The 144,179-nt window shown below is 41.2% G+C and overlaps 1 protein-coding gene across 4 annotated transcripts; it reads right to left on the bottom strand.

The window, feature by feature from the left end:
* Window positions 1–6,818: 6,818 nt before the first annotated feature.
* UXS1 (UDP-glucuronate decarboxylase 1) lies at window positions 6,819–81,372 on the bottom strand. 4 transcript variants are annotated; one of them, XM_086610510.1, is made up of 15 exons: window positions 81,276–81,372; window positions 66,465–66,490; window positions 63,635–63,700; window positions 61,497–61,540; window positions 57,549–57,609; window positions 52,707–52,887; window positions 38,933–39,037; window positions 37,509–37,568; window positions 34,205–34,326; window positions 19,659–19,778; window positions 15,116–15,159; window positions 13,818–13,878; window positions 12,325–12,382; window positions 9,746–9,849; window positions 6,819–7,621 (listed from the first exon to the last, which is right to left on the bottom strand). In XM_086610510.1, exons 1-15 carry the CDS (start codon window positions 81,370–81,372, stop codon window positions 7,490–7,492), a joined length of 1,281 nt encoding a protein of 426 aa, XP_086466636.1. In that variant the 3' UTR covers window positions 6,819–7,489. The 4 variants fall into 4 exon arrangements, with proteins under 4 accessions (XP_086466636.1, XP_086466628.1, XP_086466650.1 ...); XM_086610502.1 differs by having other exon boundaries at window positions 63,635–63,683; window positions 66,463–66,490; XM_086610524.1 differs by lacking the exons at window positions 9,746–9,849; window positions 12,325–12,382.
* Between the last annotated feature and the right edge of the window lie 62,807 nt (window positions 81,373–144,179).

Below are 144,179 nucleotides of genomic sequence, written 5' to 3' on the forward strand. Positions count from 1 at the left end.
GTTCTGCCTTGTTGCCTCTGCTGTTTCCGTACTTACTGTGCACAGCCCTTCAAACTTGCATAATATGGTACTTCAACAGTTCCTGCTGGGGCAGGGACACAGATATCGACAAAATTCAGTGCAGAGGAGCTCACCTACCTGCAAAGCCTGTGAAAGGAAAGGATTCTCCAGGGAAAGGGCTCAATACAGGAACCTGACTTCAGAAGTAATTGCTGAGATGCAGAGCATCTCTAACCTGAGTAGTTCCTACCCCTCCCTGGCACGATAACCCAAAGGTTACCTTTGATGAATACTCTCCTTTGTGTCCTTTCCACTTAGCTGCAAGCTTTCAGTCTAGCTCGAAACAGGGAATAAAATAACAAAACAAGCTATTTAAAATGAAGTTAGTATCACATAGCATCCAACATAGTCCTGGGACATGATTTCATACCATGAAGTTCCCTCTGACCCTAGTTCAAACTGGAATCTGTGCTCATTAGGCTGAGAAAGAAAACATATTGGAGACTGGGAATTTGTTAGTGAACTATAGTGGAATAAAGGAGGGTTGGCTGGTGGTGGTGTGTGTGTTAAGAACCCTGAAATACAACCACGTTTTCTACCACAGCAACATCAGCCACATTGCTGCGTCTCTGTCATTACTGTAGTGAAAGTCCTCACACAGATTGAAGCCTAGGAGGGAGATTTCAGCTGTCAGGGGCTTCAGGAGGAGCTTGGTGGGGAAAAGAACTGCTGGAGCTTGACAAGCATAGAGGACTGGGAAGGGGCAGGCGAGGAAGGCTGGTTGGCTCTGGGACTTCTGGAGCTGAAGAGTCAGGATAAAGAGATGAAATGTGTACTGCAAACCATGGCAGTTGGAGAAGAAAGACAGCATGGATGCTTTAGCCGTCTGTCATCTGAAGCTTACAAGAAGTTTCCAAAGCGTGGATCACGGTAACACCATTCTTTACACTTCACTTTTTCTTCTTTCTTAACTCTGGGTGCATTTCTTCATCTTTCACTTAAAGCCCCCATTGCGTGACGGGCTGGTGTCCAGGAGAAGCAACCTAGCACTATCCAGCTCCCTGCAGGAACGCTTCCAGGGAGACAGCTCTTTGCCCAGGGAGCCAAATCGAACAAACGTGTTAGTCACTTCTCTACATGCACAGATATGCGCTAGCTTAACATGCTCCCAAAACCTCAGCTTTCTCCTACATTTTGGAGCACTTGCTCTTAGCAGAATCCTTGCCAGTTTAATTGGTTTAAACTGGTGTGTTTCCTCGGTAGAACACTCTTTATTCTCCATACAGAATAATCATATTCTGAGTCAAGCGCACACTCTTTGCACAGTTGGAAAACACCTATTCCTAGAAGAATACTTCCATTTTGGGTCCTATTAAAAAAGTGCACGGAATTTGGCAACATTTGAACCATGTTGATAACTTCCTTCATTTCCCAGAATTTGCAACAACTGGGGATTCAGACCTGCTGAATAAGGAAGAATAAAAAAAGTGCTGTAAATAAATACCATCCCTCCCTAGGCCTGTGTAAGCTGTGTCCATTCCTGCAGGCTGACTCAGTCCAGCAGCTTTCTGTGCCTTGCAGGCTCACAGCAAAGTCCATAATCTCTCTCTTGTGGATTCTCTAAGACAAAAAAAAAAAAATCATTTCCATTACATTGTGCTGCATGCTCGAGTTTTCCATGTACTGGGGTCTGGTTACCCAGCAGGTAACCAGGGGCGGGCAAGAAGTTGGGAGAGGACACAGGTGGGACAGCTGACCCCGACTGACCAATATGCCATATCATATAACATCTTGCTCAGCAAGAAAAGCTGGGAAGAGGCAGAAGGGAGTAGGGGTTTTATTTTTCAGAGTAGCCATTGCTCAGAGACTGGCTGAGCATCAGTTTTGCTTAGGGGAGACAGCGAGTGGCCTTTGCACCACTCAGGTTTTTTCCTTCCTTCCCTTCCTTCCCTCCTTCCTTCCTTCCTTCCCTCCCTCCCTTATTAAACTGCTCTTATCTCAGCCCTCAAGTTTGCTCACTTTGGCTTCTCTTACTCTCTCCCCTGTCCTGTTGGGGCAGGGGGAATGAATGGCTGTGACGGTACTTAGCTGCTGGCTGGGGTCAAAACACCACAAGGCGATAGCTCTGAGGAGAGGGCACCATCCTTGCAGGCAAGTCCACCTGACTTGCAGTGCAGCAGTTGCGATGATGCAAAAGTACATGCAATAAGCTACGAACGAAGCAAGTAGGTATGAGCCATCACAGGCTTGGGCAAAAGAAAGAAAACTATCAGAAAAAATGGTTAGTCAAATATGGATGGAGTGCTTCAGAGTTAGCTGCATTAACAAAGTTAATGTCCTTTAAATATTTCTGTCCCAAGACATAGACAAACGGTGCACCCCCTCCCAGCCTTTCTATTCTGCAGTGGAGATAGCACAGAACGCTTCACATCACCATCCCCAGCCATACCACTGGCATTGACACCACCTCTCCACCAAGACAGAAGAGCAGCCATTGTTCATTGTGGCTCCCTACAGAACAGGAACAGCTTGGCTGTGGTTCAGCTCTTCATGTGTCAAGACCCGATGCTGCCACATGCCCCAGTTTGCGGGTGTCAGTCAGGCATCTCCGTCAGCTGGAGTGATAGGACAGTCCTGCCTCCTTTGCTGATAATACCAGGTAACCCTTCTGTGTAAGCACAGAAGTACTATTGCTGTACTCCTACAGCCACTCATGTACTCTCCCAGGTCTAGACAGAGACCTCTCTCTCCAGATCCACTTCATCATCAGCCTTAAGCATATATGTACTTAATTTTCTTTTTTCTTGGCCTTCATTCCCTTGAAGTTCCTACTTGTAACACAACCGCACTGGAGATGGGGGATTGGGCACTTTTACCCCAGGACCCGGTTTCCCAGGTAGAAGATTAAGGTTTCTTTGCTCAAAACAGCTTTCTCTGCAGTGGGATGGACAGAACCCAGGTTGCAGAACTTAAAGCCATCCCATAGTTCCCTGTGGCTTCATGCTGGACCTTCCAGCTGCTTCAGCCATGGCATGGAAAAAGGCATTCAGAGGATCCCTCTCCTTGCTGAAAAGCATGTCAGAAACTAGGAAAAATGAACATACAGCTGTTGCTTGTTCCGAGCTGTAAATGGCAACAAACCAAGGTGGACAAAAAGTTGTTAACATGCTTGCTATTATGGAATAGGCAAGGGAGAGAAGGAAAGGGACTGGGACAGGAAACAAGAACCAGAGCTCATTTTTTTTCAAGAAACACGAATTGTTATTTCAGAAAAACCTCCCTGTTGATAGGGAATCACATTCAGGAACCTCCTGCCACACAAAAGGAGCCCTGCTTCTGTCCAGAGATATATTGCTGCTGTTCCTCAGACCTCCAGGGAGTCAGAGCTGCAAACAAGGCATTCCCTTCTCCTACCACTTGTGATCCAAGTGCAGGGAAATGTTCACAACAGAGCAACTACGGCTTTGTGGTGGCTACATTCCCACTGACTTCAGGGAGAGGATGTATGGATGTTAGGGCTAGCAATGTCGAGTACACACTTCCCTTGCTATTAACAAAGCATATTCTTCCTGTGGACAAGTCTTCTCTGATCAGCCTCTAACAATCTTGATTCAAGGACTTCTTGGCCTCAAGTAGCATCAAACTCAATACTAATAAAAGCCTGGGGACCAGCTCAATCCATCACACTAACCAAAGCCCTGTTTTGCCCTCTGTAGCCTCTTCTCCAAGACTAATGAATTTACACAAGTGTGTTTGTGTCTTCTCCCTCTTCCCTCGCGTCTTTCTCTCAACTTTGAAACTCAATTCCAACCCCACCTGTTGGACAGAATGGAAGTTTTTTCAAATACATTACATTTCTAAAAGTTTCTTGAAAAAAGCAGATGACCAAGAGACATTCATAAATGCCCAGAGGATGGTGAGCTCACCGGCTACTAAACTTGTCAGAGTCTATATAGGTTAAGGGAAGTTGCGAAAACTAGATGCAGGAAGACTGTCAGACCATGATTTCCCCACACTGCAAAAAATCTAACCTAAAGATAGACATGAGGCTTCTCTACACTATACCTTCATGGAAATACTTAAAATAAATTAGGCCTGCAAGCCTCACTGTAGCTTGTCTGCAGATCAGCATTGTGGTTTACAAAGCTTCTGAACAGCCTACATACAGAAATAAAGCAGAAGTACATCATGTTTAAAAATAAAAAAATCTAACTGTGGACCTCACACTGTGATAACTTTCAGCAGCAAGAGCGGTCCTCCTTGTGAAGTTCAAGGAATCCACAGCAGTGGATGCCTTGTAAACCTCTCCTTCTAGAAGGCTGATCTCACTCGCCAGCACCAAGCTGGCCAGTTCACTGCAGGTCCCTGCTGCACTGCCTACTGAGAGAGGAGGACTTGCATCTAACGTTGAGCTGCTCGTTCATGCAGACCACTGGACTAAATAGGCACCTCAAGCCTAATCACGTCAGTTTTACCTTGTCTGCCTGACCAAGTGACAGCCAAAAATCCAAATTCTCAAATTTCCTGAAAAAAAAAATTACAGTATGTTGTGTTCAGGCATGGGAATGAGAACATGGCTTGGCTTCATTTACTCCCGAGTCCTATGTTTCCAAGCTTTCACTACTGTCTTCCACCACCCTCCACCAAAAGTGGCTCTTCTGGAGAGGCAGCAGCTGTTTCTCACCTGTGGTTCCCTGCAAACTTGATGCTGCCTTTCTCCTTCCGAGATGTGTAACCCCAGGGGGGAGCCGACAGCACCAACAAGCAAACCCTCTTCTGCCTTCTCCAAGGCTCAGTTCAGACCAGACCAAACATGAAACCACCCCAGGCTTTCAGTCTTAAGCACCCGCAGACTCTGCTTTAACACCCACCATTCACGCCTTCCGAATCAGCCAGAAGGCCAGTCACCGTCTTCAAACACAAAGGGCAAGAGCTGCCTCAGCTGCTGTTTCTGGAAGACATTATTTAGAAAGAATACGGCGACTGAACCAGGAACCTCTGAAACAAAGGCCAGAAACAGTAAAAGGAAAGTAGCAGATCAATAGTCTGTCCCTCAGGCCCAGTGGGAGGCATGCGACATCCTCACAGATGGGTTGTATCCATACCAGCCACTTGCCCTCTCTCCGATTTGCTCCTTTGAAGAAGGAGGTCAGGCTCTGTGAAGTAACCTAAAAAGCTTTTAAATTTTTATCTGTAGTATCCAAACGTTCAGGCTTCCTGAGGGATTTTTTTTTTAGGAAAACGCACATTTTATGCTAGTCTCCAGAAGCATGCTTGTTCCAGTACAGTTTGTCTTTTGCACTGAAGTCATTGAATTAAATGAAAAATAGCCCTGGAAGTAAGAGCCGGTACCCACAGCTCCCATTTATTCTCAATGGCTGCCCTAAATGCTGGACTAGGGTTGCACACTCGCGCACCACCTCTTCCTAGATGCTTTGGCATCCAATGGCACAATTTGCATGAGGAGTAAGTATAAGGAGAAAGTGCACCTTCCCCCAGATTTAATCTACAGCTTAAGGGTTAAAACCACCTGATTAACAGCCCTCACCACAAAACTATTAAAGCAGCGGGCACTACTTTCACATACATCCAGCTGTGGTTTTGAGTAGAGGGAGAGGCTGTGCTTTGTGAGTGTATCAGTCATGGCAGGTTACAGGCACATTGGGAGCACACACCATGGCGTGCTTTTCGGGAAACTTAATATGGAATAAATGCCCAGACCAAGTACCTAGAAAACGGCTTCAAACAAAAAGCAGACCTCAAGCTGCTCGGCTGTGAGAAGATGGGAAGCAATGTGCAATACCTAAATTCTACCTCTGAGTCCAGACAGGAAAATGCTCCCTGGCTCCACATCTTTGTTGCACGGCAGATTTCCACTGGAAGAAAACCTGCACGTGTGAGCATGGAAGAAACCACTTGGTCTTAAAAGGATCACTGCAGACCTGGTCCAGGCAGGGCACACAAATGAACACGGCAGCCCCATCATTGCTGGAGTCCTGGGGAACTTTACCAGACGGACTGGATGGGACCCAAGCCTTGCAAGCACCAGGAGGCTCTGGTGGCTGGCATGCTCAGACAAGGGGGCCTAAACACCACACTGCTCCCAGAGTCCTCGCTGGGTCCGGGTGTCAAGTCATTGCTACAGGTAACTCCTCCTTTGACCATCAACCTAAAGATACTCAAAAGCTAATGAAGCAAAAACATCAAGCTTTAATGAGATAAAGTCAAGTCACTTTGCTTGATGACATTTAGGACTTTCAATTTTGAGTGGCACTAAGCCAAAGTATCTTTTAAAAACTCCCTGTCAATCTCTCCTCTTAGATCTCCAGTCTTAGGTATTAAAAATAAAGGCAGGGCTATTAAAAATAAGGGGAATTGGATTTTTTTGGTTGGTTGTTGGGGTTTTTTTTTGGCTAAGATGACAGGCATAGCTATCAAAGTTGAAGGCATTTACTGGCCATTCAATAACTGCTTAAAAGAGAAACATTTCCTCCATTAGGGAGGCTGAAGTTAGGCTCTACGGTTTAAAGAAAATCTAATACTCTTGCATCATATGAACTACCTGAATTGGAATAAATCATGATGGTTTTGTCCAATCTATTTCGACAGACATCCTGCGGCCCTTCCTATGTATCTATTAAGAGATGAGCAAGGAAAGTCCAAAGTTACTAACTTTGAGCCAATTATTTACAGACTGTTAACTTCTAATTAATATACAAATGCACAGATGTATAATGCCAGAGAAGTGCCCACTAGAAAACTTGAAACTAGTAAACAGAAGTTTCAATATTTTATTAAAATAGCATATTCAACCACTGTAATCAATAATACATTAACTTTATTCCCAGAGTACGCACAACACAGTAGTGATTCAAAATATCCTTATCCATGGTAATCAATGAAAATATCTCAAATTCAAGTGTACAACTAAAACTAAACCTTTGAAAAAATCTCTCCTTTAAAGAATACATAAAGCTCTCATACAGAATTTTTTTAAACTCCTTTATACTTAGATGTCAGTGTCTTTCACCTGACAATACGACTAGCTTTTTTCTTATGCATAGTAGAACTTCTCATATTTTATATAGTACCCATTTTATAAATAAATTGGCATTTTCCATTCCATTTGTGTTTATCTTCAGCTTCACAAAGAAACCAGTAAATAAAACTGTCAAGGACAGTCACAACAAAATGATCTCACAGCAAGATATAAAACTTGAAGATACTAAAAGATGCTTCTACTCTATTTTACATAAAAAGACAGATTTAAAAAGTGCAAGGCAAGATTTGCAGGGGAAGGGGAATATTTGTTTGTTATTTTTAGGCACATCCACTTCTTTAAAGCAAGCTTCAGAATGAAATTCCAGTTTGTTCTTCATGATACCTGTTTCAAAGTCTCTCTCTCTCAAAAAAAAAAAAAACCAAGAAGAAAAAAAAATTACATCCGTCAAATGTCAAGCAGGGAATTTCCTGTCCCAACTAACAGTCTTCAGTTATGTCTTGTTCTTCCTTTTTTCATCCTTGCAGGTTTTGGTTTGGGAATATACTGATTGTTTGCCTGATACTCAAGTTCTTTACGGAAGTAATGAATTGCTTTATTCAAACCTTCTTCCAATGGGACCTGTTCCCAAAAGTGAGGAGAGAATCATATCATTCTGAGTTCACATCAGCTCTTTTCACAACAGTATCTTTTTTAATACAGCTATCAAAAGACTGCTAGGAAGCCTAATTCTTAGCCAATATAAGTATTAACAGCACCACATACTGGTTGTATCTCTGCACTGCTAATGCATGTTAGCTTTTAAACATCAGATATATTTTCTGATGTAGTAAGTAAAAAAAATTCAACAAATTTAAGTCTCATCAGATGGTTATGATTGGTCTGTTTTGTGGCAAAACAGACTTACATAATTCTACTTTCAATTCATAATACATTGAAAGAGATAAGCACACAGAAATTTAAGCCCCTTCTGTTTTTAACGATTAAAGATCCTCTTGCAGAATCATAGAATGGTTAGGGTTGGAAGGGACCTCAAATATCATCTAGTTCCAACCCCCCTGCCATGGGCAGGGAAACCCTCCACTACATCAGGTTGCCCAGAATCTCACAGAATGGTATATACCACAGAAAGGTATAAAGGTGGTGAGGTTTTTCTTAGTTTTTATTTTTTCAGCGCTCCATTGATACACAGAAAAAGGGATAGAAATTATCATCCAGCATCTCATTTGATATTCTCAAATCCTACACAAATAATTGTAATTCTTCATATTCTATGCCTGTATTTAAACACTAAGATTTGTAGACAGGAACAAAAGAAATACTACCCACTCTTCTCGGGAGCCGTATGCTCTGACATGCTTGCTGATATCATCATCGATAAATACCGGAGGACAAAACAGCAGCACAAAACCTGCTTGCCTTGGTGTACCAACACTGTACCGCTGCTTCAGAGTAAGTTTTGGTACTGACCGTGCCAAACACAGAAGGTCAGAATTATAAAAGTTAACCATTTTAAACCTTTTGTGATTGTAACACTTGCCATCGTCCTTGTGCTTTCAGGTATAGCCTATTAATATACAGTGCCTCCGTGAATCCTTTCAGAAGGGTTTGAAGTGACCTTTTTCTATTACATTTACTAGATAGGTTCACATGTTTTCTGGAAAGACTTTTGTCTGCAAATCTAAAAAAGCCTACAAACCACTGTGCCAGCTAGAATGGGGGGCTGGCTAAGTCAGTCACACCCTTTCTGGGGATTAAGTAGACTTTATCATCAGCTATGCCTGGTTATACACTTGCACAGTTAACTTCAACAAAAAGGTTGTGAAAGGAAAAAACAGCAACCATGGGCATTTTGCATTTCTTGCATATTAGCTGTGCAGAACAACCACAATCTTGCCAACACCTCAGCTGGTAACTAAGCTTTAGAGGTCGACAGACATTATTGCAGGTGGTGAAATGTTAGACTAACCCTGAGCATGTTTCAAGCTTATTGACACAGAACAAGCCCCAAACACCTCTATGTATGATACCTGTAGTCCAAAATAAGGGCTTCTTATTCTGGTTTACTTTAGTCCATCAAAATAAAAATGTGTCATCTCTCCCTGGCTAGCTTCTGTTTTGCCTGAGTTTCACATACTTCTCTTTAAACAAACCCTAAAACCCAGAACATTTTTTCCGGTGCTCATGTTCCTCCCTATTAATCCAAATAAACTTTTTTTTTGTTACAGCGATGCTACAGATAATCTTAAAAATAATCTTACTCTGAAGATTTTCTAAAAATATTTCAATTAAATAAAAGCAAATTTTCCTTCCATAGTGCATGTTACCAACAGCAAAAAAGGAATGAAGATTGCAGCAACAAAAGCAAACTCATTAGCTCCCACAACTATGTACCACATGTTTCAAAGGATTCATTGGGCTTACAGAAAGGTAGACACTTCATAACATGCACGTGAACAGTTAAAATGCCTACTCTAACAATTTTTTTTTCTACCTAAGTCTATTACAAATGCTAATAACTCATCTGCTCTTCTGCATGATACAGGCCATACAATCCTACCCAGCAGTTCATGAATCATGAGCTAGGACAACACACAAGAGACAGTCTTTTAAACAAGTGTCCTGGGGACTGTGTTAAGCAGATGTCCTGATAACTGAAACGTATCTTTATCGTGTGGTCCTCCCCCATCCCGCTCTGCCTCCCTGTGTTTTTGCACACAACAACAGTAATACAGCTGTACATACCACAGGTTCCCAGCCAAGCAACAACTTGGCTTTTCTGATGTCAGGTTTTCGTTTCTGAGGGTCATCCTGTGCTTCTGAGAGAAACTGGATTTCACTCTCGCTGCCTATTAAACAAGAGACTGTGCATTATCATCTGCAAGTCACTATGCTTTGCATTTACACCTTTCCTAGCTACTGGAGCATCAGGTCTTTCTGCAGCTTTCTGCTTCATAATTCTAGCATTGAAACGATTTCCATAGTCACAGCTGCACTGCATGCAACAGCTGGGTGAACCAGCTGTCCCACAGCAACATGGATTCACAAAGCACTTCACAAAGATTTCAGCATGGATTCACAAAAAGGAAGTTATGTTTGACCAGACTAATAACCTTCTATGACGGAACGCTTGCCTCAGTAGCCAAGGGCAGAGCAGTGGATATCATCTACCTGGACTTCAGTGAGGCGTTTGACACTGTCTCCCATAACATCCTTATTGAGGGCTGGATGAGCAGACAGTCAGGTGGATTGAAAACTGGCTGCACGGCTGGGCCCAGAGGGTGGTGATCAGCAGCACGAAGCCTAGTTGGAGTCTGGTAACTAGTGGCGTGCCCCAGGGGTCAATACTGAGTTGCTGATGCACCAAAGGGCTCTGCTGCCATCCAGAGTGACCTCAGGAAAGGGGACTGGAGAAAGGGGCTGACAGGAACCTCATGAAGTTCAACAAAGAGAAGCACAAAGTCCTGCACCTGAGGAAGAACAACCAACACCAGGCACCAGTATAGGCTGGGGGCCAACCAGCTGGAAAGCAGCAGGAAAGGACCTGAGGGTCCTGGTGGACAAGTTGAATATCAGCCAGCAATGTGCTCTTGCCACAAAGAAGGTGAATGGTATCCTGGGCTGCAGTAAGAGAAGTGCTGCCAGTAAGTCGAGGGAGATGATCTTTCCCCTCTACTCAGCACTGGTGAGATACATCTGGAGTGCTGGGTCCAGTTCTGGACTCCTCAGTACAAGAGAGACATGGACACACTGGATAGAGTCCAACAAAGGGCCACAGAGATGATGACAGGACTGGAGCATCTGCCCTGAGGAGAGGCTGAGAGAGCTGGGACTGTTCAGCTTGGAGAAGAGAGGGCTCAGGGGGATTTTATCCGTGTATATAAATACCTGATGGGGGGAGTAAAGAAGAAGGAGCCAGGCTCTTTTCAGTGGTGCCCAGTGACAGGACCAGAGGCAATGGTCTGAAACACAGGAAGTACCTCTGAACATTAGGAAATGTTATTTTACTGTGAGGGTGACTGCGTACTGGCACAGGTTGTCCAGAGAGGCTGTGGAGTCTCCATCCTTGGAGATACTCAAAAGCAGTCTGGACACGGTCCTGGGTCACTGCTGGCTGTAGGGAGCCTTGCTTGAGCAGAAGGGTTGGACCAGATGACCTCCAGATGTCCCTTCCAACCTCAACCATTCTGTAATTCTGTTAGCACTTCTGCATTGTAAAAGGACTTTACTTCCTCTTTGCCCATACTCTCCAGTCTGATTTAAATAGACAACATAGTACTTGTCTTTCCACATGACAATACACAGAAACAGGACAATTTCACTAACCAAATGTAGCAAACAGTTTACATGCCATGTTAACGTGGGTTTTTATGGATGTAAAACTAAAACATCTCTCTGGGTGGACTGAAACGGATCAAGTTGTTTGTGAACAAACAAACTGAGGTAACAATTATTCTATGTGCATGAAGGGTTTGGCGCTGTGATTTTCAATTTCCTTCCCTGATCTGTGGATTCTACAGTAGTTTTCCAGAGGGGATAGTTCTCTATTAGAAATCTCACATGCATCAGCTTCTGTACTGTATGTTCGAACTCGTCTTTTTCAGGTCCCTCAGAAGCACTTCTGGAATCTACAGACTAAAAATCCTTGGCTAGTGGCATCAGGATGCTTCATCTCGTTAGGAAGCCACACTAGAAGACTAAGCACAGCGATTTGCTTCCATTCTTGAGAGCTCTGATTTGCTACAGGTATCAGAGCAAGAATGAGGAGAAAGCCACAGTGATTTCTTCCCAGTCACATACAAGGGAGGTGCTGGCAGCCCTTGCAAGAGTCACTGGTAGGTCAGTGAAAAGTAGAGAAAGACTGTCACCACAGTATTGAGGTTGTTAATGGCAGCTGAAGGAGAAAAGCCTGCCTAATTGTGAAGAATGACCTTGCTGAAGTATTCACATTTCAGCTAAGATGTTATGCAAGACGTTTTCATTCATGTGTTTTACGTTTCATTTATGTATGTCCTTGTGACAAAGCAAGCTAAAAAATGCACAAACATTACACAAAATAGAGGGTATAGACTGCACAGATACACAGAGAGAATGTATTCATTCTACTGTTTGTGCAATATTTTACATACAATTGAGAGGATTTGGATTATCTTATTAATATTTAATTATACGATCAGGATACAATTAAATGCCTTTGATAAAGTTATTCAGAAATCCAAAGATCAATTAAATTATCCATATATTACACCCACTAATCAAGTAATAATCAGCTAATGACAGTAAGTACTTCATAAGCTTTACTAAGAATTACTTATCATACTCACCAACAAGTTTTTTAATTAACTGGGCAAATTCTAGGATAGTGTGCTCTTCTGGGTTTCCCTAGAAATAGAAGGGATATTCATTACAACAACCATTGAACACCTTACAACATGGTAGCTTTCTGACATGAGACGATTCTAAAAGGGTCATGTTAAACTCTGAAAAAGCTAAACACTATGCCTTATTTCTACTTGGATGAGAAAAATTGTAACTTTGACAAGCTCCATGCTCATTAGAAAAGTTGCCCTCCGTTACATTTGCTTTGGTAATTCAATGTATGTAGGGGTGCGCCCAAAAAAATCAGTCTGTGAGGAACGGGCAAATACACCTCAGTCACAGAAAAGGCATATGCTGTTTGGCAGCTCACATAACGACATCATCACTTTGAAATCTGGATTCAAGGACATTGCTGAGTTGAGGACAGACGATATAATGTAGTAGGTAGCATGCTAAATTCTCAGTTCATCCAAAGTTAGGAAAACAAAGTAACTTAGCTGCAAACAATTGCATTTACTACAGCTTACATATCAATATGTATAAGGGCTACTTGCTTTCCTATACAATATTTCTTAACTATCTTTTTGTTTAACCAACTTGCACATCAACTCCTGGCCAACACTTCAGAACAAAATGCTGAAAGCTTATTGTTAGCATTAGCTCACCTTCATCATACTCAATTCCCTCCATCCCTAGCCTTCCTTGTTGCAACACTCTTTGCTATATCTTGTTTAAGCTAAAGCTGAACATATAGCTACATACAGATTTAAACATTGAGTTTTCTGGAGACAGAACATGTGATGGGGTTTAAAAATATCAGCATTTGGATAGAAACATAGAAATTAATTCATAACCACAGTAAAAAAGGAAAACCTAGTGAACAACTGCCCTGTAGAGTTGAATATCTGATTTGGCAAAAGTTGGCATACACAGAAATGATTTGGCATAAGTATCCTTTTTCTATTCTCATATCTACTGCTGAGAATAAGGTGACAGAACAAAAATCTTATTAGAGAAGTTAAGTTCTAAGGATCCTTAATCAATATTAGAAAATTATAGAATCAAACAATCCCATTTTTCTTTAATCACGGCTAGTATGAAGTGATTTGTAATTACTCAGAGCTAAGCATTCCTTCAGTGCTTTTTTTCCATTCAATCCAGGCTTCAATCATTTTCTTGGTGTATTTTGCTTGTCCCTCTCGGCTCATACTTTGTTTGGATTTTTTTCCATATTCTAATTACATAAATCTTTTTGCTAAAACAAATGAAAAAACTCTAGAAAATTTATCCTGTTCTTGGAACTACAAGATCCCAACATCTAGGGGCTTACTCTTCTTGTTTATAAAGAAAATACATGAAAGAATACATTTCCAATAATGGAAAGAGCTTTTTTGCTCCATTTATTTCTTCTACAAATCAGCATCAGTGACGAGGAGAAAAACAGAGGTGATGTTGGCACCACACAGTAAACACAGTAGAGTGGAGCTCTCATACTCACCAAGTTGACAGGACTGCTGACATTGCTGTTCATCAACGCCACCAACCCATTCACAAGATCACTATAAAAAGGGAAGAACAGATTGAGGCAATTTCCACTTCCCTATAAATAATATCCTTGACTAAAAAAGAGCTGCCTCCTCAGAGCTTCAGTAAAGCAGATCAGGCACCTGAGGAATGCTGAAATCAGATTTACAGTGCATACTTCAGTGTTTTCTTGGCTGTTTGTTTCACAGTCCCTCATGTAAGATATACTGAGCGGGAGGTTAGTTCAAAAGGGCGATTATCTTCGGCATACACTGGCTATAGCTCATCTAAGCATATGAAAGAATATAAAAAAGATCAAGTTACCAAAAAACAATTAATACTTCCTCTTCCCTCCAGTACCCAAGGATATTTAGAGGCTCATTTTCAACACATTTCAAACAGAATAGAGCAAGTCGTAATTCAGAGGCACATGACACCACCACCTGCTCTGCAATTTGTTGTTTGAATTGTCCTCTTGCTTTCAGAAATTCTTAAACCAAGTTTGCTAAAAAACAGTATTTGAGTGTTACTGTCCCCCAGCAAAATAACCCCAAGTTATTTTAAATTATCAGCAACAAACTTTGCAGCTTGCCCCTGGACATACAAATCCAGATCCCTTTCATTATGACTTATAATCAGGAAAGGATTGGCTACTTTGAACTGATGAAGTTTCTGTAATGTCTATCACCACTCTTAGTACTTTCAGCTGAGGGAAAGGACGTTTCCAAGTGAAGAATGGTTAAAACTACCCAGAAGCCTGGCACAGAAGTTCAGCTAGCATGACAGAATGAAAGACTCTGAGGAACAGATTCACTTTTTCATAGTGAAAGTACATTCTGGTCTTGCTTACACTGCAAATATTACCTACAACTATACCCCTCAGCTGGCTCCTTCCCCCAGAAGGAGACAGAGGCAGTCCCGTACAGCACAAGCGCTGACCACCGCAGCCCCAAAGGCACAAGGCGGCAGTGTTGCATTAAAACGCACGGACTGACAAACTGCTCAGACTTAAAGTGGCATTAAAAACTTTCTTAGTGGTTAACTTGCTGTCTCTTGAAGGGAAGAACACGTTAATATTTTAATTCAGAGTTCTAAATAGACTAATGTTTTGCTTTTGGTATTTTAAAAAACTTCACTGTCTCTCTTCTGAAAGTAAAGCTGGCCTAAGGATGAACATCATTTCTTTGACTAAAAAGCACGTGCAGATGAAGCTGGCCAAGCTCAATGAACAACCAAGTGAAGTAAACATCAGACAGCACAAACAAGGCTTACCTGACATACTGGAAAGCTCTCGTCTGAGTTCCAGGTCCGTAGACCTAAAACCAGATAAAAATTAGAAAAGCTAAATATAAAAGTCTTCCTCAGTCCAATTAACTTTTCCTCACTATTCTAGAAAAACGTCCCAAGGAGAAACACCTGAGACACTAGCTCAGTGCTGCAGGAATGGAAAAAGATTCGCTTGGAGAGTGTTTGGCAAAGAATCAGTTCTTTGAAGGTCTTTTTCCTCTTGGATGTATCTCCAGTAAACATACTCTGAAACATTTTGTTAACCAGAACTCTAGAGGAAGGAAACATTCTCAGGGATGTAGGACAGAGCAATGCTTTGTCCTCTCCTGGAACACTGAAAGAGGCTGCAGCATGCACTCAGCCAGAAAAGAGCACCAAATATTTAAAGCAAACCTTAGAATACTAAGATGTGGTTCTGATGAGCAATTTTTATTTGCTCGTTAACAACAGACAGCTTCAAATATAGTGATCTTTAAAAAAATTGTCAAGAAAAATAGCACTGTAAGTGTTTAAAGGAATCAGAAAAAAATTAAATTATCCTATCACTCTCTAAATATTACTATCTGGTATAATGGGAAGAAGAACAATTTCTACAGGCTAGGATTTTGGAGCAAGCAAGTTGTTTAAGTTCAAAACAGATACTAAACCATACCTAAAGTGTACATAATGGTATCAGAGAACATCCATTTTTTTCACAGTTTAATTGTGTGCAGTACTAAAATCCCTATAACATGAATACTTAAATTTTGCAAGTTATCAGCAGGCATAGTTAAGTTGGGAAAACACTGAAGTGGGGACACACACATCTTACCAACAACCTGCTACAATATAAAAGCTTTTTGGAAGGACAGAACAGAAAGCATGCTGGTTTTCCTAGGGGACACGAAAGACAATACAATTGGTATACATAGAATCATAGAATAGTTTGGGTTGGAAGGGACCTTTAAAGGCCATCTAGTCCAACCGCCCTGCAGTGAGCAGGGACATCTTCAACTAGATCAGGTTCCTCAGAGCCCCATCCAACCTGACCTTGAATGTTTCCAGGGATGGGTCTCTGCCCACTGCCTCTCTGGGCAACCTGTTCCAGTGTTTCATCACTTTCATCATAAAAAATTTCTTCCTTAAATCTAGTCTGAATCTTCCCTCTTTTAATTTAAAATCATTAGCCCTGTCCTATTGCAACAGGCCCTACATGCCATCATCTGTCACCGGATAAGCCTGCTGCTCTCTGAGGCAGATTCAGAACCAAAAGAGTTCACATTTCAGTAGGCACTGGGTAAGATCAAAAGTTTAAGAGTTTACCCAATAACTCATTCGGAGAGGAATGCACCAGGAGAGCATGCTGACAGCCTGATGGCCTCTCAAAACAAACAGGAAGACCATTTTATATATGGAAAGAGCTTCCTGCTTGTCTTCTTTTAGCTTGTGGGGTAAGTTTTACATAACTAAGTAATTTGTGCATGATTTCTGCAAAGTCATCCCTGTGGCTACCTTTCGTACTTGCAGACAGTGGCTGGAAAAGATAATGCAGATTCCTCCTCTCAATTTCTCTCAATACCTCCCAACTTCTCTTAATAAATCTTTCCTTTACAACAATACAAAGCAAAAATGGTCATGTCTGCATACACTATACTTTCTTCAAATTAAAGAGGTTGTTTTCTCAGGAGATTATTTACTCCATTTGAACAACTATTTTGAACCAAGAGATTGAACACATTCAGTCTCTAAAAAGGTCAACACTAGGTATTCCTGTCAGCCAAATTCTGTGATGATGCAAGGCTGAAATTTTTTTGGGTCTCAATTACTACTGCTTCTTGCTGATTATTAATTTTATTTCACCTGATCAGCTAAACAACTCTCCCTTTGGTTCTCTCCTCATATCCAGTAATTCTCAGTGTCAGACAGTTACTCCCTACAGAACAGCGATGTTGGACAAAATGTCCTCCATTAATGTTCTTGACAAAGCCTTGACAGCATGGCACTTACAAAAAATAAATAAATAAAAAGCTTTCAATATTCTCTCCCATAGAACAGCACTGACTCAAGACTTCTCCTATTGATGCTGTGAAATATGCCATGGATTGCATGTTCTAAAACAAGCTAACTGTTTCACATTTAGTAAGTCTTCACAAAACTTCCAGTTAGCGTTTTCACTCTGTTCTAGTTATAAAAGATCACAGAATGTTAGGGATTGGAAGGAATCTCAAAGGATCATCTAGTCCAATCCCCCTGCCGGAGCAGGAATCCCCCTGCTGGAGCATCACAAGATCACAAGACTACTTCCAATAATACTTGAGAAATTAAGTATAATTTAAAAAAAAAATGTTTGAAAGGCCAAATACAGCAACAGCTCACTCATTATATGCACTAGGAGAACAAACTTGAAACTTCATGTCCCAGGATGCCATCCTGGGAACAAACAATACTGACAAACCAATATATGATTACATTCATATTTTAATACAAGCATCAAAAGTCTCAAAAAAAGTCTCAAAGCAAGATGCTCCATCTTCTTGACTGCTTCTGTTCGCTTATCGTCTTGCAACAAACAGAACCAGCCTGGGTAAGAAAATGAAACTCTTTCTGCAGGAATTTGAATGTTGTTTGGTTTTGGGGTTTTTTATGTTTTGAAAGGAAAAAAAGTGCTGAACCTATGTGGTTGTGCAGAGACTCCTATCAGTAGAGACAAGGCAATCTGGGCTCACTGGTTTTGTCAGCTACTCAAGACTAAGCGCCGACATCTGCAGTCTTAGTGCTGAATTATACGACACATTAAATATGATATGTCCTAGTAAACACTTGCCATTAAGTCACAGTCAGCATCACACAATTGCTACCGTACTCCGAGCACTGACAGTGCTTTGTAGAAAAAAGCACATCTCTGGGGAAAAAGCAAATCTTTATGAGATGCAGTGAACACGGCATTCAAACCACTACAGGATTGTTACTCTGAAATAACCACAGGCCTAAACCAGAAATTTAGCAATGGTTAGAAACAAAGAGCAGCCAAGATGCATCAATGATGACAATAAAAAATAGTAACAGATTGCCTAAGTTAACGATCACCAATAAATAGCAAGTAAGCAAATGCTGACCTCCAGAGAAGACCAATCTTTCAAAAATTATCAGTGTACTTAAGTCAGTTGATGTCCACTGCTTTGCAGACTATACACAACTTGAACTTTAAAAAAAATTTTTATAAAGAGTTCTAGATTTCACCCAGTCAGTAGGGTAGTGTCTACTATCCAAGTTTTGCAGCGGTAGCCGTGTTTCAGAATATTATTTTAAAAAGATTAAAGATAGAGGAGATCTATCACAGGACACCAAGCTTTATCTCGCATGGGCAGGACTTGTTCCCTGGTTCAGACTCTTCAATGCTTTGTCCAGTTTCAGATTTTGCTCTACAAGAACCACAGTAGTGGGAGTTGCCACAAAACTTTCATCCTCTTCCTCCTTGGATTATCTGCTCCTCCCTAGAGGAATTCCTGGCTGAACTCCATTTTACAGTCTCCAATAGAAGGAATGCTGTCTCATTCTCAAGATAGCTGCCCCACGGAGGTACTGAGCAACATTTTTAGTTATTAAGCAGAAGCCTTTGAGTGGTTTCCTGGAACTTCACTCTTGTAATTTAGGCAGTATTATCAAATATTTAGATGAAATTTCTGTTGTATGTCACATAAACTGTAAATGTTTCCATGAGCTCACAACTCATCTCAGATTTCAAACTACTTCTGCCTGTTTCAGGATGTCTCCTCGTTTACTTTACATATCCTCACTGTTTTATAACAGTAAACTAAACAGGATCAGGGCATGGGTCAGACACTGTCTGTATTGCTAAATTACCAGCAGCATCTTTGGCAGAGTACTGGCCTGTGCCAGCTCTTGCTCTCCTAGACAATGCTGTGACATCGCTTAAGCATTATCAAGAGTCAAGGACCATTCACAGCAAACAGTCTGCATGTGGCAACTTGTTTCGGCAGGAAAATTTAGCTGTATAGATGTGGGCCATGACACACCAGTTTGTCAATGCCAAGAAAAAACAGTCCTGGCCTACTTTATTTACTAACAGTGACGTAGCCTGAAGGCCTTTAACGTTATGTTACACAAGGAAAATTCAGGTTGATCTCCAAGCTTGCAAAAAGACATTTAGATGCCTAACTTTCAAACCTGGTTCAGAGGAAATTCGTTGACAGGAAGAAGTACCAAAACATGATTCTGTAAACATTGTCATGCCGTGTTCCCATAGAAGAGTTGTGACAGACAGAGATTCAAGTTCAGGATGAGTAAAACACTTTCTCAGATCGCAACTGGTAGCCTTGTTTCTGTCTGGTAGAGGAACATCAATACCATCAACAGGGCACATCTTTGCATGTATAATTCAATACACTTGAGCCTGACGTACTGAAAGACTTGATTTTTCAGAAGGGGGGAAAGCTCAGTGTTTCTAAAATCTAGCCTCTTCCATAGCACACGAGGATAGGCTATAAAGATGAATGACTTTCTGCATCACTGAGAGGACATTACTTACTGTTAGCGGTTCTCCCTGGAGAGCTTGTAGAATAAAATTACTGACAACTCTACCATCGTTCATATGCATTCGAGGACCAAACGTATTGAATATTCTGGCAACCCTCACTTCAACTCCTTCCTGTAGGCAAAGAAAAAAGAATTGTTACTGCCTTAATAAGAGTATCTTTCTTCCAAAAAGTGCAAATTAACTCTCCCTTGTCCAAAAGCTTTCTTAAGAATCCCTCTTACAGCTTTAGCAAACATTTTTTTCTCACTATTAAATACTTCTAACCTCTCCTTAATGCTACTGGAAACTGTAGTGCATACATCAAGGTAATTTATACTAGCTCTCAGCATTTGTAATGCAAATTCTAAATCAGTGCTGGAACAGCTAATGATTTCAGTGCACGCATTTTCTTCAAACAAGAACTTTAAGATTTTTCAGTAGTACGCTTCCATCGACCATCACCTAGGATTTATATACATTTTTTGAACTTAAGTGAAGTCTCATGACCAGATATAGTACCAAGGTAGCACTTCTAAGAAAAGTTGGACACTTCAGGTAAGTATCTTCACCAATGCCATAAAGTAAGTGGCTTTGTAAGCACCGCCACAATGTTTCTTAGCTCCCTGCTACTTATTAGGCTGTGTAAACGCATGCATTACAATCCAGGTCTCTTCAGTGGCTTAGTTTTTCCCAAGAAACATTTATATCATTCCCAGAAGTCCTTTCTGCAGGATATTTTGCAAATCTTCAAAGCAAAATGCAACTATTATGTGAAACTGGAAACTGTCTGGACAAAACATTTTAACACTGGGGCACTGCAGACTGAAGTAATCTCTCTCTCTAAGTATTTTCTGGTTTTTGACACTTACTTATTTGGACAAGCCTCAGTTCATGACAAAGCCTACAAGAAGGATGTTTGGCCTTTGTGAGCTGAAGCATGCACTTGGCTCCTGAAGAGTTCAGAGCAGCGTGGTACGCTGTAAATGGATAGATGCTACCATGTCAGAGTGACAGCCACAAGGCAGAGAGGAAGGTGTCAACTTCAGCCCAGGCCTATGCATCCTCCTCAAACTCCCAGGTCCTTCCCCCGCTTCCAGAAAAAGCCATCCTTGTATCAGTCACAGGCAACACTTTCACCTGAAGCAAACTTTGCGTTGCTAATTCAACTGAAGTCACAACCACAACATTCTGGAGCAGCAAACATTCATTTACTCCTTCAGAGGATACACAGAACATCTTGTATTTTCAATGCCTGTTACTAAAGCTTAGACCAATGCTTGCCGTTTTCTTGGAAGACAAGAGTGTGTGTGGAAGAACAGTATTGTGGTACATCTGAAGCTGAAGGCTGCAGCTTGCACACACTTCACTCAGGAGAGACTTGGAAACACATTTTTCTTGGAAATAAATGTGGCTTCCTGTACAAGAGAAACTTGCAGGAAAATCTGATCTTCTCTCTTCGGTCTCCAAGTGATTCATAAACAAATGAATCCTCAGAGAAGTTTTGTGAAAGCAATAGCATTAGTTTTTTACAGATGAGAGAGAGTGAAAGCGGCAAAAGGCACATTTAACAGTTCAGCTATTACTTGGTGTTGAGAAATGGGAAATACCAAGTAGTACAGGTAAAGCCCAACACTTCCTAGTATGGAGAAGGCCAAACGACGTGCAGTTCCGTTTAACTGCAGGTAAGGCTTCAATTGCAACAATCAACATTGTTCATATTTGCAACTAAATCGTAAGCTAGCAGTAACCAGGGAGGTAACTATTGTGCCGCAGGAAAAGCGACAGTCTTGGGTCTTTGTCACAGAACAAGCTTGCATCCACAACAGAGCCAAAAAATAACCTCACAATATCCACTCAGCCCTGCTGAGAGACCTTGGAAAGAGCAGAAGTCCCTTCCCATACAAAATGCATCAGTTGGGAACATATTCTTTATTTCCTGTTAGCCAAAAAAGCGCAGCGGTGTAACATGTCAAGCATATACTTCCAGCAGCATATTACAGAGCCATTCCCAATGCCTTCACTATACCTGGAAATACATACTGATAGAGTTTCTCGTTCTTTCATTTTGCCCAGCACGCTGTCTTGACAAGGGCACTGACTCCTTCAGGGAGGGACTGTATTTCATGTGGGCTTTCCAGATATTGCCATTAATAACAAGTACAGAAAATGAGGCACTTAGAAGCTAGTACTCAAGATAAAAATAACTCATTAAATAACACTGACCAAAAAGCCTCTCTTGTGCTGCACGAGCTACAGCAGCAGCCTTGTTTTCCAGTATTGGCTGGAAACTAGCAAGAGATCTAGAAAAGAAAAACAACGCATTCTCTACAGGCACTTACTCACAGCCACAGTGAATCCAGTATTTCTTCTCCCTTCTATTTATTCCCCTCCCTCCACTATAATGTCTTCAACAATGAGTAACTTTTTATTTACAGTGTCATCTAGCAAAGCTTTCTTCTACAGCCTACTGCTTTGAAAATCTATTTTCTATGGAGCTGAATTTTCATTTATGCCTGTAAAACTGGGAGGTATCTTCTCAAAAGAAACCCTTCCACGGACAAGGAGATTTTGGAGCCAGTAACTTAAATATTGTCCTAAGTTTCCTTTCGCCATTTCATGAACATCTCCTCTGAAGTGATACTTTTTGCATGTTGAGTAACTCTCTACTCCTTTTTTGTATTAACTGCGTATAAATACTTCTGGTATACTCTTACCTATGTCTTGTCACTCTGAATATCAACAACGACATGTTAATCATGACTGACTACCTCTACCGCATTCCTACTAGCAAAGCCAATTACTTCCCCAGATTTGTGGCAGTAACTCATGTACGATATTTTATACTAGAGAAAGGAGAAAAACTTCTTTGGTTCACACTTATACTGCTAAACAAAAAAGAGCTAAAGAGTAATCCCCGATGCTGAGACCAAATGTAATCAACTGGTTTCTATCCTCACAGTTTAAGACTACACCTTCCTATAGCAGTTTAATCAGACAGCAAGTTCCTTGAGCAATCAAAAAAAGAGCCCAGGGCAAGTTAAAAAACATGCAGCACTGTGGGCTATTGAAACACTTCAGCTCACTCTATTATTTCCCAGTATGGACACATTCACAGAGACTGAGCGTGTACAGATGGAGAGGGAAGACAGAAAAGACACAAGAAAGATTGCTATGGCTTACAGAGATACCTCCTCTGAATACTCAGACTATTCCACAGTTGTCAGTCAAAAAGCAGCATTAGTTATCCAGTCTCTCCTGCAAAATAAACTTGTCCATGGTCTTCTGCACGAGTCTGTGCCACTTAGTTCTAGAAATCCCTGCTCCAGAAAGTATTGAGGTATCAAGGATGCTATGATAACATCTTAATTCAAAAAGACATATTTTAGTTTTATAAGCCTTTTAAGAAAAGATATCTCCTTATGTTGACTGGCTCAGACAATAGATCAATATAGAATACTCAAATGTCAAGAGGTTCTTTTAACCGAAACAGCTTGAACATATGCAGTAGCTGTAATTTATAAGGATATCAGGCAAGCTTGTCTTACTAATTAACAGTTCTTTGTTCTTTGTAAAGTCTGTGGACCTATCTGAACAACAAGCATGAATTAGATCTTTCTGAATATCAAATCAGGAAAGGGAAAGCTGCAATTGTCTGCTCTCCAGCAGACAACTGGATTCATCAACAAACCAAAAAATCTGCCAGGTAAGGACCAGTTGCATGGATAGCACTGTGACCTGACACAAATCTTTATAAATGTTTTAGCTAAAATTACTAAGACTGCTGCCTGCATCCCTTGCTTTATTAGTCACTTTCATACGGATTCATATTCTTTCCCACGTGTTTTAGAGATCATTGACTAACTCTCAAAATTGTTCCCAAAACCCTGAATTGTAATCACAGCAGAATTACTAGCACAGTGTTCACCAGGATCCATCTGTGACGTGTTTAAATTACAACACTCTACACTAAGGCTTGGTCCAAGGTATTTTATATATATGTACATATATAAAGCAAAAATGAGATTAATTCCTGGTTATTAACAGCTTTCTAAAATTGTTTTGCAAAAATAGTGATGCTGAGATCTGAATTCCATAAACAGTAAAGCTCCTAAGCAAGTTGGAAGGACAATCACAATCGCCTGATTCTACTTTTGGTATAATGCAGGTCCCTGAACACAGCCAAGGCACACCTTCAGCACTCTTATCTTATGGTTGAAATATTAACCACGCCTACAGTTCAACACTTCCAAGACTAGAGAAGCTACAAGATCTCTTTGAGGTCTCTTCATACTTCCCTGCTAAAAGTATGTCCTATTTCTACCACTTGCCTCAGCTTGCATACCTCTTGTAACTACCGTACCTGGCCAACGCAAACAGCCACAGGAGTCTTCCACCAACACTTTGACAAGGAACATTGCCATTGGGAAGTGATTTGTATTGACTTAAGTGCACCTATACCTGAATTACTAGTATATCCCCTTCAGACAGGGATTTTAACTTCGGTATTTTCCTGCACAACATGGCTTCTGAACAGGAGGTGGCAGATTACATAACCAGTGCAATAATACCCAGTGAATGAGAACTGTATCACAGCTTCCAGTAAGGTTCCAATAAGGGTCAGAAACACACGTAAGCAAACAATATATACTCCAAGCAATTTAATTTAAGTCATCTGCATAATGTAGAGTCCTGCAGACTTCTATACATGAATTAGTGTAACATTGACAGTTACAGGTGAAAGAAAATGCCTGACTACTGCTTTTAGAGCAATGGTGGCTGTATGAGGATGCATCTTACTGACAAAGATAAGGGGTGTACCTGGCCTGCATCCGAAGAAGCGTGGTCAGCAGATTGAGGGAGGTGATTCTGCCCTCCTACTCTGCTCTGGTGAGACCCCACCTCAAGTACTGTGTTCAGCTCTGGGGACCTCAACTTAAGAGGGACATGGAGCTGTTGAATTAAGTCCAGAGGAGGGCCACGGAGGTGATCCAAGGGCCGGAGCACCTCTCCTATGAAGACAGGCTGAGAGAGATGGGGCTGTTCGGCCTTGTGGGAAAATAACGGAAATTGGGGAAAATAGAGAAATAAGGCTTTGCAAAGTTCAGCTCAAAGGCTGCAATATTAGAGCAGCTCTGAGGTGAGACACAGTTGCTGCTCCCAGGATGGACGCGGCCTGCTGGTTGCATGGAATGAGCAATGTCCTTGAAGTGGGGATTAGAGTGGTACGGAGGTACCATGGCTCATCCCTGTTATCAGGGGCAAAGAACATCTGGTGAAAATAACCATCTAATTGCCATCAAGGAAGATGGATCACAACTGTTGCCTCAGCAATAATGGTAAAATCTTGTCCTTTAGTTGAACTTTGCTCATTATAATACCAAAACACACTTCCACCTCAAAAGCTACCCGCCTCCGGGCTGCGACCACCCCTCACTGAGCAGGCGCCCTGAATTTCTTCTTGCCTTTAAATCGAAGCAAGAAAAGTTTACACCAATCCTAATAAAGTTATGTATGACTAGAGTCACTCAAGCTCCACTTGAAAGTAACGAAATAGTACAAAATGGCGAAAGAGAAGGAGGATGTCAGGGAGAAGCCCCCCATTGAAATGTTTGGGATCAGTCAATGGGCTGAACCTTTGTTCTCCCCCCACAGGGATGCCTATTGGGTAAGAGCTCTGTGTTACGTGCACTTAGTTACTAACATCTTGCTAGCTAGTTAGTATTGTCACTGATCAGTTTTAGTTTTATATTATTCTAATTAAATCTGTTTTCACAGACAGTCCCTATCACCGGCTATCTTCGAATCTGTATTCTGTCACGAGTATATGTAATAAAACTTGTCATATATAAATTAAGTTTCCAGAAACTTCAATAATTGACATAGAGGATATAAGGGATTTGTACCGATGCCACTGCCTGTGCTTCCTTGGGAAAGGGGCAGACTGGTCAAATTGAGAAAGGCTCAAGGTAGCCCCCGTTCTGTCCTCTATCGACACAATATCGTGTCTTAATGTGACAGGCCTGGAGAAGAGAAGGCTCCGGGAAGACCTTTTAGCAGCCTTCCAGTACTTAAAGGGGGCCTACAAGAAAGCTGGAGAGGGACTTTTGACAAGGGTCAATGGCTTTAAACTGAAAGAGAGTAGATTTCACTTAGATCTAAGGAAGAAATTCTTTATGATGAGAGTGGTGAGACACTGGAAGAAGTTGCCCAGAGAAGTTGTGGCTGCCCCATCCCTGGAGTGCTCAAGGCCAGGTTGGACAAGGCTTTGAGCAACCTGACCTAGCAGAAGGCGTCCCTGCCCATGGCAGGTGAGTTGGAACTAGAGGATCTTCTACAGTCCCTTCCAATCCTAACTGTTCTATGATTCTATGTGCTGAGCTCCTACACTGCTAAAAAAAAAAAAATAATTACAGACAGCTCTAAAAAGTCATTAGAAAATGCGCACATCCATTAATCCAATAGCACAGAGAATACATATCACCAGGTTTTAGAAAATGCAGGACTATCAGAAGGACTGTATGACGGTAACTGGAACAATCAGTTTCAAAAGCTTAGCATTATTTAATGTCTAAATTATTACAGTTTGCAGAACTTTATTGAACTACGGGGAAGGATTTTTATCTGTAGTTTCTCTTCTTCAAAGTATAAAAGCCTATTTGTGAACCATGCAGTTACAATGGCTGAAAGCAGCACTGTTTTCCTCTTTCAAAATGGAGCCAATTAATCCAGAAGATAAAAGTGACTAACAACAAACAGTACTTGAAATTTCCAATGGAACTGCCACATTTATTAAGAATATTAATATAACTTTGAGTATGCGATCTCTCGGACTTTGCAGAGGAAAGAAATTGTGGACAATTTTTTTCTTTCTTTTCTGAATTTCACTGACTTGATATGTAATAACTCAGATGGGACAATAGTTGCAGTGCTGACACCTTCGCTTCAGGTTTGTCAGTGCCCTCCCAGTCAGCATTTGGAAGGGCTGTAGTATCTCAACTCTACCTTACAGGCAGTGCCCAAGGTGGGCACTACAGCATCTTACAGACTCCCCTCTCCAACCTTTGCCTCACTAATATTCCCAGATGTGAAACTCCTCTGCATGGCTTTTAAAAAGCTAAAGGGATCCATGATAGCTCTTAACACTACAATTTAGCTTTAGCGTGGTATACACCCAACATTACCCACCATTTGTGTCATTGAAGGACTGTCCTCTGGGTCTGAGCTTTTGACTATTGCCCTGAGGAGATGCTTCCTCTTCTCTCCCTGTGCTATCAGAACTACAGATAATTCAATTCAATTCTTCCACAAAAAGCATCAATTCTGCATCTCTTCTTAAGTAAAGTGCTACCAAGTTTCATGTGACAACACCAAAAAAGAATGCTGCATGCTTAAAAATAATCTATCTTGAATATCAAGGAAAGAAAATAGCTAGCAATAATTAGAGAATACAGGATAAACTCCCAAAAGACATTAAGCAAACTGCTTTAATGCAACACAGCTATTTGTTTTCTATCTAATTACTCAATAACTACTTGATTATTCCCTATTCAATGCCTTTTCAGTTGCAATTCAATCAACAGTTTTCATTACCCCTACATTTTTACATCAAGGCTTTTTATAATTACTGAAACCAATTCAATTTGTGAATTAAAGATTAGGAGGAAAGTAAAACTCAATATAAACCTGAAAATCATCCTCGTGTTGCAATTGCAATGCACTTCTATATTTAACAAATTTCAACATCAGTTTGCATGTGTTATTCTCTCACAGTGATACAGTAAACTTCACCTATACCATTTCTTCCCATTCTTCTGTTACCTATTCAGATTTTTTTGGCACCTTGAGTCTTCACAGTTCTGGCTAAAGAATATTCTATAATGCAGAGCATAACATTTATCCAATTAAAGAAGGTTATACTTAATATTTGATTATGATAACTCAATTCACTTCTACATGCTTAGAAAGGCATCCAACAGAATTCTTCACTGGAAGATCTAAGCTACTCTAAGGCAATTTGAAAAATATCACATCACATCATGTACAGCTAAGCTCATTTGCTACCACTGAAGCTTGCAGAATCACACAGTTCGTACGAAAAAAAGGATGAAGAAAGTGGAAGGAGATAAAAAAATTTCCCTGCAACATTCCATGGTGACCTGAAGTGTTGCTTCAGCTCTGGAGAATTTCCTTACAGATCAATGGTATAAGAGGAGGAATTAAATCTAGTTCACAAAACACTCTTAATACGCTAAGCATTTAAAATGGTGTGTATTTGTATTTATGACATGCCTATGCAAACGTACCAGACTCCTGCCATGAAGGTAGTGTCAGATTCTAACTAGTACTTAAATTAAGCCAGAGTTGGAGTGTACATGAATATTTGGATTTCCAGGTACCTCCATAATTATAACCACAATTTTTTAAAAAGTTAAATGCATATTGAATGGCAACTCCTGAACAAAGCACAAAATTCACATTGTAGTACTATGTGCTGAAACTCCCCTGCACCTGTATGTGTTCTCCGCCTATATATGCCCAGGAAGATCTTACTTGCATTTGGAAAATGCTGTTAGTTTTGGAAAACAGTGGTGTTATCTAGTAAAACAGAAGTTTTGTGGAGGAAGAAAACTATTATCTGTGCAATTGTATCACATCTACAGCAAGTCACACCTGCATATGAAGTTTATGCAAAAAAGCACATGGGAAGGACAGGGAAGGATAGGCAGAAGAGTAACAAAGACAAGAGTACAGAATGGAGAAAGTAAACAGATTGACAAGCTGTTATTGTAAGAGAGTTTCAAAACTACGCCTTGCATCTTGTGAAGGCAATTGAGCGAACTGAAAAAGGCTTTCCAGAAGGGAGTGCTAGCAATAACTGAAAAAGAGATGAAGAGAAGGGAATTCTGAAGAAGTCTGAATCAGAGGTTGGAACTTAGTTCCCAGATGAACAGGACAAGGAACTAAAGCTGCCTATGGCTTGAGAAAAGTTCCAGAAGCAGGCACTTCCACTCACACTAAGGAGCATGGCTGACCTACGCTCCCACCTGAATTTATGGAGGGAGAGCTGCTCCCAGAAGCCTATAGCAAATACCCTCTCGAACCACACACTCAGGTGTCTCACATGGGATGAGATGAACTTGTGTGCATGCTTTGAACTCGTGTGCCCTGCATTTCTTCAGCAAATATTTCACTCTCCACCTCTCCTTTCAAGCAGCTGCTTACTGAGTGCTACTACTGCCCTTGGACTTTTTGATAAGGAAGTACTGCTGGGCTTGCTTAGAGACAGCAGTTGTAAAGAGGAGATAAAGTCAGGAAATGCTTAATTCAGAGAGTCCTGTCTGGTTTTTATTTTATATTTTTTGGAAATGTGACCACATTTAAGGTACCTAACAATTTGCAGAATGATGGAAATCTTTGGAAATTACCAAAAAATGCAGAAGTAAGTTTGCTTGTTTCTTCTTTTTATTGAACCTTAGAAGATTCTGGAAATATTTTAGCCTGAAATCCTGTAAATCCAATGGTTTTGAGCTAGATCACTCCTGTCTGAAAACCCTCTTAAAAGCACAATACTTATTTTCATAGCTGAAGTCAGACCTTTCCACTAGCAAAAGTTAATGTTTCCTCCACTAATCATAGAATCATAGAATCATAGAATCGTTAGGGCTGGAAGGGACCTTCAAAGGTCATCTAGTCCAACCCCCCTGCAAGGAACAGGGATATCTCCAACTAGATCAGGTTGCTCAGGGCCTCATCCAACCGGGCCTTGAACGTCTCCAGGGATGGAGCATCCACCACCTCTCTGGGCAACCTGTTCCAGTGTTCTACAACTCTCATGGTAAAAAATTTTTTCCTAATATCCAACCTGAATCTACCTCCCTCTATTTTAAAACCATTACCCCTTGTCCTATCACAACTGGCCCTCTTGAACAGCCTCTCCCCATCTTTCTTGTAGGCCCCCTTGAGGTACTGGAAGACCGCTATAAGGTCACCCCGGAGCCTCCTCTTCTCCAGGCTGAACAGCCCCAACTCTTTCAGCCTGTCCTCATAGGAAAGGTGCTCCAGCCCTCTTATCATCTTCGTGGCCCTCCTCTGGACCCTCTCCAACTGGTCCATGTCCTTCTTATGTTGGGGACTCCAGAACTGGACGCAATACTCCAAGTGAGGTCTCACGAGGGCAGAGTAGAGGGGGAGAATCACCTCCCTTGACCTGCTGGCCACGCTCCTCTTGATGCAGCCCAGGACGCGGTTGGCCTTCTGGGCCGCAAGAGCACATTGCCGGCTCATATTGAGCTTCTCGTCCACCAGCACTCCCAAGTCCTTCTCCTCAGGGCTGCTCACGATCCATTCTCCGCCCAGTCTGTATTTGTGCCTGGGATTGCCATGACCCAGATGTAGGACCTTGCACTTGGCCTGGTTAAACTTCATGAGGTTGGTACGGGCCCACCTCTCCAGCCTGTCGAGGTCCCTCTGGATGGCATCCCTCCCTTCCAGCGTGTCGACGGCACCACACAGCTTGGTGTCATCGGCGAACTTGCTGAGGGTGCACTCCATGCCACTGTCCACATCACCGACAAAGATGTTGAAGAGGGCCGGGCCCAACACGGACCCCTGAGGGACGCCACTCGTGACCGGTCTCCACATGGACATCGAGCCGTTGACCACTACTCTCTGAGTACGGCCATTGAGCCAATTCCTTATCCACCGAGTGGTCCATCCATCAAACCCATGCCTCTCTAGTTTAGAGAGAAGAATGTCGTGCGGGACAGTGTCAAAAGCTTTGCACAAGTCCAGGTAGATGACATCCGTTGGTCGACCCTTGTCCACCGATGTTGTCACCCCATCATAAAAGGCCACCAAGTTGGTCAGGCACGATCTGCCTTTGGTGAAGCCATGTTGGCTGCCACCCACCACCTCCTTGCTCTCCATGTGCCTTAGCATGGTTCCCAGGAGAATCTGCTCCATGACCTTGCCAGGCACAGAGGTGAGGCTGACCGGTCTGTAGTTGCCCGGGTCCTCCTTGTTCCCCTTTTTAAAAATGGGGGTTATGTTCCCTCTCTTATAACAGCATATCATTTAAACTCTGAAAAAACCCAGCTCAACAGTGTTTCAGAACACACCGAAATGTGGGACAAGATTGCGTAGACCTCACTAGCCCATAATAAAGTACAAGAAATATCTCACAGAGCTGCCTCTAGGACAGAGAGTTCATTTACATCATGAGTTTTCACTTAATGTATGTGTGTTCCACAGTTCCACCTTACAAACCTTTACTATCCTTTGTAAATCCTGCATAAAATTTATGGGATAGTATCATGACTCATCCTGTGGCTTTCAAATACAGCCCATGATTTTCAAAATGACCTACAGTCTTGCCCTTCTAAAAGAATACAGCAGTGTGTATCACAAACTTCAAAAAATTCAATATCCTACAGCACAAGAATTTCTCATAAAAACTACAATATTCAATTGCAATTGAATTTCCAGACCCACAAGGAATATTTTGCTAAAGTGAAGCATAGAAGACATCATCCTGAACAAGAGCAATACCACCATATTAGACTTTAAATGATTTAAAAGAGAACAAAGGAGATACAAACCTCTGCCTTCTCTGTCTGGCAGAAAAGATAAGAGAAAATTACTACAACCTCTGTACTAAAATACCATCCCTAATGTCTTACCACTTAATTCTGTTTTCAAGGTTTTTAAAAGCACCTAGTATTTTATCTTTGAAGGTTTAAAATTCTACAGGATATTCTGCTGTGCTGGGTTTATGTGGTGGGGTTTTGTTAGCAGAGGAGGGGCTGCAAAGATAGCCCCTGTAAGGAGATGTGAGACGACCAGACCAGTCTCCGGCCAGGTTGGACCTGCCTCGGGCCAGGGCCAAGCAAATCAGTGTCCCTGCAAATGCCCTACTTAAGAAGGGCACAAAGGAACCCGAACAGGGCTGAACCTGCAGTGAATAGAGGGGGAAGGCAGAGGGCTGGCCCTCAGCCTCCTGGGTGGGCGGCTACCCAAGCTGAGCTGCCACCACCCAATTGAAGATGGTCGTGCAGGCGTGGCTTGGAGAGCTCTGAAGCACCCTGCTCCTGGGGTGCCCGCTGGGTGGAATTTGTCCTGCTGGGACTGCTGAGGGCCAGTGGGGCCCAGCGTGGCTGCAGAGGACAGAAGAGCACACCCTGGAGCAGAGATACCTGCGCCCAAGGGAGTCGTAGAGGACTGTCTCTGTGGGAAAGGACGTCCACGCTGCTGGAGATTAACGGTGGAGCAGCGATACATCTGCAGTCCGTGGGGACTCCACACCAGAGAAGGTGGCTGCACCCTAAGAAACTGTGACTCTGTGGTAAAAGCCCACGCTGGAGCAATCTGATGGGTAAGGATTGCATCCTGCAGGCAGGACTCATGCTGGAGAAGTCTGTGGATTATTCTTCTATGACAAGGGGCCCCAGTGGAGCAGGGGAAGAATCACAGAATGTTAGGGATCGGAAGGGACCTCAAAGAATCAGCTAGTCCAATCCCCCTGCTGGAGCAGGACCACCTAGATCAGACCACACAAGAACCCGTCCAGGCGGGTTTTGAACATCTCCAGAGAAGGAGACTCCACAACCTCTCTGGGCAGCCTGTTCCAGTGTTCTGTTACCCTTACTGGGAAGAAGTTCTTCCTCATGTTTAGGTGGAACCTCCTATGTTCCAGCTTATATCCATTTCCCCTTGTCCTATCACTGGATGCCACTGAGAAGAGCCTGGCTCCATCCTCATGACAGTCACCCTTTACATATTTATAAACATTAATGAGGTCCCCCCTCAGTCTCCTCTTCTCCAAGCTAAAGAGACCCAGCTGCCTCAGCCTTTCCTCTTAAGGGAGATGCTCCACTCCCTTAATCATCTTTGTGGCCCTGCACTGGGCTCTCTCAAGCAGTTCCTTGTCCTTCTTGAACTGAGGGGCCCAGAACTGGACACAATATTCCAGATGCTGCCTCACCAGGGCAGAGTAGAGGGGGAGGAGAACCTCTCTCGACCTACTAACCACACCCCTTCTAATACAGCCCAGGATGCCATTGGCCTTCTTGGCCACAAGGGCACATTGCTGGCTCATGGTCACCCTGCTGTCCACCAGGACCCCCAGGTCCCTTTTCCCTGTGCTGTTCCCCAACAGTTCAGCCCCCAACTTGTACTGGTACACGGGGTTGTTCTTACCCAGATGTAAGACTCTACACTTGCCCTTGTTGTATTTCATTAAATTTCTCCCCGCCCAACTCTCCAGCCTGTCCACGTCTCTCTGAATGTCAGCACAGCCTTCAGGTGTGTCAGTCACTCCTCCCAGTTTAGTGTCATCAGCAAACTTGCTGACCATGCACTCTATTCCCTCATCCAAGTCATTGATGAATGTGTTGAACAATGTGTGTAAGGAGTCCTCCCCCTTTAAGGAAGGAGAGGCAGAAACAGTGTGTGACGAACTTACCTGCAACCCTAATCCCCGTCCCTCCTACGCTGCTGGGGGGAGGAGGCAGAGCCAGGAAGAAGGGAGGGGTCTTTTTAAGATCTGGTTTTGTTTCTCACTATCCTCTCTGAATGAACTGGTAACAGTTCCCAAGCCCGTTTTGCCCGGCAGCCATGGTCGGTGGGTGATCCCTCCCTGTACATTTTTTTCCTCTCCTCCTCACGGGGAAGAAGTGAGTGAGCAGCTGCATGATAGCTTAGCTGTTGGCTAGGCTAAACCACAATGACTACATTTGATTTATACCTTTGTATATTAAGGCTGCAAACACCAAGAAACAGTGCTATGATTTTCCTTAGTGTGCCACGTTTTCTAATTGAATGGTCTCCCAGAGACTAGCTGAACAGCAATTAAATAAGATTCACACATAAGTGATGCTGGGTTACTGAATGATGAGTTTCTACTCGTTGATTATAAAACCCACAGAAACTGGCATGTATCATTTAATGAACATACTTTAAATTGCATTTTTATCCTCATGTTACTGTATTTATCTGAAAAAGTGCATTACATAGCTGAGTATTCATACCTTTCGTTAAGGGCTGTATTTATAACTACATAATTTTAAGACGTTTCTCAAGTGCTTTAAAATGCATTGTTCCTATATGGGTACTCATTAAAGAAATTCATCATTTTTACCTCTATATTCTGATTTCAATGATGCTGATTAAACATTCCTTATTTATCAGTACTGGCCCTATTCAGCAAAGTACTTCTCAGCACAGGACCAACTTAAAACAACTCTGTTATCTGGCTCCCAAATTAGTAAAACCACCTCAGTTTAATCTGTCTAAAAACTATTTACAATGCTGAAAGACACAGTAGGTCTATCAAGAAGATTAGAGCACATTTTCTTGAAGAACACTGCTCATCTGGAAAAATAGAACAGATGGGAGTCATAAAACTTGCATTAAAGAAAACAGATTTTGCAGCTACAGTATGAATGCTCCTACTTGAGACATTCTCTTTTGCCCTCCTACCCCTAAATACATATTGCAGTTCTGCCACACATTTGGCCTTCATAATAACAGGAAATCCACTGAATCTGATACAAGTTTATTACCTGCTTCATGTATGCATAGCACATGGTCTCTGCAACCCGCTTTCCTTCATCATAGCAGGCTCTTGGACCTATTGGATTCACATGGCCCCAGTAATCCTCATTTTGAGGGTGAACTTCAGGATCTACGGGGAAAAAAAAAACCAACTTACATGATCTTCTATCAAAAAAGTGACTATATATAATGAGACTTTCAGTAGATCACTAGTGTTACACAGATTAACACCTTCTCTCTGAACTATGCATTTAAAAAAAAATAAGTTTCAACACCATTTCTTAAAAGCATATTCAATAGAAACATGAAAATGAGTTACGAAAGATGTGAGACTCTACTAAGATAACTGAGTACAAGCAAACAACAGTCATCATCTGTTTTCCCCTAAAATACCGTGTGAACTGAGGGTTAAATTCAACTCTTTTCTGCAAAGACAGACTACCTCAAGGGCGCAAATAAGACTTTTATCTAAAGCAATTCAGAGGAAATACTACAGATTATGTAGGCAGTGCTTTTTTACCATATTTGGAAAAAAAGAAAGTAAAGCATCTTTAAGTTTTAAAACATAAGACGCAAGGAAAGAAAACCAGACAAAATGGAGAAGTGCTGCATTTCTTAAAGAAGAAAGAGTAGAGCGATGTACCACCAGATACTTGCTATGTTTCTTCTGCTTTATCCTAAGCATTTTTACTGGCTGCGACTGGGCACAGACAATCAGGTTAGACAATCTTTTGGTTTGATCCAGTACAGAAGTTTTTGATTATAAAAAAACCCCACCTACTAAAAATTTCCTAGGAAGCTCTATGTGTGTGTTCTCTATAGGCTTGAAACAATACAACCACTGTGTTACATTTCCCTACTTTGCTATCTGTGCTGCCCTATCCTTCTTACTGGGTTTGAAGTTTGAGTAAGTTACTACTGAACTTTCAAGTGTTACAGGCTAATTTTCGAAGCAACTTTGACGGTCAGTTCTGATTAACCCTTACACTGCTCACAGACATGATTACGGCTGAATTCCTACCATATGAGGGCCACAGAGCACTGGCAAATGCAGTGGGGTTTCATATTATAAAAGCCTGCAGCACTCTTACAAGGACCCCAGAAGATGCTGTGATCTGAAAGGCTGTTTCTTCAGTTTCTGACTCCTTTCTGGCAGAGGCAGCCCCACTTGGAAACTCTCTATACAACAGTGCTTTGAGAACTCCTGTGGAAACAGCTAAGAGATACTTTCTGACTTTATTTTCTGTCTTTTATTCTTCAGCAAAATGACTTTGTCTGTCTAGTCAGAGCATGACGTGAACAGGCTCTCTCCACTGGCTTTACTCACACAACAAAGTCTGATAACAGGAGTTTCGAGTTTTCCACTTCTGCAGGCAGATTGCAGCAGAGCAATGAGGCTCCAAAACTTAGGGTTTTTTGGCTGTTGGTCTCCTGTTCCAGAAGACAGCTTGTTCAATTACAGAAGAGTCCTTGGGGGTACCATTTTTCTCTGTGGAGTCTGACTTTGGCTAATCAAAGGCAAAGGATACTCAAGCTGCTTATCTGGTTGCCCGGTCATCTTAGTGGATCTCTTGCTTGGGTATTTGCTTTGAATCTTCTGGACTGAAGTTATTTCACCAAAAGCGTACTCCAAGTTGTGTGGTGTTGTGGACACGCTGGAGGGGAGGGATGCCATCCAGAGGGACCTTGATAGGCTGGAGAGGTGGGCCTGTGAGAACCTCATGAAGTTCAACAAGGCCAAGTGCAAGGTCCTGCATATGGGTCAGGGCAATCCCATGCAAAAGTACAGGCTGGGCGGAGAATGGATTGAGAGCAGCCCTGAGGAAAAGGACTTGGGAGTGCTGGTGGATGAGAAGCTCAACATGAGCCGGCAATGTTCACTGGCAGCCCAGAAAGCCAACTGTATCCTGGGCTGCATCCTGGTCGAGGGAGGTGATTCTGCCCTTCTACTCTTCTCTCCTGAGACCCCACCTGGAATACTGTGTTCACCTCTGGAGTCCCCAGCACAAGAAGGACATGGAGCTGCTGGAGCAGGTCCAGAGGAGGGCCACGAAGATGATCCGAGGGCTGGAACACCTCTGCTATGAAGACAGGCTGAGAGAGTTGGGGCTGTTCAGCCTGGAGAAAAGAAGGCTCCGGGGTGATTTTATAGCAGCCTTCCAGTACTTAAAGGGGGCCTACAGAAAAGCTGGAGAGGGACTTTTTACAAGGGCCTGTAGTGACAGGACAAGGGGCAATGAATTTAAACTGAAAGAGGGGAGATTTAGATTAGATATAAGGAAGAAATTTTTCACTCAGAGGGTGGTGAGGCAGTGGAACAGGTTGCCCAGAGAAGTTGTAGATGCCCCATCCCTGGCAGTGTTCAAGGCCAGGTTGGATGAGGCTTTGGGCAACCTGGTGTAGTGGAGTTTCCTTGCCCATGGCAGGGGGTTGGAACTAGATGATCTTTGAGGTTCCTTCCAACTCTAACCATTCTATGATTCTATGTTCTTTGTCCTTTCTCACTTTTTCCTCACAAAGCTTTGTATCTTGTTACAGAGATGAGTATTTTTTGTTCGTTTTATAAAGGCTAGACTCTCACAACTACTAACGTTGAGCAGATGACTGTGCCTGCATATGTCCATTAACCTTGCAACACTGCTATTACCAATTAGGCAAGAGCTCACAACAGCAGGATGTTTCTCTAGTAGGCACACGGTCCGTCACACACTCCAAGGAAGTACTAAAGCTTCTCATTTCATCCAGCTAGCCGTTCTATCAGTCATTCTCTCGCTACTTCACTTCTTGGTAATAGCAAAAGGAAGGAGACATATGGCACTATTGCTCAATATTATGTTTTAAGAGACACCACAATGGCACACAAGCACAAACTCTATTTTCTTAGTTTGGAGGTTATGTCCTTGCCTCTTGCACTGTGCTGCACACACTAGGGCAATTGCTATATTGTAACAACACAGTTCGTAACTACACTGGGAAGAGAGAAGCAGATTTGCTACTGAAATTATCTTTCTTCACAGGTTTTCTTTATGCATCTGGATTTTCATTAGAGTTCAACACTCAAAATTCCCGCACAAACGGTTTTGAAAAAGAGCCATAGACATAGGAAAGTTACAAAGTCTAAGCCTCCTTCCACGACTCTGACTAGAGATTTAAAGCAAGTACTAATGCCCACATTTTAAGCTGTGAGAAGTACATCAAATAATCAAGCTAAGACAGTGATGAAAACCTATCAATCTTCCAACAAAAGGTTTGTAAATACCCTTTTCCACAGTCACATCTCAAGAGCTCTGAACACTGCTTTACCCTTCTTACCTCCATATACCTCTGATGTAGAGGCCAGCAGCAGCCGTGCTCCAACACGTTTGGCTAACCCTGAATTACAGGCAACAGGGAAAGAAGAACATAATTAGATCAAGTTTAAGAATCTTTCAGTCACGTTAACTGCTTTAGTGTGATGCCATTTTACACGTTTTTAAAGAAAACTTGATTTCTCTCACTAGATAAATCTAGCTGTAAACCAAATCCATAGCTCCCACTCCCAAGTTAGAAAAATTGAGAAAGAGCAGAGCAGAACCCACGTGTCATGTGTTTGCTTCTGGGACTAGAAGTTACACTGAACCAAGATCCAAGACCTTAATATATTACACCCTAAATAAAGGCCAAGGAAGCATAAACTATTCCAGTTATGAAATCAGGATCTTGAAACAGCACACTATATTATGATTACCAAAACTTAAAGATAAGCTACATAAAGAAACTGAAACAGAATAATATGTCATAGGACAAAAATCAATCGTTTTCCCTTTAACATACCCCTTTAAACAGCCTGGATGGTCCTACCCATCACTCGAGATTATTCTGCACTCCATTTCAATGACTTTATTGCCTTTAAGTCGGTATGGCCAATCAAAGAAATCTTTCATCTATGCCGTACAACTCTCTGGTACCCCAATAACTTCTAAATAACTTAATTCTCTGAATTGTATCAAATTCAAATGAGAAACTCAGCTGAGCTAATACCTGGTGTGTTTTTTGCCTCATAATAACTCTCAGGATCACTGACAGCCAGTTCAAGCTGCAGCATATGCCAAATGGATTAAAGATGGGAGGAAAAAGCAGAGAAGGCTTGAGTCCTTCTTTCCATAGGCCCATTCCCAGCATCGAAACCAATAAACAAAGCTGAAAATGTTGCCTTGTAATTATCTAGCATGAAGTTAGACATTAAATGTTCTTGCACAATTCACTAGCCAAGGCATGCACAAGAGGGTGCAGTACTCTTTGTGTTCAGAGTCTACAGAGCCAGTGCAGCTCCGCTTAGTTCAACGTTTGCTGTGGTGGAAAGGAAGTGTCATTCATGGCAAATGTGGGAATGTTCCACAGTCACCAAGGTGAGAAGTGTAGTCATGGACACAACTTTGGTATAAAAATCCCATGCTCATAATTGTTTCAACTTCTATAATTACTGCACAGTTCTTACTACATAGACAAGTTACAGGCACAAAGTTCTCGTGCTTTGATAGCTGAGCATGCATGTTGTCAGAGTTCATCTGCAGATATATTTAAAGGAAAAGTACGAAAATCTTCAAATAGAGAAAAAACCCAACTCTTATTTTTCTTCAAGAATCAAATTTTTTAAATGTTCAACTCATCTGCTGCATCCTTCCCTCCCTCTAATAACTCTGTCCAGGTTATATTATGTCTAACAAAGTTAAGTAAAAAAAAAGATTTCCACTTACCCAGCATGTTTAATGTCCCAATAGTGTTCGTCTTTAATGTTTTTATGGGATTATACATGTAATTTGGAGGTGACGCAGGAGATGCTAGATGATAGATCTGGTCCACTACAGAAAACCAGAGAGAGGGGGAAAGAAAGCATTGTTATTTTCCTATGTAACACATTAAATGAGAAAGCATTAGAGTCAAGAAGCGACTACTTCTTTCTGCATTTCCTAGCATTGGTACTCAGCACTTCCTATATTGCTACCTAGACAATATATACGTAAACCTGTTGTAATAAAAAAACCCCTTAATTTTTAGTCCACCAAAACCTAAAGCATAATATACATCAACACCGTTGACACAGGTACAGAAGTCTGTGTGGGTGTTGACACATTCTACTTGTAAAAATTCTAGTTATGAGTACTTCTGCTGAAAAAGTATATGCAACATTCTATTACTCTCAAGTTTTTAAATGACTACCAGCTTCAGAATATTTCTCTCAAATGGAATCCCAAGCAAAGATGACAGAATTATTTTTTAATACCAAGATAAACCTTTTGGGAACAATAAATATTGTATCTTTATTTGTAAGCCACTTGCCAATGAGATATTAATGGGACTAGTATCATATTTCTTTTGAAATATATATGCCAAGACATGGGCATGCAACTTTTGTCCTTTTCCCCCTAGCTATTGACTTTGTTCTATGCTGTACATTGGATAATACAGCATTTTAGCTTTAAAATAAAAATCCCCATTACAGAAATTCCAGCATTCCCTCCCCCCAGATTATGAAATATAATTAACCAACACACTAGATAGTACCTTACAATCAATGGAGGTATACTGATGCCTAAGCTAATTTAAAATAAGGTAGCTTGGGTATTGGCAACAGATTGCCCAAGTAGTACGAGTCTCAATCTTAACTAATTATATTTGTTGCATTTCTGTGACTGCTGTGTAAACAAACCTAAAGACTCAAATCATCCATAGGAAATATATATTCAACACAACAGTAAAATAGAGACTAGTACAACAAACCTAAACAGTTACACCATTGTCACGAGCCTAGACTAGATTTAAATCCTGGATTCTTAATTTAACAATTATTCCTAGTACAAGAGAACAGAGAGAGAAAAGAGAATGAAGGCTGTAACAGATTTCAAGTTCAAAGACCAAACATATCATCAATCAGGGCTTCTTTTTCTCTTCACCTTTTTCTATTTTAGTTTATTTCTATCTTAAGCTAAATGAATTGTGGTTTGCTGTCTATTCGTCCAGTAGTCAGGCTTACTTGTTTATTTTCAGCTATTAACCCATTTTCATAAAATGGCCTATTTCTGGAACAAGCAGGGCAGTCATTTCTATCAAGGTGGTTCAGAAGACACGTATAGGTACTGTAAATGGTATTTGATACCAGGAAAACAAGCATACAGGACTTCGCTCAACTTTAGTTTTGTAACAGACCATCAGGAAAGTTGCTATCTCTGTACTTCAGAACTTCAAAGAGCACAGCTCACCCCAGCAAACTTAAAAGAACTGAAAAAACCCTCAATAAGCTAGGCAGTACACCAGAATCAGTCTTAAGAACATAAAAGAATCCCAAGATATTAGTTAATTAACATTGATAATCATGAAAATCTTAGGCAAATCCTAATTTGAGACCGGCTTCAGCGTATTAGGGTTGCAAAATGCACTGCACGAGATAAGAATGCAAAGGTTAGAGGTAATACAGGGGAAAAGATTTTTTTTCTTAAATTACAATAAAAACTGGACTCATTTTCACAAGCAATATCTAATATTCAAACCTCAACCTGCAAGCCTTTCATAACACAGCTATCGTAAATACAGAAATGTCTTTTTGTCTTTTATGTAACATGAATCGCAGGTAGTCGGAACTACTTAAAAAAGAACAAGGATAAGCAAACGCCCCCCAAAAATTAAACATAAGATCACATGAAACATACTGATGGTTAAGAAAGAAAAAGAACAAGACCTCTCCAAGGTCATCCAAGAAAAGTAGTCAAAAAGTGATATAAGAATTAGAATGGCAGGATGGAGGAAGAGAAAATAATTCCTTCTTTGTGTTACAAAATGAAGGTTTGTTTTTTTTAAGACTCAGCACGGAAACCTGAAAGAACCTTGAAAAGTCAAGGCTAGCTGCTGTTCGGACAGAAGACAACATTGCATGGCATAAGGCTGTCTTGCCCTAGAACAGAAGACTAGTGGTAAAACCGTACACTCAAACAAGTATGTTTCTTTTAACCATTTCTCAGGTGGTTAATAATTAACAAGCAGTAGCAAATGACAGCAATATAGGGTAAAGCTCTATTTTGACAATGTATCAGTTATGGTTAGCCCTCTGTTAGGTTTAACTTTTACAGTATCTGTGACAAGGATCTTTTTTTTTTCCAGTTTTAAATTAATTCGTCTGCCAAAACCAGGGTAAAGGCATCCTTGACTTCCAAATTAAGAAAAATATGCAAACTTGCCCAAATTTTTCCTTTTTCTCTATTGAAATATAACTATACTTGCTTAAACAGCACACGCCGTGTATAAGATACAACTGGGGGGGGGGGGGAATCAAATATGAAGTTATCACCTGCTCTCAACTGGCTGAGAACACTGAAATGTTAGAGGCCTGTGTTTCTGTTAAGGCTTCCCGTCTTCCTTGATTCTCAAATTTTATTTGATAAAGCAAGCAGACAATTCTTGGCTTCTTGACTTCTAACATAAAAAGCACAGTGGTTAGGTTAACAGTGTAAGTGGCTTAATTTATCCACGTGGAATGTACTTATTTTCAACAATCCTTTAAGCAATCAAAAATTTTAAAATAGTTAAAAGCCTTCAAAACACAAGCACCTCCTTCACATTAAAAAATTGCATCCTTTTTAAGATAAGTATGCATTCTGATAACAAAGCTTTAAAAACACTGGCAAATTTGGCAAGGTAAAATATTTAACTAACTTTTTTTCTGAATACTTAGTGAAGTATATGAATATTTGCATATACAGTCATGTTTCTCTAGATTAACTGTAACTTTTAAGTCTACAGGGCAGCTCATCGCTCCTGTGAGTGCATACCGGCTAATCTGTAGGAGCCATGTAGAAGTTTACCCCACGTTGCATCTTTGCATCTTTGCATTATTGCCCAAGACCAGAAATCTTGCAAAACAATTTCTAATTAAATTTTATTCACTCCTTAAGCTTACTATGTCAATAGTGACCAAAACAAGGAGAAATTATTGCAAGTCAAATCTCATCACACAGAACAATTAACTATCAGCATAAACACAGGATCAGCTTCTAAGGCAATCTGCATGACTCCATCACCCCAAATTTTAACATCCTGACAGAGTAACAATATTTGACAGTTAGCGTGCTCAAGCAGATGCCACAAAATGTATCTACTTCTTATACAACGCCATGCTCTCTTTGGTCTACAGATGTTAATCTCTAGAGGAAAGATGACCAGCTGCCTGCAAGATGTCAAGAAAGCCCAGAATGATACAATCTTGGCCAATGTGTCATACTGGTAAGGACTTATTCTTGCATTAAAAAAGTGCAGAGAAATACAATTTCATGTAGCAGACTCTCTGCTATTTGCACTCATATCAACAGAAATTGATATTTCTATTCACTATTAACTCCAGTGCATCATGATTTCAGTACGAAGGTGGTGAGACTTCGGAATAGATTGCCCAGAGAGGTTGTGGATGCCCCCTCCCTGGAGGTGTTCAAGGCCAGGTTGGACAGAGCCTTGAGTAGTCTGATCTAGCTGAGAGGCATCCCTGCGCATGACAGGGAGGTTGGATTAGATGATCTCTAAGGACCCTTCCAGCCTATGCCATTCTATGATCAAAGAGGGCTTTCCACAGAAGGCAACCTATAGTGGTAACGCAATCAGTATCCAAAGACAGCCTGACACAGAGCGTGCCAGAGGAAGCCAGCTCCCAGCTCAGACTAGATTCAAAGCCCTGCCTGCATTGCTAATGCAACTGAAACTTTTAGGATTCTGTCTGCAACAGGAAAATAGTTAATTGTTCTGTGCGATGAAGCGTGATGTGGAATAATTTCTCTTTATTTTTGTCACCGTTGACACTGTAAGCTTCAGCAGTGAATAAACTTTAATCAAGTTGTTTTGCAGGATTTCTTATGTTGGGGCAATAATGCAAAGAAGCAGAATGGGGTAAAGTTTAATTGGTCTGTTGAACTTTGACATACCTCCTACAGATGAGCCATGAATATGGATGAAATAGATGACTGCCCCAAGTTATGCCTCTGAATGTAAGCACCCTCTTCTCACAGCATGGTATTGTCGCGAAATCAAAGGAAAGGGGTAGACTGGAAGCTGAAGGAAGAAAGTTCAGAGAAGCTGCTGACTGCTGCCTGCAGGCACCAGGTAATTCAAGCACAGTGGCTCGAAAAATGAGCAAAGCAACAGCTAAAGACACCTGCAGTCAATGCAGAGCTGAACTCTGACCTGAGTTTTATCTGCTTCTTTCTACGTATTCCTTCACAACCCTTTCTAAACCTAGTTTTCCACAAGCTCTTGTGAAATTTTTGCAGAGTGAAAATGTGAGTTCAAAAGCATTGTGGTCAGTCACAATTTAACTGCTCAATCCCAGTCTGTCAAAGCAGAAGCGAAAACTTGTCTGTATTCCTACCTCCATACATATAATTTTGTTGTTTTTTAAATACCTGTTGAATTTGTGACCAGCAGCAGCTCCTATATGAAAGGTTCCTTTAATGGCACATGGTATTTCAGGGCCAAAAACTACCTTTTCTTTCTCTGCATCAGATTATCTGTGATTATCCAAGTGGCCATATAATTGTTAGCTAGAAACAAATGCAAACAAAAAACAAAATCCCAAAGGTTCCTTTTAATCTTCCAATTTATTTATTTATAAACAAGAAGCTTGTTCTTCTGTGTAATGGACAGTGGTCAAGAAAAAAAAAAGAAAAAAAAAAAGAAGAAAGATAAAACACACTCTTCCTCCTGGGTCCTTCTTCCTCCTTTTGTTTCCCAGCTGGCAATTGCTTTAAATGAAACAGAGAAGGAACTGAGAGAAAAAGGAGGTTTTCCTTGCCAGACATGGTCTTGCCTGTCCGAAGCTGGTTTGCCTCAACATACTTCCTCCCAAATGCACAAAGAGAAAAATAGACCCCTGTGATGAAGGAGGTTTAGCAAGAGCAGAACTAGCAGATGGATGGAAAATGGGGCATTTGCCAAGTGTCAGATAGTCATCTTCTAGATCAAAGGGACAGGCAGCCAGGCAGCTCCAGGACCTTCCTCTCTTGCCCAGGAAGGAATCTTTAGAATATTACGCTTTAGATCAATTACAAACATCACTGGTTTTCCAAAACATTCAGAGTGCTGGACATTTCAAAAGGGTGGAAAGGCAAGTTTCTACCCCAAAACGGTCACATTTGAGTCATCAAGCTAATGATCTTGAGATAAGTACAATTATTTCTCCTTCTGCCTTCCCTCTTCCAACTGCCAGGTCTGAAACTGCATACGTTTTTGTCTCAGAAATTCAGCAGGCCAGCCAAAGCCATCTGCCTAGCTTGGCTGACAACTTTGTTTTCTAGCACAAAGCTGGCAGTTATTTAAGACAGCAGGCAACCCAAAACTTTCCTCAACCCAGAACTGTGGAAAGCTATCCTATCTACAGCTTTTCAGAGGATTAAGTGTTTGGGTGCCTGGGAAAGCATCTACTGGAGAACAGGAACAAATGCATCTTGTAATCGTCCTCCACACTTCCTCCATTTCTATGAGGTAAAGAAAAAAAGTTTTACTACATTTAATTGTGCCTACTTAGAAGCCTTGAGCTACCTTTGGAATTAAACCATAGTGTAATTAATTGAAAATAACTATGTGAAAAGTTGTGCAAAGCTTTACATAGATAGGTAAAGACCATAAAAGAAGAACAAATGATAATAAAATTCTGCAAGTTTTGTATATAACTCACATCAGGGGCTAGAACTCTGTAAGCCACTGTGAACACAGCAGCAAGAAGTAGCTTACCAAACACAGGACGGTAGACTAGCAATAAAATAAAGTAACATTAAAAAAATTCTTCATGTTACAATTTTGTAAATCTGTTTCAAAATAGCACAGATATAGAAGATGGCATAAACATTCACGCCATCAGGTACACAGTGAGAAACAAAAATTTACGATCAACATAAATGGAGTTTTAGTAACATATTGCAAGATCAACAGCAACAAAAATTGGTTAGTTGTGCCTTTTTGTATGTGAAAAGCTCAAAGACTCCCTATAATTTAGTATATATGGAATCTGCAATACCTAGATCCGGACACAAATGTTCAGTCTTGTGTTTTCCTTAATGCTGAACAAGTATGATCAATATAACAACTCACTTTTACAAAATATTGCAATAAAACTACCTTCCTTCATATCATCTAGCTTTTTTTTCCAGCTGTATCACTGCATGTGTTCTGCATGCTTCCTAAATGAATAGCAAGGGTTGAATCTACAACCTTTCCTATGAAAGAAAACAACATTCCTTCCTATGAAGGAATGACCTTCATCTCCAGTTTCTGCCTTTAACACGTGTCATTGTACCAGAAAGGACTCCACAGGTCACTAAGTCCACTAAAGACCTGCATCCATCACTGTATTTGCTAGTCAGGAAGCACTAAGCAGAAAAGCTTTGATCAGAAGCGTACAAACAAGTTTTTACAGCTGAAACATACGGGCTTTTCTTGTGAAGAACAGCTATGCCAATTCCATTACTGTAGGTCAGGCCAGGGAAGCTTGCACAGTGAAGCGAGACATCTCTATTGCACTGAACTAAAAAGGACTACAAACATCAATTCATTTCCCTGACGTTAAAAATGTTACCTGTAACTTCAGGAAAACTAGAATAACTTTATAAAGGTTACCATATTGCTCATACTGGAACAGTTTTGGAGAGCTTCACCAGAGATCCAGGCACCAATGCACTTGGCTCCGGACAAACAAAATTAAGTAGCCTATGTTCCCTTCTGCCTTGCCATAACTTTCCCTAATCATACAATTTGAAAACATCAAGTTGAATGTATTAAGTATCTGGCAGAAGGAATGAAGACTAGGGGGAGAAAAATCTGGGATGGAAGTATTGCAACAAAAAAAAGCGATGTATTGAAGGCACTCACATAAAAAATTAGAAGCTGTACTTGTGTGTGCCTTAAGCTACCTGTAAAACGACTTGGAGACTGAATAATCCTTGAATACTGTAGAACAGTGTTTATTAAAATGTCATCATCTTGACTTCTGGAAGGCTGCTATTCACAAGAAGGCTACAGTACGTTCTGTTGGTCAATTTTGTGAAACTGTTGGTTTTAGCCTTGAAGTCAACTCTGACCCACAAGCTAGCAAAGTCCTTAAAAAAAAAAATCATTTTCAGTTCCAGTCAATCTAATGATCTATTAAAGTTCTGCAAATAATGTTATTTTATATACCTATGTGCCTGTTACTAACGACTTCATATCTTCTGAAAACTCTGAAAGTCAATCTCCTTGTCACTATGTATGCCATGTGCTTACAGTACTTCTCTCAAACTCGCAAAATGTTTTTCAATTTTTTTTCAATGAAAGCCAGAAAAGCCCAAACTACCTTTCCATTCACAACAGTTACTGAAAACAGAGCCGACATTTAAGAAATGTTTTACCAGAAACTAGACTGCTAGTATTAAGAATAATAAAAAAAATTCAAACAAGGACCAAAATAGAACAGCTTGCTTTAACTGATCTTCACACCAATTATTTCAATTAATCTCAGGACATAAGTGATGAAACAGTTTATCCTTACCTACCACTTATGAACACTTTTCTTCCCTGTCACTTAATATTACATTAGTTAGGCAGTGCACTTGCATTTGTGCAAAGCCTGTCTTTGAGCATCAGAATGGAACTACTCTTTACTACTCAGTCCAAAAAGAAATAACCTATTCTGCCTTCACCTGCCACAGACTGCAATTTTAGAAGTATTGTACTGATATTTTACCAAGAGCTCCTCTTTAAGCAGCGAAATGTTAGAAGCCATCAACAAAATTTCTACTCTGCAATTGTGCTCCCTTGGTTCATAACCACAGTGGGCAAAGCAATATAATTAAGTTGAAAAGAAAAAGAAAAATCTCTAAGTGAAACCTTATGAGTAAAAGCATAATCCTTGAGGATGACTGTGATTATCTTTCCAAGGGAAGAGGATGTTTAAGCTACATCATTTTTTGATATAATGATAAAGCATTCAAAACATACTGTGCATTTGTGATTAGGGAAATTAAATCAATTCAACTGAGCCAAGTGTTTCCACTGTTACTTGGAAATCTGTGGCATTTTCAGGCCTGTTTTTGTTTCAAATTTTGAAAGAGGTGGTAAAAACAAAAACAAAAAAAAACACAAACAACCGAAAAGAAACCAAAGGCCTAAATGCATTCATATGAACTGTGAAACAGTTCAGCTGAGGAGGACATCTTTCGGATGCAAGAGATGGCTGGGGGCAGAGGCCATGTGCATGTTATCACCTTAAAAAGACTGCCTGGATTGTTTTAAAGTTTCCAAAGCTGGTTCAGGAAAAAGGAAGAAGAAACACCAGTGGGAGAAGGATGGGGGCTGTGCCTATCTGTCTGATGTTTTCTTCCAATTTCATTCAACTGCTGTAGCTATTGTAAACAAGGTGTGTGTACCTAATGGCATTTGGCAACCAGACCTCAAGACTGAAGGGTACTACTTGGTTTTTAAGAGTACAGTTTGTCATTTGACATCACATTGAATTGGCTTACTTTTCTTGAGTGTGTGGTTTCTTGGTGGTTCAGTGAGGTGCAGGGTTTGAGGTTATTCTAGAGGTTTTTTGAGGGGGGTTTTGGGTTGGTCTCGTTAGTAGTGTTTTGGGGTTTTTTTTTGTTTGTTTTTACAAACATATTCAAGTATAACAATATTTCACAGTAGATACACAAACTTCAGTGGCTTAAAATTATTTAAAGATAAAACCTTATTGTTTACTACACACACACATTCAACTCTAATGCAAAGGTGGGTATAAACAAGACAGCACTAAACCACAAGTCACTATGTAAACTAACTCATGCAAAACATTTGACACTGTCCTGCATCACACCCTTGTCTCTAAACTGGAGACACATGGATTTGACAGATGGACCACTCAGTGGATAAGGGATTGGCTGGAGGGTCACACTCAGATTGTCGCAGTCAACGGCTCTGTGTTCAAGTGGAGATCAGTGATGAATGGTGTTCCTCAGGGGTCAGTATTGAGACCAGTGCTGTTTAACATCTTTGTGGGTGACATGGACAGTGGGATCGAGTGCAGCCTCAGCAAGTTTGCTGATGACACCAAGCTGTGTAGTGTGATTGACAGACTGGGGGGAAGGGATGCCATCCAGAGGGATCTTGACAGGCTTGAGAGGTGGGCCTGTGCAAACTTCATGAAGTTCAACAAGGCCAAGTGCAGAGTTCTATACGTAGGTCAGGGCAATCCCAAACACAAGTGCAGGCTGGGCGGAGAAGGGATTGAGAGCAGTACCGAAGAGAAGTTCAGGATAGCAAGGCGCTATCCTGGACTGCATCAAAAGAAGTGTGGCCAGAAAGTCAAGGGAGGTGATTCTGTCCCTCTACTCTGCTCTTGTGAGACTCCATCTGGAGTATTGCATTCAGCTCTGGAGTCGCCAACACAAGAAGGACATGGAGCTGTTGGGAGTGAGTCCAGAGGATGGCCACAAAGATGAAAAGTCGTGGATGCCCCATCCCTGGAGTGTTCAAGGCCAGGTTGGATGGGGCATAAGCAACCTGGTCTAGTGCAAGGTGTCCCATGGCAGAGGGATCTTGTTCTCCAACTAGTATCTCTCTCTCTCTCTCAGATTGCACTTTCTGGACTCTCCTGCACTGGGATTGCTGGCTGCGAACAGGCGGCACATTGGCCAAGCGGTGGTGAGCGGCTGCACTGTACATCATCTCTCTGTACATATTATTGTTATTATTCTTTTTATTTTATTTCAATTATTAAACAGTTCTTATCTCAACCCATGGGTCTTCTTTCCTTTTCCCAATTCCCCTTCTTGAGTGAGGAGGGGTCACTGAGTCATAGAACAGCTGGTTATTGCTTAGCCCCAGATACAGGCTAGATGTAGACAATGAGCCACAGTGCTCGCAAGTAATCATCTTAGGGAGCTTGTAATCTTGAGTGCAGAGAATGAGAAGTAGAAAATAAGCAAAGGTGGATTTCTATACTTTTTTGCTGATCATACAGAAAAGAGCAATAAGAGATTCTTTTCTTTATACACTACCCTTCAGAAAAGAAAATGATCTTCCTGTACGAAGCCCCACCCCCCCCCACCATTTATCAGTGGACTGAACCTCAACATAAGGCTGAAATGAAACTATCTCTAAAAATCCCAAGTACTTTAAAAACACAGAACTCAGCTACAATGGAAAAAACGGTTAATACAGCTGCTATGCAAAGTTTTGAAAAATCTTCTTTTCAGAAACCCCCGCTCCTTTTTTTCTTTTTAAACTATTTTCTTTCAAGCAGAAAAACAAAGGCCCTGAATTCTTTAATGGAGTGAAAGTAGTTTAAGTAGTTTAGTTATCCTGAAAAGGCCTAAGTGAAAGCTATGTTCTTGTGTGTTTTCTGCTGACGTCATCTCCAAATGCTAATACAAAGGAAACCCTAGTGGAGAAGAAAGTCATTCAGCACTACAGTTAACTATAGTTACCACTGTGAAATAAAATGTGTGTTAAGGTGATTTATTACTGTCTCTGGCCAATCTAGATCAAGATCTAAGAATGCTGAGTGCCACTTCATGTCATGGATCAAAGATAATGACTCAGACAAGGCAGATTGTGCGTAGGCATCACTGCGAAGCTAAAAAAAACCCCAGATGCATCAAGAGATTTAGTGAAAGCTATGCATCTTGAGACTAAACTCACTTTCCATATCAAAAGTGCAAACACTGTTCTTTCTAGATTTGAAATGAGGTCCCTCAGAAATAGAGCACTGATTGCTCTCTGGAATTTAAGTGTCAAACAACCTTATATGACCTTGTTTAAACAGGAATCTTGAGACAGAAACCTTCTTTTGTCCTGACTTCACAGTCATTCCAACTTCTATTTACAAGCAAAAAGGAGAAACTGGGACTAAGAAGTAGTGATCCATATGCCAACTTGTTCATCTGTTACAAGAACTATCCCTCATTGCCTCACCTTTTTTTTTCCCCCTCATTTTCCTACATTGGACTATAAACTCTGTACTGAAATAAAATTTTAGCATGTTCATGTACTAGTATATCGAAGTTAATTTTATTTTAACATTTAGCTATGCCAGATTTAATTTACGCTGTTGGAGGATGGGAAGACATTCAATGAACTACCCACTATAACATGTTATAACTTGTTGTCAGTACAAAATGGGGAATTGGTGTCTTAATTACATAGAACATGGGAAAGGTAGCTGAAGGATCTCAGAATTCCCATTCATTAGTGCCTATTAACTGGGAAACAGTATTAGCAATGATGATAACTCTCTGAGAAGGTCTCAGGTGTAATCATAGAATCATAGAATGGCATAGGCTGGAAGGGACCTTAGAGATCATCTAATCCAACCTCCCTGTCATGCGCAGGGACGCCTCTCAACTAGACCAGGCTACTCAAGGCTCCATCCAGCCTGGCCTTGAACACCTCCAGGGAGAGGGCATCCACAACTTCTCTGGGCAATTTATTCCAAAGTCTCACCACCCTCGTACTGAAGAATTTCTTCCTAAAATCTAATCTAAATCTGTTCTCCTTCAACTTAAACCCATTTCCCCTGTCATATCAGTGGACACTCTTGTAAAAAGTCCCTCCCCAGCCTTCCTGTAGGTTCCATTCAGGTATTGGAAGGCAGCTATTAGGTCCCCCCAAAGTCTTCTCTTTTCAAGGCTGAACAATCCCAGCTCCTGCAACCTGTCCTCGTGGCAGAGGTGCTCCAGCCCCTGGATCATCTTTGTGGCCCTTCTCTGAACACGCTCCAACAAATCTATGTCTCTCTTATGGTGGGGACACCAGAACTGGACGCAGTATTCAAGGTGGGGTCTCACAAGAGCAGAGTAAAGGGGGAGAATCACCTCTCTCGACCTACTGACCACGCTTCTCTTGATACATCCCAGGATGCGGTTGGCCTTCTGGGCTGCATGAGTGCACTGCCGGCTCATGTTGAGCTTCTCATCTATAAACATCCCCAAATCCTTCTCTTCAGGGCTACTCTCAACCCACTCTGTACCCAGTTTGTATTTGTGCCTAGGACTGGCCTGACCCAGGTGAAGGACCTTGCATTTTGACTTGAAGCTCATGCAGTTTGCACTGGCCCACTTCTCAAGCCTATCAAGGTCCCTCTGGATGGCATCTCTTCCCTCAAGTGAGTCCACGGCACCACACAACTTGGTGTCATCGGCAAACTTACTGAGGGTGCACTCAATGCCATCATCCATGTCGCTGACAAAGATGTTGAACAGCACTGGATCCAGAACAGACCCCTGAGGGACACCGCTTGACACTGGTCTCCATGTAATAGTCAGAAAGAAGGTAACACAGACGAAAGATTAAGAAAGCTGACAAACTGAACTGGCTGAGGCATAAGGTACCAGCACCTGGAGCCAATTAATAGGACACTAGTCCCATTATTCTGTCTGTGGAAACAGAAGTTTGAAGTAAAATAACAGGCAGTAACTAATCAAGTGCACTGTCAGAGCAGAGAAGGAGCATGTTTGCAGGACTGTTTCAGCAGTGCTGTCAGGAATTCATCACAAGCAATAATACAAGAGATGCAACTGCTAGAGATTTTCCCTGTGAAATTCCATCCATCAGAATTCAGCAAGAATAAAAAAATACCACCTTGAATTAATTTTTTTTGTTTAAAAAAAATGAAACAAATACATCGCTACAAAGTTTTGAAGGGATGGAGCAAACTTGTCAGAACTGCAGTGTAATTTAAGCAATGTTTTCATTGGTTCACTATATACTTACATACTCTCAAAGAAGTCTATAAATGTATGTATCTCAAATACAGCTATGTTAATGCTGTCTTGCAATGTGGCATAATAGTCTGAGGTTTATGATAGTTGAGATGTTGAGTTACTTTCACTTCTTTGAAGTAGAATTGTTCTTTGTATCTATCTTTGTTTATGGTTTTGCTGTTGTTGTTGAAAACTGGGGAAATTCAGTGCTGCCATTTTCCTGTTCTACAGGCTGTGGAATGCTTGTTCCTAAAGTAGGAGCAATGTTTTTCCACAGGAGACACTTAAGGCAACTAAGGAAAGTGAGCTGACGTGCCCTTTGAAAGAGCTTAGTCTCCTCTCCACTGACTGTACGCAGTCGCAGGACGCGTGTCACCTAGTGTAACTGCATCCCTCAAACTTCTCAGTTCACGACACATCTAGACCACAGACTCTGTGTACGTAAGCCTGTGCAGGCACACAGGGACACGGGACAACGGATGGGACAGACAGACTGACCCACTGCCATCTTGTCTTCTCACAAAATCTGTCACATTAGGAAGTTTTTAAGATTTCCTCCCTCCCATCCACGCAGAAAGGAAGTACTGATTTCAAAGACAAAAGCGCTCTGAACCTCTAACTCCACACTGGACACAGGTAATAGGTTAATAATAGAAAAAGCATAAAGGTATTGGATAGATCAATGCAGAAGTCAGTGCATAAATTTCATTTATTTACAGACATACATACTTACCAGGCTAAAGCACGACAAAGTGCAGATACTAAAGCAGAGACTACTCACCTTCAATGTACAGGGGCTCAACGACATCGTGATTTATCAGTTCGAAGTTCTCATGACCAATCCAGTGCTCCACATTTCTTTTCCTGCCCGTAAAGAAGTTGTCCACAACTGTAACCTCATGGCCATCCATCATTAGTTTGTCAGTAAGATGAGAACCCACAAACCCTGCTCCTCCAGTTATCTGCGTTAGGACAGTTGGTATAAATTTCTTTTTCTTTTTACAGAAACACCAGACAAAGTCTACAAACATGAAGACAGAAGAACAGTAGCTTTCAGATCTTTGCATACTCCAGGGGAAACAACTCCATTTCCATGCTTTTTTTTTGCATTTAAAATTTCAAGAGACATGCTTGACATGTTTCATCACTGTTAGGCTAGAAGTTCTGCTAGCCATTCATATCAACAAAATCTCTTGTTCAGATTAGATTATTTTTCTTTTTTCCTTCAAATTGGATTGTGCCCTTTTATGCAACAGCAAGGCCTAAGAAGACCCAAAAAGGTAAGAGGAGAATTCTCTGTAATTCCCATTTCTCAGAAAAAAGATGACAGAATGCCAGATTATTTTCATGTAACATTTATAATATCAGACATGTCAAAGCCAGCTTTTCAAAGAAGGTAGGAAGGAAGGAAGGAGAGTATTCTTAGATGAGAGCAAGTCTTTGAAGATCTCTCATCTGAAGTATCTGCTAAAACCAAAATTATTCCTTTTGTGTTTTAATGCATCCTAAATCCACATCATTCTGGCCTGAAGTGGTCATGCAGTTGGACTAGATGACCATTGTAGGTCCATTCCAACTGAAAATATTCTGTTCTATTCTATACTCCTAGCTCAGACATCCAGAATTTGCCTGTCTTGGAACTTTATCATGTTTTACTGCAAAGAAATAAGAAGAAATAAAATATTTAAAACCTTGTACTCTTGTTGCATTGCAAATGTAGAAGCAGCAAGGAAGTCTTATTTTTTCCCTTTCTGCACCTCAGTCTTTAACAGTAAACAAACAAACAAAAAAAGAATCACTAACTCAGTACTGAAGCAGTCAACGCAGTAAGTAGTAAAACTGCAAGTTGTGTGACACATCCAGACATATCTATGGAAGCAATTATTTTCTCTGCATTTCATAAGCTGTTTTTAAGAACCCACAAAGACATGACAAATCACCACTCTCAAAGAATGAAGGGACTTACAGATGATGTCACACAGGCCTTTTACATGACTGCATGATCAAATTAACATTTTGAAAGCAGTTCAGCTGTTGATCTCTGTTCTTCAGCTGCAGTGACAACTCACCAAACACCAAAAGGACACAGTGTAATTGTGAAGCAGGAATGTAATGAATGGATGGTGTGCTGCAATGACAAAGTGCTGTGTGGAAGATGCAGATGCCTGAAGTTCTTTCACTTTAGGCTAGTCAAAGCCTAACCTTTTATCCTGTCCACTCCCCCGCCATCCACTATTGTAAAAAGCCAGATTAGCAGAAACTTTCTTTTTTTCTTTAAAACTAGAACCGACACAAAGGTAAAGAGGAAAGCTATCAAAAACTGAAAAGGAAAAAAAGACAACCACATCTGTTTTCTTCTGTAAAAACTTGAATGTCCACTTCTTGTATTCTCACACTTGTTTTTCTTATTAAAAATTCAGGGCCGCCAGTGCATCAAAGACACTGTAAGTATCAGTTAATAAGAGAATCATTTAGCTGGTCTATTTAGTATTCTTCTAGGTTTGCCAGGACTTCCTTTTAGCAGATCCAGTATGTGATTCAGCTCCTTGACAAACCTGAAGGAGAAAGAAGATTTCGGAGAAGCCCTCTTTGAAAGAAAGAAACAATCTCAAGGCTCCCACTATCCTGGAACAGACAGGAGGGAAGAACAGGTTTCTGGCAGAATGCTGTGAACAAGGAAAGAGTAGTAACTTAGGAACAACAGCCCTCTGCCAGATGCCACGACTTACCAAAGGCAGAACAAAATCCATGGAAAAATCTACTGCCACAAACTTATCCTGACTTGGAAGCAAGCTGCAGCCTTGCTGAACGTTCCAAGGGTTTTGCCTTTTTGTGGTGACCAGGACAAAAGTTTTCTGTAGACCTGAATCTGTTCCTTCAACTGAGGCCCAAGAAAATCCCCTGCTGCTACTTTTATTTCCAGGATTCCACAGAAGACAAACTCGACGTTCATGATATATTTTTGGTGCAGCAAAATAAAGTGTCGTCTTCTCCATCTCACTTTTGCAAAAAAAAAACCATAACCAAACCAAGCACTGCTTACAGCACTCTTTATACTACATGCAAGCAAAAAAAAAAAAAGAAAAAAAAGCACAAACCAATTTTATCTGGAAAGAAGTTTCCAATCACTTTAAATTTTAAGTAGTTTTTATGATAAATCTATGTTAGCTTTATTAACATATCACTTCCACAGGTAATAAAGAACTACCTGGAAAAGGAGCTGAATTTCCCCTGGAAAAGTAAACAACTGTGTAAATTGTTTCTTTTTATCATTACTAGAGGCTACATTAAGAAAGAAAAGATGATTTATCACTGAAGCTCTCTGTATAACCCTCCTGTAACCACTCGTAAAAACAAGGTCAACATACTTCATTTCTAAATATGACTTCCTGCAAATCACAATGACATGTTAATCTACAAAATCATATACTGTATGTGAATCATTTCCACACCAAAATTGAAGTACCAGCACCTGGGGCTTAAATAGGCATTCTTTAATAAGACATCATTAATAGAAATATTTAATTACTTAGTAGTGCCAATATGCTTGGTAACTTCAACATCTACTAAAAGGCAAAGATATTACTGATAATTTCCTCCACTAGAGGCACTTAAAAGTTTGTGTATTTGCTACACGGGTTCATTTCTGCTGTCTGCGGTCAGATTAAAAACATCTAATGTCCCATATGGAAATATATTAATTTTTTATTTTATGCTTTTATTGGTCTACATATTCAATTCAGAAAAAATCCACACAACAGATTGAACCAATGACAACACTATCTTCCATAATATTAACAGCATTCCTTCTCTTGCACATGAAAGCCTGTGGCTTAGTCACTTCAGAGAACCAAGCAAATAGATAAATCATGCAAAACAGGACAAAGACCTGAGCTCTTTTGAATGAAAGTGCCAGAGTATCTAGTGCCAGCTGAAATATCAACCCTACTAGAAATCATCTCCAAATAGATGCAGCATAATAAAAAATAATTGCTAGAACTATTGTCAGAGGAAAAACAATAAATCAGAATTTAGAATGGATTCTAGGAAAAGACACAGTACCAACAAAATAGGAAGCAAACACCTAACAAAATTCACTTGGCTTGCCAATTCTTGAGAAATCAGTAACAGAACAAATTGCCCACATGGGCAGGAGGCTTGTGAACGTCCATCCGAGTTCACACTGAACTAATCCCTGGCCACAACAGAAGAAATGACTGAACAACTCACTCATCCTTTTGGTTATCTGTCTCTTCAGCAATTTAAACTCTACAAAATATGCTGACACCAAAAAGCTATTCACCTCCAGGTCAGCAGAAAACACTCCTATTACAACCACTTGCCATCTCTGTTGAAGAAAGATTTCAACAAAATATCCAGTATCTTTCAGTGGCAAAGACCAAAAGTTAGTATTAAGAGCACCATAACCTATCAACAGCTTGCAGTGAGACTTTTCTTGAAACCACCTTCTTCCTTATACAGAAAGCATGACATTAGGTAACTTTATTATTCTTGCACACATGAGGACACGATTTAGGAATTTTCAGAATTAAGCCATTCTCTGCTATTTTCCTGAGCATATCGTCCATATTCAACAAGGGAACAGGGAGCCTATAGGTCTATCTCCTTCAGACTGTCATAAAAATGACAGAATAACATTGCAGAACTAAACTAATTTGATTAACTCTTACTGTTCAAGAAGTTTTGCAATAGCAATAAAGACAAATGCATAATAACACAGTAAAACCAAAATTTGTTTTCATTTGCATCTTTTCAGTGTTATTCTTCAAAATTCTGAAGTCAAAGCAAAGGAGAACACCAGGTGAGTTAGGTGCTTTAGCAGTGATTTGTCCCAGACTTTGCTGTCTACTACAGCGGCAAAAGTTCATACTCTGTATTTACATATCTCAAGTAGCTATACTTTCTCTACCTCTTCAAAACGTGGGGACATTTTGTTCCCTCCAGGACAGACAGAAACAATGAAAAATTTAGGACACAGCTAACTTCAAAAGTGCTTGTAGACAGAACTGGAAAGCTGATGTTGCAGCACAATTCACTGAGTTTAAGAATGCACTGGAAAACTACTTGTCCTGTCTTAACCTGCCTTCCTCTTCCACCCTAATGCATCTGTGATGCTTCAAAATATCATAAACAACAGAGAAGATAGACAGATGAACAATCCTTAGCCGAATTACCTGTTCCTTCGTAACAGTGCTGCAGAGCAGCTGCTTTTCTAGCTATATGACTAGATTTTGTCCAATTCGGTCACACAAGCCTTCTGTCAAGACATGCCTAAAATGTTTCCCAAATTTTAACCATCTGGGAGCATGTACAAAGACCCTTTGGCAACACACTCCTGAGATGTTACAAGTAGAGAACACTAGTGGAATTGGCAAGACAAACCTCCAAACCAGAGCCCAAGCCTATTATCCATATGCCGAGTTTGAGAACATCAACACAGAATAAGTGAAGCACTACTTTAAACCCTGTGCAGCTTATATGACATCCAAGGTAATTTACTTTATTCCTGCTCATGTCCTTAATTAATCCTACAAGACTGATTCTATTCCATACATTTTTTTTGTATTTCCCAAAAATAACCCCTAAGTAAATACTAACTTACCAGGATTCTTTTACGATCCTTTTCCGATAAAAATTTCACCGGTGGGTATTTCTGGGTGAAACTACAGAACATTTCAAAACAGAGAAGAGAAACTATGTAAGTTTCAGCCTTGCTCTTTCTTTCAAATATCTGTCTTTGAAATATGAAAAAGTACTTTGACAACTTTCCATTCTTAAAGTTCTGCTAAGGGTATGTGTAGTCCTTTTTTCTAAAGAAGGATCTGGGCCAACATAAGAAAACGCCTACGCTTTGTAAAAGCACTGTGAGAAAAATCAAAATTGATCTGTAAATAGTGCTTTTAAAATTTCCCCTTAACTGATTTTCCAGAATGAAGCACTTGACTTGTATCTTTTGAGAGCAGAACTGGTGCCAGGCATGACATCATAAGAAAATAAAACAATAAAACACAGAGTGATTGGACCTTCCCCCTCCCCCCTCCAAGTTTTAAAAAGCAACCAATCTTAAAAGTTCTGGAAAAGAAAGCAAGTTCTGTTGACTTACCACATTGACTTCAAAGACTTCTCCTTAAAGTTTCAAAGTGAAGTTTACAGTATAACAGTATAAAGTTTTAATTCTCTTTAAAGTTTCATGGTAATCAATGTAAAGTTTACAATCAGAATGTTGGAGAAACTCTTTTTAAGATACTTCAACAATTTTTACCAGAGAGTTTATTCAGTATGAAAGCTAATCTTGATTTTATTGTCAGAAATAGTCAGACTGTCATTGTTTTGATGGTCTTCAAGCTACTTTCACTTTATTTTTTTTTTGCATTCTTCTTCCTTACAGGAACTTAAATCAAAACTAAAACATCCTAAAAATAAAAATATGTGACTTACAAATCTTAGGTGCTCTCTCAAGTTCTCGATGCTCAGAACTTTAGATGATTTCATGGACACAGAATTCTATCATTTCTTTCTCCCTGCACTGGCATGCATTCTGCATACAGCAACAAACTCCTCCAAAGGAAGGTGTGAATTTTATTTATTTCAGTGATTAGCACTGTAGTCTTGGCAATATTTTAATAGCTCAACTTTTTCTTAACTAAATATCAGTGTGACACTGGATAGAAATCAAACTATGGTTACTCTTCTCCTCCAGGAAGTCCACATGCTAGAGATGCAATTGGATGTAGCACACAGGAGGCATATATGTCAAGAGTTCACACTGTTCATCTATTCAGAAAGAGACTCTGACTGAAGTGACCCTACACTTCTGATCTTGAAGCACCTCCTCTGCTTCTAACCTGCAGTACTGGCTCAACAGGAATTCTTCAGAGGCAAAGCACAGATGCTTCTGTACTTGTGTCAACTTTTCAACCCAGAGTGAAAGCAATTTTCAGCTCCCTGGACAAAGAAAATATGGCAGTGGAATCTTCTAATGTTACCCATACAGGAAAACTGAAATAAGATGTCACCTACATTTGCCTTGTATCACTCATTACATGGGTCACTAAGAGTAGCTTTATTTGTTCGATTTAAGCTGAAGCAATGAGAAACAGCAGTGCATAAACATAATGCAGACATGTAAAACACAGCCTTCCTGTGAGAGAAAGGCAAATCCATCAAAAACGACAAGAGGTTTACAGAGGTTTTTTAAAGTTAAGGACCAAACAACTTGATGCAAGGTAAAAGTCAGTCTCCTCCATTTTTATGACCACTGTTTTAAGGTCACATTAATCCAGCACGGAGTCATAATGCTGCCAAAGGGACCTCCCAACCACTTTTGCTCTTTCCATTACACCAGTACCAGCTTAGAGGCAGTGGGCAGGAGTCTGGAATGATGCAGGTGGATGTTCATCTTTTGGCAACAACATCTGAGTTTATCTTGACCCAATGCTTGCTTTGACAACTACATGGCAATGCTTTTGCGGTGCAAATTATTAAGAAAAACTTTCCAACTTTAGCTTCAGTTAAACAATCTCTTGTCATGAGACTAGCGTTAAAGAATTCTTGTCTTTTCTGCTTCCCAAAAGCATGACAATGGCTTGCTTTCAGGTTTTATCGGCTTATGAGGTAAAAAAAACAAACCACCACTAGAGAGTCAGCTTTGCAAGGAGGATCAGCCTTCAGGCATTTGACAGTGAGTAGTTATTTACTGTCACTTTACATAGATAAAAAATTCAAAAATTAACTGTAATGACCCACATTAGTTGAACCAGCAGAGGTAAATGGCTACACTATTTGAAAAACCCAACAACAATAAGAGCCCATGTTTTGATATGGGCCACAAGAGTTCATAAGCCCACATTTTGTGAAAGTGTAATTCCCAGATCCGCTCATACAGAGCTAAAAAAATATTTTTATTCTTCTCCTCATTGCTACACATTTGAAACAAGACTCATCAATACACTGCAAACACCAATCAAAAAGAAAAGAGCATTTAGATGACTCCTGGGAGAAGTTTTAACTTAATGGTTCCACCCAACAACTCATTGCTCATTTGGAAAAATATAAATGATTATTAAAAAAAAGCCAATCAGGACACCCTCCCACAAAGGTCCTCTGTGAATGGCAGAAGGAAATACCTGAATTGCCAACAACTGAAGCTGAAGATAAGATTATCAACAAAGATTAAATAAGTCAATTGAACAGAGGCAGGACATCAAAAATTTCATCCGAAGATAAAGCCTTTACTCTAATTTGACCGTTATAATTTGTGCGGTAGTATCACATGCAACTACTACAGGTGATGCAGTCTGCATTTTTTTAATTTTTTTTTTTTTTTTTTTTTTTTTTTTTTTTTTTTAACAGCACAGGAGGTGTGGTAGAAGGGGAAACTGCTCATTGGCAAGACAAAACTCAAAACACCAAAACACTGCAGGTGTCAAGCACACCTCTGGCCAAGAGCAACGGGATTCCGTCCCCCTCTCCAGAGGAATGGCACACAGCCACCAGTATGCCATACGTAACTATCCAGGCTTACTGGTACTGCTTGGTTAAGTCCAGGCTTGGCCGTTTGCAACACAGCATTCTCAGCCAGCTGTATGCTTGACATATCAACAGTGCCATCTGTGAAACAGTATCTTTGTCAAAGGCAGCAGTGTCCTTGCCAGAGCTGACAACTCCCACCTCTATTCCAGACCTTATCTTGTGATGAAAAACATATGCCTACGAGGACACTCAGACAGGAGAGCTGATCTGGTGCAAAGGCAAACCAGGCTGGAGAGCGAGGGAGTTACTTGCAAAGGAGATTGAAATTATTAGTTTCCCCATCCAGCTTACTATCAGCACTCCAGTGGTTCTGCTGGCATAAAAGTGAGGAAATGATGTCGCAGGGTGAACACAAGCAGTCAGGGAAAAACGAACCAGGCTTGGATTATTTTTTTTTATTTTAACAATTATGTCAATTTAAGGTGCTTGTGGAATTACAGGACATATTTAATATCTGCAGCTCATCAAAAAGCTTGTCTGCTTTTCCTCAGTCCCATCATCCAGTTTAATCCAAGATAACACATTCCCTTACAAATCCTTACAGAAGAGTCAGATAGCCTCATCCAAAGCACGTGCACAGACTAAGATTCACAACCAAGTCACTGTACGTTAGCTGAACCATGGTAGCTGATCACAAATGTGAGAAACGTGAGGTAAAACATATTTTCAGTCTCTTGAAGTTGAAACCAATGTTCCAGCACACAGTTGGGTTGGATTTATGAAACCATGGTAATCTGTTCACCAGCTGGATTCAAACCAGCAAATTCCTCCACCAAATCTGAACTTCACAAAAATGCAGCACTCTCAGTTTACTTCAGTGGGATTAATCAACCTGAATACCTTAAGCATTAATGTCTTCCAGCACTCTAGACCTCATCCTCATTTAGATATTATAAAAATCCAAAGGTACTGAGGGTATAAGCAAAACATTTATCTCAAGCTTACAACTAGAGAACTGACTGGTACAGAACAGAAACTGTGCTTTTTAACTGCTTCTCAAATTCAGCAAAAGACATACCTTTTTTCTAGATCTTTGATTTTCTCCCTTAGAGGTGCAACAGCCTAAAATAAAGGAATAACATTCAATTGTTGAAGAACAAGATTCAAATCACAAAAACATGCATATAGGAAGTTACTTTAGAGCAAAAATCATATGGCAGTCTCCTATGAAGAGCTTCACTGAAGACACTTCAAGAAACTTGCATCTTAAAGCACTCTTCCTGTTAAAAAAAATCCTTGAACATTTTTCATCAAAAATCAAATCACCCAGTGCAGTGTGAAATCCCTTGGCTTACCACTGAAAACAAAACACCTCACGGCTATGAGTATTGATAAGATGCTGATAAGAACACCCAACGTTATGATTTCTATTTGGCATAGTGAAGTCACAAATTACTTGTCTGAGGTTGTCAAAGGCAATCTATACTGGTCAAAGGCAATCTATACTGAGCAACAGCACAATAGGACAGTCAGTAAAATCTCGATGATTTAGAGGGACAGCAGATACACATACTTAAGTGTACACAGACGCAGAAAGAGAGGCACTAGCTCCCATGCAAAGGCTACCATTCTCCCAGAACACGGTACGTGAATTCTAAGAAACATCACGTTTAAAAAAAATTTAAGATACGTTTTACATCATGATTTGAGGGTATATCTAGGCTTTTAAAAAAATACTAAAAGGAAATATGTTAGAAAATATAGTTCACCTATCAAGACTTCTGTTTGCATTTTCACTGCTTTGGAAAAGAGAATCACTTAAGTCGGCATCAGTTTCAGGTTCTTTATCACAGGAATCAAATTTCTAATAGTCCTGCCAAATTTCAACAAGTTCTTGCATTCTTGTTTTTAAGTTTACTAAAACCTTGTAACAAAATTTATCATCTAGGGCCATACGTAAGTTGAGAACAATCAGAGGGTTATCATTTGAAATGGTGCAATACAGCAACACATCACTAACTACCATTAATTTTTGTACAAATATTGCTTGTTAGAGCTAGACAATTCAGAAAATTCATGAACTGAAATAAACTGCATATTCACGTTAAGAAGAAATACAGTACTGCCATTTATATTCATTAAATATCTAGCTCTGCGGAGCAGCAAATGATTCTCGAAACAGTTATACTTTGATGGTTCAAGATACTGTACAACTAGAGCTTTTAAAACAAGATCCAGAAATGCTCAACTTCTCTGATCTACCCGTTAAATTTCAAGCACTTGACCATTGTTAAACAACTGGGATTTTCAGAATGCTTGTTTCAATGTTTACCAGATTTAAAAAAAAAAAAAAGAATTGAAAAGACAACATAAACTAAGAACACAATCTTTCCATTGATTTCAACCAATTTCAGTGGGCTTCTTGCTGAGTCCAGAGGAACAACTTTATAAACCTGTTGGAATACAAGACACTAGGCAGATCATACTACACTAGTACATTCACATGGACCCACACAAGGGGTAGGGGGTATTGACCTCAAAGGCTTTTGGATCTGTTACATTCTTTGTTTTATTGTTATTAGACTGGGAGTCTAAATCATCTGGGAAAAGATCTGTTGCACACATTCTTAGTATTACACAACAAACTGAGGTTGAAATGGAAATTAAGAAGTATGGGTACACAAGTTCAGAATCACTGGTGTGCTCAATACTCTTGTCTGCTCCAGTTATCATCAGGATTTGTGCTTTATGCACTGGTACTGCACAGTCCTCAACCACAAACACTGCTACCTTTGCTCATTAGTTAAGAACAAAGCATGTTTGGAAGGTTTCAAATTTCTAATGAAACTTACATATACTTAACATTTCGTAAGGGTGACAAAGGAAAGAATTTGTGTATATCTTTAATTCAGTAACAAAAAAAACCCCAGTTCTCAGGAGGACTCTACCACAGCCTCTGCAGCAAACAAGGCAGTAGAACTGTTACTTACAAGAAAGGTTTAAAGGAAAAGAAATAAAAAGATCACGGACGTACGTTAGAAACTCCACTATAGTGAAGAATAGTTCAAAGACTTATGTACAGACACAAATCCAATGCTTTGAATAGTTTTATTGGAATGCAGAGGAATGAAACAGAACGAAATACACCCTTTCAACATGAAATGAGTGAAACGGAGTCCTCAAAACAAAACAGACTACAACTATTAGCAAACTAACCTCCTCTATTTTACTTTCCACCTTCTGTTCCCCAGTTTCTTGAAGAGACCTGTGGGCAAGAAAAGAAAAAAATACAATCCACACCTAAGCAATAATTGGTCTGCTGCACCTGCATCATGCTTTTCCTGTTTAAAATGGTATCTTCAAAGCATCCCAAGTTAGTATCATTTCAAAGACATACCCAGAATAAATAAAAGTGGATGGTCTAATTCCCACTGAAATCAGCTAGTCTTGTCACCAAATTTGGCAGAAAATGAACCAAGCCCACAGGAAAGAGTAATACCAATAAAGATGACATTCATTTTACAGAGAAAATGAACTTCATTGTAGAAAAATGTTTGATCACTGCACTAAGGTAGGGTCAGCAGAAACATTTTTCAGTGTAGCTTTACTATGCAAATCCCTAAAATGTCTTTTTCATGGTCTATTTACTGTATGCTACAAACATGCTAACATTTTCACCAAATGCCACAGCTGTAACTGTAATATCAATCAAAAAGAGAGAAGGGCAAATATATCCAGCTTTGACTTTGAACTTTTCCAAACACAAGGGGAAAAAAAAATATTTAAAAATTGTCTTCAGTGACCATCAGATGGGCAATACTGACTTCTCACACAAACTTTACTAATTTGAAATGAAGCCAGAGATGAAGGATGTCAAGGTAACAAGAGTATCATCTGAGAAGTTGGTGCCTTGCACAAATCTGTGTGATCTTATTTAACATCTAATTGTGTAAAGTACCTCAACTGGTTGCATTCATTCTTTGAGTAAACTTCTACAAGTGTAGAATAGGTATTTTTAAATTCTACCTATTGCATGTAGTCTATCCAATTTTCCTTCAGTTTGCACATTTTTTTTTTCAATTAAGCCTTCTGAAAGGGGAATTATTTATCTTACAGCAGTAAGTTTTTGCATACTAGAGGATTCATGGTATCCGACATAAAATGGAGTTCTTTCAAATAGAACAGAGCTCCTTTGCTTGGGACCTGAAGTCATTACACCTAGGGAAATAGAAGATCTTTTGTTAAGCAGATATACATATGCCACACTGTTAGAAGTTAGAGCCACAATTCCCTTCATATCCCTCTGTAAAAGTCTCTTACTAACAAGTCTGTTCAGTCTATTACTGAGGCAAAAACCCTACTGATCAGATTCATCTTGTTGTATCAGTAAAGACTGCAGTAAATTCCTAACACTAAGACACATAGACCCTGAACCATCTTTTCAAAACAAACTGTAACTTATTCTAACAGTGGCAAATAAAAAACCCTCTCGTTCACACAGTATGAACTTACTACAAGGAAGTAATATTTAGTAATTCTTGTGAATTTTTCAAACATTTTCCCAAATAACAGACATCTACAAAAAGCTATGCAAACAATCTGTGGAATACATAGACTTTCTTCTCCACCAAATGAGCAAGTAAAATTTGGAAAACTCCTCAGAATATTAAAAGATCCCCTCAAAACTGGTTTCTGCTATTGTTTATTCACAAATCCTGGAAGTTAATAACTGGCACTCTGCAGTTTAGTTTTTAATGAGCTTTTCCTCCTAACAAAGACAATCTCATTGGCTGAGGATCAATATCAGACCTTCTGAAATAAAGGTTTCCCCCTCGATAGCTCTATAAGGGACATCTCAAACAAGAGGTCAGATGCAGCCAGTGGCAGAATTCGTAAGGACAGCTTATCAGGGAATGAACACGCTGGACCTCATGTCCACCTGCCCTCTTCAAACCCCTCTCTGAGGTTCTTGTCCTTCCTTCGGAAATACTCAGTTGCTCATGTAACACCTGCTAAGCTGCCATAGTTTGCTGGTCACAATAACATGGTAATCTAAATGACATCTCCATCTGCAGGCCACACTGGCTTAGCAGCTGTTTGCCTAACAGCTGAACACTCTTTGTAGCAATGGTGGGAAACTCCAAGAGCAGTGAAGTGGACAGCCTGGGAAAGGAACAGATCCCAGGGTAAGCTGTCCTGAATGAATCAGAGCCCACAGAAAATTCATTATTTTTCTTACTTTGCCTCAAACTTTCTTTGCTCTGTGCTGCTAAGCATGGCAACAGAGTACCAAAACCCTTTACCTGCAAAACAACATGTTGAAATATTTTGTCCTCTATGCAGAAAGACTTTGTTGTAGGGAACAGACTGTCCCCATATTCTCTTCACTTTATTTTTCAGTTGTGCCTTCCTGGTGAATTTTCCCAGAGGACAAACACTTACATGAAAGCAGAAATGATGTGAAAATCTGCACACTTTGTATGCATATGCTATTCCTTCCTATTTCTAAGGGCAAAAGTTCTAGGGGATACTGCAAGATCTTTTTGCTTTTCAGCAGTTAAACCATCAGATTCTCTCCCAATTGTGGAGGAGGAAAAACCCGCAAAACCACATTTCTAATTCTCAGTACAGAAATATAATTATGGCAAGCAGTGGAGGATCTGCTGCTCTTCAACGTTTAAGCCTGTATTGCCACTGAGATACAGTCAGATGCATGCTGAGGAAAAGCACAATCCACGCCTATGTGTCCAGCTATGTCAACCAACTTGCCTGAAAAATCCAAGATGATGAATTTGTATAAAAAAGGCAGATACTGAAGTGTGAGTAAGATCCTGGGCAAGATTTGCAGCAGGCATACAATCCTTTTTGAGACTGAACACCTTGTAGTTAAGAAATGGTATCAGCTGCTTAGCAACCATCCAAATAACAGTGTGAGCTGCTCTTCTGTCTTCTCCCTACTCGATATACAGTGATACATGCTGATGGGAAAGGTAAGTAAATTTTATTCAGATAGGGATATTCAATACAAAAATGGTATACATTACCTCATATTGACAAAGTTTCCCCATACAGCTGGAAAATAAGAAGAGAGAACATTACAGTGTCATATAACAGTACATGAGGTCATTTTTTCCTATTATCATCAGAAGGAATTCAAAACAATATTAAGTACGTTAATCACAAATTATCTAAATAAATTACGCACACTGCAACTCATCATGTGTGCAACTGCATTTGTCACTGTACACAGATTAAACAAACCAGAGCTCTGGACTTGTTTATTACGGATATTGAAAAAAACGTCAAGAGTAAGAAAGGAGTCCTGTAGACCTGAACCACACAAACTGGAAACTGCAGACTGACAAGAGTAAAAGCCTGGCCACTACAGGTGATAGCCAAACCAGTCCAAAGAGGTGCCACAACAGTCCTGCATTAAAGGTTGCATGTGCTTGTGTGCACATGCATTCTCTGTCTAAATATGTATATATGGTGATATAGACACAAAAAGTACCTAAGCAATATACATAAATATTTATAGTATATTCATATTTTATATTTATATTTTTATATATACAATATAAACACCTCTAAGCAAACCAAGCTCATTTATTAAACTGTTTGTATGGAAAGAAGTTTAAAGGAAAAACTACAGTATAGAATAGCACAACAAACATGTATCAGCTGTTTTTCTGTGTTCAGAAAAAGATTCATCTGCTTAATTTATTTTCTACTAGAAAAAAACAATCTTCTGAAACTGTTCAGAGTTTAAGTGATTACACGAAGACTATCAGAACATCAAATTTCCTTTTAACTTTTAACTAAGACACAGAATGTAGTTTAAAGTGAAAAAACAAGAAGCCATAAACCAGGCTACACTACAGAGCTGACAACTTCAGATCATCAAGACAAACAAGGTTAATATGGAACAGTTACGTAAGGGACTCTGCAACAATAAAGCAACACAGGAAACATACCCAGAATATTGCCAGAAAATCATTCTGCAGTTGCTCTTTAAGAGACAAGGCTCGACCTAAGGATCCAAATTACACTGGGTCTTAAGAAGGAGTAGCAGCCCATATGCACTATTAACATACGTATAGAATGCTTGTGAACTATCCTCAAGTTTCTGTAAGCCCTGCTTCAGGTCTCAAGTAGCAGCTAATTAAATATTTTGCCTAAATTCGGGCTTTGCACATACGTTTTCATGATTATTACTTATTGATTTCAAGCAGACCATGAAGTGTTACAGAAATAAGAAAATCAAACTGCGGCTACAGTCACAGGCACCTCCCTGGGTCAAGAAGAGCAGAAACAGTCAGGGAAGAGGAGCAGGGAAGACATGAGTGAGGATGCAGTACTGCAGTCTCTGTTCCACCCTTTAGGGCATCGTAGAGCTACTGAACTGTATTTTAACTACTGAGTGTTGCTGAGTAATTCAAAGAGTAACTCAGATGAATTCATGACAAATTATCAAACAAACCGTAGGAAGGCACTGTGATATCCGTGGTGGTATCGTAAAGCCTCTGTTGTCTTCTGGGGAAAAGATAAGGAAGCTTTATATTAGAAGAGATGATCAATAAAATCCAACCTAATTTTAAAAAACACTGGATTTTATGTTAATTAGATAAAGTAAATTTTCAGTGAGAAAAAAGGATACAGTGTTGAGCACTAAGTTGAATTCAAGTTGTTTACCCTCTGGCTAAGATTTTAGAATTATTTAAGATAACATTAATGGAAATGCTCCTATTGGTTTTTTTGCAGTCAAGGATGACCATCTGGCAACTACAGGTACAGAATTCTCAAGTTATACATTATTCAGCTACGCTTACAATCAGTTATTTTTCTGGGCTACAGAAACCCGTACAAATAATGTAACATATTGTTTATGCAGTGGCAGGAAACATCTGGGCTTAGTCGGTGAAGCATGAATTGACGAAAAAATTAGTCGCCAGCTGCACCACAAATCTCACCCAGTCAGTTTTGTTGCAGCAAAGACAGTGCAGCTACACTGCATACAAGAAACTGGCTTCCCAAAGAAAATGTGTTAATTGTGTGTGCTCAGTATCCACCGCAGGGAAGGGGAGCTCCAAAAGGTATTTGTGTGCTTCTAGAAACACTATGCTGGATACACCAGCTCTGTAGGAGTAAATGACCTTCCATTAAGCTTCTAGGAAGTATATTTTTGCAACATGAAAAAAAAAAAAGAAACTGCAAAATGAACCACATAGGAAATACCATATGGAGGGATTTGAAGAACTCTAAAGTCGCTCTCACATGCAGACAGCTGCTGCAGAAACTCATTTGATCATATTGTGATACTGTGGAGACACTGTGGAGACCAGTGACGAGAGGCATTCCTAAAGGGTCGATGCGTTGGGGCCCGTGATGTTTAATATCTTTGTTGGTGACATGGACAGTGGGATCGAGTGCACCCTCAGCAAGTTTGCTGACGACACCAAGCTGTGTGGCGTTGTGGACATGCTGGACAAAAGGGATGCCATCTAGAGGGACCCTGACAGGCTGGAGAACCTCATGAAGTTCAACAAGGCCAAGTGCAAGGTCCTGCAAGTGGGTCAGGGCAATTCCAAGCACAAGTACAGGCTGAGCAGAGAATGGATTGAGTGCAGCCCTGAGGAAAAGGTCTTGGGAGTGCTGGTGGATGAGAAGCTCAACATGAGCTGGCAATGTGCGCTGGCAGCCTAGAAAGCCGACCATATCCTGGGCTGCATCCAAAGAAGTATGGCCAGCAGGTCGAGAGAGGTGATTCTGCCCCTCTACTCTGCTCTCGTGAGACGGCACCTGGACTACTGTGTTCAGCTCTGGGTTTTCCAACATAAGAAGGACATGGAGCTGTTGAAGCAGGTCCAGAGAAGGGCCATGAAGATGAAGGGCCCCTCCTCTGAAGACAGAGAGAGTTGGGGCTGTTCAGCCTGGAGAAGAGAATACTTCAGGGAGATCTTCTGGCAACCTTCTAGCACCTGAAGAAGGCCTACAAGAAAGCTGGAGAGGGACTTTTTACAAGGACATGTAGTGACAGGACAAGGGGTAATGGCTTTAAACTGAAAGAGTGGAGATTTCGATTAGATCTAAGGAAGAAATTCTTCACGATGAGAGTAGTGAGACACTGGAAGAGGTTGCCCAGAGAAATCTAAGTTGAACACACACCCCTGGAGGTGTTCAAGGCCAGGTTGGATGAGGCTTTGAGCAATCTGATCTAGTGGAAGGTGTCCCTGCCCATGGCAGGTGGGTTGGAACTAGATGACCTTTAAGGTCCTTTCCAATCCAAACCATTCTATGATTTTATGATATTGACCTCACAAAGGACCCTGAATGCACAATCCTAGGGAGGATAGCTCTTTGGCTACTGTGAGTTCACATACAGCTTACCTCAAGATTGAAGGGATCAGAGGTAAGGTTTTGCACTACAGTGGAATTAAGTTTTTGTTGTGTTTTTTTTTTTTTCTAAATGCACGATCCAATTGTTTATACAACAAGCTTACAGAGCTGCAGAATTAGCAGTATGATTATGGCTTACAGAGGATTTCTTTGACTCCTCACTTCCTTGCCCTAAAGGTTATGCCAAGACCAGTTTGACATTTGGGCAAGAAAGTTATTCTGAATGATGGAAACATACTAAGGCCCAAATCCACAAGCAGAATGATGCAGAATTGCAAGTCTAAATCCAAGATGAAAACCCTCACAGGGACCATAAAGCCCTCTGACAGGCCCACCAATTTCAGGCACCAAAAGCTGCAGATGTGGATGGTTAAAAAAAGCTTGCATACCAGCAAGGTCATGAATCAGGCGCTACACATCAAGCCAGTTTTCAAAAGCATTAGATTCTTAATGGACTAAATTTGAGCAAACGCTAACATAACTGAGCACCTCACTGTAAAAGCCAGTCTCAAAAAAACACAATTTAAAAAATTCCAACTCTAAAGCCTTATCTTTTAAGCCAAGATATATTCACTCAGGATAATAGTCCTATGCCAATTCTCAAACCTTTAACACTCTCACTCTCTGCAGCCACACACAGTACATACTCTCTGAAGAACTTCCTATTCATCCAACTAGAGAACATTCATGGACGAGTCTTCCTGCCAGCTACTGAAACTCTGTGCAAGTGAAGAATTCATGATTAATTGGACTCGACAGACAGGAGCATGACTTGTAACCAAACAATTAAGCCACTCACCTACAAGAGAGAAGAAATAGAGGTTCTGTTTATTCTCTTTAAGACTATTTATAAACCTCACCCAATGACTGATTAAGGTAATAATAAGTTGCCATTAGGGAAGAGATCAGAGTACCTGGATTGCTGTGAGAAACCTGAAAGCCTGATTTACTGGCCTGTAGGAGAAAGCTGTAGTCCCATTTTGACTCTATCTGTTCTGGGATGGTTTTTCCCCTCTATATTCCTTCCATAAAATAATGACAACAATCATTTTTATTGTATGTTTTTTGCAAGGATTAATTGCAAGTACCACGAAGATTAAAAATACTCCAGAGGCATTAATCACTCCCACAGACGTTACACTTAAAAGTGACAGCTTCCAGAGAAGAAGAATGACATGCCTTGGATGAAGCGATAAAGAGCTGTACTTTTTAGAAAAGAGGAGATTTGTTTCTTGAAGTCTTAATCATAGTATTGGTATTAAAGAGGCATTTACATTTTGCCAACTAAACATTAATCATTCATGGTTTTCAGAAAATTCAATCCTTTTTTTTTTTGGTTTGTTGTTTTTTGGGTTTTTTTTTCCACTCCAGCCTCTGAGAGATATAGCTATAAATATGTCAAGTACAGCCTTATGGTAAAACTGCTGTAGATTTCCAAGACTTCTTGAAACTACCTCAAACAAAAGGTAATCAGTCACCGAGAAGTAAAAAATGGTTTTCTTTCTACTGAATCCATTTATATTCCTGGAAGTTTAAAGGTGTGTTAAGTTTTCCTAGAGAAGATCCTTTCTGAAATTATGCTGGATGCAAAGCACTATGACAACTGGGCTACTTTCAGCAAAGGAACATTCCAAGAGTTATCCTCTGGATACTTCAGGAAGACAGGGCTGGCTTGCAAAAAAAAAAACAAAACCAAACACGAAATCTGTTAAGTCACAAGCAAAGAAATACAACAAAAATTCCAAGCAATTTGTTGTTGAGCAACCACTATTAAATGGACACTTCCCTATCTATCATAATCAGGCTTTTGGCTCTGAGCAGCTGCACTTCGTAGCGGGCAAGAGTTATTCTTCTAGATCTTCAGAATATAGGAACAAGCTGTATGTTTTCACCTGAACATCCTTTGAGTGTCATCTGCAATAATATTTACTGTATCGGTTTCCATGAAACACAGATAACTACTCTGAGAACCTTGCATGCCTTAATTCACTCATCCACAATAGGCTGGAGAACCGGAAAAATAACACTATCACAATCTGAAGGTCAGAAAAAACAGAACCTCAAAGGAAGCCTGTGCCTGGGGTACCAGGATGATTCCTCTTCTGTGAGTCTCTTCAAAGGACATTAAAATCAAGTTACAGATTATCACAAGGCACCAATGGTAATAAACACTCATAATGTGAAATTATTAGTAACAGTATTAGTTTCAGCATCACATATATTTTAAAACATGTTTTAAAAAGCAAGACTGTGATACCCATAGAGATCCAACAGTACTATGACAAAAAAAAAAATGGATGCAATCTCTCTTAAAATAATTTTCTTTCCCAATGGCTTTAATTTTTTCATTTTCAAGACTCTCAGTTAAAGAAACTTTTATACAAACTTTTATCTAAGTAGACTTAGCTGAAAACACAGGAATTTTTCGCTGTATTGCTCTCCTTACAACCTCTGTTCCTCAGAATAAAAAGAGCACAAGATGATGCTGGTTTCAAACAGATCTCATTATCAACAGAAACAACAATCTTAACTTTGAACGTTCAGAGTTAATTGTTTCAGCCAAATTTTCTATTTCAGGGACATGCAATGTCATTCAAAGAGAGAGGTTTTTCCTCTTAAATCTGACTCTCCATTGTTATGTAGCAGGTTCAATCGCCTGGTAAAAATAAGCTTTTATCTCCAGAGGAAAACTCGGCAAAAAGTAAAAGTAGGCACAGGGAGCTCATAAAACGCTGATTATCACAGACGCCTTAAAGTCTTAATTTAATTATTTTGCAGATCTCAATTAGACATGTAATAATGTAAAGGAAACTATTATTTCCCCACACAACATCCTTGGCTGCTAAATTGGAGAGATACGGGTTTGATGGATGAACTGCTCAATGGATAAGGAATTGGCTGGGTGGCCGCATCCAAAGAGTTGCAGTCAATGGCCAAACGGAGATCAAGTGGTGTCCCTCAGGAGTCTGTATTGTGACTGATATGATACTGTTCACTATCTTTATTAACGACACAGACAGCGGGATTGAGCACACTGCCAGCAACTCTGCAGATGACATCAAGCTGAGTAGTGCCATTGAGGGAAGGGATGCTGTACAGAGACCTTGACAGGCTTGAGGAGTGGGCAAATATGAACCTCATGAAGTTCAACAAGGCCAAGTGCAAGGTCTTGCACACGAGTCAGGGCAATCATTGGTATCAGTACAGGCTGGGTTACGAACGGACCGAGAGCAGCCCTGCAGAGAAAGTCTTGGGGGTACCAGTGAAAGGAAAATTGAACATGAGTTAGCAACGTGCGCTCGCAGCCCAGAATGCCAACCATATCCCGGGCTGCATCAAAAGAAGCATGGTCAGAAGGTTGAGGGAGGTGATTCTCCTTCTCTACTCCACTCTGGTGAGATCCCACCTGCAGTACTGTGTCCAGATCTAGAGTCCTTAGCACAGAAAAGACCTGGAACTTTTGGAGCGGGTCCAGAGGAGGGCCACAAAGATGATCAGAGGGATGGAACACCTCTCCTCTGGAGGAAGGCTAGGAGAATTGGGGTTGTTTAACCTGGAGAAAAGAAGGCTCTGGGGAGACCTTGCTGTGTCTTTGCAGTTCTTAAAGGGAGCTTATGAGATCAACGAAGAGAAACTTTTCACCATGGCCTGCAGGGATAGGACAAGGGGCAATGGTGTTAAGCTGAAAGAGAGTAGGTTTAAATTAGATACAAGGAAGAGAATCATTACTATGAGAGCAATGAGACACTGAAACAGGCTGCCTAGAGAAGCTGTGGATGCCCCATCCATGAAAGTTTTCAAGGTCAGGTTGGACAGAGCCCTGAATAACCCACTCCAGGGAAAGATGTTCCTCCCCACGGCAGGGGAGCTGGACTAGATGACCTTTAAAAGTTCCTTCCAACACAAACCATTCTATGATTTGGCTGATGCATTTCAAACTGCATTTTATAGTCTAGATTTCATAACAATAAAAAACCTCAATTGTATCCTATCTGTAATTCCAGTAGTTTATTGATTTGTTTTAGAAAGTTATTATACTGATGAGAGTATGTTGCAATACTAGCAAAGGTAACAACATACAATTACTAATCATAACTTTGTATTATGGTACATCACCTTCCTGGGTGAAGTTTATGATTCTGCCTTTGGGGAACGTACAATAATTTGAATATTGAAAAAAAACTTCAAAAATCTGCCCCTCTGGTATGTCTATACAGATTTCAGTACAGGAAAAAGTTCCTCCTGTTATGTTTCCTAAAATAATGTCTTGTTCAAGAGTAAAGTTCCTGCCCCAAATCAAAGACAGCAGACAGGAACTGTAGCTTTTCCCACATGGGAAGTACCTAGACACCAGGATACAGGGTTTTCAGAAGGGGAAGATGCTCTCTCCTCCACTTGGATACCACCAACGTCAATCTGTCAGCTAGTCATCACCTAGCAACACAAAGGCAACACAGTCACCAGAACAACATTTTTGTACCTTCTCTTAAGAACAAATACTCAAACTTTGGCAAACTGATACACTCCTACAGCTGTGAGATATAACATTATGCAAATTTTCTTTCTTTACAAGAGTTAACGGAGCTTCACACTGGATGGTAAGTTAACCATGAATATTTATTCTAATATTTCAACTAGCATTATCACTTTATGACTGACTTCTGTTCTTCATTTCCCAGACGGCAAATTCTTTCTAACTCTTCTGTTACGTATTTTTTCCAGTTCTCTGTTTAGTGTCTCTATACGTTTCTATCTCATATCTTTGGCATATCATTCTTTACCACTACTCATCCATTTTTGTTTCTTTTGTATTTTGCCACAAGCAAGGTAATGCACTCCAATTGTTAGTTACTATGAACAGAAAAAAACATATAATATTTACAACAAAAAAACAGAAGGCATATTAACTCATCACGGTTATAAAGTTCCAAAAAGGATCTTCGATTTTCATCACCACATATACTTGAGCATGCCTGGACATCATAAAACTCTATAGCTTTGAATTTACTGGCTTGAAACAACAAAGTGGTTTGCAAATACGTTGACTGCCTATAAAAAGTTTGAATTCAAGGGAGACAACAGAAGGACTTTGAGTTACACCTAACTATGTAATAACTACATTCTGAATTCAGTCAAAATTATTTTGGCAATGTGAAAGCTAAGCAATCTAAATTGCTAATATCCCTTTGTCCCCTTTTCACTTAATAATAGAGAAAGAACTGAAAAGTGTGTCTTTCCTTAAAACGTAGCAGGTAATAAAAAACCCATTAAGTGACATCTATCTCAAAATAGGTTTGATCTGCACAATTCAAATGCACAAAATTTTTTGAGAAAAGCATTTTCTCCCTTCGTTTTAAAGCAACAGCAGAAATCTTCTAAGCCAATAGACCTGTACGTGCTGTTGTTAGGGCCTCATCTCATCTCAATCTCCCCATTTCAAGTGAAGGAAAGAGAAAGCAGCAAAACTATTATCTTAACAACTGGAATGTATCATATGCAGTTTTACACAAATCTGCTTTCCCCAATCTTCACAGCAGCCCTGATTTTTCAAAGGCCTTTAAAAACAAACCAACAAAAAACAATGGGGGGGAGAGGGGGGCACTGTCTTCTTTACTTTAGCCATTACTTCCCTTTGTTTCCCAGACATGGCTAGCAGAGTTGTGGGATATTTTTTAAGAAACTCAGAGAGGCAGAGAATATTATCCTACACTCCCAAGATAATGATGATACACCAGCATGCATGTCAAACCCCAGAAGCCGAGCAGCCACCCAAGGTAACATGACGCAAATTACAGTGGCAATCAAATGAGAGGTCATAACTCAAGGCGATTATTTTCAGCATTTTATTTTAAGTGTGTTGACTGCTAAGATTGTTTTCAGCAGACTCACAATATGCTCCAACGGTCAGCACTGTAACCGAAACAAACTCATTTTTCCCAGTTACCTTTTATAAACCCCTTCAGGTAAGTAACCCCTACCTCTCCCTCTCTAGCGACCACAAACGAGAAGCTGAAAACCATCAGTTCCAGTCAAACTCTGCTTTGGTCAACTAACCTTACAGAAAAGAAACAAGCAATCTAAATGACAGGGAAACATTTTCCCCTTTGCAAAAGCACAGAGGGGAAAGGAGATGAAAGCTCTAAGAGTGTTTATCCTTGAGTAGAATGATGACAGCACCACCTCCCGCACATGCCTCGGAAAAGACAAATATTAAGTTGAGATAAAATATTAAAGACAAATACTAAAGACAAATATTAAATGGAGATAAGCTGGGAACTGTAAAGGTGACTTTCTCCAGGATGCCAAAAAATTGTTTTAGAACATCCTGGTTCATCTAGTCCTGACAAACTCAACTGAAGCGTGAACAAACTTTCATAGCTACACGGACGGCTACGGCTAGTTAGAAGCCTGATGAGCAGGGCAGAGAACTGGACGCTGTTGGAAGACAGGAAACTTATTTGCATAAATCCACAGATGAAAGGCAGCTCTGAAGGACATGAAGCCAGCAAGTAAATGTTTTTGGTTTGGGTTTTTTTTGGTGGAGAATCCATGGCATGCTGACACAAAATGCAGGCGAGCCTGATGTCACATCACACCATTTCTAACTCTTTCAAGCCAGTCAATCCTGCTGTCTAGTTGTAAAACAGCTGAGGAAGGAAGATTTCTGGTATTCTCCACGACAGTGCTGAATAACTTTCAGACAGCTAGCCTGAAGCAATAGGACAGGACCGGATTCTCAGCTACTCTTCTATTATGAAAAGTGAAAGTAAAAGCTTATCAGAACACAACATGAAGTAGCATTCAACCTTTGTTTTGAACACATGCAAGACAAGCGACATGCAAGGGGCTGGTAAGATTCAAAACGAAAAGCTTACTCACACCTCAATATTCTGAGAAGAGGACATTACATTCTTCCCAGCTGATGGAGATCTGACAAAAACAAACAGCTAACCTTGGAAAACAAAGGATTAACAACCACGGAAACTAACAATGCTGGGAGAAGTCAAGCCACTATACTGCAGGATGTCCTTCCCTCAGATTATTTTGACATTTTGTTTTAAAGTTGTTTTAGTAGCTGTGCTGTAATTTATCTTATAAAGGTAATGAGGTCTTACGCTTGGATATCATGACAGCATCCTACTATTCATTCTTTTTGCCCTTGGAAAAGGAAAAAGGTTACTGACATACCTCCTGTGAACTATTTGATATACAAACGAGTGAAGAGAACTGTTCTATTTTATCAGAAATAGAGCTCTTAACTTTATTTATTAAGAAAATGTGACTCCCTTGTTACATCAAGACATTAGTAGATTACTTACAGTAGCATCAAGACTAAAGCAAATCAAGCATATTGACAAGCTCTGGTCTTTAAATCCTGGCTACGAGATTTTACAGTGTATTTCCAACAACTTATATAAGTCCTGATTCTACAAAGACAGTCTCACTGAAGCACCTCAGTATGTCTACATAAAGATGATTAAACATTTAAAACTTCAAAGGGAATGAGTTTTAAGGTGTCTGTGTATTGACATACTAACCTACCAACAGGTGGGCTTTTTAAAAACAAAACTCTCAGTCTGCATATAAGTTACTTGTATTGTGGTAACACTGGATTTTTTTTAACAATATCTATTTAATTGGTTGCTTTTTTATGATCTGTCTACATTCCTCGTTACAGACAACAAAAATTAATTAAATCCACTTCATGTGTGTTTATAATCACCTCATGTTCTTAAGCTGTGGTTTCAAAACAGCTTCAAGATGATGCAAGCCCAGCCCATGACTGAATGGATTTGTTTCAGTCCACCTCCACGCGCCCCCCTCTCCTTTGGTTGGCACTAGCACTCCTGCGGTATCTTGCTGGTGGTTAAATCAGAGAAAAGCTGTAGCAGAAGACCTTGTCTCTTTAAAGGGCAATGAAAATTCAACCTTTGGGCAAGGCTTCCCATCACACGTAGCACAGCACAGCCATGCAATCTTCACAGAAGGAGACAGCGCTGCAACTGAGTCAACTAAGCTAGTTCTGAAAAATATTTTAAAAAACAATATAAATTGAGTAGCATTCTACCAGATTACAGAGTGATTTGGACAGCTCACTAGCTGCACTATTTCCAGATTCATCACTTGGGGAATGGGGAAGAAAATCACCCCTTTCACCTAGAGCCTACAGATACAGTAAATGTAACTTAGTGAAACTGTTCACTTCAGTTTTGCCAGGGAAGAGTTGCTTAAGTTACAACAGCTTTTAACTGCCTGCTGCATAGAAATGCTCCTTTGGAGTTCTATTTTTATACACACAAACTACGCATAGCACACTGTTTCAAGTGAACAGCTTTTTTTTAAAATTAATAGAAATTAGATTTAGAGAAATGAGACCTCAAATATTACTTTAATTCAAACTCAGATGTAAAGTAAGGACCCTTCTAACCGTAAATGCCACTAGGGAAACCAGTGAAGCGTGCAAAAGGAGTTCTATGTCTAACCTGGCCCTGGCTGTGCACCTCATGTCATGGTGGTACTTTAACAAAAGGAGTCTTGTTGACTTAGGTGAGACCCTAATGGTAGACTTGCGAAGTGCGGGATGGCAACACTGCCAACCGGTACTCCCAGTTGCCCATTTCACCACTACACTGCCTGCTCAGTTGGGCCAAAACAGCTGTCTGAATACCCACACTGCCAAATGGTTGTAACCTGAAAAGGAACACAACCTCTTTCTGCCAGGTGATCTTAGCCTAGACATGCCTTTGCCTGGTGCACAGCACAGAAATTTAAGTCCTTGTCCGTGGTGGATGCTGGTGAGAAGCAGGAGATGTGGAGCAGGGACACCTAAGCCAGCCTAGCTATCCAACACCTTGCACTGTGAAACTACCAAGAGAGCCACTCAGTGGCTCTTGAGAGCAAGATAGCTGAGAAGCCTTTCAACTGCCTGTAATAAGCTCTTCCCTGTATTTGCAAACTCTCATAGAGAAGTTCTCCAGGCACATTTGTAACAAATTTGCATTCAAAGGCAGAAGCTTTTCAAGAAGACACTTTTCTAAAAGATACTTCCTAAACCTTCCCTCAGGGTTTCACACACAAACTGACCACATGGCACGATCAAAAAAGTCCTATCTCCTAGTTCATAAAAAACAACATACTTGCCAAGTATTTCACTCCCTGTAACATAATGTGCTCCAAATCTGATTCTCCATATACTAGCAGTGAATGGAAATTCATGGAAAGGAGGTGCACAGCCTGAAAACACTTAGTCATTTGGAGAGCGCTTGAGAAAGAAGGAATGTAAGAAGTGCCAGCACATACACCTACACCGGCAGCTCAGTTTTCTCAGATTCTGTGCTATTTTAGCCTGGCATTATGTGACTGCAACCAGAGCACAGTGATGATTCAGTAATATTGCAAGGAGTATACTTTTAGAATAGGGGGATGGGATCATAATCGCTGCCATAAAAAAAGAAAACAAAAAACAGTCTCTCTAGAATCTATTAGACCAGTGGCATCTGCTAGTATATCACACAGTATGGAAGACACTAGAGCCATAACTAATGATTCCACTACTTTTGACCACTAGTCAAAAGATTGAAAAGCACAGCAATCTGACACATTAGATTTGCAAAAAACATACTTCCATCAGACACCAACCTATGCCCTTTTCAAGCTACATTGATCTGCAGTCCCTCTCCTCCATATTTTCTGAAGCTCAAAGAATGACCAGAAACAAGCGGTAAGAAGACTTCTATGACTTACAGCCCAGACAGCAAAAATCATACGGCAGTTTTTCCCCTCCTTAAGGATAACTTTTACCCACAAAGCTAAACAGCAAACACCAACTACTGTCCCTCGAATCTAATCAATAGCCAGGTCCCAATGGCCATGTCAATTGCCACTCGATTCCAGTATTTTCACAGCAGCCTATTAACTTTGTTTTCAAAATTAAGTATCATTTTTGGCAAAACACCAAATCGTTTCAAAATAGTAACAGACATTAAGCTGTCTCGGCTTCAGTATGCATGGAACCTGAAGTCATTTGGACAAACTGTCCCCAGAGTCAGAGTAGGCACATAACTTCAACAATCAAAGCAGTGTCTAAATGATGAGGTCGTTCAAACATAGTAATAACATACAATAGTAAAGGGAATTCCTTGGTTGTGTCTCTGGGGTAGGAAACATCATCCTTTCTGCCAAAATAAGTACTTGAGTTGCACCTCTCCACCCTCCCAAACGCAAAAGGAAGATCCTAAGCCTGATGCACACACTCGTCCCCAAAGCTAGCTCACCTGTATGTGTTTTGAAGCATCAAGGGAACCACTGGCCCCTAGCTAAGCTGACAAGGCTTCAGAGATCCTTCCTCATGATGTGCCATCTACATAAAATCTATCTAAGTCTAAAAACGGAACAGGCTAACATAAAATAAACTGAATATGAAAAAATGCAACAGAAAAATCTGGACAAGAAAGGCAAGAGAGGTGACAGGACAAGGTTATAAACCTGAGACTCTATTTGATTCACACCCAATATCTGAAGTCATAAACATCCCTGCCAGCGGTTTTTCCAGATTTTCCCAAATACCTTCGTGCCTCTCTTCAGGCTCTTAAGACTCCAGCTACGTGCTGAGCCAATAAACAAACAAACGTTTATTCACCCTCCAAAGGCCATCAGAGGATTTTAGAAAAACCAGACACGAGGCCTGCCCTGGAAAACTTCCCTGCAGCCTCACCTCACGCAGCTACCAGGTTAAGATCAACGCGGACAAAGAGCAGCCTGAGGAGCGGCAGCGGAAATTCTGACTCCCTGAGCCACGTCTCGCCCACAGCGCTCCCCCTCTGCCCAGGCAGCCCACCCCGCCGCGCCGCCCGGCCGCCCCGCCTCACGCCCGGGGCTCGGCCTGCAGGCCGGCTGCCCGCCGCACGGCGCCGCCGAGCGCCCCTTGCCGCGGGGCGCCCAGGGGAAGGAAGCGCGGCCGCCTGCCCCCGGAGGAAGCCGCCCGCAGCGCGAACGCTCCCGCTACGGTCGCCCCGAACTGTCGCCGAAGGGGGCAGAGGGGGGTCCTCCCCGCCATAAGCCCTCACGGCGGGGCAGGGGAAACATGCCGGACAGGGACCCCCTGCACGGCCCCGCCCGGTCCGAGCGGGCGCCCTCCGCCACGGCCTAGCCGGCTGCCCGCCGGACTTGGGAAAGTTTCAGCGGGGCGGAGAGGCAGGGAAAGGAGGGAACCCCTCGGCCCCGCCGCCCAGACACGCGGAGGTGCGCGGGGAACCCCCTTCACCGCCGGGGCCGGAGCAGCCGCGCTGCGGCGCCTCGCAACCGAGCAGCGCAACGGGGCGCGGGAGGATCCGCCACTCCCTCCCTCCCTCCCTCCCTCCCTCCGGCAGCGGAGGGCATGGGGGGCCGGGGGGTGCCCGGCCAGCGGGCAATGAATGGCCGAGGCAGACCTGCCCCCACCCCGGCTCGCTCACTCACTCACAGGCGACATAGGCGACGAAGGCAAGCCCCACGAGCAGCTTCATCCTCCTGCGGTTGACGGCGGTCAGCAGGCGCAGCAGCAGCCCCTTGCTCACCATGCCCAGCGGCACGCAGCGCCGGGCGCCCGCACGGCCGGCCACGCCACCGGCCTCGCGCGCGCCCAGCCACCCGCCGCTCAGCTGCGCTGCGCTGCGCTCCCCCCGCCCGCGCTGCCCGGGAACGGCCCGCGCAGGCGCAGCAGCGCCCGCCCGCCCGCTCTCTCCCTCCTCTTCCTCCTGCGGTGGATGCGGTCGGCGGTCGGAGCGGTGGCGGCGCATGCGTGGGCCGCTACGGCCGGGCCGGGTGGGGAAGCGCGGCGTGGCACGCTGGTAGCGGGGCTCGTCTCTCCTTCCTTCGCAACAAGCGACAGGCTCTCGAATAGAGGCTGCCTGGGGGGCGCCCGCCTCCCGCAGAGCCTTCCTGAGGGAAAGGACGGGCGCCCGCAGCCTCTCCGTGCCCCTGGCCCGGACTTTCAGGATGTTTCAGCGTCGGCGGTGTTGGTCACCTGTCGCCTCCGGCCGTGGTGGCCCGTTGGTCGTGGCCTGCCGGGATGGGCGGGTTGACATAGGCGCACACACACGGGGAAAACCCGTGTCGTACTGTCACCTTCACTGTCTGGTATTTTGAAAGCACTATTTGCCTCATCCCAAATGTGCTTTCCATAATTGCACTCATCTCTTTGCTTTGGTAAATGAAAAATCGGGGGATTTTTTTTTTTCCCTCCCAAAGTAACAGTTTATGAATTTGCCTCTGTTTAGGATAACGAGATTGCAGTTACTTTAAAATGGTTTATGTTTCTACTACAGCTTCCGTCCTAAGTCCTTGTGGCCTCTTGAAAAAACTCCAGATTTATGTTTGCCCGGAACTGTAGACAGCTTCCTCACGTGTCAAGACATGTTCTCCTGCCCGTAAAATACCTCAATCTGAAGAGAAATCTCTCTCCACAGCCCAGCCTTCCCCATCGGTAGTACGGTCTTCACCCGGTTTCTAAGGGACACTCTTTCTCACACTCGTCTCCCACAGAAGACTGCGAGAACGAGGGTTCTTGAGTTAAACGACTAGTTTTGATCACTTAATTTCAATGTAGAAATACAGCTGTTTACGCTGAAGAAGCTATGGCCTGAGTAAAACAAAGACTCACACAGTTAACAAGAGTTAACCCCTCCTTACAAGGAGTAAGGTCAGTCAAACATGTGAGTCTCGGAAGGGTAAGATGCTGTTCAGCGTAACTAAGAATATCCCCCTCCAGTTCAGAGAGGTGAAGTGACCGTACTCAGGAAGCCTTGAGAATTGAAATTTCCTGACTCCAAACGCTGTGCTTTGATTATAAAGCCACTCCTTTCCTCTTGACTTTTGTTTCCTGTGATTCGTATTTGATACACTTGCCTGTTTATTCCACTGCTTGTAGCTATGTGGAGAAAAGGGAATAAAAACATTATCATTTAAAACACAATCTAGCAGCAAATTTGTCTGCTTAGTAATAACTCAAATAATAGCAGAGTTTTATACCAGGAGTAAATTTGGCCATCAAAAAGCTATAGCAGAACAGCACCGCATGAAATCTAGAGAATATTACAGGGTTATTACCCCCTCCCTGCACCTCAAACTCACACTGTTTTCGGTTGGGATTTTCCATAATGATATCTGCATGCCACACACCTATTCCACAAGCCTTTAGGGGTAGGCAAGACATTTTTAACAGTTGCCCTGCCCTAAGCTGGGCTGCACAATCCCTGACTCGATCAAGCTCCCTGCGTAAGGCACCTTGCTTCATACCACGCTCAGTGTTCAGGCTCATTTCACTGCAGAAACATGTTGAGGCAGGCTGCAATCCCTGAAGATGGGAATACCTGAGCAAGGGAGCAGGACACTTTATGGAGCTTCATGGTGGAGGAGACTTGAACTCCCTGGGAGACTGCCTGACCATGCTCTCTACAGGGCCAGCTGTTTGTCATGCATGACACCAAGGCCAGCTGTGTCCATGTCACTCTCCAAGTGAGCCAGAGCATGTCTAACTTAATTGCAGGAGGATGAGCATAAGCCCAACATATCTCAACTATAACTATGGGCTTGTACCTTTTAAGTACTGTAAAGTTCTCCAGGCACATGATGGCCAACAGCAGGGACGTTTAGTTCAAGATACAGCTGGTCACATTCACAACCTCGTGCCAAGGACTGGCACCAACAGCAGAGCTTCTGGTCTGTAGTGGCTGCTCAACGGGGCAAGAGAAAGACTGATACAGTTTTGAGTGTTGACTTTTAGGAGTGTGTTATAGATCAGGAAGCAGGTGTCCGCCTGCCTTCAGGTCCTTGTTTTTATCAGGCTGATAGTGTGACCTCAGCTAATGGCAGTCCCCTCTGGGCTAGTTTGTAGGCAATATGCCCTGTGTCCCATACTGCAGTTTTCAACTTTAGTTCTCAAAGTGCTTTATGAAAGCATTTTGATTTTTTTTTCACTAAACCACAACCTCTAAAATCGGGGGGGAGGTGGGGGGGGAGGGGGGGGGAGCGGTGTTAAATTATGGGAAATTTTTTAATTACTTTTTTAATGATTAAAAATGGAATATGCAGATGTATCTGCCTGAACGACCAGACTGAACTTAGAATTCATAGCTCCTCTGCAAGGTACTTTCCAGATCAGAACTGTGCAATTGCCCAGCTGTCGTTCCAGAATCAGTAAAAAAACAACTGCCACAGTTTGCACGAGTTCACATGATGCCACATGAGGGAGACCATTCTGCCATGTGGAAATATACGGAAGATCTTGTCTTTCTGTCCCAGTCATGTTTCTGCAAGAGATAACATTCCACCATATGATCTGGGAAACAGAAGTGGACCCTGGACACTGAGAACCGAGCAGAGAGAACTGCTGTGTATGAGATAAGGAAATGAGTTGCAAAGCACTGAAAAAATGCTAAAGTAAAAAGAAGCCATTACCACCACACTACTATAATTTCTTGTAACTTTGGTCTCTACCTTAGTTAAGGATGAATGTAGCCAAGAAAGTAACACAGAGTTGCAGAGCTACGCGTGCCCTTCCTCACCATTCATCTGCATCCTACAGCTAGTGATACTTACCTCCACTTGGGAGGAAGTGTTCTGGTACCCTTATCCTCCTCTAATAAATCTGCACATGATTCTGTGGAGTAACACTGTTCTACTGCATAGGTACAACGATCCAGTCATACAAAGCTCTAGATAATCTTGAAAAACTGATGTAATTCCTGTATGCACAGGTAGTAAAAATGTGAAAATAGCTTTTTTCAAAAAAGATTGGAATGTGAATCTTCTATTGGTGAACTCTACTTTTAACAGTAATCATAGTGGGGAAGGGAACTCGGACCCATAAAAAAGAGTTAAAACTAGCAGTGTTTCTTTTCAGGGAAAGTTAGAAGTTTGAGGGTTTGTGCATTTTTTGTAAGACTACTGAAAAGAGAACATGCAATTCTGGGAACAGAGTCAATTCTTTTAGTATTAATACCTCAAAAGAAAAAGAAAGCTGCTAAGTGCTTCAGACAGTTATTATTGTTACTTGGATGGTGATGGCAATAGACAGTTTCAAATACAACTGGATCACAACTGTCCTAAGTATTACATGAATGCAGAATTGAGACAATCCCAGACCTTGAAAACATACGAATTAAGAGACATCATCCAGTGAATGCGAACAAACAGCAGTTGTCAAAGCATAATATGAAAATGACTACTTAAATACAGAGTTGTAGAAATTAGGTGAATCATTTATTGGTTTAGATAGCTATTTGTAAAGAATGAATTGTAACATATAAGGAAATAATTGTAGTTCAGACTACAGTGTAGTCCATCTATTTCGTTAACCAGTTTTGTTAGGTATCACGTGGCAGTAGTCGCAAGATTTCATTATGTGAAAGTTGAGTCTCCTTTTTACATCAGGCATGTAGAAACCCAACACACAGTGCTACTCACAAAGTTGCTTCAGGCTCCAGGCTTGAAATTGATATACCAACTAGATTAAGAAAAAGTCAAACAACATTCCTAAATTGCCTGGTAGCATTACCTACGTAAAGTAGTTGTACTTCATGATGCATTTTCCCCCGAGGTAACTGAAAACAGATCTTTACATTTTCGAAGCTGGAAAAAGATTTTAAGGTGCTGTATCTGTTCCGAAAATGAGAAGGCCACATGCAAGATTCTTTGGTAATTGGGTCAGAATGAAATAGCAGAGATAGCAGTTAAATTACTGATTATAAAAACTTGTGAGCAGTTAAAACCACTGTACTCAAAGTTCTTTTATCATCCATCGAAGGAGTTTATTAGGCTAGGTCAGCAAGTAAGTTACTCGTTCACTGCTGTTTTACGTTTCATAATTTCCCCAAGCCTTTTGGAGCTTTTTTATTGGCATCATTCTACCCTACAGCACTTGGGAAGTAGTGGCTTTGAATGGATCTATTTTGGGTTGGATTCAGTCCAGATCATGCTGGAATTCGTACCTAAGAAGCCCATAGCTTCTTTGTATGATGGTACAGAGCAGTCGTAGCTATATGCCTCTGTTTCCCAGTATATCACTGCCCCAGGAAGTGAACAAGAATGAACTTATCTTGGAGTGGGCCAAGGATGTATATGCACGTAACATGCATGTGCTGTAGTGGCTGAGGACTGCTCTTCATTAGGAAAACCCACATGAGGCTTATGCTGGAAGTCTGCGCTGGCCACTGCAGCACTAGGAACAGGGAAGCCATTTTTCTCCTGCATCTTTGCTTGCAGTAATGCTACCTGGGTGTGACTTCAGCCATTTTTAACAGAGTACTATATAAAAGGCCTGCTTCTCCTCTCCTTGTGCAAGCCTCAGGCAGATGGTTTACAAAGCCCCCTCGGTGATAGCATTTCTGTGTTATACCAATGTGAGGATTATCAGCTTAATTGTGAATAAGGGGCTGATGCTCTGAGTAACTGGAGGAGCAGGACTGCAGGGTGCTGGTGAGTGCATCTGTTCTGCAGTCTAGATATACCTATTGGTGTTTTTTTCCTCTGAGGCAGAAAAGATTCTTAGTGCTGTTCAACTACTCTAATGCTGTCAATAAAGCAGAAAGTAAACAAGGTAGTTAAAGGTGTTAGAGAACTTGTACAGCTGAATTTATAGAGAGACACTACTTAGAACAGTCTATATCACAGCCCAGTTGAAATATATTTGGAGTGCACAAATTCCTACTGATGTTTGATATTATTCCTTTTCCCCAAATTTCCCTAACTGTAGTGTCGAAAAGGTTTGATGGATGACAGAGAACACATACACTTACGCGTTTCTGGAAATGTAGCATAGAGGCATTATAAAGTTTATGTGGTCCATAGCTATTATGGTCGATGGCCTTATGAAGAGGTATTTGGGACAGCTGCAAACAGAAGAGCCTCATGTATCAGGCTCATCTGAGTGATGGGGCAGAGAGTACCCTTACTCAGCAAGTCTGCAGATGACACCAGACTGGGAGGATGGCTGATACACCAGAGGGCTGTGCTGCCATCCAGAGAGTCCTCTGGAGAAATGGACTGAAAGAACCTTCAAAAAGTTCAACAAGGAGGAGTGCAAAGCCCTGCACCTGGGGAGGAGCAACCCCAGGCACCAGTACAGGCTGGAGGCCAACCAGCTGGAAAGGACTCAGAGGTCCCAGACTCTGAGCTGAACAAAAGCCAGCCATGTACCCTTACGGTGAAGAAGGTCAATGGTATCTTGGGCTGCATTAGGAGGAGTGCTGCCAGCAGGTCAAGAGAAGCGATTCTTCCCCTCTACTCAGCACTGGTGAGGCCACACTGGGGTACTGGGTCCAGTTCTGGGGTCACCAGTACGAGAGAGACATGGACATACTGAAGAGAGTATGGTGGGTGGCTACTGAGACGATTAAAGGACTGGAGCATCTCTCCCATGAGGCCTGGCTGAGAGAGCTGGGACTGTTCAGCATGGAGAAGAAAAGGCCCAGGAGGGTTCTCATAAATACCTAGAGGGAGGGCGTGAAAAAGATGGAGCCAGGCTCATTTCAGTGGTGCCCAGTGACAGGACCAGAGGCGGTGGGCACAAACTGAAACACTGGTTGTTCCCTCTGAACATCAGTAAACACTTTTTCACTGTGAACGTGACCCAGCACTGGCAGAGGTTTCCCAGAGGGGTTGTGGAGCCTCCATCCCTGGAGATACTCAAAAGCCTACTGGATATGGTCGTGGGCAACTGGCCCTGGTTGAGCAGGAGGGTTGGACCAGATGACCTCCAGAGTGCCTGCCAACCTCAACCAGTCTGTGATTCTCTGTTTACAAAGCAAACAAAAACACAGATCCACGTTTTACTTAGCTGTGGGCTTTTGTTCTTTTCCTGTATACAGCTGAATAGATACAAAACCAGGCGAGTGCAAGTGCCTTTTATAAATTGGCTTTAGTTATCTCAATAGAAATATTCATGTGAGTAAAGACACTAATGAACAGCCTTCTGTGTAACCTTACTCTCTTTTGCAATTACAGGCTTTAGAATTATAGCCTGTGGTCCAGGTAATTTACAGTATCGATTTTCTATTTTGAAGTAAGGAAGATTAGGAATTTCCAGTTAAGTTTTCCAGTAGCTAATGAGATTTAACCAAATAAACTTTCATTGCTGCCTTCCAAAGTTAAATTACGGTCTTACATAAACAGTAAATTCGCCCAGTGAATACTTGTTAAATGAATTTGGAAATTGTGTTGCAGCCCCACAAGCAACCAACAAAACCTAACAAAAGAACCCTTGAATTTTCTTGTTATACAGAGTATAAATTCACTACTAGTGAAAGCAATACCCTGTTGATTTTCAAATCATGTAAATGCAATATGAACTTTTTATTATGAAACTTATTTGTAGAAAAAAATGTGACAATTCTTATGTGCACGCTTTTACCTTGTGCCTCACATTGGCATTGAAGGTTTATTGCTGCAGTGCTTATTAAAAGCAGTCAACAAAAGACAACGAAGGTCTAATGCATACAGCATTTGCGTTATTAGATCAAAAATAATAATCAGAAATGTTTACTTTCATGTTATGCCAGTGCCTCCATGAGAAGGTTTTGTAAATGAGCAAGTTTTCATATATCATGGACTAAGTTGATTAGGCCAGGCGATACTGTATGACCTTACTGGCTTCTGCAACCTTCTCTTTTTAACTACGGAAAAAATACTGTGAGGTGAATGGTGAATTGAGGAAGGAATGTAATAAAAACAAAACTGGAACATATACCTGAACTGCATCTGGGAAGTATTCCTAGATCCCAAAGTTTCAACACATGGACTGCTTTGAAGTGTTCTGCAAAAGATTCTGAGAAAAAAGTAATCCTATTATCAGGAGTCTTACATCTGAAGTATGGGGGAGATCAAAAAGGTTTGGAAACTTTTCTTCTGTGCACACTTGATAGGCTGACTAGGTAGGAACAGGATCTCAAACTCTAGTGTCTGTTAAAAGAAAAATCATTATGTTGGTTCAAGTTATTGGTAATATCAACAAATATATGGCTCAGGAGCTTGTCTACTGTATATACAGAAGCATTTCCCAACCTAGTTGTACTGAATTCACTTCCAGATAGTGCAAATGTGCCCACATAGATTATATGGGAAAAATTAGTCTCTTGCCAGGATAGCTTAAACTAGTAACCTGAAAAGAATCAAGCAGTATCAGTAAGATGAGTTGTTACAAGGCATTTTGCCCTAATGTCTGTGCCGGTGATGGCTGTGATGTTTTTAGCCTGGGTACATACCTGTATAAATGTACATTCACATTCCTGTGTCTGTTTATGTCTCTCTCCCTGCTCTCCTATCTCTTCAGTCCCTCAGTAATTTTTTAATCACCACCTTGTTTCATCTGAAATAGCACAGGTCTCAGAGATGTTAATTTCCCTGTGCCTTTATTGGTGGGGAGAAGAGGATGGAAAAGATTATGCTTAAGTCTTATTAAGCAGCAAAGAGTCCATGCAGGAAGAAGACGTATGAACACTTTGACTATAAAAATTTCAGTCAGAGCTCACAATTTATTGGATATGAAATGATCCAACCACAAGACACAAATTCTTTAGAAACCCGGCTTCATTAGCTCTTCTGTTCCTGGAATTGTAGCAAAACTTGAGATCAAAACCCACAGTGCCAGCTTCCTGGGAGAGATGAATGTGGCTCCAGAAGAAGAGAGATCTACAGGAGAAGATGGAGAGTAATGTGGAAAGAAGAAAGGAAAAGAAAGCCGACTGTTGAAACTAAGAAGCTGTGCCTAAATATTTTGAAGCAGAAGCTTTAATTATCCGTGTTTGTCTCAAAAAGTTTGAGAACGATGCCAGGTGATAAAGATCTAAAGTAGATTTATGAACCCTTTTTCTCCCCACACCCAGTACTCCATGGCATTTACAAAAAGAAGAGGCTGTTTGTATGAAGAGGGAAGAAGGAAGAGTGTCATCCATGTGAATGGCACTTTGGTAGTGCGCATTGGCTCAGCCCACCCACTCCCACTCAAAATGAACTTGGCTGTAGAGACTCCAGTTGCTCAGGCCTGTCATGCAGCCTTCATTCACTAAAACCAGCCAACTGGAGAGCAAGTGCAAGTAAAACCAGTTTTTTACTCCGTCAGGCCATTCATTTGCCTCCTGTATGGTTTTGTCACACGTCAATGGACATTTCAAAAGAAAATGCTTTTGAAAGGCATTATTTTCCTTTTCGTTATTAAAGAAAATGACCACACTGAAAGACATCAGAAAGCTTTGTCTAGAGATTAGTGTGCTCTTCTACAGAAATTCCAACAAGAAATTCCTGACAGCCTTTGTTATTTATTTCAATGTTTACAGCCGTGTAGACTTAGGGTTTCTAGCACTTAAATTAATCTTGTGAGACTATAAAATCTGTAATACTCTTACAAGTGACACCCTTCATATTCATCTAACTTTAGTAAAGGCTATGCTCTTATGTTTGTGGGCCAACATATTTTGTGTGGTTGCTGAATAGAAATAGCTATGTCTGAACAAAAACTATATTAAACCCCAGCTATTAAGGACCTTGAAATGATGCCCTTCAGTATGGTCATGCGCTTTGGGAAATAGTTACTGTTTACCACCAGGTACAAAGAAACCCCTCTTTTTAGCAGTATATGTTATCTGTACTGCGTCCTGCAGTTAGTTAAGATGCTATCTATAGGACCATTGTCCTTCACTGGGAGCTGAAGGACATCCTAATACCTGATGTTTCTCACTGTTTTGGTCTCAGACCACACATAAAAGCACTGTTAGAGTGCAATAGCTGAAAAAACAGCACAAAAATCTGTGTATTTCCCAGCTTTCATGCGCCATCTAGTATGTCCCACTGCCAGTCTTGATGACTCCTGTGGGTTCAAATGCTCGCATCTCCAGCTGAGGGCTGCCAAGCGCAGGTCCTGGGGATGTCGTAGTCAAGCAGTAGGGAGTGGCAATAGTCCAGAGATGTGGACACCTGGCCTAAATTTTCATCTTCCCCACATACAGCTAAGCTAAGGTGTTGGGCCAAGTGAGTAAAAAGGAAGGTTCTTTATGTAGAGATACAAAGCTGGTGTGTTATTGTGATTTAACCCTGGTCAGCAGCTCAGCCCCATGCAACCACTCGCTCACTGCCTGTGAATCCAGCTGATCCAGCTGCTAGGAATTGTGGCTGCTAGGAATTGTGGAATCAATTAATCAGCTACCTTGAAGCTAAGACCCTTCCTACAAAAGGTGGGCCATTTCCTTCTAGCTGTGGGAGAAGTGACAACTTGCTTTAGAGCTGCAGTTTGAAGTCTTCTGGTGAGTAACATCTGGTGGCCCTGATGTGATAATAAACGAGACACTAAAAGAGACCCTGCTAGTGCTGGAGCCAGAGTGAGAATTCCTTCAACATGAAGGTAAAGCTACCCTGAAAGAGGGAAGTGAGAATTCTACAGAATTCTACTTAACTGGGTCTCTGCTCACCATGAAGTTCTAAAAACTAGTAAACAAAAAAGGGAGAATTGTGGATCCAGCTGATCCAGCTGCTTGAAATTGTGGCTGCTAGGAATTGTGGAATCAGTTAATCAGCTACCTTGAAGTTAAGGCCCTTCCTACAAAAGGCGGGCCATTTCCTCCTGGCTGCGGGAGAAGGGACAACCTGCTTTAGAGCTGCAGCCTGAAGCCTTCTTCTGGTGAGCGACAACTGCCCACCAGTGGGAAAGGGGAGAGAATCAAATAGGTAAGAGTGAGAAAACTCATGGGTTGTGGTAAAGATTGTTTAATAGGTAAAGCAAAGCCGTGCACGCAAGCAAAGCAAAACAAGGAAGTCATTCAATATGTCCTATGGGCAGGCAGGTGTTCAGCCATCTCCAAGAAAGCAGGATTCCATCACGTGTAATGGTGACTTGGGAAGACAAATGCCATCACTCTGAATGTCACCCCTTCGTCTTTCTTCCCCTAGCTTTTATTGTTGAACGTGACATCAAAGGGTATGGAATGCACCTTTGGTGAGTTGGGGCGAGCTGTCTCCGCTGTATCCCCTCACAACTTCTTGTGCGCCCCCAGCCTTCTCGCTGACGGAGTGGTGTGGGAAATAGAAAAGACCCTGGCTCTGTGCAAGCACTGCTCAGCAACACCTGAAACATGCGTGTGTTATCAGCACTGTTTTGGTCACAAATCCGAAACGCAGCACCATAGGAGCTACTACGAAGAAAATTAACTCTGTCCCAGCCAAAACCAGTACATGTGTGCAACCAAGTGTGGAGACAAGGGCCCTAGAAAGGTGTGGGATATCGATTGGATTTGTAGCGTGAGCATCATGGCCCCACGCTGTGTGTAGATGTGAAGAGACCACGGAGAGAAAGGAGCTGTAAAAGCAACCTCTGTGGTCTTGAATGAGCTTTCCAGCTGGGACTTGTACACAGACATGCCCTGCAGACATGGCTACAACGTCCGGCTAGAGTGAGGGGTCTGGTCAGGCATTTTGTGTGCTCACTGCTCTTGCAAATGCTTCCTTCCCATCTGTTGGTCCACGTGGCTTGGAAACTCAGAAGGCCATAGATATTCATTAGTAATGTAGGAAAAATGCAGGCTGAAGGGAAAGGGGGAGGGTGCTAGGAGATGTTTTGGTGTAACAACTTTTTATGCTATCTAATTTGTATTTTCAATGACTTTGTCTGCAAAATACTACTTTCAGAACTGAGCCTGACCCTAGGTATTGCTTTTGCTTGAGATTATTTTTATTTTTCTTTTTACTCTTCAGCTTTTCAAGAGTTAATTTTCCCCCAAGCACACAAAAACTTCCTTCCTCAAATGCCTTTCCTTTTTATACCCCTGGACAGCACAGAAAGGTAGAGTTCTGAATCAAGTGAAGTAACCAGTGCAGAATTTATTCATCCTTGCAGTAAAGCCAGAGCAAGCGCTCACTCTGCAGCTCAGATATTCAATTTATCCATTGAAATACTTTGCCTTGAACCCGCTTAGGTTTATTATTTGAAATCAATCACTAGAAGTGAGGCAGTTAGGGGATTTTTTTCATCCTTTTGAGAGATATAGTACTTCCATTAGCATCATGCAAAAGATCTTCCCAGTTCACAGATCAGACAATTTCAAGAAGGTAAGTAAGGCCTTTAGAGCAATTAATACAAGTCACTAAAAAAGTGTTCATGCCTGCATTCTTTTTAGACTTCAGTAGTTTAATTGCCTCTTGAGCCTGATGAGGTGTTGATCTCTGCTAGATTGCAATAGCTGAGCCTCCTCTGGTGATAACTTAGAAGTGAAAATAGAGTAATTATCATCTGGCCATCCAGTTTTCCAAATAAGACCTGGAGAAATGTTATTTAAAATCACTCCCATCAGCAGAAGTGATCATATAGTTCATACAATTCTACTTCAATCTGATAAAACTAAGAAAGGTCTTGTTTAAAATCTGCCTACTCACTGCTTGGTTTGGATAGAGAAATAATTTTTTATTTATGTTAGCACTGTGTCCCTCCAGTCCTGCTGGAGCAAGCTAACTCAGGGAGAGGAAGACAGGAGCTAAGGGGCTGCTATTCCATCAGACACTTCAATATTTAATACATTGTCCCTCTTCCAGCATACGCTTTTAACAGTCTTTGTACCCTCTGTGAGTTTAATGGGAACTGCACGTACAAAACATGACTTTTATGAATGTGGGTCACTGCCAAGTCAGTAAAGAGCCTCATACAAGAAATCAGGTGAATTCCTTGAGGTACAAGTTAAAAGTGAGGAAAGTAAGGAAAGTAAATTTCAAAAGACTGAATAAACACAGTATTAAGCACAATAAACACAGTATTAAAGACTGTTATAAACACAGTACTAAGCCACATGTTTAATGATCTGATAAGCTGGTGTAGATATCAAACTAAACTCTGGATTGGGGATTGAGAACAAAGGGTCCATGAATGCCGAAGCAGAATCTTGTCTGGCTGTTCTAAGGGAAGCTGCATCCCTTCTGTGCAAACTTTTTCCTCTTGTTTAAAACAAACATTAAAACACTAATTCCAGACACTAATCCCACTAACAAACATGAATTCCAGAAACCTGTAGTCTTCTGTACTTTCCACTGAAAAATGCATTTGTCGAATGCTAGTTGTATCCTATTTGCTAAAAGCTGTATCTTCAATTCATATGGAAGCATATCTTAAAATAGTGTTATATTCTTTGTGACCCCACTTTAGCTGTAGCTCTTTGTGTTGTAGGATTGAGTGGCATCTAATAAATTGAAAAATGTGAGTGGAATCTTCACCCACCCTACAGTATTATACTAAAACAGTCAGTGTGATATAAGGAGACCCCTTGAAAGTCCTGAATCTACTAAGAACATGACTTACCCAATGTCAGAACCACAGGAGACACTTTATAGTTCATTGTTCAGATGGATTTTACCCTGAGCTAGTTCATTCCCCTCATATATTAAAGAACTCAGGGCACAGAGGTATAGCTTCAACTTTGAGGTCAGACATCTAAGTATTAGACTGTATGGGGTTCAGTTTTTAGGTGATTAAGTCCTTCATCAGCTCTAGCTCAAAATTCCTGCCAGGTTCCCACAAGAACTTGTTGTCTTTTGAATATCCTTCATTCTGGCTAGTGCTTCCCTCTCTTGCAACAGTTATCATCATGGGACTAGATCAAAACTGTCTCCCCCCTCGTTTCATGAAAAAGAGAAAAGCAATTGAGCAACCTAAAATACTCTGGTGTTGCAGGTTGGAGTGTTTGAACAACAGCTAGCAAAATCAGTATTGCATGATTTAAATAACAAAGGTGGTCTCTGTAAGCTTGAAGGAATGACTACTCAATAGGTTCATTGAGATTTTACAAATAACTTCATAACAAGGCTCTTATCAGTCTTTCACTAATTTTCGCATCTAAATTAATTTAGTAATTCAACTGTTATTCTGTATTTCTGCAAAGCACTTCGAGCTAGAGAGCTAGCTAACTATATCTCACATTCTGATTCAATATTTTTCATTGACAAGAAGTCTGGTTTCAACACTGAGAATAAAGGCTTCTCTGGTTTTGATTGTGTGAACGGATATTGTTTTTCCATTTGTCACTGAGGAATAGGATGGATGTCACCTAAACTGCAACAATCTCTATCCATTTTTAAACACAATCAGATGGCAGTTTATTTTCCTATTTTTCTTAGGTGGAGTATCCTATATGGTTTACAAGACTCCTTACAGCCAGATGCCTTTTTTGACCATAGAACAAAGGAAACACTCAGATTCATCATTGCTCTTAAAGTCTATTACAGCCTTCCTGAAAATACATAGTTCTGCTTTAAATACAGCTCTGGTCTTATTTATTCAGAGCTCATCACCATCATCATCATGTTGAGTGCTGATGTTGGAAGTCCAGAGGGTATCAGCACATCCTCCCTTCCCTCCTGGGAGTTTGCCTGCCTGGGCTTTAGGGACAAGAGCTTTCCTGGCTGTGTCCAAGGTCAGCTTATTGAGAAAACCTCTTGTGAAGAGCTGGAAGATACCTTGGCTAAGTGTCCCCTCTCCTTCTCTTCGGAGTTGCTTTTAAGCTGAGGCTCTTGCCCTTGTCTGCACCTGAGCTGTCTTGCAGTTGTGCCACTGTCATGCCCATCCCTGGCTGTGCACACGGTTGAGCCAGAACCTGATCGTGACTCATTGCCTTGACTCCATGACTTGATCTCAGTCCTGCTTTGTGTGTGACTCAGCCTAAGATGACTACTGTCACCAGACCTTCTCTTGTCACCTCACTCAGGTACTGTGGGACTCAGCCCTTGCTGGCATGGCCCCTCTGTCTCTCAGCTGCTTCATCATGCTTGGCTCCCCACTGTCTTTTCCTTCTGGATCAGCTGGACCTTGCTGCTCCCTGGCAGGGAGATTCATGGCAGCAGACGTTTTTTTTAGTAGTAGCCTGGGTATCATACTGTAAAATGACTGCCTGAAGAAAGAAAACCCATTTTAGAGGTGAAGAGGGCTGTCTTGCAGGATAAAGAATAGTCATGCTAAGACCTTGTCTGTACCTGACAATTTTCTCTCTTGTAATTGTGCCAGAAATAAAGTTGCTATCTTCCTCTGTCACCCACCCACTGAGATATACTCACAGTGGTGCAGTGTTGTTACTATTGGGTATATTGTGAAAAACTGAGGGTTGTATTCTGTATGAAATACAGGTCACCTATAGCTAATTAACATGACAAATAAATCATATGACCTCTGACCGCCATAGTTAAAAGTGTAAAACTTTAAAGGCTCCAATTTGTAATTTTGGTGTAGTTTTGCTGCTATTTGAGTTACCAAAGCAATGTTATTGTGCTCCTTTCCTGGAAAGCCAAATCCTGGGAGGTGTGAAAGTTTTTCCCATATACACCCTGCAAAGATGTTTGGAAGTACATGCAGGTTCTATGCTTTTTGTCTGTCTCTCTCTAAGCAGTTTTCAGTCGTGCTTGTCTTTATGCTCCATGAATACAACTACCTAACAAGCAGGTGATACCATCACACAGGAGCCAGTGTGCTGAGGGGGCAAATGTGGGTTACATATCTGACGATAGGTAAATACTTGGTAGATTTACTTCAGCCAGCAAGGCTTCTTTTTATCTTTTTGCACAACTTCTGTATGACCTTGACTACCACTTGCTGGGATTGACATTTTCTCCTTTTAAATGTTTGTAGATTTCTCCTGTAGCTTTTCTCCCCTTTAAATTCTCATTACCACTACATGGATTTTCCACTTTTTAAAACTTGTTCTTGGTAATACCTCATTACAGCTGAGAAGGACTGTAACACATGACTCTGTAGTATTCAGTCTTAAAAGCCTAGATTGCTGTTTTCAAAAATAATTTAACCATCTAGAAGTAACTCTGCATCTGACCTTATCTGGAAAAGACATATTAGTGATCCATCAACAGTTACTGGATTATACTTACACATAAGATTATTCACAAAGAGGGAACTTTACTGATAGCAACTTCCCAGCAATATCCAGAACTCACATAGACCACATCAGCACAGTAACAAATGACTGCACGTAAAATCAGCTCCATGGTAGAAATTTCACTGTCAGAGATTCCCTCTAAATTATGTATTCTTTATTTGTTCTGCATACAGAGCAGATGTTGACCAGGGGTAAATAAAACCAGCAATACATTTGAGACAAAAGCAGAAAGATAGGAACTGTATTGTGTGGAAGGAAAGAGACATCTTCCTTTGCTTTGTTTGTTCTGGAAAGTGTAATTTTTGCAAGATTTTACAAGACTACCCAGGAACCTCACTTATGTGTTGCAACCCTTCCCCATCTGCCAAGAGGCTTCTACCTCTGGGACCGTATTACACGAGGGCATTGGCTTACTCAGTGTGTTTACATTCGTCTGGAGGGTCTCCCACAACTAACTCGACTTACTGCTCTTGTAAGTACTGCTCATAGTCTGTCTCCACAGCAGAGTTAACTCAATTGCGAACATAGTGAAGGTACAACATCAGACCACTCAGATGAAGAGTATATTAGGTCCAGAGGTCTCCATCCTTGAGATGCTGTAAGCCAGACCAATGTGACCGTGTCCGGAGAAACCCTGTCCCAGCCTAAGTGCTCTGAAAAGGACCATTGAATGAAACCATGCACAAGGTGCTCGCTCGTCTGCCCAAAGATGCTGTCTGTGGCAGTGACATGAAAACAATGCTCTGTGTAAGTAGCTTCCAAGCAGTTACTCATTATTAATGCAGACAGTTCTGACAGCAAAAGCAAACAGCATTTGGCAGGAAGAACTTAATAAGAGTGTCATTAAGGAATTCAGTCTGCCAACCAGCAAGTGCTTTGTAATGCAGTGAGCTGACTTCCCTGCCTCTTTGCGTCTTTTTTTTTGGCTGCTGAACATGCAAATGTCATTGTAAGTATATTTTCCCCCTTGATATGTTTTACTGGTACCATACCACAGCTTACCAGAAGATTGATGTCAGCTCATGGCAATCTGTATTCTCTGACAATGTCACAGAGATGGAACAGAAATAAATGAAAAATGCAGAACACAGGAGAAATGCAGCAAAGAAGTACAAGCCTGGTAATACAGGGCTTGGAACTGAAGGACCAGCGGTATCAACATTTAGTTTCCCTGCTTATTCATTTAATATATTTGCAAACAAAGGCCATTACTTGTGTAGGTGCTTTGCAGAGTATTCACAGGTGGCGAAGAAGAACCAATAAGCATAATCTCTGATGAAAACTCCTGATACTTCCTTTACTCATGCTTATTTAGTGTCACAGAAATGAAACATGTTTAAGATTAATGGAACTAAGTAATTTTTAAAACCCCATGGCTTTCACTTGACCTGGACACTGTAAAATATTTTTATCAAATGGCTGGAAAGACTTGATGTATCAATTTTTTTGGAAAGGTTAATCGACAAAATTGGCATATGGCACTGAGTCTTGGCATGCCAAATACCATCCTGTGTGGCTGTACACAGAGAAAATAATGTAGTGCTCTGGTCTCGATCCAGATTCAGCTGGCTTTGGATCAGCAAGTCAGCATGCATCTACTATTTCACTACAGGTGATCTGCAAAGAAGAATAATGTTTATCTATTCTCTTAAAAAAAAAAACACAAGAGAACAAAGTCAGAACCATAAAAGGCCTGATGTTTGGAAAATGAGCAGCACTTTCCAGACTTTTGTCTTACTTCACTTTCTAAAGTTAGAAATATAGGAATGGAGATCTTGTCTCTTACACCTTTGCTGAAAGATTTATTCAGCCTTTAGTTAAAAGAGCAAAAGTGTTGAGTGAATCACATAATATTTCTTGTGAATAGATCAATTAAATGATTGTAAGCTAACTCTAACCAAACAACAGCAAATTGCACAACTGAGGTGTTTCAAACAGTCTGAATAATGATCTCATTTGCTTTACTTGATCAGTCTGAGTTCCTTGGTATGTGTCATGTCATAGCCCTGCCATTTCTCTAGCTCTCCATTGAGACTCCAGGGGAAAACAAGACCTGGAAGTGTTTCTTTTTTACACCTCAAATATACAAAACTAAAATCCTTTCCCCCACCCCCCAGAGGAAGCCTTTCAGACCTTCAGCATCACTATAATTTAACCCTTCCCTTCAGAAGTTATGCCAATTTGTGTTCGTAGGGTCGTCATCAGCTGCCTCTGAAGTATAGAAAGATGATTCACAAGAGCAGAAATTGGTAGCTTTTTTCACAACCACCCTTTCTGGTCAACACGTGCAATCAAGGTAAAGGAGATGGGACAAGTAAACATGGCGCACAGAACAATTAGAGAGTCACTGTATCCAGAGCTTGAGTGTCTCTGAGAGTATTCTTGAACGTTGAATAAGTAATTGTTCCTGTTATATTTTGTACTCTCCTGAGCCTAAGGGTTTTTTTCATAGTTACAGAAAGAAAAATCAGTAGCACTTTGTCCCTGAGAGGGTTTGGTGTTTGGTGGTGGTGATGTGTGTGCTTCTGCATTTTACTAGATGGAGAATTCAACTGTATTAAGCAAAATCCATATACCACAGGATGTATGTTTTGAAATGTGGCCTGTCCTGTCTAAAGATGTTTTCAAACAAGCACAAAATCTGCTTTTTTCAGGCAGTCACTATCTGTAAAGATCCCTACCTAGATCAAGAGTGCACAGGAATCAATAATAGTAGGCATCTCTTTTGAGTTGATTGTGGTTCCTCTTAAAACAATATCCAAATGCCTATTCAGGTTTGTCCTCCATGCTTCCCTTTATCAAGTTATCAGGCTTTGCTGCACTTATTTTGCACTGGTGCCAGTGGTTTTACAAGCTGCTTCAGATGCTGAATGCCCCATGGACACTGACAACCTATAGTAAGCCCCATGGAATAGGGAACTGCTCTTGTTCCAATTTTATGAGTAGGAGGCTGAAGCAAAAAGGACAAAGAGGGCCATAGCCTACTTTGCTGTGCAAGTTAGCGAGTACTTCCTTCCAGGATAGCTCTTCTTGACTACTCACCAGATACTCAGCTCAAGTCAGGGAGGCAGAGCATGGCTGTAAGTGGCCTACCTAGCTTTGGAGAACTGAGCTGTTTTATTTTTGTTGTATACTCTAAAGCGCTATACATGTGGCTGGAGCACCTCTGCTATGAAGACAAGCTGAGAGAGTTGGGGTTGTTCAGCCTGGAGAAGAGAAGGCTCCAGGGAGATCTTACAGCAGTCTTCCAGTGTTTAGGCATGTAGTGACAGGACAAGGGGTCATGCCTTTAAACTGAAAGAGGGTAGATTTCGATTAGATCTAGGGAACTCTGATTTCACTCTGAGGGTGGTGAAACACTGAAACAGGTTGCCCAGAGAAGTCATGGATGTCCCATCCCTGGAAGCGTTCAAGGCCAGGTTGGATGAGTCTTTGAGCAACCTGATCTAGTGGAAGGTGTCCCTGCCCATGGCAGGGAGACTGGAACTAGATGATCTTTAAGCTCCCTTCAAACTCGAGCTAGATGATCTTTAAGCTCCCTTCAACCCCAAACTGTTCTATGATTCTATGGTTCTATGTGCTGAAAGAAGCAATCCTGCCTTTCATGAAGCTACAGTGAACCAGACTGGACACTGATCTAGTGAAAATGCACTTTTTATTAGTACGTTATAAAGTCCAGGGCCTGCCTGGCAGACAGCTAAGGTGATTATTTTGCTGGAGGAGCTGCCTTATGCAGGCTCCACTAGTTAAACTATGGCCTCAGTTTCACGATAGTGTAACATCTTCCACGGATAACCACAACCAAATCAGTATCAGTTGTGCTGATTCATCTGCTTTCTATTCTTATTCTTCTGTACAGCATTTCAGCAAACAGTCTATATTTATAAAAAAATCTTGTTTAAAAGCTGTGGGTGCATCAAAATTGTGAACTTCCACAGTTCCATGATTTCAGTTCTGTATATGTTTCTATACCTACATGTTGAACAATTAGAATTAATATATTACCAGCTAATGATGGCAAACCTCATTTTAAATGACAAATGTCCAATTGGTCCAGAGAAGATACATGTTTTCTTCTGGATTATCCTGCCTACGCTGCTGCTTTAGATGTTTTAATTGAGGTAACTAGTTTATTTTGCATGTCTTTCAAGGAGTACTTACAGGCAATTGAATTCTAACAAAGTTAATTAGAAGCTTCAGAAGTGATCCCTACCACTACTTTTGCCACTTTTCGGATTTACATGTATCCTCTGACTTTTTTTCCTATTGCTGAGAAAGTAGGTTACATATTATTAAACTCCCTGGTTTTTGGTTTGCTATAGTCCTTCACTGAGTTTCCTATCTTTGGAATTAGTGTAGTTTGAAAAAATTCCCCTTAGCAACCCAGTTCCGATCCCACCAATGGGAAGAGTGACTCTGTGGGAAAGCAGTGCTATCTGTACTAATAAGCATTAGTAACACTCAGGAAAACCAGGTCTTCGGAGTAAACTCTTGCCAGTTCTCTCTGCCATTCAGCACTAATGAAAGAGTTGATGACCTTGCAGCAGCTAACAGCTGCTGCAGGAAAGATTGTAAGGCTATTAAATTAGGAACGCAAAATCAGTACATTAAGACTAATTGAGCATGCTGATTCCTGTTGCGACTGTGATGTTGCTGGTTTGATAATGACACCTTTGCTGAGAGTTTCTGAAGCATTCCAGAGTTCTGGCACAGGAGCAGATGAAAATTTTGGAATAGAAGCAATTTCTGAAGTGATGCTAATGGTGGCACTGACAGTTCTGGTGGCAATCAAACAAGGAAGAACAATCTGCTAAAGGTTACCAAAATCTTCAGATCTACTCCACTGCGGAGAATGCTGGATTGCCATCAGAGTAGTGTGGCAAAGTGGCTTGGAAGGAGCCTTCAGGATTCACCTATCTGCTTCCCCTACCCTGCATTCCTGGGAACTATTTGCTGAGCAGCTAATGGGGACTCTTTGAGCTCTTAGGGTCTACTCTTAGAAACTACCAAAGTGCTGCACTAGTCACATTCCTTCAATGGAAGAGGAAAACTATGTCTCCAGTACATTTCATTCTTCAACACACTTTTTATTTCTAGACCAGACTATGTCAGGATAACCATTGTTTCCTTTGAACCAGCTGCTTTGCATCCAACATTGCTTTTGGGGGAGGAAGGATTGGTTCAGAAGCTTCAGAAATGGCAGTAATTCCATCAGGAGAGAATGAGCCATACTAGGACAGCATAGCTAAGCTCACAGTGTCTTGAGTCTTATGCTTTTCGAAAGAAGTAAAAAATAACAGGCGCTACAAGTCTCTAGTGGCAAGAATTTCACTGAGGAGGAACTATTCTTTTTCAGATCTACTTGAGTTCTGTTGCAGAGAAAGGAATGGAAGCTGTTGCTGTGTCCTCTCTTCATACTCTAATGGGCAAGTCGGAAATACGCGATTGCTGAGAAGTACTCAGTTGCTAAGAAGCCCAGCATAGTGGACACAGAGATCCACAGGACCATGAAAAAATGACGTCATGCACCAAGGCTTCTCTCTGCCCTCTGCCCTCACCTGAGTCCTCTCTCTGAGACATCCAGAACATAGGCAGATGCTGCATCTGTTGCAGCTTGGCAATTATTTCTTGTTTCGTGATTTTGTTCAGGCATTATAGTCTGGAGAAAGACTCACAGCTGGGTGGCACTTGAGTAAATCTTGTTTTTTTTCTGAATGGGGTGCTATATAGCAACTTTTTATGAGTTTGATATTCCAATTTCTCTACCAGAAGCATTTACTATTTCTTTAAAAAGTGATCAAGGGTTATTTTTTAACAAATTTTACCAGCACAGGGAAGCATATGTCTGTTTCACAGGTCGCAGCTCTGTATTTCTCAAAAACCTTTCAAATTTTAGCATGAGTGAATGGACAAGGTCCATTAAAAATTGGGGAGAGGATAACATTCAAATGCTGAATAGCCACATCCTCTTACTGGTTGTCCACCTCCTCTTCCCCACTGTGAAGCACTTCCCACAGCAGATGTCTTCTCCTTTCTGACCATAACTGACAGGAAATGTAGTATACATGTCAACAAATACAGGTCTTGTCGCATTTGGTTACAAGGCTCTGGAATTTGCCAGAATTTAAGATACTGCCCTCACAACAGCAGAGAGGGGAATATTTGTCATGGAAAATGGTTCTTGTGCTGCAGAACATCCACATTGTTCATTTGATGTATCCTTTGGGATATGTTGTGTCTCTTTAAATTCTTTTATGAAAATACACCACTGAAAACTAAAAAAGCATGGTAGATTAACTTCTGTGGAACTGGTGTGTGTCTACTTGGTACTGTGAACTGAATCACTTCTTGAAAACCTTCAACTTTGTTTTTTATTATTTTATGCCAATGTTTTTATTAATGAAATTTTTATCTATGGAGGAATTAGAAGAAAATTCAGAAATAAAGAATCACTAAAAATAAAAGATCTAAAATTACCTCAGAGGTATCTACAGGAACTGTTGTTTGGGTTCCTCATGGCATACTTTCTTGTATAAGTGGGGATCCTTGATCCAAATAAAGCCCCAGCTGAGTTGTATGGTCTCCCATTGTGATGAATCATTTGAGGAGTACCCACATGAAATCCGTACCAGGAAATGGAATCATGCTTGGAATTCTGACCCAAGGAAAACAAAGACAATTGAGACAATGAATTCTCATGAGATTTTACATTAGGGCTTCTTAAATGAGATCCTTTTGATTACTAAAATATTTAATTTCTAAAAAAAATAAATTCTTTTTTGCTTTTCAGGATTTTTTTTTTTCAGAGAAAAAGGAAATTTTCTGCTGTTCATGATTTTGACAGAAAACTGAATTGAAAAATTTTAAAATTGTTTTTGTTCAAAATTTTCACATGGTTCTGTTAGCCAGCAGAAAGTATTTGGGATGATTAAAGCACTGACTTTTTAATGTTTCCTAGAATATTGTCTTCCCTGCTTTTATGCTTTTAAAACAAGAACGTAATAGTAAGCGATACTGACTCTTTGTGTAATCTGTTAGTTAAACTGAAAGGTTATTTTACATTCGTAGATAGACAGTTGGAGAACATGTTGATCAGGAATAACACCTAATTTTTCACATGGTAAGTGATAAGAAAAGATTAATATTGAAGCAAAGACTTGCTGCTTAGTCATTATTTTTGACTCTCCACCTCAGCCTTGTTTGTTTTGGCATCAGTTGCTCAGCACATTTGGCCTTGCTGAATCAGAGAGGAAACAGAAAGCAATGAATTCCACTTGCCGATGCATCTTTCCTATTCTGCCCAGTTTTCCAGGCAGTGTTCAGTCCACTGCTTACAAAGCAATTTTATTCTGGAGCTTTGCAGATAATGATGAAGAAAGCTCGACTACATATTTTAAACTGTAGTTATGTGGACTGATTATTCAAAATGAAGCAGAAATTATGAAACCAGGTATGTATGTGTTTAAATCTGGTACTGTAACCTGGTTAAGACCAAAATTAGTGGATTTTTTCATAGAGTTTAAAAAATCCCAAAAGCCATATATTCAATATGAAGGACAATGTGACTCCACAAGTCTAAGAATACACTCTGATCCCAAACTCATACAAAAATAACAAGGAGTTCACAAATTTGGACTTTGAAATGCTGTCTCCAACAAGGAAACTTAAATTCTGCAAGATCTACTTAGATTTTGAGATTTTTGTATTTTATTCATTTGTTATCTTAATAATGCACAACAGCTCTCCAGGGGTGTCCCAGGAGAAATTAAACAAGAACCCGCTTTGTGGAATCAGTACCAGGAAGAATGGATCACATCTTGGATTTCATTTCCAAGCTGAGAACAAGTTGTGGAGATGGAAAGTTCAGCCTAGAAAAAGTCCTGTGGCTGAAAAGTATTTTATTTATTTTTTAATGTGTCATACAAAATTGATGACATGCACAGCAAATAGCCTCTAAATCTTTTCAGCCAGGAGAACAATGACTGAAGAATTACGCAGTTCCTCACAAATTCTGTTTATTCTCCTTTTAAAGAAATTTTCTGAAAAGCTGAGTTTTTATCCAATACGACTTACATATATCTGATGTCTGTCCAAAAATCATAAAGTTGTATTGGTTTTACTGTGATTTTTAATTGAAAGTAGTAATGGGATTCATCTCCACAATCCCCTCCTCCCCCCAAAAGCTCCTGATTTTCCTGAATATTTTACATTCTGATCAAGTATGAAAAAAGACTAATGTTCATACCAAAACATTAGATTTCTGACCCCAGCTGTCTGTTGATTGGTTTGACTTATAGAGCAGTTAGATGTGTACAAACTCAATATTCTTTTGATAAATATTAAACCAGATGATGTGCTCCTGCTGTGCGTCAAGTGCACCCCAACCCCTAACAGACCTAAGGGTCTGAATCAATGATGGTCCATTGGACAATTTCAGTCCACAGCCAGGGGATGGATAAAACCTGAACTGAAGTAAAAGCCCCATATCATCTTGTATAGCTATATAAGACAAGCGTTGATTGCTTCCATGCTGGGCCACTTCTCTTACACCCAAGTACTTGCTAAAGTAGACATTGCCTCTGATTCTTCACTTTCTGTGAAGTATTTTAGTCTCCTTATTTTCATCTCTTACGTGCCTCTGTTTCCTTTTTTTTCCCCCCTAATTTATTAATACATACAGTAGCCCCTTTCTATAATAGAACACATTTTTTTCTGATTTATTCTTGGAAACAAACCAGTGGCCCAAACAAGTTCTCCACTTTCCAGTTTACATGTACTGTCTAAACATCATTTATCACTTTCTGTTTTTTCTTTTTATCCTTCCTGGAAGGTTTTGCTTATCACTTTTTTATCTTTGAAATGCCTGTTTCCCTGTTAATCAAAGTGGCAGGAAATGAGGAAGCTGCTTCCTTATAGATTACCTTCTTCCCTTGGTTTACATTTCTAATGCATTTTGCAATAGCTGATGTTCAAAAACTCTTTGGGAACATTATTACAAGGGACTCTCAGTGGATTACTCACGGAGCTTAACACATTACATATTACAGTATAGCAAAAGCATAACAAAGGCATAAATCAGGAAATGTTATTAAATGTTAATATGCTTGAAGAAAAATTGCAGCAAACCTTCATCTCAGCCCTTGGCTGGGTTTTGTTTATATGTCACTTATACAAGGTTACAGTTTGTGTAAGCAGTTTGTTCTTAGACATTTTGTACAGAGTTTGCTTCGATCTCCTTCCCACACTGTCTTTTCAGATTATCGCACAGTGTGATTTGGTGTTAAAACTTTACGTGGGTTCAGGAGAAGGCTGGACAAATGGCCAGAAGTCAAATGCAAAATGCAGGATGTGGAATGATAGTTGGAAGAGGTGAGGTACCTGCTCTCACCTGCTCTGAAGAATCTGCTTCTCACCACCCAGGACCATCCCAGACACCTTCACCATCTTGTGGCTGCCCTAGCTTGCCTGACAGCAGTGGGCTTTGCCAGTGGTTATCAGCTGCAGCTACGGCCCTCTAAGCTTGTGCTCCCTCACAAAGTGAGCCAGTGACATTTTTAGTCCCTTCCATCCTTCAGAGCATCTCTAGGGAAACCCTCCTACCCTTTCCTCCTCATCTTTAGAAGCAAATAAACAAAATCCCTTTAGGGAAAAGGTATTCCTTGGACAGGAGGAGGTGGCCTACGTTTAGCAGTGGATGTCAGCTTTTTTAGTTTAGCACTTTGTGGCTACCTTTTAATTTCTTACAACTGTTTTTTTCCTCACATGCTCTGGAGCTTCTGTATTTATTTGTATATACCAAATTTGCAGTTTTGTACATAGTTTTTATATAGTGATACCAGCCATAACACTTTCAGATACCAATACAGCCCAATGACAGGCAGGTTGCACTTGATATTGTTCAAGTTGCTTTGCACGTTTTAGATGGGTCTTGCAGCAACAGCTGGAAAGAGAGGAGTGTATTTTCAGACATGCTGGGGCCTCTCTGCTCTAGGAATTTAGAAATGTGCTGAAGTTAGAAGAAATCTCTTCCCTCCTGCTGTGTTGGAATGCAGAAAAAACCAAACAAACAAATGAAAAACCCTGAAAAACCTCAAATCCCTCACTATTTTTAGTACAAGACCAAGCTAAAAATGCTTGCTACAAATCCATACAGATTATGTGCAGGATTTTTTGAAGTGCTTGTGTCCTTTCCATTCTTTGGTCCTTCAGGCTTTTCATATGGGAAAATGAGAACCTGCAGCCTCGAGTGCAGATGTTAGGATGGCAGCAGTAGCTAGTCAGTTGCTCTACTAAGTGCCTGCAGTCCTCCTGAACACCAGCATGGAACAACGGGAACTCCCAAGAGCATTGCTGCCTCTACCAAGTCCAAGTCCACTGATCTGACACATTAGACCCCGTTAGACCCACAAAGTGGTAATCTCAGTTAGCTTTAGCAATGCACAAGTGAAATGTCTAGTCTTTTTTCCGAGTTCCCCTTGGCCAGGGAATGAGATTGTCACCTCCAGCTGGGAATGCATTCCACCTGCAAGTGCTTCTTTCCCTCTGCTTGCACAACAGGGACCTGAAGGACAGTCGTCTGTCCTTAGGAAATACCCACCAATCCCAATGATGGGAGAAATGGTCACCCTTATTAAGATGAGTGGGCAATACTTTAATTCAACCATATTATAGAGGTGTCTAGGACAATCCTGATAATACTGGGGTGGTGGCAGTCACATCCCGTAATTTTGGGTGCTCAATTTAGACACAGCAGCTAGTATGGTGCCAATTCAAGAGCCTGAGACCCATTACATCCCTGCTGCCAGGTTCTGCCTCTCTGTCAAGAGAATCAGCTGCTAATGTGTTTGGAAATAGCAAGTTCTGTCATCTCAGCAGCACCAGTGATGATTCCAGGATTTCTTTGAAAAAACAGTTGAGTTCAGTGACATAACATCCATATCCAAATTAAACACTGTCAAGAGTTTTGGGGCTCAGCTCTGCGTCAGATTAAGTAGCTTGTCCTCACGTAGGCAAAATGCCTCAGAAAGAACTCAACACCTATGGGATTTCCCAACCTAGTGTTGTGGTTTAGGCCAATCCGGCAACTAAACTCCACACAACCACTCTCCCACTCCTTCCCCAGTGAAGTGGAGAGGAAAGAAAAAAAATATAATAAAAGGAGCAAGGGTCGAGACAAGAACAGAGAAGGAGCACCCACCAACCATGGTCCCAGGCAAAACTGACTCGGTATTCTTAAAGCAAAGCAATTTATTTACGGCTACTGAAAAGGACAAAGGGAAACAAAACGAGTTACTTGAGAGGATAAAAAGAAACCAAGCCAGATCTTAAAAACACCTTCCCCCTACCCCTTTCCTTTTCTTCCTGGCTCTACCTCCTCTCCCAGCGGCGCAGGGGGACAGGGAATGGGGGAGTGCAGGTCAGTTCATCCCACGTTGTTCCTGCCACTCCTTTTCTTAAAGGAAGAGGAGTCTTACACCCTTTTGCCTTGCTCCAGTGGATCCTCTACTCACGAGAAAAAATCCACAAACTTCTCCAGTGTGAGTCCTACCTGCAAGATGCAATCCTTCCCCATCGGATTGCTGCGGGCTTTACCACAGTCACGGATTCTTATAGAGTTGTTGCCACTTGCTGCAGCGTGGGTCGTCCCATAGACTCTAGATGCGTCTCTACCTTGTCGAGCGTCCCACGCTTCACGACTGTCCTCAGGCCCAGGCATCTCTTCTCCGATGTGGGCTTCTCCATGGGCTGCGAGTGGGTCTCTACTTCACCGAGTCTGTCCTGGCTGCAGGGGGGCCACCTGCTGTCTCGCCACCAGCTGCAGGGGAAACTCAGCTCCGGCACACCTCGTCCCGTTCCATCTTCACTGACCCGGTGTCTGTGTGGCCGTTTTTCTCAGATCTTAGTCCTCTGTGGGTGAACTCAGCCCAGTGGGCACCCTGGGAGCGGGGTGCTCCCTGAGTTCCCCAGGCGGCTCCACCGCCACCATCCTCAGCGGGTGGCGCCAGCCCGGCATGGGCAGCCGCACGGCCGGGAGCCAAGGAGCAGGGGCAGTGCCCTCCTCCCTTCTCTCCTCGTTCCTGGGCAAAGCACCTTTTCTGGTTCCTTTGTCCCAACTTAAATAGGGCAATTCACAGAGGTGCCAATTGGCTCAACCCCGAGGGGGATGGGAGTCCGATCTGGTGGCCAGAACTGGGTCTGACCTGGTTCCAAAACCAGGAAAGTCACAGGGAGCAAATCCCCTCTCCTGCCACCAGAACCCCTTTACATCAAACCATCACACCTAGCAAGTACTTTGCTAAATTAGTGTAAGACCTTCATATATTGACAGCTCGTTCAGATACGTAGCATTGTGATTATCTAGAACAGCATTACCATAATCTCTGGGACAGAAGCAGATAATTTCATCACAGCATTTTAAGAACTTACTTTCAATAACCAGGCTGATTTAGAGTGTAATAATTTAGAATTTACTTAGTTGGTTATTGCTGAGCCAAGTCAACGTGACATATTTATTCCCTATAAATGACATCCTTGTCTCTAAACTGGAAAGACATGGTTTTGATGGATGGACCACTCAGTGGATAAGGAATTGGCTGGATGGTCACACTCAAAGAGTTGTGGTCAATGGTTCAATGTCCACGTGGAGGCCTGTGACGAGTGGTGTTCCTCAGGGGTCAGTACTGGGACCAGTGCTATTTAACATCTTTGTTGGAGACATGGACAGTAGGATCGAGTGCACCCTCAGCAAGTTTGCAGATGACACCAAGTTGTGTGGTGTTGTGGACACGCTGGAGGGAAGGGATGCCATCCAGAGGGACCTTGACAGGCTGGAGAGGTGGGCCTGTGAGAACCTAATGAAGTTCAACAAGGCCAAGTGCAAGGTCCTGCACGTGGGTCGGGGCAATCCCAAGCACAAGTACAGGCTGGGCGGAGAATGGATTGAGTGCAGCTCTGAGGAAAAGGTCTTGGGAGTGCTGGTGGATGAGAAGCTCAACATGAGCAGGCAATGTGCACTGGCAGCCCAGAAAGCCAACTGTATCCTGGGCTGTATCAAAAGAAGTGTGGCCAGCAGGTTGAGAGAAGTGATTCTGCCCCTCTACTCTGCTCTCGTGAGACCCCACCTGGAATACTGTGTTCAGCTCTGGAGTCCCCAGCACAAGAAGGACATGGAGCTGCTGGGGCGAGTCCAGAGGAGGACCATGAAGATGATCCGAGGGCTGGAGCACCTCTGCTATGAAGACAGGCTGAGAGAGTTGGGGCTTTTCAGCCTGGAGAAGGCTCCGGGATGATCTTACAGCAGCCTTCCAGTACTTAAAGGAGGCCTACAGGAAAGCTGGAGAGGGACTTTTTACAAGGGTATATAGTGATAAGACAAGGGGCAATGGATTTAAACTGAAAGAGGGCAGATTTAGATTAGATATAAGGAAGAAATTTTTTACATTGAGGGTGGTGAGGCAGTGGAACAGGTTGCCCAGAGAAGTGGTGGATGCCCCATCCCTGGAGGTGTTCAAGGCCAGGCTGGATGAGGCTTTGGGCAACCTGGTGTAGTAGAGAATTTCTCTGCCCATGGCAGGGGGGTTGGAACTAGATGATCTCTGAGGTCCCTTCCAACCCTAACCATTCTATGATGATTCTATAATCATGTCAGTGTTATGTTGACAACCTTTGATGATTCAAAAGCCTTTTGGAATAACTAGTGGCACTATAATGCTATATTTAGATCTAATTAAAACTTTTGTTCTGAACATGATTTTCCCTTTAATGCCAACTGCGTTATTATTTGTTTTACAAATGCAATCATATAATTGAGTGGATTTGAAGTAGTAGCTTAAGAAATGGACAATCTGAGTGGGAAAACACTTCAGGAAAAAATGAAATGATAATTAGCTGGCTAGCACAGCACTTTTGTATTATTTTATGAAAAGCAGAATGTTACTGTGTTGTGCATTTTATTTTCGTGATGTCACCTTTAGCTTTTCCTGTTTCTACACCTTTGCTCCTTGGATAAATCTAAATCTAAATCTAAATCTAAATCTAAATCTAAATCTAAATCTAAATCTAAATCTAAATCTAACTCATAGTAATAATCTAACATTTTTTTTTAACAAAAGGAGATTTTTTTTTAATGCATATGACTGCTAATCTCCTTGGAGTGCAAGTGACTGGTGGACTGGAGCCAGTTCTAATTGAAAGCAATCAAATGCTTACTTTGGCATCAGTGTTTTCAAGATATACAGAAGGCTTAGCTGTTATTCTGAATCATTACCATTGTTAATTGTTTCCTGTGTTCTAATCTTATCCATTCTCTTTCTCTCCGAAATGAGAAAAATCACATTCAATGACTAAATTGGACAATACAGTTCATTTCCATGTTGTATTTACTCAAACGCCTGTGAAAACCACGTGCATACCTGTATATACATCTTACCCCCTATAATCTACATCATGAACAAATGAGTGCTTTTTCTGGTACTCATAAATTAATAGTGGCTCTAGGATATTTTTTGAATGTACATTAGTTAGCAAATTTTAGGAAAAATAATCTTTAGATGCGTGTTCGTTAGCAAACATCAGCACCTGCATTTCATTTAAAAGAGCTCGGATAAAAAGAAATTAACAGAGCAGCCGCTTCAATGTAATTGCTTCCCTTTCTCACGCTGCGATCTGACCGGAGGGGTCAGTAAGCAAGCCATGTGTTCCTTTATAACGCAACACGTGTCACGAGATGCGTCATTCCCTTCGCCACCCGCCACCACCGGTGCCACCGCAGTGGGGCTGGGCAGGGGTAGCCTTTCCATCCTGATGTGGAGGGGGAGGGAAGGAAGGAGGGAAGGAGGGACAGCCCTGCCCTGGCTGAACTTAGGAGGTGGAGGTGGCTTTACTTGAGTGCCTGCCTTGTCTTTGGACCGCTACCAAAGCTAATGGCATCCTGAGTGGAAAGGGCAGATGAGCGAGAGAGAATGGGCCCGAGTGGTGATGTGGTGGAAGGACGTTTCCCTTCATAGCGATGGACGAGGGATTGGGTCAAAGGTACCATAAAGATGAGAGCATCATTTATCACTTCTTTATAGGCAGTATATGACTTTTCCCATGTTGATGCTGTCCCATTTGCCTTTTTGTGTCTTCTGTACAGATTTGGTACTTGCAGACAGGTAATTACTACTTGGGAGCAGTATCCCGAAGAGGGGCCGAGTAATTCCCATGAGTAATTTCCATGTTTTTGAGTGGGGGCTCACTGGGGTCTGCAAGAGCTGCTGTGTGGCTGGAAGCTGGCAAGTGTCCCTGGTGTTGGCGGGAAGGCTGCCCAGCCATGTTTCTAAGCAGACTACGACGAGTCTGTTTTTCTGAGAGAGGCATAGTGCTCGTAGAGCAGAAGAATGGGGAGAATGACTTTTGCGTCACCATCTTAAGAAACCATCTTTTCCTTTCACTCAAAGGTACTAGTTCTCTTGTGGTCTAAAAACATCCATTTGAAGGCCTCACGGATTCTTCCTCTGACAGGAGACACTGCTGCATCTGGTCAGGAGGCGGGAGCATGCCTTGCCTGGGGAATGGTGCCGTGGAGGGGACAGATCTAACCACCCACCGGCCGACTGTACGTCGCATGCCAGCTGAGAGCAGGAGAATAAGAGAGCATTAAAGAGTCTTTCTTCAGTGAACTATACTTTGCATAGAACTAGTGACTGCTTGAATAACCAAGCTGTGTAAAAAGACGAATACACAAATGCCATATGAAGTTTGAATAGTTCTCTTACATGAGGTTCAAGCTTTCATGGGACATCAACTATTCCAGGCAGATTCTGGGGACACAGCCTGATAGAAAGGTAGCCACTTGTCTCCCATATTGCACATAACAATTTGTTTCCCTGAGGTGTCAGAAACTGACTTAGGGCACTAGATATTCTTGCTTTGGCTTGTGCTGTGGTGCCTCTTGCTTCGCCTCAGCTTGTAATTTCTGGAGAACACAGCAACTTCAGGACGATTTGGAGGTGTAGAAAGCCTCCGAGAGAGAAACCGAGGCACTTAGTCCAAAAGCAGCCTTAGGCATTCAGTTCTCGAAGGGGCACAAGAATACGTATTTTTCAGTAATGTAGTTTAATTAACTCTTCAAAGGCATAAGTGTTACCATCATCTCATTCAGGATGAAAACAGTGTCTAGTAAGACTATCTGTCAAAACACGAGAAGCAAGTAATTCTGTGTGCAAGAGAACTGTAGCCCAGTTTCCAGTGTCTGTTTCTGCTCATCCCTCCTCTGCTTCCTCATCCCTACTAGGGCAATTTTTGATGTGTAATGGAACGCTAACTGTCCCTTAATGGGAGCACAAGTTATATGTCCTTAGAAAACCACACTAAGGCCCTTTCCTAGTTTAAACGGTTGATTATATGCTATTTGCAAAGGGAGCGGTGGGCTAGGAAGAAATACTGCAGAAACATCAATCTTTGTGTATATACAACAGTGGAAGATTAACATCGTACTGTATCTGAAGGGACCTTTGGTTGGGAGTTTACCTGCCTAAGGATCTTTACAGATCTAAGGTCTTTACAGTTTATCTCATTGTACATTTTGTTTTGATTTTGTTCCTGATCTTGCTGAGACTAGATAATTAGATACCAAACCCGGTGCCCATAGGAAGGCTGAAATCGACAGAGATCTGCCCCAATGGCCTTGATTACAAAATTCTAACCCTCTAATGCAATAAGGCATCTCAGGGCCATGTCACAGCAATCTGTTCTGGTTTAATGTATACTTACAATACAAAATTTAAACTCTTAAATGGCGCAGTTGCGGTATTTCTTTCTCCCTGTGAAAAACTTTATGTACAGTGAAACCATAAACATCTAAATTCAAAGGCAAATAGAATTTGCAATTCAACATTTCTCAGCATCAGTCAGGAAGGAAATCTATGAAAGAATTTGTTTTAATTTGTTTTCCATTTGATTCACTGCACTTAGTTTAGCAATGTTAAAATTCTTGTGCTTCACTGGAGCTGTAGTCTTAGCATGATCTTTGTACAGTATTTTGTACTGCGAGATTTGCATAGTATCTACTGCTAGACAGGGGTCCAAAGGGAGAACAGAAGAGAAGAGATCATTTTCTACAAGACTAGAGACAGAATGTTTGTGGTTATGCTTTATGAGATTTGTTCTTTTGCCTCACTTAACATCTCCAGTGTTAGTCCTCTGGTATTTTGCTGTACATTGCTATATGTTGTTACATCAGACTTTTGCACACCTTACTTCTTGTAAATTCACTGCTTGTGCTGTTATCCTAACTAAAATTGTTTTGTGAACCGTGGGAGGAAATCTGTCTTATTTGATTCACAAACTTAAGTCCAAAAACCACCTTTCAGAGGAAGCCCAAGGATTAGCATGGTACAGACCATTTCCTATCCAGTCCTTTTTGCCAGCTGAGCGAATGCAGATCAGAGTGGCTGGACAGGAGGCAGAAATTTTGTTTCAGACTTGGACCAGAATTTGCATTATGTTTATAAAAGTGCAGAGTGAATGAAAAGCAGTGCATGCTTTTAAGCCAGAATGCGCCAATAAGGATGGGGAGTGGAAGCCCTGCACCAGCTGTTCCCAAGATACCATTCGGCCTTCATCAGCCACCAAAGTCTGCCTGATACATATAGTAATTCACATTGCACTGAAGTTATTTAAATCCATCTTAAAAAATTCTGTTGCATAAGAAGAACTGGAGTGAATTCTAGGTAAAGATTTTTATTTTCTCCTAATGAAAATTTCTAATTTATTTACTTTTGCAAATGAATCAGCTTAGTATCTGTAAGGTGAAAAATATTGCTTGAGTATTTATGTTTGATTTGAACGTGTATTATTCTATGATATTTGCACAGCATCCTGAAAGCTTTAGGACTTTCAGGATTTTTAGCACTGTAAAGTGCTTTATAACTCAGCAACATATCATCCAAAGCTATTTTTGATTGAGCTCTTCAGTGCATTTTCAAAATCCCTACCTGAGTCAATCAGTAGCAATCACCTAGAGTACACATGAATGATTGATTTTGGCATCTGGAATGGTAAGATTATTATAATACAGAATAAAGCACCTATGCTATTTCTGCCTTAAATAGCTGTTAGAGTAATGACATAAAGTAATGAACTGTCTAGCACAAATAGTTAATGAGAACAGTTAAGCTCTTACAGTCAAAACAGCATGCTTTGGGAGCAGCAAGATTTATAAAAAGCTTATCTCACAATGCATAGCATCATCAACCTGTATGAAGACCTACATAATCATGATTCTCACTTTCAGCTAAAGGTACCCAGCATTGTATTTTGTATAATTAAGGGAGCACAGGCCAGTTTTAGTGTTGCTCAGCTGACACACATACTAGTTGCAGAAAGACTTGCTATAGTAAGAGTTCCAGTGCTTGATAGTTTTATAAATAACAAAAAGAAAGTGGTTCAAATCTTTGAGCGTAGATAGTTCTGGTCAAGTCAGTGGAGCTGTACCCCATTGGTATCAGGTCAGCGTATAGCCCATCACATTAGTACTCCTGATAAATATCAATAAAGTAGCAATTAAGTTTTTCTGAAAAGTATGGCAGTCTTTTTAGCAAGAGAATCAAGCATTTTCAGAGGTGTTTTTTCTTTTCCTTGGTTTACAAGGAAATTGGATGTGTCTCTTACTGGTTTTGTAAGTGTCTATCTCTTGGCTAGGGAAAAGCGGTCTTACCCTTTATAATGGTTGTGCCTGTTCATTTATACTTCCCCAAATTCCCAGAGTAAATCTGGAAATACAAAAGCACTTATTCTATATGAGATTAATTCCACTTGTTTCCCTTGTTTTCTTTGCCCTCAGGTGCTAGAAAAACATCTTCCTGCGCTTATATTTACAACCAACTGCAACTTAATTAATTCTTCTCATTCTTGCATGGTCCTTCCATATGTGTCAGAAAGAGCTGCTTTTCATGATGAGGCTTTTCAATAGCAAAATGTCAATCATGATAACAACATTCTATAAAGTCCAGTCAAAAGGGTGTTTTAACAATAGCATTCTCCTAGAAGAGAATCTCAACATTGCGGCCAAAAATCATTGAGATACTGTGGGTCTGAAGAGGTTGATGGTGTTTGAATCAGATTGTGATTTTCTTGCTGTTTAAGCCAGTTTTGCCTGTTGCAAGTTATGTTCTTCAGAACGGCTAAAACATTGCATATTTTCAGTTCATCCATTTTACTGGCTGTGCCACAATCTTTAAGCTGTACCCAGACCTTTCAGAGAGGAAGAGATATTAAAAGTTGTAATAATAGTGCTCAAACAAATAATAGAACAAAGAGGCATTTACATAAGCAAGAGTTGCTTAAAGATGTAGAAGCTCGGTTCTGCAGAACCAACTGGAAAGCTTGTAACGTAACCCTTCTAACAAAACACTTCCAACCAGGACTGCTTAATGCATCACAGCTCCCTAAACAGACAACACCTTAATTACCATTTGTTCGTTCAGAGATTGAATGGAAACAGTATTGATGTGCACTGCAATGGTACAACACTGGTGAGCTTTCTTTTTTGAGTTTTCTAGCTTCACTTCCAGTTCCATCAGTCTGTGTACTCTGGATCCACGCAAAAGAGAGAGCTTTGTTTTGCAAACTCTAGGCATAATTGTTTTGAGACTTAGAACCTGGATAAAACCTTCAAGTATATATGTTGTTAGGACCATCTGTGCTTAAAATTGAATTATGCTCACTGAGGGGTCATTGCCCAAAGATGGTTCCAGATAGTGAGGAAAATATGTATAGGGCTCATTACGTATCTTTGTGAGCCTCTGTTGTGAGTTTTGCATACTAAGAAAGCGAAGAAAAATCTACTTTGGGTTTTTGCAAAGAATGTATGAGTGTGAGTATGTGTGTTTGTGTTTGCATGTGGAAGAACAAGACACTTCTTCTCTGATGAGTTAAACTGTGAAATCTGGTGACTTGTTGTGAATGAAACCGGGAGCAAGGGCATGTCTGTCCTTTCCCTTGGGAGCTGCGTTTAAGCTGAGGCTTCACCACTGGCACTTGTGCTACTGTCACAGCTGTGTAGCTGCTGTGTCTGCACCTGGTCTCAGATCAGCTTGCTTCTGACCTGGACCTGCTGGCTTGGCTTTCTGGCTTCACCTTGGACCTGTGGACTTGCTGGATGACCGCTGGACAGTGTCTGACAGTGGTCAGTGCCTCCTGACCAGATCCCAATCCTGACTTGCTGGCTCAGCTTCCTGGATCCTTTCTGTCCATGTCATTGCTCTTGTTGACTTGCTATCATGCTCAGCTCCTGATTCACCTTCCTCTGTGGAGCTGCTGGCCCTTGCTGCTCCTTGACACTGTCAATGTCCTCCAAACAGAAATTCAGAATTTACCACCCAAGAGGAAAAGAAATCTTATTTGGAAGAGCCAGACTGAAATGAACTGGATGTGACAGCACCAGAACTTGCTGGGTGTCACCCCATCTGCGGGCCTGTTGGGAGGATGCTGCCCCTCACCAGTTACCTTGTCTGGGCTTCTTTTACCCTAGGAACAAGCAGCACATCAAGTTAGCTGTGTAAGTGGGAATAATCCCTCCTCTCTGAGCTCAGTGTTTGCAGGGTCTAGCCTGACTGCGCCAGGGTCTGCCTCTCTGCTGTAAGTAAAACCAGAACAGGCAAGGGACATGGTTTTAACTAGCCTTGTCTCTGCATGTGCTGACTGATGTTTTACGTTCTCTGGGAAGGATTTTCCACCTACCCATCTCCTACCCAAGGCAGCCTTTCTCTTCTCCTCATGAGGTCCACCTGACTTGCTGACAGGCAGACTGAGCAAAATTCCCTTTGCATCTTCATCTAATGCTCTTCTCACAGTTTGTTAAAGCACTGCCAACACCATAAAGCACTCATTGTCAAGTGACAGCTGTTACATTAACACGCTGTTTACTTCTCAGAGTGATTTTTGCAGAAGAGAACACACGTCTAGGGGAGCTGTTTGTCATTTTCTTCCCTCAGACTTCAGGGCCCACACAAAAGTGTTATCTCAGTAAACAGGCGCTTGGCAGGAAACTCCAAAGTCCGTGGAGAGGCTGTCCAACGAGGCTGCCCTGCCAGCACCTATTAATAGCAGAGTGTAACCATTAAGGTGCCTCTCCTGTTTCAGCGCTTGAAAAAGAGAGGGATCCATCTCAGCTAGGCTTGGGCAGCTAATCTTACGTAGTCATCACAGCAATTCTTAATCACGTGGAGGTGCCAGTTACTCTCTCTTGACTAAAGAAAATGTTTCGACTGCCAGCTCAGACCAGAAACCTATTTTTAGACAAGGAAGTTAGGTGGTGGCCCACTAATAGCTTCTTGTGTCATCTCATGTTTAGTTACTTCATCCGCTTCACCATATTTTAGTCCTCCACTGCCTCCTTCAGCAAGTGACCTCAGCTTCTGAGCCTCCCTGCACCTGCCCATGGCTGCAAACGCCTGACCTTGCCATCAGTGTTATCCTCACAGTTGTTCTTGAGCATCACAAGGAATGAGCAGCAAGTGTCTGCAGGATGACATCTTGTGAAACGCATTAACCATTGTGCCATTTTCTGTCACAAAAAGGGGAGTCAATGAAGATCTATACTGCAAAGCAATCTTCTCTCAAATGTGAGGACACTCTTCATCTCCTCTTGAAGATTGCTGAACCCGCTGCTTTCTTCACTGGATATCAAAATCTTTTTTTCTCTAACTGTGACCCCCACCTCCCAAAAGGAAAGAAGCAGCTTCTCGTATCTGACAGCAAACATGGCATCTAAGGTACCAGTACACATAGTGAAAGGGTGGTTCATAATCTGGTGACAGCAAAGTGGTGAGAAAACTTATACATCTAAACTGTTTTCAATTATGAAAAAAGAATCTACTAGCACATACTGCTGGCACTACATGACTGTTGTCACACACAAGGCTTGGCATAGGAAGTTTGTGCCAACCTGTAAATGAATTGTCTCTTTCTGGAGATGAGTACTCCAAGAAAATATTCTTTTTTCCAAGCTTCCTTTTTCGTGGAACACACAACTCTGCCATGACTGCAAAATATAAAAAGATTATGTAAGCCAGAGTGGACTAATCTCAGTGATGGCCGGACATAAACATGGGGAATATTAGCAAAAGATTAAGAAAAAAAGTGCACAGATTTATTTTTCTCTTGTTTTCGTAAGCTCTTTCAATGCTTTAGCTTTCTATTATTTTCATCTGAATAATTTTCAATTGAAATTGCTTTTATTGTTTCATCTCAATTCCTAGCATCTCTGGTCCATGTGCTGTGCAGTTACTGAAGGATTGCTGGGAGCTGAGCCGCTTTTATGGTATCTATCCCAAACTGTGCCTCTAGTTCAGTTTGCCATGAAAGACAGAACTTCTGAAAAATCAAGTGGCTATTTTCTGGACTTCCTGAGGGATCTACATGCTGAATAGTCTGAAATATGGTGGAAGTTGGGCATTTAGCTTCTGTAACAATTACAGATCACTTTCCCCATTGCTTTTAAAATGGGAAAGAGCAGCTACCACAGGAAGTACACCTGTTCTATTCTCTTTATCAGATATGGTACTTTAAATGTTACCTACATACAATTACATTTTATCCTTGTTCAGAGCTGTACAGGAGATGACCTGTTTCAGGATAGAGTACAAAAAGATGTTAAACAGAACAATTTCATCATTTGTCTGAATGGAAATGGAATGTTATATTTCAATATGTTTTTAAAATAGGATGACTGAATAGATTTTGTCAGCAACAATGTGATAAAGGACTATCAAACTTGTGCTGCTGCCACTTCATAAATATTAGTATGTTTACCTTTCTATTTATTGAAAAGTCGTCTTTTAAAGAAGTGACAGGTATGTTATTAAACTCGTTTTTTTACAGATTTTGCATTGCCAAAAATATAATGCTAGCTGAAAGCTGCAGAACTCAGTTGTGCTGTTGTACAAAACAATGTGATGTCATTAATTCCAGAGATTTTGTGAATAGGTTCTCTTTAAAAGAAGACCTGTATCTCAAAAGGGGCACATCTTCGACCATATTAATGGGAACTGATTTTATTTATGAATAGAAATCTTATTTGTTTTATTTCTCATGTCGTATTTCCCTTTTCAATCACTAACAATTTCGTTTTGGTTCCATTTTGTGTGTTAACGCTTCAAGTATCCCTATTAATAGTTTTCTATGATAGCATTTTATTTTTATTTTCATAGAATCATAGAATCATAGAATGGTTTGGATTGGAAGGGATCTTAAAGATCATCTAGTTCTGACTCCCCTGCCGTGGGCAGGGACACTCTCTACTACACCAGGTTGACCAAAGCCTCACCCAACCTGGCCTTGAACACTTCCAGGAGTGGGGCATCCACCACTTCTCTGGGCAACCTGTTCCAGTGCCTCACCACCCTCACTGTAATGAACTTCTTCTTTATATCTAATCCAAATCTGCCCTCTTTTGGTTTAAAGCCATTGCCCCTTGTCTTATCACTATATACCCTTGTAAAAAGTCCCTCTCCAGCTTTCCTGTAGGCCTCCTTTAAGTACTAGAAGGCTGCTGTAAGATCATCCTGGAGCCTTCTCTTCTCCAGGCTGAAAAGCCCCAACTTTCTCAGCCTGTCTTCATAGCAGAGGTGCTGCAGCCCTCGGATCATCTTCATGGTCCTCCTCTGGACTCGCCCCAGCAGCTCCATGTTCTTCTTGTGCTGGGGACTCCATTTTATTTTATTTCATTTCAAAAACATGCAAAACGTTATGTCCAGTACTGGGACAGAAGCTGAAGAAATTCTTGACCAGTATCGTGTATTTTCTTAGCTTAAAAGCAAATTCTTATCTTTATTTGTCTATATTCGGATTATTTCTGACATATTACTGCAAGTCTTGTGTTTCTCTGCTATGCATAACACTTACATGTTTGTATTCCCTTTCCAACATATTTCACACGACGGAATTGTCTCTGTGGCATTTACCTTGCAATGGTGCATGGGGTTGTTCCGTCTCAGATGCAAGACCTTACATTACCTCAGGTGTTACAGAGGTTGTGCTGGACTTCCAGTAGACTCATTCCATCTGTAGTCAATAAATAGATATTAGGTGTCCGGTACTAGACTCTGCCATTGATCCTACCTCTACCTGCACTAGAGTTTAATAGTAGCTTCATTCCTTTTTTCCCCTTCAGCAAGAAGAAAAAGTATCTGGAAAGAAAGATGGAGATGAATGCATTGAGAAGTGTGAGCTGTGTGGCTAGCTATTGAGGGAGAGGCAAGTCTTACACTGTGGGTCATTCTGTCTGCTATGTCTGCTTTTATTTCTGTCAGCTTGCTTTGATTTAAATTATCCAAATAATGAGATTATGATCCTGCCGAAATCTTTCTTTCTACTGCTTTCTTTCTCTGGAGGCAGCATATCCAACACTATACTGTTCTGATGGCCTGCTGGTGTGTGCAACAGAAGACTACAAGACACAAAGAGCTGTGTGATACGTAAATCCTGAAGAAACAAGACAAAGGTGTAGGAAATATGTCAGCACCATTCCAGCCAAGGTACTGAGCTGGACATTTCTAGGTGGAGAAGAGAGAAAATGCCTTATGGTTACATATTTTTGCTGTATTCTGGTTTAATGTGTGGCAGAGAACATACTGCCAAATAAAACCCTTCAGAGGAACCTGACAATTTGCCAGTCGAGTTTGCCCTGAGAGTGCAAAGTATTTACCTGAGGGCTCAAGCAAAAGAGACACCACAGTCATTGTGCTCTGGGTAGCCGATGGTTGCAGTGCGGTTTTTTTTTTTTTTGTAAATTCCTCCTATTTGCACAAGCAAGATACAGACTCTTACCAGTTTAAAAATGTATCCAACAGTCAACCACAGAGCTGCCTCCTTCACAACCCTCTCCTGCATCCCCCTCCAAGCCTACCACCAAATCTCCCTGGTTACAACCTGTACAGGGAGCCAGGCACAACTGCTGTCATGTACTCGTCAGTGCCTCCTGTGCTGCATTACTTGGTGGCATAGGTTGCAGCCCTGAGGGTACATGAAAAAAAAATAATACAATTTTTCTTTAATGCATCTAAGTTAGGGTTGCCTCTAGCCAGTATTTTCATATACATGTGCCTGTATACTACTGCTTTCTATTTCTACCCAGATTGCTTTTTCACTGCTAAAACTACGTGCAGAATAAATAACATATGACTGAGGTGTGACTTTTCCTACCAACACCCTATCACTGCTTAATGGATTAGGAAGGATACACAAACAATCTTTCTCATGAAACTACATGTGGTGAGAATGGAGGAGCAGTATGCAGCAATATTGGATGAGGTGACTGATGAGTGCCTTCCTCAGAGGTGGTGGTTTCTTAAAACTCATCTGTTTGGTGTATACAAAGCTGGGCAGTGAGAATGGATTATTTACACAAATGATATGTAGGTAAACTCCACATGCCTGGATTTCTTCCAAACACAACATGGGATTTCCTGCTTGACTCTGAGGTCTTTTTCTATTTAGTAGCTGGTGCAACAAAAAGAGTGACCAGGCTAAACTTTATGTTTTAATTTGCAGTAATCTTATTCATTTTGCTTTGAGCTGCTGGCCACAGTTTTTTTTCTTACCTGTTTAAATTGTGCTGGAGAAAATGCTGAGAGAAAATCTGGCATATTAGTTGCAGTTCTGAAAAAAAAATCACTCCAAGTCATTTTAAAATGAAGCTTATAGGACTTTTAAAGCTCTATTATTTATAAAGTCATACTAGAACAGGGCTTTGTAAAGCTCTGGCTTGGATTCAAAAAACAAAATTGTATTGCAAACTTGTTTTAGATTTTAAAGTGTTGAAAAAATTCTCACTGCTCACTTCTTCATTGCTGCAAATGCACAAAACCAGGACCAACCCTTGGCAGTTGATAGAGATTGTAGGCAAAGTTGTCATTTTCCTTTGGTGTTTACTCTGAACTCCTGATTGCAGCTATACTCCAGCACCATTTGCACAGTTTGTTGAAGTGTTCTTTCACAGAATAATTACTGTTCTTGACTATATGATTTGTAATGGTAAGTCCAAAGTGAAGCCAAGCTGTCAGAGGGACATAGTTCTCCTTAGGATTGGGGAGAGCATGGTGCCCACATCAAGAGAAGAGCAGACCTTTCTAGATTCAGCTTTTGTCCTGTTTAATAGGTTCTTTAAACACTGTGATGAAAATTCATTTTGATAGACTTAATTATATTTTTCAGAGAGATAAAATTTTTCTGTTGCTTATAATAGATGGATTGATATAGCAGAGACGACATATTAATTGGACTACTGCCACACTCATGTAATTCAGTGTATACATTTTATTTCCATTTAAAAATATGTAGATGACTAATTCTCCTGCTTTTGAAACAAATTGAGAAGTGGCAAATCAGCAACTAACTTGTTTGATTTCATCTTATCCACAGTGGCTCTCTGCCCTAGATTCTAGTTCCTCATCCCACTGTTCTCTTTTTGCTGATCAAAACTATTCATGATCATCTTCCCTATGGAGCAGTAACATCAGGTACAGTGAGAAGCAGAAAAGCTGAATGCCATAAAGAACATACTTGTTGAGCTGTTTCTTGGCAGGGCTGGTAGCCCCTTAATTTTATTAAGAGTATTCCTTTTTGTAAGCACAAATAGATTCCTGTACTCATAGCTGCATTCAACTTGACCCATGTGTGTTCACCCTCCGCAGCTCATCTGGAGTTTTAAAAATGTTTGAGCACCTCCTGGCACTGCCAGGGTGTCTATTTGGGTTGCATTAGTTACTGATATGCTTTCAAGTATCTGTGCCTCAGAGGCATGGAATATGAAATAAAAGAGGTGTGACAGCATAATTCCCCTCTTACTCCAGTGCCAGAATAGATGAGCTGAAAGAGAGCCTGGCACAATCCTAAAACCAATAACTGTCTACCTCAGAGTTCCCAGAGCTGCTAGCAGAGATGAAGTTTAAGGAGTGGTAACAACAAAGGGCAACTTTTGGCCCATTTTTCCCCAGGGTGAGCAAGATCACTGTGAGAACTCATCAAAAGCAAACATAAAAGCCATGCCTGGGCTTTTCTGTCTGACACTTTGGTACCAGGAAGGTCACATGGGCTGAGCACTGGAACATAATTAAAATGTAAAATGACAGCAGACGGTATTATTGTCAGTGGATGGTTCATTTGACTGTTGCCTGCAAGTTGCTCTGAATCACTTCAGAAATGGTGACATCAGTGTGAATGCTCCCAGCAGCAAGACTCACTCTGGAAAATATTTATATCTTTGCTTAATCTTTGGCAGTTAATGAGACCTATAGGGAATAGCCACAGAGCAAAAAGCACCTTGTTTTGGCTTGTTTGCTTTCTAATGCAGAATATTTATTGGTCTCCAGTCAGTCCCTGATGACACTTCTCTCTTTCAATCGTTGGCCTCTGCCATTCTGGATATAAATAAATAAGAAGAGAGAGGCTTTGCAAACTGCTTTTAAAAATTGCTTTTAAAAACTGCTTTTTTGCATTTCCCCCATGGGACCTGTTTCTCCTGTTTGTTAAGTATTTGGAACTGTTCAGCTTCCTGATCTCTGGTACAGGAAAGCCAGGGGCTTGGGTCCTGAGCCAGCTTCTCCCTCTTCCATGCAGGAAAGGCCTTAGGTCGGTGGCCTTGCTGGTACACCCTGGCACATACATGGACCAGTGTACCAAGGAAGCATCGTGGTGCCTGGGACAGGATGTCAGGGTGATGGCTCTGCCGCAGAAGCTTGTTTGAAAGAAAGGCTGTGTTCAATGAAAGGTGATACAGAGCATCTTCCCTGCAGAGCCCTTTGTGCAAACACAGATTAAGGAGGAAGATTTTGTTCTGTAAATAAGATTGCCCTCTTTTACCGTCTTCTTGGGACAAATGTCATTGTCAGGCTGCGCTGGCTATGGCATGTACAAACAGACACTGACTATGGCATGAACACTGGCACGCACATGGCTACTGACTGAACCGGGGGTATCACAGGGTAGCACAAACACCCATATGCTCAGAAATAAGCTCTGAGGAGGCATGCAAGGCTGAATCTCTCCTTACTCAGCAAGGAGTGAATGTGATAGAAGCCATTTCACTTAGACATCATGTGGTTTCCCTTGTTCAGAGGCCTGACAATGACATGCCAGGAGGTAAACTTTGTCTTAAGCTGTCTGTCCACAGATAAACCTGTCCAAAGGCTAAGTGGCACATATGATAATCTTCTGCCTACAATATTGCAGCTGGTGAGCACTGGTGCTCAGTATCACTTCCATTGCTTCCAACCAAGAGGAGAGAAACCACTCCATTGTAATGAAGACCATAAATGTTAATGTAGATTATTGGCTTGAACAGTGGAAATATATACAGAGTTCAATGTGGCTTTATTTGCCCACTACTAACTTGAATTTTCACAGCTGGTTGTGAAGGTTTGAGCACACAAAAAAATACATTGGCATATCATTAATTGGCTTTTATAATAGGTATAGTTAAACTGCTGAAAAAGGACCATGTGGACACAGTCTTATTTTGATGAGAAAGCAGATGGTTACTTGAATTGCTAAGGATTGTGGGGGAATGGTTGGGAAGTGAGGTGAACAGCAGCTGCAAGGGGAAAGAGTATGAGAGAAGAATGAAGAGAGTTATGGAGCTGCAGGTTATGTAGAAGGTCAGTACTATGTGTGTGTGAAGACATAGCAAAGGAAAAAAATGCTTCAACTTTCCCCATTTGTTTGAAATTTTTGTTGTTATCAAATTGAGAGTTTCATACTTCCTTTGGAATAGTTCTGCTATGTCTAAATTCACTCCTTAAATTATATTGGTGTGATTCACTATTTTGTTTATTCTGCAGACAACATACTTAGCAAATCTTAAAGAAAACAGTTTGATACTCTAGGGATACTAGGTCAATATGCCTTTCCAGACAAATCTGTGTCAAGTTTAGCATTTTCAGCAGGCTAGATTTTCTTGAATCCTTTTTCTTCCTTATCTAAATGATTTAAATTAGGAAACAGGTTATTTCTTAATGGAGAATTTCGGAAGAAAGTTATTTGCAAATTTCACTTCTGACAGATTTAGTCAAAAAGCTGTTTAAAACAGTGACAGCATATTGATACCGAACCAAAGGCTTGGAGTTTTCATTTCAAGGTTACTCTGTACTAAACTTATTTTCTATTTGTAAAGTTCTGCAAAACACTTGGGAGGAAAGACTGAAGTTTGAAGTGAAGTGCGTGTTGTTTGGATTTGGATTGCATTATAAAAGCTTTTCTTATCCTGTAACATCTTCTTCTCCATAGAGAATAGCTTCCTATTCCTCCTAATTGTTAAAAGCCTTTCAGTTGTGTTTGCTTCATAAAATCTTTAGTATAATGATAAATTCTGCATTCCATTTTTGTGAAATTACTCTCCAAAAAGCAAGCATATTTAAGGAAGAACATATGTTTCAAGCTGAAGAGGTACCTCTCTTTCTGGAGCTGTTCCATATTTAACTTACTTAGGAAGTGCAGGGGAAGATAAACCTGTTTCTTTGAGCAGCAAAGGCTGCAGAGACAATCAGTGGGAATAAGACTAATTCTGTGACACTCAGAAGACATTCAGATCCTATAGAGTAAGGCTCTGATACATTTTTCCCATTTCCCATTTTGGTAGGTTGCAAAAATTGAAAATCTCCTCAGATGGTTGTATTAGACCTTATTCATCTTTGTTGACACTCTTGAGGAAAAGAAGAAATTATTTATATTATAAATAACAGCAATGAATTTTCTGAGTGCATTTCCACTTTCAAATGAGAATATTCTTGTTCCTTTGGATACAGCAGAGTTATAAAGTAAGAAATGTACAACAAAGCCACAAAAATAACTTCTTTTCAGTATGGGAATGCATAGCCTTTGAGGTCTCCAAACACTATATATATAGCAAGAGAAGAAATCGAATTATCTGAATCATCGAATCATGGAATTATTCAGGTTGCAAGAAAGCTTGGGGGGTTAGTTGTTAGTCCATCCACTTGCTCAAAGCAGGGTCAGCTTTCTGATAAGACCAGGTTTGTTAGGACTTAGTTCAGTCAGATCTTGGAAACCTCCAAGGACAGAGATTTTGCAGTCTCTGCCATTCTTTAGGGTATCATTTCTCCATTGCAAATCACAGTAGAAATACCCAAGAAAGCATAGAGAAAGCATTGCCATATATCACGGGAAGTGATTATTCCTTTTTACTTAGTGCATGTTCCACCATATCTGCATTTTGAGTCCCCAGTGAAAGAAAGATGTTTCTGATCATATTTACAGTTTTATTATTTTATTTCAACTAATTAAATTTCTTTGGCTTATCTAGATCAAACAACTTCAGAAATACACTGGGGAAACCAAGCAGAGTTTTATTTCTTGATGACTGACTTTTTTCTTAAGTTGTATAATCTTAGGTACTATAAATAGCTTAGACAATCAGGTTTGATTTTTATGAGATACTGTTGTCTAAAGATAACTAGGGCTTGTGTGATTTCCCAGTTGCTCCAAGAAAAAGAATTGTTGTTATTGAGGAGACTGGATTTTTCTTTAAGTTGTACATGTTTGAGCAGAGGTCTTCTTTTATTCGGATTCTGTCATGTAACTGTTGTGCATATAAACAGTTGGTTTTCCTGAATAAAAAGTCAAATGCATGTGAAGACATTGACTTTTTGAACAGCTTCTGTAGGATGTTAATACTGTAAATATTAGAAAGTTGTACGATAACTCCAGCATCCAGGGCTGCATTGGAAAGGTCATTGCCAGCAGGTAGAGGGAGATGATCTTTACCCTCTACTTGACACAGATGAGACACACCTATAGTTCTGAGTCCAGTTCTGGGCTCCCCAGTAAAAGAAAGATATGGACTTATGGGAGTGAGCCACTAAGATGGTTAAGGTACTGGAGCATCTCTCATATGAGGAGAGGCTGATGGAGCTGACACTCAGCCAGGGAGATCTTATTCAAGTCTATAAATATCCAAGGAGGGGAGTAAAGCAGTCAGAGCCAGATTCTTCCAAGTCATGTCCAGTGACAGAACAAAGAGGCAATGGACAAAAATTGAAATACAGGAAATTCCCTTTTAACATAAGAAAAACTTTTTTCTGTGAAGGTTATCAAACACTTGCACAAGTTGCTCTGAGAGGTTCTAGAGTCTCCATTCTTGGAGATATTCAAACCTTTCCTGGTCAGGAAAAGTTCAAAGCAACTTGCTTTATTTGACCCTGCTTTGAGCAGAGGGTTGGACTAGATGGTCTCCAGCAGTGCCTTCCAACCTCAGCAGTTCTGTAATTCTGTAATCAGATTCTGTAACCTAACCCATTGTTATAATTTACTACGTTTCACATTTGCTATAAAAGAGGTGTTCCCTGTGATCAGACTATGTGTTTAAGCGTTTCTCTATCTATGGATGTTTAGCACATCTATGATATGGATCTATGGATGTGCTGAACAAGATAAAACAGTGAGGATGTATGCATAGGCTAAAGCGATGAAACTACCTAGAACACTTCAGAACAAGTAATCTTCAAGTGTTATGCAACATGTTGTATTGAACTGGGCTCAAAGAACAGAATTTGGAACTTCCACTGACATTAAGAGTGAAAGATCAAACCTTTGATTATCAGATTGTTACTTTTCAGTTTATGGTATTCTGTCTTGATTTCAGTCGAATGATAGATTGCTTTAGAAAAACATGACTAACTCTCCATTTTTTATTTTTTTTTAATTAAGAGAGGAGTGGAAAAATTAATTTCCCCCTCTAGCATAATAATGTTTTTATCGCTGTCTTTTGGCAGCCATAAATGAAAGATAGCCAAATTTTGAAGATGAAACTGTCACTTCCCTGTTGACCTGAGTAAAACTTCGAATCGTGGAAAACAGGGTTGTGAAATAAATCCACATGAGTGCCAGTGAGTTTGTCCAAGAAAAAATTTCTATCTGTCTCCTTTTATGTAATAGGAGAACTTGTACTTTATTTCTTTCGTAGCTGGACAAAGCACCTTCTTAATAAAGTCTACAAAACAAGAAAGTTTCTTTCTTTAATAGTCATAGAAATACAGTCATGTCTAGATCAGTAATCATGAGAACTACCACAGCCTCAAAATCATAAATCTCTCATTGTAACTTTTGCATGAGTTCTCGGTTTTCTCCTGGCTGATTGCTTCTTGTCACAGTTTAAAGCTTCTGTTCAATTTTAATACAGCAGCTTTTGATATTTGTAAGTGGAAAGATATGACTGAGAGGTTATCTGGACCATTGCATAGACATATCTGAAGATGGCTCATTTATAGCCTTTCACTCACCAGCAATGAGCTCTGGGCTGTGAGTAGGTTTAAGTATTTCCTGGTGGCTGCTTGCATGGAGAGCAGCAGCATAAGCTCCATGCTTGGCTGAGGGGAAAATGAAAGAAACAAGATCCTAGTTCCTAGGACTAAAAACTACAAGTATTGGAATTGCAGTTGATCTTTCATCCTGCATATACCACGGATCTACCCCAGCCTCAGCTCTGCTCAGAACAGGTAACAGCCAGGCATCTAAGGCAGCTTGGCATGTGACATACCGAAGTGCAGTGTTAGAAGTGGACTCTCAGGATGGTCTTCCGGGCACTACCAGTACAGAAAAGAAGGACCTGGCATTTTGTGAAAGGATGACCAATGCCTTCTTTCAAACAGACACAGAGACCAGGAATCCTGTTCTTACACGTGCCTGCCTGCAGCCTGGACTCAGGTGCGTGCATAAGCATGTAAAACCTGGGAGACTGCGGATAGGGTTTTGTGTTCTCTAGCTGTGGTAGCTTCTGCCTCTGTATCTAACTGATGTGACACCATGTGAGACCCAGGATTGATACCTGAAAAGGAAACTGAACTTTCCAAGACTTGTTTTAAAGTTTTAGAAAGCAGGTATTCTTTATTGCAGCGCTGGGTGCACGGGGGATTTCTCCTCCTAGCGTGCACACCGGCTTCTGGACAGAAAATTAGTTATACACCACAATCATGCATAATTCATAACATATTTACATATTCTTAAACAATTGGTTAATTTTCTCTCGCTTTTCATGTAAATCACTTCGCATGCTCAGTTTTCCTCCTCCGCCCCTTTCTTTTGGGTCTGGGGTGTAATTAGGGTAGGTGGTCCGTGAGTCGGTGGTCGCGATCTCCCCCTGCCGGAATTACCTTTTCCCCCAAGTCACTGCATGTTCATAGTTTAGAAAAACATGATAACAAAGTTTATGCAGTTTCTGCAGTTTCTGGGATGTTCCCTCCAAGGGCAGACAGTTCTTGATAAAGAGTCTCTGTTTTAATCACTGCTGGCAGCTTCAAGGATGGACGTCTTGTTAGTTTCTTTAGGTATGTGTAAATCACCTACTGCCGACTGAACCCTTCATGAAACTGCTACACAAAACTTTAACCCTTTTATTGTTGGGTAACAATTCCCCCCTTTTCTTTATCCTTGCGAATTCTTTCGCAAAATTTCATATTGTTCATGTTTAAGAATTGTGAGTAGTACCCAAACTCTCCTAGTCAACTTGGTTAATTGGTACCAGAACATAAAGTTTACAATTGTTAGTATTGTTACTGCTACTAATACTACAAGCAAAGGATGTATTAATAAGTGCAGCACTCTAGTTGCTGATGGTGAATACCCTATAAAAATATTCCACCAATGATGTTCTCCATCTTTCCTCACTCGTTCCAGGACGTGGTGTATTTCTTCAGCGTCGTCTTAAGTCTTCATGTTGCACCAGTCTTTTCAGCAATGCTGAGTTCATTCCAATAGGGGTAGGCCGCAGGTCATGATACAATGTATAGTTAGATTTTAGTAATTGATAAGATGTGATGGGAGCTAAATAAGTAAAATCGCATCCTGTGATAGTTACAAAATTACAGATACAAAGGTTAGAGTGATCATTCATATTTCTAGTAATGTTATCTACCAAAATGGAATTACAGGAAGTTCTTAGGCAAACACAGCCATTACCTATATATACAAGTACAGTTTTAGGTTTTTCGTCAGGATGTATCTCAAAGTGACAAACATTCTGTTCAGTGTCAAGACAGATGTCTTGAGCTCTGATGGTATTGCTTTCACAAATGAATCCTTGTTGCCCTTGCACAATGCATGTGCTAATGTCAATTGTTTGCCATTTATTCTCACTCTTTCGTGCCCACACTCTGTGTTCCAAGGGATACAGTGTAGTCCCATTGTGATTTAATCCTAATGCAATGATTGGATATATTGTGTATACCGAAGCATTGTGTATAGTTAACACAAAGGCTGTGACCATATCATTTTTGGGATCATAAGTAAAATTAACTAACTGCCACCAAGATTGGAATCTTTTTCAAAATTACTTGCCTTATCCCATATCACTTTCCGAATCTCATTGGGTAAAGTGCCTTCTTCACCTTCCTTTATAATCATAGCTGTTGTGGATTGAATCCACGATTGAGCTTGGATGCAGCTGAGAGCTAAAGAGATATTGTTTTGGGCTGCACCAAATGCATCTATAATGGACTGATGGTCTTTTTCATTTATGTTCTCCCACTGAGGTAATGTACGTGATAAAAGCCACTGTTCACTTCCCAGAGCCAAAAGGGAAGATCGTAAAGGATGTTCCAACTTGTTTAGGTCACTAGTTATTGTAACCAATTTATTCATTAGGACCTCAGAGTCTATATTATTTAGAATTCCCATTCCTGTTCCCAGGATACCGGTAACATCCCTCTTCATTCGTTTTTCGGAGAAGATATTTCGTCTATGTAACCACATTTTCCACCCCATGTAAGAGGTTTTCAGAAATGGTGAACAGGCTGGCTGGATACTGGAGATGTTACTTTGCATTGACAATTCAACTCGTCTGAGGGATCGTGACGGGTTAAACAATATCTGCTGTTGTCCTGTATTCTGAATTACGTAAGGTCCAATTTCAAAAAATAGAGTATTTGGCATAGGTGGCGTTGTGCTAGATGAACTTGTTATCATGTTAGGGCTGGGAGTGATTGTTGTCACTGGTTCAATAATGCCCATTTTGAATTTAAATGTGAGTGCCATGTCACCTTTCTGAGTATTCCAGAGGCAAATTATAAAGACAGGCTGGGTTAATGTAAAGTTGCTCCAGCATTCTAGTTTTTCATTTTCGAGGGCACAAAGATTCTTTGTGAGCACAGAATTATTAGTTCCTTCTACAGTAATTTGAATTGTGTTTTTATTAAGTGATTCATTTTCTACACCTGCCCGCTTGCTTGGGGTCGATAAGGTGTATGCAATTTCCAGTCAATTTCTAAAAATTTACTAACAGATTGCACTACTTGTGATACAAAATGCGGCCCCCTGTCTGAAGAAATTACTTCAGGGACTCCAAACCGAGGGATGATTTCCCTTAGCAAAACTTTAGTCACTTCTCGAGCTTTGTTAGTTCGACAGGGAAATGCTTCAGGCCATCCGGAATAGGTATCTGTTAATACTAACAGATATCTATACCCGCCTTTTCTAGGCAATTCCGAGAAGTCTATTTGCCAATTCTGACCTGGAACACATCCTTTGCCAATGTTTCCAAACTTTACCCGGTTGTCTGCCTTTGAGTTATTCTTTAAACAGGTTTCACATCTACTAACCACATTTTTACAGTTTGAAATAAACTTCGTGCTATTATTTGCTTAGAGAGAGAATTGTATAAAGCTTCTGTTCCCCAATGAGTTTTGCCATGTTCAGTTTTTATCAACATCCATAGTATTCTAAAGGGAACTATTATTCGATTGTCCTCTACTGTTGCCCATCCTGATGGATTAACCTTAGCTTTTAAATCTTTGATAAGCTTTTTATCTTTTTCATCATATTCTACCTTTTCAGGTAGTGATAAGGATTTTTCTGGGATCAAACTTAATACCTCACCTTGTTCCGCTGCTTGCCTCGCTTTACGATCAGCCAATTCGTTACCCACCTCCTTGTCAGTGTTACCTTTTTGATGACCTTTACAATGCATGATGGCCACAGCTGCTGGAAGCTGAACTGCTTCTAAAAGTCGCAGTATCATATCGGCATGTTTAATACCTTTTCCTTGTGTGGTTAAAAGTCCTCGTTCTTTCCAGATCGCTCCATGAGCATGTACTACACCAAAGGCATACCTTGAATCTGTCCATATATTTACTCGCAGCCCTTCAGCGAGCTCCAGCGCTCTCACCAAGGCAATTACCTCTGCCCTCTGTGCCCACGTACCTTTTGGGAGAGATCTTGCTTCTATTACCTGCTCAGTTGTTGTTACCGCATACCCGGCCATTCGGACTCCATTCTTCACAAAGCTGCTCCCGTCTGTGTACCAGGTATGATCGGCCTCTTCCAGTGGTTCTTCTTTCAGGTCCGGTCTACTTGCATAGACAGTTTCAATTGTCTCTATGCAGTCATGTACGATGGGGTCAGTTTCCTGTTTATCACTCAGGAAAGACTCAGGGTTAACGATTGTAGATGTAACGATTTCCACATCATCCTGCTCCATCAGGATCACCTGATATTTTAAGAATCTTGACGGTGATAACCAATGTCCACCTTTCTGTTCTAAGACAGAAATTACTGCGTGGGAAGTATAAACGATCATTTTCTGCCCTTGCGAGCCTCTTGAATGATTACGACGACAGCCGCCACTGCCCGGAGGCATCCTGGCCATCCTTTGCTGACTTCGTCCAATTGTTTGGAAAAATATGCTACTGCTCGCTTGCAGGGTCCCAGCTTTTGGGCTAAAATTCCCAGGGCCACTCCTCGTTTTTCATATGCAAACAGCCAAAAAAGTTTTGTCACATCTGGTAAGCCCAAAGCAGGGGCTCTCATCAGTTCTAATTTTAATTCTTTGAAGGCTCTTTTGGCCTCATCAGTCCAAATTAATTGTTTCTGATTGTCTTTCAGTAGTTCATATAAAGGTTTAACTAACAGTCCATAATTATGAATCCATAAACGACACCAACCTGTCATTCCCAGAAAAGTTCGAAGTTCCTTTACCGTAGTTGGTTCTGGAGTCTTGCAGATGGCCTCCTTCCTTTCATTTCCGAGCTGTCGTTGTCCTTTGGAAATCAGGTATCCCAAATAGATCACTTCCCTCTGCAGGACTTGCGCTTTCTGTAATGACACTCGATAACCACTTAATCCAAGAAAGTTCAGTAAGTTCACAGTCCATTCTTTACACTCTTCTCTCTTTTCTGTAGCTATCAAAATATCATCCACATATTGTAAAAGAATGCCATTACCTGGAGGCCTTTCCCAAAGTTCCAATTCCCTTGCTAATTGGTTCCCAAAAATTGTAGGGCTGTTTTTAAATCCTTGAGGTAACACTGTCCAAGCGAGTTGAGTTTTACGTCCCGAATCGGGGTTTTCCCATTCAAAAGCAAATTGGCTTTCAGGGGCCAAGGTGAGGCAAAAGAATGCATCCTTTAAATCCAGAACTGTGAACCATTCATATGTTTCCTTCAGACTGGTTAACAAAGTGTACGGGTTTGCTACTACTGGATACAGATCCTCCACAATTCTGTTTATTGGTCTTAAATCTTGTACTATTCTGTATTTCCCATCTGGTTTCTTTACTGGTAACATTGGGGTATTATATTCTGATTCACATTCAATCAGTAACCCAAATTTTTGGAATTTTTCAATTGTTTCTTTTATGCCCCTTCGGTCTTCCAACCTTAAAGGATATTGTTTTATTCTAACTGCACCAGAACCAGGTTTTACTTCCACCTTTATCGGTGCAGCGTTCTTTGCTTTACCTGGAATCTCAGAAGCCCATACCCCTGGATACACTTGATCTAAAATTTCTTCAATCTCTGCGGTACTCTTAGTTTGGTTTTCAATTTGGATCATAGCCAAACTTAAAACTTCAATTAATCGATCATCTTTTACTTTGAATTCTACCTTACCCTTTTCAAAATGATTTGTGCTTCCAATTGCTCTAATAAGTCCCATCCAAGTAAAGGTTTCGGAGATTCTGGTAAATAAAGGAATTGGTGAATCCCTACTTGTTTTCCAATCTGAAATTTGATCGTAACGTTGTTTGGAAACTCCCTCGAGATCCCCGGCGAGGCCCTCCTCTGCCTCTGCCTCTGCCTCCAGGGGATCCTTGGGGTCCTGCACTTTGTTGTTGTAATGCCGAGATTGTTGCTGTGGCTAATGCTCTACTTAATTTTCTCCTTTCATTGCTTTCTCTGTTCTTGTACACCCTCCATGCCTCTTCAATTAATTTTTCAAATTTTATCCAATTTTGATATTGCCTTAATGTGCGCTGGTCTGTATTATCATTCGGATCCCAGTGTGGGTCAATCAGGGGAACATACTGATCGACTCCCCCTGCCAGCGTTCCGGCTGTAATTTGAGCCTGCCCTTGAGTTCGGGCTGTTTTTAGAATTAACTGTTTCTCAGTTTCAGTCATTGCATCTAACAGTATGTCTATATCTTTCCAGTTTGGGTTTTGATTTTTAACTATGACTCTTAATGGATCATCTCTGTAATTTTTAACCTCTTCCCTCCAGGTGTCCAAATCTCCCATATAAAAAGGGACCTTAATTGTCATCGGTCCTGCCGGCCCCATAGCTTCTCTAAGTGGTGCCTGGAGAATTGGTCCTGTTTTACTACGTGTTCGGGCAGTAATCGGAGTTGATTCCCCCTCTGCTGCAGGGGGTGATGTTGGTGTTGATGCAGGGGGTGATGTTGGTGGTGATCCCCCCACTGCTCCCCCTCCTGAGTTACTGTTCCCATTGTTCCCATCAGGAAACCCCATGGGTAATGCAGGAGGTGGTGATATATAATCTTCAATCCTTTCCTCACTTTCCCGATCTTTTGCTTTCAAACACCTTTCTCCAATACTACATGCTGAACAACATCGTTTCAGCTTTCCTTGTTCCTTCTTTTTATCTTTCTCTAGTGCCAAAACAAAGGGGTCTTTAGGAACTAAATTTATACCACATTCCTTTTGCCACTCAGGATGATCTCTTAAAGTGAAAAACATATCAGCATATAACACCTCATCCCATTTTTCATTTCTTCTGAGAAACAGCATCAATTGCAATAGAGTATTATAATTCAAAGTTCCATTATTTGGCCATTTTTCCCCTTCTTCCAATTTATATAACGGCCACCACTGGTTACAGTATTTAACTAAAGTTTTCTTATTTACATTTCCTCCTGGGGGACCCTCAATATCTTTCCAATGTGCTAAGACGCATCCTAACGGACTCTTTTTTAAAATTTCCCCGCTCTGTTGGTTACCCATTATTTGTTGGTTATTATTATCCCAATCCTGTTGTTACCAAACAAACAACTGGAATTAAAATTAAAATAACACGTTCACTCTTATTTTCTATTGCTTCGTCTATCTCCGGCTGTTTCCCCTGCGGGAGGACAGAACCACGGATCAAGACTCCGCACTCGCTTTGTACTAAAAGTACATTTCAGTCACACACACACAGAACAAAAACAAGTCTTACAATTGCAACCACAAAAAATCCAACCATACAATTAATACAACTCTTAGAATCACACAAACAAACACATAGAATTCAATACAGGATTAATATTTCAGCTTCCAGATGGTTTCCGGTGGGACTGGAACCCACAATTGTAGTCACTTAAGTGTGTTTTTTTTCTGTTGTTCTTAAGGCGCCTTTGGTGGGACTGGAACCCACAATTGTAACCAAAGTATACCTTTAAGGCACTGGCTGCCCGGTATACGCTGTCCTGCGCAAGTCTCAGCTTACGGCTTACGGAAAGCTACCCCGAGTGGGACTGGAACCCACAACTGTAATTGCTCCCACAACTATAACCAAAGTATACCTTTGAGGCGCTAGCTGCCCGGTATACGCTATCTTGCGTACGGCTTACAGAGAGCTACCTTAATGGACCGGTCCCCAAACCAAAAGAATCAAAAGAATACCTTAATACCTTCTCTAAGATGGAAGGTGGTCCTTGTCTGTTCCCGCAGCGATCCGATTGAGGCGAGGAGTCCCTCCGGGGAAATCCCCGGGGGCGCCCGAGGGAGTCCTGTTCTCAGCGGGTCCTGCAGCCGAACAGAGAGGGTCCCATCTGGGTCGCCAAATCTGATACCTGAAAAGGAAACTGAACTTTCCAAGACTTGTTTTAAAGTTTTAGAAAGCAGGTATTCTTTATTGCAGCGCTGGGTGCACGGGGGATTTCTCCTCCTAGCGTGCACACCGGCTTCTGGACAGAAAATTAGTTATACACTACAATCATGCATAATTCATAACATATTTACATATTCTTAAACAATTGGTTAATTTTCTCTCGCTTTTCATGTAAATCACTTCGCATGCTCAGTTTTCCTCCTCCGCCCCTTTCTTTTGGGTCTGGGGTGTAATTAGGGTAGGTGGTCCGTGAGTCGGTGGTCGCGATCTCCCCCTGCCGGAATTACCTTTTCCCCCAAGTCACTGCATGTTCATAGTTTAGAAAAACATGATAACAAAGTTTATGCAGTTTCTGCAGTTTCTGGGATGTTCCCTCCAAGGGCAGACAGTTCTTGATAAAGAGTCTCTGTTTTAATCACTGCTGGCAGCTTCAAGGATGGACGTCTTGTTAGTTTCTTTAGGTATGTGTAAATCACCTACTGCCGACTGAACCCTTCATGAAACTGCTACACAAAACTTTAACCCTTTTATTGTTGGGTAACAGGATCTGGCTTGAAGCCAGCTAGAGCCAGGTAGCCAGAGGCTCACTATTAATCTATTCAGCGCAGCAGTAATGATGGCATAAGGAATCATAAGTCCTTCTTGAGGATCTTGTCTTCATTTTTATTTTAGATTTCTTTGGATTCTTTCTTTCTTTATACTGAGATTCTACCTCTAGCCACCACTACACTTTGAGGCTGGGTGGATGCTGTCAAGCTGCTGAGAGCAAGTAGCTCAGGTGACCAAGCTGTCCATTTAAGAAATCAGTGAGCCCTTTAAATCTTCAACCATAAGAGGCCTGCCTGTCTCCTTATTTTTGTACATGCATGTATGTTTATTTGTATGCATAGACCTACATATATACAAAATACATGTATCTATAATTTCCTTCAATATTCTAGTAAAATTCTGGGTGCCTAAATAGCGTGTGCTATTCGTATACAAGTAGAAATTCCTGACTCCAAAGTTTTAGGTTTTTATTCTTCTGTTAACAACCTGATATTCTACACTTCTAGAATGTAGTGTATAAATATTAATAGTGTTTAAATAGTTTATAAATATTATTAGTCTTTTATGTCCTGATTTACATAAATATTTAAATACACCATCAAATCTGCTACCTTAAGTGAGACTCACAATGCTGGCCTCAATGAAAATGCTTCCCTGAATTGATACGACAGCAATTTAAATTATCACTACATTTATATTTTAAATCCTTTTCTTCTGATTCTTTTTTCATGGGCTTTGTAGTAGCAAGTAAAAAATTACTTATACCTTGTAAGTCCATTCTTATCTCAAAGCATCTATCAACAGAGATTTCATTTGGATCTAAAAATTTTAAGGGTAAGTCCTCCTCTTTTAGGAAACGAAGATTTTGGGTATATCCATACAATTTCTGTGAGCTGGAAGCCCTGCCCCTTCAGAATAATTAATGAGATCTGGCCCACATCCCTTAGGCTGGCACTGAATCTTCAGGGGAAGAGAGCGGAGCTTGATGGGAGCTTGGTATTCAAGAGCTGGTATGAACATAGTACCGGCAGCTGCCTACCAGGACCTAAGACTGAAAGAGGGATCAAACCAAACTGATGGTGTATATGCACCCTCTGATGGCTGTTTCAATGCACCTGTTAATTTGCATTTTTTAGAGAGAAAAGATAATAAGAGAGCTGCCATAGTGAGTAGTTACTCTCTATTATATCCTTGGAAATCTAACTGAAGTGTTTTCCAAGAATAGCTTTACTTGAAAAATTAATTTAAATTAACTTTTTCCTTTCAAGTGTGAATTCAATGTACTGTTGCTATTGCTGATTAGCTGTACGTGGGGACACACTTTCCCAGAGTCATATGCCTGTTTGTGTTTCTCTTAATTCATTCTGAAAATAAAAGGTCAGAAAAGGAGAGAATCCCATGTAGAGGAGTAGAATTGATTTGGAATGGCAACGTGAAATGTTGCGAGAGGAAAAGTGCTAAAACCAGCAAAAACAGCTAAAAGGGTTGAGGCATTTGTAAAAGCATAATGTGCAAAGTGTGAAAAGAGGCAAAAGAAACCATGGCTGGCTGATTCCTGTCACAGTGCTTTCATAGTCACCTGTGTCCATGTTGTACACTGATTGTGACCCTGCCACAGCATCATGGGGGAGAACTCACAGTGTTTCTTCTGGTGGGGTAGGGTTTTGTACAGATGACCTCAGCTGTTAGTTTCTTTCTGCCCACCAACGCACATCATTTTTATATATGTTTTTATTCTTCTGGGATATTCTAGATTGAGAACCATAATTTATTTAATAAAAATTTGTTAAAATAAGGAAATTAATGTTTTCTTTATAAACTCGTTCCATAAAATGAATCTACTCTTGCCTGATACAGGTGGGCAAGTCCCACCTGTCCTGAGTTCAACTCTCCCATTGATTTTGATAAAAAATAAACAAATTCTGCCTGCCTGTTTTTGTTCACTAAAATATTTAAGAACTTCAGTGCTAAAATTTACACTGAAGATAGTCATTAATAATCATAGCCTGCAAGCCCACAAATCTGCAAAATATTTGTCTCTGTGTTTAAGACAAAGAAATATTTACTCTGCAAATAGTGGGTCAGGATAGTATTCAACAGCTGGTTAAACATGCAGACAAATACAAATACTATAAGGCTTCCAAGACCCTTAGCTTGCCACTGAAGACCAGAAATTTCCAGGCATACATTTGCATACATTTACATCAATTATAAAAGTCGTTCTCCAGAGTCATCTTTCTGAAGAGTCTGGTTTGCCTATAGAAAGCACATATTCAGTGTCTGTAGTTTGAAAGTGCAGATGAAGCAGAGGAACACATGAGAAGTAAATCAAAACGATCTCTCCAGTGCTCTGAGTGGAGGGCTAGCTCTATTTTGAATACAATTCACTGGATCCAAATTGCCACTCCAGCTGTTTACTCACCTGAGGAGTGATGTCTTTGATGAGATCCTTCACCAGTCTTGCGGTATGTCCTCTGTCTTGAAGTGCTTTAACTCATCGGTTTCTATCAGACAGCACTTAGTTTCTGTGTCATACCAGAATTTCCCTAAACTGGGGAAAGCTAATGCAAAAGTAACAATTCAAGGCCAAAGTGCTCACCTGAGATCAGCCCTTTGATAAAGGAGATTACTCAAATCCCCACTGGAAGCCAGAACACTGTTAGGTCTCCTTCTCACATGGAAAACCTGCATCCTCTTTTGTCCTCTCTGCAGTCTTGCTTGGTAACTCCCACATAGCTGGTTTCAGGTTGTGGCTGTGAACATCTTCTTTAGGAAACGTATTTTATTTCTTCCATGTCTCCATGGCAGTTTGGAGCAGATATCTGATGGCAAACACTCCCTATGAGTTAGGTTTGCAAGATGTGTGAAACCGTTTATATGCTGATATGTAACATGGAGTTGTTACATGAAATTGAGTTTTGGAAAGGTCAAGTCAGTTCAATGAGTCAACCAGATGACAACCAGGATAATTTGACCCTCATGATCTGTAAATTGTCATACTCCCTCTATTTGGGGATGGAAGGGGCTGGCAATTTTAGCCTGGAAAATACACAGTACTTTGAATTAGCTGAATGAGCAATATAGGAATTGCAAGCATTTGCTACACACTATGAGCATTCACTTTTGGGGAGTCGCCACAAGTCAGCTAAACCACAGAAATTTGTTAAACCAAAATAAACTAATTGTAGATCAAGAGCTGCACTGTGCTTCACGGCATAGCTCATCACAGAATCACAGAATGGCTGAGGTTGGCAGCCCTCTCTGCAGATCATCTGGTCCAACTCTCCTGCTCAAGCAGGGCCACCTACAGCCGGTGGCCTAGGACCATGTCCGGATGACTTTTGAATATCTCCAAAGATGGAGACTCCAGAACCCCTCTGGACAACCTGTGCCAGTGCTTGATCACCCTCATAGTAAGAAAGTGTTTCCTCATGTCCAGAAGGAATCTCCTGTGTGCCCATTGCCTCTGGTCCTGTCACTGGGCACCACTGAAAAGACCCTGGCTCCTTCTTCTTCACATCCTCCCTTTAAGTATGTATACACATGGATAAAATCCCCCTGAGCCTTCTCTTCTCCAGGCTGAATAGTCCTGTCTCTCCCAGCCTCTCCACATAGGGAAGGTGCTCCAGTCCTGTCATCACCTCCGTGGCCCTTTGTTGGACTCTCTCCAGTATGTCCATGTCTCTCTTGTGCTGAGGGGAAAGACCATCTCCCTCGACCTACTGGCAGCACTCCCTCTACTGCAGCTCAGGATATCATCCACCTTCTTTGTGGCAAGGGCACATTACTGGCTTATATTCAACTTGCTGTCCACCGAGACCCTCCAGGTCCTTTCCTGCCAAGCTGCTTTCCATCTGGTTGGCCCCCAGCCTGTACTGGTGCCTGGGTTTGTTGCTTCCCGGGTCAACAGCATGTGTAACCTAGATAAATCACATACTTTTATATGTATTCTTTTCTCTTTCAGCTTCATCCATCTTTTTTTGAATGAACGTCATTATCCTGTGGATGTTTCAGATGGAGAAGAAACTAACTCTGTGAGTCACAACAAAGATCTCATCTGACTGCTCCATGGGAAAGGACTCCAGCTTGGGGCTGTGCCTCAGTGAATGGCCCAGAGAACAGACGGAGACTTGAGCACCAAAGAGTGCTGGGGTGATGGGTCATGAGTTGGTCCCAGCTTTAGTAACAGAAGTTACCAATAAAATACGTGACAGCTTATCAACATGCAACTAGTTTAAGAGTGTGTTGGAAATCATCTGCATTTTGAAAGGGGAATAACGTGTAATCCAAATTAAGATATTTAATATACACTCACAGGAATGAACAACAAAATCACAGATATTCTGTCGGACAATTCTCCGTTCTGTGTCTTCTAAGTTTTACTAGGCTTCAAGGAAATATACAGCATGAAATATGCTATAGCATACTATTGACTGCAGCGTGATCTATCGGGGAAGTAGGGATCAGTTCTGGACCAGGCTCAACTCTGTGTCACTGAAGCCTGGATTTGTTGTGGCCAGTAGTAGTGCCAAAACCATTAGGAAACTCCAGTAACCTTGTCAAAGATTGGCACTTGTGCATTACCTTCATGTGTTGCTTTAGGCATTCATGTGCAGCAGCTTGGATGCTCACCTGTATTAACCACGGTCGCTGAGGACAGAAGGTGAACTTGCTGAGCACTGGCCTTTGCTGCACAGGGAGGTAGTTTGTCAGCACATCATATATCACAGGAGGGTTTAGCTCTCGAGGATGTATATGAGGCACATTGCATCAGGATAAGTCCAGTGCAGAGGTGGGCTGGCAGAGGCTTCCGTCCTCTCTTGATAAAATGCCATAGTCGATTAGTTAACATTTTAAATAAACAACTTTTAGTCATTTGTGTCTTCAGTTCTGCAACGACAGGACCCTTTATTTACTCCTTCTGTTGCTACTGCAACTATTTAATTTGTGTAGTTTGCAGATTCCTCAGTCACAGCGCGTCATTCATCGCAGACAAAAACCTCTTTTCCTCTCACATTTTATTATCAATTATTTCCTGCCAGCAGGGGTCATGCAACGACCGCAGCTTCTGCGCGCTGCTGCTGCCCTCCTCACTGATGCCAGCACATCGCTTCAGGGTAAGAGGCACTTGGAAATGCCTCTCAGAGTCACAGAAAAGAGAGCTGGGAATGACCATCTTATTACAGAAATATTTTTTTGGAAAGATCCTGTCATATCTGTAGCATTTGTTGTTCATAGGTCCTTTTTTTTTTTTGGAAGCTCAGGTATTTATTTTAATGGTCATATTATTAATATTAAGTGTTGTAATAGTTCAGATAAATATACCCATTCTGCACTTCTCTATGTTTGCAGGCTCTTGGTGCTCTCCCAGTGTTAAACTCGACACAACAATCTCTGCTACAAATGACTGTAACGCTTGTTCTAGGAAAGGAAAAAGAAGCAGTTGACTGTTGGAACCTCACTAGGAAAGGAAAATTGAAAGGTGGGAACTGAAACAAAAACATTGATATATTTTATGCTTTCATAGCTGATATGCCTGTTGTTTGCAGATGACACCAAGTTGTGTGGTGTTGTGGACACGCTGGAGGGAAGGGATGCCATCCAGAGGGACCTTGACAAGCTGGAGAGGTGGGCCTGTGAGAACCTCATGAAGTTCAACAAGGCCAAGTGCAAGGTCCTGCACGTGGGTCGGGGCAATCCCAAGCACAAGTACAGGCTGGGCGGAGAACGGATTGAGAGCAGCCCTGAGGAAAAGGACTTGGGAGTGCTGGTGGATGAGAAGCTCAACATGAGCCAGCAATATGCGCTGGCAGCCCAGAAAGCCAACTGTGTCCTGGGCTGTATCAAAAGGAGCGTGGCCAGCAGGTCGAAGGAAGTGATTCTGCCCCTCTACTCTGCTCTCGTGAGACGCCACCTGGAATACTGTGTTCAGCTCTGGAGTCCCCAACACAAGAAGGACATAGAGCTACTGGAACGAGTCCAGAGGAGGACCATGAAGATGATCCGAGGGCTGGAGCACCTCTGCTATGAAGACAGGCTGAGAGAGTTGGGGCTGTTCAGCCTGGAGAAGGCTATTGCCTGGAGAAGGCTCCGGGATGACCTTATAGCAGCTTTCCAGTACCTAAAGGGGGCCTACAGGAAAGCTGGAGAGGGACTTTTTACAAGGGTGTGTAGTGATAGGACAAGGGGCAATGGATTTAAACTGAAAGAGGGGAGATTTAGGTTAAATATAAGAAAGAAATCTTTCACTCTGAGAGTGGTGAGGCACTGGAATAGGTTGCCCAGAGAAGTTGTGAATGCCCCATCCCTGGCAGTGTTCAAGGTCAGGTTGGATGAGGCTTTGGGCAACCTGGTATAGTGAAGGATTTCCCTGTCCGTGGCAGGGGGGTTGGAACTAGATGATCTTTAAGGTCCCTTCCAACCCTAACCATTCTATGATTCTATGATTCTATAATTGTCTCCTTAACAAATTTTGCTTCAAGGAAAAAAAGTTGGCAATGAAGACAGAGCAGCTAAAGAATGAAAGGCTGTTACAGCATTTGAAAAAAACACTAGTGGGGTCTAGTGTGAAAATTTTAGCTCACTTGTGCATAGTACTGGTATTTCAACTGGAAAAAACTAAAGATTCCACTGAGGGACCAGGGCTCCCTCGCACTAGGCACTGTGCACACAAATACCAGAGGGACAGGTTTTTTTCCAAGACAACTAGAATCCTGGATGGATAGATAGAAGCAGTGACTAAAAAAATATTTTTCCTGTCACTGTCAGCTATTTAGGAGATTCATAGCTGCCTTTCTTACAAAGATACCTCAATGTTGATACTCCTAGATGTTACCTGCA

Source organism: Tauraco erythrolophus, chromosome 1 (genome assembly GCF_009769465.1).
Source record: "Tauraco erythrolophus isolate bTauEry1 chromosome 1, bTauEry1.pri, whole genome shotgun sequence".
Classification (NCBI taxonomy): domain Eukaryota; kingdom Metazoa; phylum Chordata; class Aves; order Musophagiformes; family Musophagidae; genus Tauraco; species Tauraco erythrolophus.

Coding starts and splice junctions, on each gene's coding strand:
- UXS1 (XM_086610510.1), bottom strand. CDS start 81,372: ATGGTGAGCAAGGGGCTGCTGCTGCGCCTGCTGACCGCCGTCAACCGC. Junction 12,383..13,817: donor TCAGCAGTCCTGTCAACTTG/GTGAGTATGAGA, acceptor TTCTATTTCTAG/GGAAACCCAGAAGAGCACAC. Junction 9,850..12,324: donor GTTAATTAAAAAACTTGTTG/GTGAGTATGATA, acceptor CTTGTTTAATAG/GCAGCGAGAGTGAAATCCAG.